This window comes from Opisthocomus hoazin, chromosome 1, assembly GCF_030867145.1.
Source record: "Opisthocomus hoazin isolate bOpiHoa1 chromosome 1, bOpiHoa1.hap1, whole genome shotgun sequence".
NCBI classification, from domain to species: domain Eukaryota; kingdom Metazoa; phylum Chordata; class Aves; order Opisthocomiformes; family Opisthocomidae; genus Opisthocomus; species Opisthocomus hoazin.
The window spans coordinates 9,738,453-9,856,766 of NC_134414.1; the positions used below are offsets into that span (position 1 = coordinate 9,738,453).

General features: G+C 43.6%; 4 protein-coding genes across 11 annotated transcripts; 3 read left to right on the forward strand and 1 right to left on the reverse strand.

Annotated features, from left to right (window-relative positions):
* Positions 1-831: 831 nt before the first annotated feature.
* CCDC83 (coiled-coil domain containing 83) lies at positions 832-101,862 on the reverse strand. 7 transcript variants are annotated; one of them, XM_075424082.1, is made up of 14 exons: positions 101,677-101,862; positions 99,774-99,832; positions 21,546-21,668; positions 19,302-19,419; positions 16,332-16,416; positions 13,973-14,141; positions 13,087-13,254; positions 9,682-9,773; positions 8,436-8,504; positions 5,833-5,954; positions 4,704-4,789; positions 3,056-3,234; positions 1,040-1,219; positions 833-956 (listed from the first exon to the last, which is right to left on the reverse strand). In XM_075424082.1, the coding sequence occupies exons 4-14, from the start codon at positions 19,385-19,387 to the stop codon at positions 903-905; spliced, it is 1,290 nt and encodes a 429-aa protein (XP_075280197.1). In that variant the 5' UTR covers positions 19,388-19,419; positions 21,546-21,668; positions 99,774-99,832; positions 101,677-101,862; the 3' UTR covers positions 833-902. The 7 variants fall into 7 exon arrangements, with proteins under 7 accessions (XP_075280299.1, XP_075280197.1, XP_075280257.1 ...); XM_075424184.1 differs by lacking the exons at positions 99,774-99,832; positions 101,677-101,862 and adding an exon at positions 23,490-23,582 and having other exon boundaries at positions 832-956; positions 4,704-4,774; XM_075424142.1 differs by lacking the exon at positions 21,546-21,668.
* Positions 34,209-99,275, forward strand: SYTL2 (synaptotagmin like 2). Its single transcript, XM_075416564.1, has 20 exons — positions 34,209-34,243; positions 50,063-50,497; positions 67,086-67,234; positions 70,123-70,255; positions 76,728-76,800; positions 77,385-77,484; positions 78,531-79,376; positions 80,369-82,085; positions 85,307-85,410; positions 86,373-86,426; positions 87,549-87,596; positions 88,733-88,827; positions 91,349-91,468; positions 92,465-92,634; positions 93,215-93,317; positions 93,708-93,878; positions 94,989-95,067; positions 95,988-96,087; positions 96,830-97,035; positions 98,056-99,275. The coding sequence occupies exons 2-20, from the start codon at positions 50,397-50,399 to the stop codon at positions 98,199-98,201; spliced, it is 4,515 nt and encodes a 1,504-aa protein (XP_075272679.1). The 5' UTR covers positions 34,209-34,243; positions 50,063-50,396; the 3' UTR covers positions 98,202-99,275.
* A 64-nt stretch (positions 101,863-101,926) lies between the features above and the next one.
* CCDC89 (coiled-coil domain containing 89) lies at positions 101,927-104,514 on the forward strand. 2 transcript variants are annotated; one of them, XM_009932584.2, is made up of 2 exons: positions 101,927-102,003; positions 103,241-104,514. In XM_009932584.2, exon 2 carries the CDS (start codon positions 103,248-103,250, stop codon positions 104,307-104,309), a length of 1,062 nt encoding a protein of 353 aa, XP_009930886.2. In that variant the 5' UTR covers positions 101,927-102,003; positions 103,241-103,247; the 3' UTR covers positions 104,310-104,514. The 2 variants fall into 2 exon arrangements, with proteins under 2 accessions (XP_009930886.2, XP_075280632.1); XM_075424517.1 differs by having other exon boundaries at positions 101,982-102,003; positions 103,237-104,514.
* Positions 104,515-111,334: 6,820 nt separating this feature from the next.
* CREBZF (CREB/ATF bZIP transcription factor) lies at positions 111,335-115,444 on the forward strand. Its single transcript, XM_075416576.1, has 3 exons — positions 111,335-112,282; positions 112,971-113,048; positions 114,401-115,444. The coding sequence occupies exons 1-2, from the start codon at positions 111,345-111,347 to the stop codon at positions 113,017-113,019; spliced, it is 987 nt and encodes a 328-aa protein (XP_075272691.1). The 5' UTR covers positions 111,335-111,344; the 3' UTR covers positions 113,020-113,048; positions 114,401-115,444.
* Positions 115,445-118,314: the final 2,870 nt, after the last annotated feature.

Sequence of the window (118,314 nt, forward strand, 5' to 3'; positions counted from 1 at the left end):
CTAGAGGTCATCTAGTCCAACCCCCCACAGCGAGCAGGGACACCACTAACTAGATCAGGTTGCTCAGAGCCCTGTCCAACCTGGTCTTGAATGTTTCCAGGGATGGGGCCTCCACTACCTCTCTGGGCAACCCGTTCCAGTGTTTCACCACCCTCATTGTAAAGAATTTCTTCCTTATATCCAGCCTAAACCTACCCTGTTTTAGTTTAAAACCATTACCCCTTGCCCTGTCACTGCTGTCTCTACTAAAAAGATTGTCCCCATCTTTCTTATAGGCTCCCTTTAAGTGCTGAAAGGCTGCAATCAGGTCTCCCCGCAGCCTTCTCTTCTCCAGGCTGAACAAGCCCAGCTCTCAGCCTGTCCTCATAGGAGAGGTGCTCCAGCCCTCGGATCATTTTTGTAGCCCTCCTTTGGACCCGCTCCAACAGTTCCATGTCCTTCTTGTGCTGAGGGCTCCAGAGCTGAACGCAGTACTCCAGGTGAGGTCTCACCAGCGCAGAGTAGAGGGGCAGAATCCCCTCTCTCGACCGGCTGGCCACGCTTCTCTTGATGCAGCCCAGGACACGGTTGGCCCTCTGGGCTGCCAGCGCACATTGCCGGCTCATGTCCAGCCTGTCGTCTATCAGTACCCTCAAGTCCCTCTCAGCAGAGCTGCTCTCAATCCTTTCATCCCCCAGCCTGTATTGATAGCGGGGATTGATCAAGAGGGAATTCCACATTTTACAGACTGCGAGGCCCACAAAAGCTAAATATTAAGGCGGATCCTTTGTTAGATACGTGTGCAGCTACTTGGACTGCGAAGCCCAAAAAGTGCGCAGGAGTTCTCGCGGTGGTGAGGCAAGCAGCCTTTCAATTAGCCGTCTGCACACGGACATAGCTCTCGTTAAACTTGCGTGTGTAAATCATGAATTCGGGCACTCAGAAACAGCTTCCACAAGGCCAGATGCCACACACTCCTTGAAGAACAGAGCAAATATTTAATGAACTGAGAATGTTACATTTCTGTGTTAACAGCACAGCTGGTCTATTTTTAACCGACCTTTTCTTTAGCTAACAAGGCCTTGATCATCCGAGCTGTGATGTGCCCTTCTGATTTACCAGTAGTGCCGTCTTCTTTGTGGCTCCTGCTTGGCATTTCTTCTGGCTCTTTATGAATAGGCATGGCTCTTCCAACCACACACATTAGGCTTGTCTCCAGAGGACCCAGTTCTAAGTGTTCCTTAAACAGAAAGAATATTATTCTTCTCTAATTGCATCAAAAAGCAGCCATTCTTCAAAAAAAACAAACAACAAAACCCAACAAGTAACTCTATTTTTAAAAGCAGCTGCAGAGCTGCTGCCCTGGGGTTGCTATGTTTGGTAACAGCAGTGTTAACAGGCTTGGTTTACAAGCCAGCTCAACTTCGGAGGATGCAGCCCTGCTGCTCTCTTTTCCTGTGTGTTTTCACCAGTAACACTTTCTCTGCAAACCAAATTCTGCTCCTAAATTCAGTTCTGTGAGAAGAATGAAACCAATCCAACAGCTCGCTCCTGCCAAAAGAGAGAGGTCCGAGTCCAGCCATGCGCTTCCACCACGTCTGTGCTGGCTCTGGTCTTCTCCAAACCTCTGAGTCCACTCAGTTAACCAACCCAACAGAAACTGAATTCAGGAGGAACAAAAAGGCGAGCTTTTCTGCGGGGTTAGCGAGTGAATCAGCCACAGAAAAGGCCGATGTGCGCTAGGGGTTCCCCAAGGGCAGGAGCAGGACCATCCAGCCAAGGCCAGGGAGAGGGCAGAAGGAACCATACAAGTGCAAGCTCTGGAATTGCCTCGGGTTAGTAAACGCTTTCATAATAGTGGCCAAGGCAGCTCCGCTGGTTGCAATTACACCTTCGTTGTTACAAAGTACAAGACTGTCAGCGGCACCCATATCCCTTGGCAGGGTGGGCTCTGCAGCGCTAACAGCAGGAACAAAGAAGTCAGGCTAGCGGTGTTCCTCTCCCAAGGCAACGACTGCAAGGGAACAAACACCGGGACACATTTTTTTTTTGTTTGTTAAGTCTTCAGCTTTTCTGTGTAATGACTCTTCAGGACAGAGCCACTCCTTAAGTCTCTGATGAAGGCAACGGGATGATTTCTCTGAACACAAGTTGCAGGATATTTATCAAACTAATGCCAAATTTCTAGAAAAGGAGTTGCTGGTGCTGGTTTTGGTTTTTTTTTTTTAATATATTTGAACAGAATATTCAAGAGTAAAGAAACATGGAGAAGTATCTTTACACAGCAAGCCCTGCAGTCTGCACTGTGTTTATATCATCTTTTTTAATTTGCAGTAGAAATCGATAATGTAGAGTAATAGATTTTCTGAGAATAATTAGTTTCTTTAGAAATGTATTCAAGTTTTCATAACTCAAGGGTGTGTAGTATCGAAGGCACCCAGGAAACATCATTTTGCAACCCAGGATCAAGGATCTCCCGAAGCAGGTGCCACCACCTCTCTGCGAACCACACAAACACATAACCTGTACCTTTTTATTTTCGCAACCCCTGTATTTTGCACCCAGGAACACCTTCATCTTGGCTTTCTGTTGAAGGAATAAATTACTTGTTGATCCTTTACTGTTACTATGCAACATGAATTCCAAAGACCCGCATCCAAGCAAACAGGTCTGTGCAATACCATAGAAAACTGTCACTTGGTGACAGTCAGAATTCGCTCTAGGGGGAATTTCATCCTGGCTCTCACGTACGCTGATTCCTAGGACACCACTGAATTGCCAAAGCCACGTGTCTCGTGCTGTCAGAAATGCACTAAGGCATCCAAAACATCCACGCAAGGCTGGCCTGGATGACACAGAACCTATGGGAACACCATCTGAGGGACAGGGAGCGTCCTCACCATCTCAAACCGCACCCGACACCTGTGGTCAAGCATCTCAGTTGTACACTAGGTTAAAGACGTTGGAGTTTTCTCTGCTGTACCACCACGGGGAACAGAACGCTCCTGGCAGTAGCTCATGCTCCACACTGAAATATGTTTGTGTCAGTGAAAGACCCGATTACTTTAACTCATACCTGGAAATCTTTCTCATCTTCAGACAACAAGCTATCAACAGCTGGAGTGAATGACTTTTCCCACTGCTCCTCATCCCTGTCTTGAGGCTTCTCATTCTCTGACAGACTCTTTGGAAAGGCTTTTTTTTTCTGACAGGGGACTCTGGCACTTCTGAGGCTTTCATCTCCATCTGTCTTTGCTTTTTAAAGACACAACAATGAAGTATATGTAATTGTTAAGCTTTAGGAAGATCACAATTAGTACTTGGTGTGAGCATTACCTGCAATCTTTAATATGATTTGGCCAGTGCGGTGTAAAGAACAGCTTGGTAGGATTTTTAATTGGCAATCCAAGCCAAATGTTGATTTTGCTCACTGATTTTTCTGTTTATTTCTGTTCACAATTTCTGATCAAGATCAGTGACTGAGATTGGAAGTTAGAAGTAATGGGTCTGTGGGACGGGGCAGGGGAAAAAAACGAGCTTTTATCAGTTTGACTTAGATCCTATATAGCCCTGAATAGTTAAAAAAATAGAAAAGGCAGCAAAAACAAGTATAAACTTTTTCTATATCCATGTATGTATCTCTGTATATAGATATATACAAGTTCCTGAAAGACACCTAGTCCCCTTACAACTCCGCTGAAGAGCTCACATTTTCAGTTGACTGTTTCTCAGGATGATAGACAGTTCTGGACATGGACTGCCAAGTTATGTTGTTGCCTGGGACAGTGACTGGACCCCAGCCCGTTGGAACAAAACTTACTCCTCCCAGTAATTATTGCAAAGGTCTAGCAAAGGTAATAGAGCTGAACTGTTCAAAGTCAACACACATCTAATTCAGAAGTCTTAGTCAACAAGTTTGCTGGTACCAGATGGTTCCAGAAAGGCCCACCTATGGCTGTAACTGATCAGATCTTCAACAGACTTATTCACATATCCAAAACTGTATGGCTTCAATTTTTGCAACTTACCTCTTTGATTTAATTTTATCCTTTTGTCCCCCTCTTTCTTGTACTCACACAAAGATGTTAAAATAAAATATGTGATACTAAGGAATCCATAGGAACCACCCTGGACATAAGTGCACTCACATGCTCCTTCCTGCCTAGCGGTACATCCTTTCCCTGGGCACACCTACCAGAATAGATGGAGATTCGGCACTGCTTACCAAGATTTTTGGTTCAGGCTGGGCTCCATGCAGCTTCATCTGCTCTTGCTAGGGATTTATTTATATTTTAACTCCACTGTATCTCTATAAGCTGCATGTACAGTTGAAGTGCAAGCCAGTGTAGAGTTCAAGTGTGTCCTCTCAGGGGCAAGACATAATGAAGTTATGATGATACGGAACAGTAAAGAACTGATTAAAATATGAATCATATCTTCATAAAAGATGGCCCATCCTATTAACCACATTCAGGGCTAGCTCTGTATGAGTAATTGCATTCAACAATCTAAACATCAATTTTAATTTTAAAACTGTATTACAGGTAGATTGTGGCTTTGTCGTCTTAATGCAAACGACAGTTTATCACTGCTGTGGTGGCTGCAATTAAGTAGGAAATTAAGTGTTCGCCATGTAAAACAGGCAGTTTGATAAAGAAGAAATAAAAATTATGTAAACGTTCAGTGACTTATCAGTTCTTTTAAGATGCTGGCATGCACATTACCTGCATACTCTTTGTACTTTACTTCTTTCCTTCCATCCTTAGGAAATTCATCTTGCAAGCCGGCTGCCTGGCTAAGAAAAAAACACCTATGAAATTAAAAACATAAAGTGAAAGTCATATTAGAGGTCTGAATTTTCTCTCTAAATTGTCCTGTGCAATCTTTTGGGGTGAAGGGGAGAGCACCCTTTCTGAAAGCCATTTGCTGCTTAACCACAAATACAGAATAGCGCAACAGTTTAAAAATGCAGTGGAGGCAGCCAGGTAGCTTAGTGGCTAATATGCTGCTCGTTTTTATTCTTAGCGCCTAAGTTCAACTATGTCCACGAGACTAAAAGAAAACAAATGTTATAGTCTCCAGTCAGTCCAAGATTCAAACCACAGCTGGCAGCTTTCACTTAAGAGCAGTCCAAAGTTTGGAAAGGAGAGAAAAATGGTCATTTCTTAAGACTTGGAACTTTTTTATGCAATATGGCTGAAATCACTGAGCTGGGAATGGAAAATGAGGATGGATCATTCCCATTGTTATATTGTGCTTTTGACACCATTACCGTTCACATTTTGCAGCTAAATTAATCTTTCTCTAGGGAACAAGTTGACTAATTTCAATATAAAAGAAACTAATACTACAGACACCTCTACAGACAGATCTATCCCAAGGCCTCTTCCTTACTCAGTGTTGGGTCATCTGTTTCACTCGGGATTGCAAAACCATGTATGTTTGCATATTAATCTTCACATCTTAAACATTTTGCCAAGAGCAAAGGAAAAATCTGTTGCTCAGCTCTTGGTCTGAGAAGCTGGGTCTGTGACAATTACAACAGAAAGAAACTATTTCCAAGCCCCAATGGTATCCCCACTAAAAGAAAATGAGTGTCATGAGGTCTTAGTAGATTATTAAAGAACCCAGTTTCTTCCCTGAATTTTGGTGTTTAGGAGGTTACAATGTCACTGGCAACCTTCAGACATAGAAGTCCCACACATACTCAGTCAAATCCTGCTTCCCTTCAACTAGAAAACCACCTTGGCTCTGTTGTGGGAGAGACCAAATAGTTCTAGAGGCAGAAGAAGGCATTATCTTTTTAAAAAAAAAAATTAAATCATTTTTGAGTCTGTCAAGGCATCATTTTACCTGGGTACTCTCAGATTCTGAAGCCTGCCATCAATCAGCTTTGTCACTAAACCGATATTTTCTTCTTCCAGGAGCTGAATAGAAGCTTTCAAATCACTTATTTCCTTTTGGTACATCTTCACCTTTTGACAATTGAGGGAAAAAAAAAAAAAAAGGATCACCTTAGAAATACTGTACCCATTTTGGAAAGCTTTCAGAGTAACTATCTTAATAGCACGTACCTAGAAAGAATGCAGCTGTATCAGCAAGACTGCATATTTTGTGGAGAAACACAGTGACACTTTTTCAGGCAAAGGGAAGGCCTCTCTGGTTCTTTCACTTCTTTTTTATAACCCTTTACTGGCACAACTCTGCCAATCAATCACAGCCACACATTTGGGCTATGCAACCCTGACAGCAGAACCTTCTCATGTAGCCAAACAGGTCTGGGAGACAGAAGCTCTGGATTTTTCTTCTTTGCTTTCGCATCAGAGCTTTAAGAGAGAAAATTCTTCTCTATAGAGTTAAATTCAGGCTCTTGCTCAGCAAGTGTTGCTTTTCTAATTCCTGCTTATACACAAAATCTTCTCACTCAGAATTAGTGAAGCTTTCAGTCCAAGTTAGCCATGCCACTGGCTAAATCCCTGGGTTCTGCTTTCTTTTGGACTGGTAATCATTACATTAGCCAAAGGATACCAGTTATTTGGTTTCCACAATTCCTCTCACTTTTCCTGACGTACAAGCAAGTTTTACCCCTTTACTGGGAAGTGGACTGTACTACGGGGGGAATACCTTCCCAGAAATCCTAGCCATATGCATATGTTTAAAAACAGTATCTAGTGATCTGAATGCATCTGTTCTCACCAAAGCCAAATTAACCCAGCTATAATCATCCAAGTCTGCAGTTAAAAACTAGTTCCCATTTCTCCCAGGGATTAAAGAAGGTGAAAATGAGAGGACATTAACCAGGACCAGGATGTGGCTTGGCACAATGAGGTGATGCAGCTTTGCACCCTCTTGGTGTGACACAGTAACCATGGAAAAATGTGACTGAAGTCTCCCAATCTGTTCAAATTTGGAGGTAACTAGTTTAGGGCTGTTTTGGTAAGTCCTTTTTCAGTTCAGTGGCCAAACTGAAAAAATTACGAATTTTGAACCAAGACAACACTGAAATTTTTTATTTTTCTCCCCAAAAGAAAATATTAGAAGAGTCTGTCAACTACATATAAACATGAGCCTGAAAGAAAATATTTCATCTGTATAAGAAAAGCAGAGAAAATGAATGGGTGAATTCAGAGGACTGGAGAAGTTAGTGATAATAGTTTCATTTTCCACAATAATTCAAAGTGCTAATTCATAACATAGGAAACTAGTAACATGGGAAACTAGTTCATAAGGTAGGAAACTTCTAGTTGAGTGGAAAGAAACTCACATCCCTCAGCTCTCAGGAGAGGGCCTGTCAGAACGTAAGTGTACTCCAGAGTGAATCTCCCCTGTTGGCACTGCCTAATGTGTGTAAAATTCGTCAAGTGTTCAGTGAGACAAAGAGAAGGGAAGGGAATTCATAATCATGCAGTGATAGGATGTATAGACTCAGGCTCCTGTTTCTTTATACAGATGAAAACATTAATTCCCTCCTGTTGACCCCTACCTTATTGCCTCAGAAGCTGTGGTTTGGACACCCTCCCTGGAAAGTTAAAGATGTAGGCTCAGAGCTCATTAAGGGGAAGAAGGAAAGCTGTATCCCTGCATACTGGCAAGTTTCTTAAACTAATAAGTAAAATGGAGAAACCTCTGCCAGGATGGTTGATGTGACACTGAAAAATAATAAGTTAATTTATTAATTTCCAAAAAAGTTTTGCGCAGTTCTAAACTGTGAGGTTGTAAAGGTGGAGAAGGGTATATTTCCCCCCTCCAATCTCTTGCTTAGATTTGATTGCAACAAAGAATCTGTATTGATTGGAACAAACACAATCAAACTTTTACCAGGGAAAAATCAGTTTGCCAAATTTGGCTCACAAAGAAGTTTTTTCTTGACAAGAAAAGTTACAGCTATCTAATACATAGCCCTAAATTGCCATTAAAGGACAGTATAAAAGCTATCAAATAATCAATTACAACTATATATGATTTTGATTTTCCTCTCTTCAGTGTACTAATCTCCAGGGTTTCTTCATTATCTCCCACTTAAAGCTGTCTCAAGCCCTTTCTCCAGAAATGTTTCCAAAATCCATTTCCATTTTCTTTCAATACGGCAGCACTAGAACTTTCGTGCAATTCAAAACAGAGCTCTTCAAATACTTGCATGGTTGAGCCTTTACACTACAGAGTATCCTGTTCTCTACAGAAATAAGTACTTAATTGTATGGAACGTTGTAGTCCTTCGTATAACTGCTTAGGCAGGAAAAGGCGTCCTTCATTTGTGAAAGTAGATGTTCACCTTTTACCTTTACTCACCACATACACTGTTTGCTACTCAGCATTACAGATTAATTGCAGGAAAATTGCTCTCCTTTTCCTACGATAGTCCTCAGAGGCCCACCACTGGAAACAGTTATGACTGTAGGCCATGGTATTTCAAACCTGAACTGCCATGATAGACTGTAGGCAAGTGATCCTCTTACCTCTTCTTTTAGCCATTCATTCTCTTCAATTTCTCTGCGACAGTTTTTGTCTAAGCATCTTACAGCATTCTGAGGAAACAGAATTTAAGATCATCACAGCTGAAAGCAGGACTTTGACAGTGCTGAACACTATAAAGAAGAATATTCTGATGTTTAGCAGGAAATAATTCAGAAACATCCACACAGCAGACTGTAGCATCCCCTGAGGGCTTATGAGGAGATTTAGTCCACAAGGCCAGCTGTTTCTTCTCCATCATCCAGCCCAGTGCAGTTTATATGTCAAGCAATTTACCAATACTTTATAATTTCTCATATTAAAATAAAACAGATTCTTTTTGCCTAACAAGTTCTGCTGTGTTCCCACTACTGCTCAAATCTTCCTGTTTTCAGGAAATCAAACCTTTAGCTATTAAAAAACTCAAGCAAAATCACAAATGAGGCAGTATTGATCTATGACAAGTGACTTAAACATGTAGAGGTCTATGCTAACGAGCCAAGGCTACAATTTAATTACTGATGTCAGTAAGTGGAAAGCAACAGCTGGGCAGGAAGATGCTCATGTAGATGACCATCAGCGCAGTCCTTTGGATTATGTTCTCACACGACTGAAAATCCCAGCACTGAAGTCAAGGAATTTAAACACCTAATGACCCCACCCAGTGGTTTGCAGTGAAGTACTGCTTTGCATTTTGCGAGTGTAAAGAGTCATCACCATAAATACTTTGTAAATCATGTTTGCAAATCAGAGCTGGCAGAGCTAACAAAAAATTCTGTATATCCATAAGCCTAAATTTTACTGTAGACTGCACTATTTTGGCATTTTAAAAATGTTGTAGTTTACAAGTAGAAAACAACATTTTTTTTTTCAAATTGATGTGTATTTCCATGCAGACAATCCCTTAGTGTGTTATTGTTTTTTGAAGTCTATGCAAACGTCAAAAACAAGGTCATAGCAAAAGCGACATGTTCTTCAACCAGTCACATCAGTGCACAGTGCCCCAGTTTCCCATATTTGGTTTGTAAAATGCCCTCACATCTACTCCTTGTTAATCTGATGTAAAAAAAAAAGGTACGTGTGTATAACAATAACCAATGCCATGTTAGTAAGAAGATTTACAGTTTATTTTACTCTCAATTTATTAGAAAAGTTCCAAGTCTTAATTCGAGTCAAAATAATTATTAATGCAGAGTACATGAGTCCTAACTATGATGCGGTTAGCAGTTTTAAAAAAGGCAGAAGGAATACCTCAAGGGCCTGTTCCTTACTTAACTTCATGTGCCACTCAACCAGTCTGTCATTTTCTTCTTTGACTGCTTTCAAAGCATTCCTATAATATTCTTCAAAACAAACAAAAAAAAAAATCAGAAATCATTATCTGACATCCATTTCTCCTGACAACAAATAGATAAGTGGCATGTTGTTCCTAAACTGGAACTTATCAGCCAGCATCACATGCATAGATGCTTCACAGAAAAGAGTTCAAACATCCTTCTCCGTAGAAATTGCCCTCCTAAACCCAAAGGACAGTAGTGTTAGCTACAAAACTAGAAATTTGAAGTGGCTTACAGATTTCTGTTGGCAACTACAAGAGCTGAGCAATTCACTGCTAATTGAGCAGTGAGCTGAGCAATTCTCCGCTAAAATATTGGTATCTTACCAATAAATTTTGCCTCTATCGATAAACAGCAGAGCTCCTGCAGTCATGCGAGAGATTTGCTTAGAAAACTTATTTTTTAGGTATGGAAGCATATTGGATCATCTTATGCACATGGCATTTTTTTCAGACAGTTATTATACAGAGCCTAATAAATTTTCTGACTTATCTAAGCCTTCCAGAGGGTTCTCATTTGACAACAGGACAAAATGAGGAACGTGGCACTTGCCTCAATGATTTGCTTTCATCATTACTTGTGGTCATTATTTAGAAAGTATGTCTTACATCAAACTGAATTTGTTTGGCTTCAGGTTCCAGTCACTTGCTGTTTAATTATTTCATTCTTCAGTTGGTTTTGTGCTATTCTAAGTAACCCACTGCTGCTTGGTATTTTCTCCTTTTGAAGGAATGAGATCGTACTGATTTTCTTTGAAGGCAGGCACTTCATACTTCTTCCAGAGGGTTGAAATTCAGCCTACCTCTGCACTCGTGTTGCAGACAGCCTATTGCTGATCTGGCTATAAATGAGTATCTGGTCTTGGACACGCTGTGGAGTCAAAGGCAGTCAAATATGAAAGGTGCATTAGTTGTGCATTAGTTCTTAATCTGACACTGTGGAAGCTGGCCTGCCTTAATCAGTCCACCATCTAGACTTGGCAGAATGAAATGGAAGTACTCACACACTATAATTAATTCATCTTTTAATTCTTTCAGACAGGTAAACAACCTGAGTTGTACTGGGAGGTAGAGTACCCCGCTCTACTCTGCCCTAGTGAGGCCCCATCTGGAGTACTCTGTCCAGTTCTGGGCTCCCCAGTTCAAGAAAGATGAGGAGCTACTGGAGAGAGTCCAGCGGAGGGCTACAAGGATGATGATGAGGGGGGACTCGAGCATTTCTCTACAAGGAGAGGCTGGGGGAGCTGGGCTTGTTCAGCCTGAAGAAGAGAAGGCTGCGAGGGGACCTTAGAAATGCTTATAAATATTCTCCGGGGTGGGTGTCAGGAGGATGGGGCCAGACTCTGTTCAGTAGTGCTCAGCGACAGGACAAGGGGCAACAGGCACAAACTGAAGCAGAGGAAGTTCCGTCTGAACATGAGGAAGAACTTCCTCCCTCTGAGGGTGACGGAGCACTGGAACAGGCTGCCCAGAGAGGTGGTGGAGTCTCCTTCTCTGAAGATATTCAAGACCCGCCTGGACAAGGTCCTGTGCAGCCTGCTGTAGGTGACCCTGCTTCAGCAGGGGGGTTGGACTAGATGACCCACAGAGGTCCCTTCCAACTCCTAACATTCTGTGATTCTGTGGGAGAATGAAGAAAAGGAGGAACTGTTCAGACATACTTACTGTTTCTAAGAAGGCTATTTTCCCTAACTCTCTCACTGCAACACTGTTTTCCCCACACTTCACATGAGCATTTTTTTGTTTAAAAGTTCATCTCCAGACCACATGAACTGTGCCAGGGTCTAGGCTTTCAATGGTACCTACAGAGACAGAAACGTCTTCACCTATGCTTATTCCCTAAGCCTGTTACCCATCTGAGGAGTGAACAAGCCCAGTTTGCTGCTGCATCACTCTGGAAGCTTGTTAGATTTCTTTTTTTTCAGTAGGCTAGAAGACAGTGCTCCCCAGTCCACTCTGTAAGTTCGGTTTTAGGAAATTGAGTAAAATAGAATGCTAACATCCAGTACTGGCAGCATAATTTTGCAGTATGTTAATTGGGCAACTGCTATATGTACCTCTGTAACTGTCCTATAAATACACTTCCGTTTGACCACAAATTTTTGGCTCTGTACCCTGTGACATGCAGGAGGTCAGACTGAATGTTCCTGCTGGCTCATTCTGGCATTCTACATAAAAGCCCATTCTCTTTTTCATTTCATATTTCAGCAGCTGTATAGCGAAGTTTTAAATTGACAAAGAACACAGGAAGCGCATAATCAAAAATATCAGCCTCTCCTGAATACAGAGACAGATCTCTGACAAGCTATCTGGCAATGTAGAAAACACAGTGCAGATCTTAATTGTGATAAAATATGTTTCAAGAGACAAAAAGATAGCTAGCTGGCCTTTATCCACAGGAGTCGATGCCTGGTAATAGTTGGCACAGAATATACAGAGACCCTTAGAGCAGTGTCACTGCCTGTTACTACCAGCTGCTTGGCTGTGGTCGTGCATACTGAGAGGGACATAAAGGAAGAAAACCAGGACATCCTTCTCCAGTTAGAAGCATGGATAATGTAACAGCAAAATCATTAAATGATTTTAAAATAATGCAGTAGTAGAGAAATCTTTCTAAAGCACTCAGCACGAGAATACATAAGCTCTCAAATTAATTCCACTGCTGTGTCAGTATTGAAGCAGTTCCCAGTATTTGTATATATCTGTGCTGGCAATGTTGCAGGGCCTCATACACCAAGACTATGCAACAAGGAAGCAAAGTTCAGACCACTGGCTAAACAGCTCCCTCTAGTTCTGCATTTAAAACTGCACGATCAATTCGAAAGACCCTGTTCCAAGAATGAGCTCATACTACTTTCCTGTCAAAGGAGTTTTCAACATACGAAGTGCTTGTAGCATGATGAGAAGCAACCAGAGCGCAGTCAACTTTTTCAAGTATGACTGCTAAGGGAGACCTGTGTATAGGCGACCTAAATATATGTAGACTTATTTTTAGAAAACTGCTGTCCTTCACAATAACGATTTTAAAATATGGGTTGCCTATACTTTACAAGAAAATCATCAGAAGACAAGGTTATCAGTTTCTTTAAGTGTTCATAATTTCTGCAACTTCACAAAATTCTTTCACAAAGGGACTTTCATGGAGATAGAGAGTTCTTCCCTTTCACAGGATTATGCAGTCTAGTTCAGGTGCACTGTCTTGCAGAAGTTAATACAACTTACTATAACTTGACACCAAACTAAATTTATAATTTAATTAATTCCCAGAAATAATACAGAAAGAGCTTGTAAGACTTGCATTACACTAGCTGTAAACTGACCTGTAGCCCGGTGAAGGTCGTCTTTCACTTCCTTGATGTCTTTTTCCAGATTCATAATCTTGTCGGCCTGTGTTTTACTTCCTACATTTATATACTCCAACCAATAATCCCTCTCACTCTGCTTTACTGAAAGTTTTTGCTCAGTTTCTTCAATCTGGGAGAGCAGATCTATTAAAGTAAGAATGTCAGAAGACAAGTTCATTACCAATTTCTTGAACTGATAGTTCATAATTCTTATGACTTCATCAAATTCTTTCATAAAAGCACTATCATTGGGATTGGAGAAAGAAGGGTGATTCTTCTATGCTACAATACACTACAACATGAATGCCTTACGCAGTGTCAAGGGCCACTGTCACTGCTGAAAACTGCCTGATCTTATTCTGCCGAGGAGAGACAACGGTTCTCACTGAAATGTTGTAACCGAAGACACACGTGACTTCACTCCCACTAAGAATCGCAGGGATGGCAGCCAGAACTTTCAACAATCAGAACCGCTCATTTTTGCTGCCATCAATAATTTTTTTCATCTTCCAGTGGAGCCAATGCATAGGGCTTTCATGAGTTTCAACTTAATGGAAAATATGAAGCCTCTCTACTTGCAAGTAATATACATCACTTGGAAGGAACAAAACAGAGTCTAATATACACGGTCCGTTTCTATAAAAGACCCACTTGTCTTAAATTTTAACTCAACTTTAATTAACAGATTTACTTATAAGCCCTCTACAATCTCATGCCATGTTTAGAGAGTTTAACTTTGGGGAGGAAAGCCTTTATGCTTTTTATGCAACAAGGAAGTTGAATCTCTATTTAAAATGCAAAAAAAGGTACTCAGTCCTAACTGTGTAAACTGCAAACCAGACTTCCAAAACTCACAACGTACCTTTCAGCAGTTGTTCTTCGTCCCTAACATACTGCCATAGTGCTTTCAGTGACTCCTCCACATCGTCCCTAGTTACAACCTCCTTTTCATCTTGCTGTTTCTCCTCTTCTTCTATTTGTCTTAATATACGCCTGATGTGTGCCTGCTGTTCTTCCTTCAGAATGTTGTCCTATGAAAGAACAACAGAAGAAAAGGAATGTATTAAAACATTTTCAAATTAGTTTCCAAAGTTGCAAACTTAATTAATGGAGAAAAGTAAAATCTGACCTAGTGCAAAACCTCGCAGCTTGTTCTTCATATTCAAAACGGACGGAGCAGAAGGGAGACTTTGCAAGTCTCAAAAGTTTCTCAGTAACTTCAAGACCGTTACAAGAAAATGAGAGACAAATGACAGCTGTACTTGGTAGAGCACATCAATAGCCCTCCATTTCCTGGAAAGTCAGTCCCTTGTGGGTCAGTTTAATAACAATATTTATTTGCAGGAGTTATTTACTTTGCGTCAACATTCTTCATGACAATGTACCACCTTCATGTAGAAATGTCGTCAGACAATCAGGTCACTTGCGTATAACCAGAGCAGAGAGTCTTGTCAGAGCTGGAATTAGTTACACCTACTGATTCCACAACAGTGATTATCACCCCTTGCCATGACCCTCTCAAGTGACACTCAACTTACTTGAAACCATTGATCATTTGCTCCCAAAGATTACCATAAAGGAGCAAATAACCACAGTAGCGAGAGTGTAACAGTAACTGTGCAGTAGAGAGTGTCTCAAGCATTCCTCACTTACAGAAGGATTAACTCTAAACCACTCAGAAACATGAAGCAGGAAACAAAGGTTGAAGCTCAGAGAACTGTCAAAACACACATAAATTAAACAAACAGCACTTCAAGCATGCCCTGAAGTACCTTGCACAGTCTAAAATACGAAGGAGTTCTTGAGAGACCATGAACTAGCAGCAACTTGGGGGAATAACCATAACAGACTTCAGACATCTGCAGAGAGAAGAGCCAAATGCCACTTCCACAGATAGTTAAGGCCACAAATGAAACACCATCCAGGCTTCAAGACTGAAAGGACCGCTAAGGAGAGCTAAGCAGATGGATACTTGTAAAAGCAGAGCAAGTATCAGGCATGGGAAGGACAGAGGGACATTGTTTGAATGTTTCACTGCTATAGTCAGTGCAGGCTGCAACACTGAGAGGTGAATTCATTTCTTTACAGAATCACAGAATGTTCAGGGTTGGAAGGGACCTCTGTGGGTCATCTAGTCCAACCCCCCTGCCGAAGCAGGGTCACCTACAGTAGGCTGTAGAGGACCTTGTCCAGGTGGGTCTTGAATATCTCCAGAGAAGGAGACTCCACAACCTCCCTGGGCAGCCTGTTCCAGTGCTCCGTCAACCTCAGAGGGAAGAAGTTCTTCCTCATGTTCAGACGGAACTTCCTGTGCTTAGGTGACTGTATACATACTCACTTTCAAAGTTCACTGCTCTCAATCATCACATGCCATATTATGGTTCTTTTATATAGAGTTCTTTATGCACAGTTCATACATGTAGTTCTTTAAAGTGTCATTCAGGTGCCATCAGTAGTTACATTACCTTGTTCTAAAAATGACCCAACACAACTTTAATCCACAAAAAAGTGAGTCTTCATCAAGCAGTGCTAACAATTGCACCTAGACAACTGTGTGATGCTCTTTCTTCTTTGTCTATTTTTCATTGTAACTAAGTTTGCAAGAAGAACTAAACTCTCATAGAAACCTGTGCAATTCAATTACCTCAGAAGCGAATCAGAAGGACAACAAATCTCAATGCTTGTCTAGATCTGCTAATACTAGGGACAAAAATGAAGTTAATACTGTTTATTCTTTGTGTGCTGAAAGTGTGTTCCTGAATTCCTTAAGGTATATTTGCAGGATTGTTTAAAAAGACACATCTGAATGTAGTGCAGTAAAATTACCTACTGAAGCGGGGCTGGCTGTCCTATGTTTGCTGCAGAGGAAGATTAAATACTTCAGCTATTACTGAGGATCTCATGTGCATTGGAAAACACCTTCACTGTACTCACTTTACCTTACTGCTTTATGAAATTCTGCAGTGTTCTACTCCTGTGGCAACTTTTTTGCATGGTTATATTTAGGACAGTTATACTTCATGTCACATTTAATTCAGATAACACTTCAACTTTTGAGAACATACAGTGACCCAGTAACTCTAGTTCCATTGACTGTAAGAAACTCACTGCAATAACAAGCTTTAGTGAATGTGGTATGAGGATCTAAAGAATAAAATTGAATTTGTGAGTTAAAATACCACATATAAAATGTGATGGGAGAAGGATGCATGGTCACTTACTCTTTCACGATATTCTTTGTTCTTTTTTTCCAGTTGTTTCAGACCAAACAAAATCCGGTCAATTGCTGCTTCTTTTGTCTCAATTCTGTGGAGAAAAACAAAGAGACGCTCTTACAAAACCCGAAGAGAGGCGCATGTTTTTTAAGCTAGATTAGATGTAAATACTACTGAATTTTTTTTTTTCGTTACCGTGTTGCTTGACTCATTTGGGTAGACACCACTGTCCACTTAATACACATAAAGAAATTATTTCCCTTGTACATCTGGACCTTCATGTTAGTTTGGATCTCATATTCCTGCTGAGAAACAGACTCCCTGATTATACTGCTCCTTCCTAACGCCTAGAGAGGATTTAGCTGGTTTATTCTTTCTGGATGGGGTTTAGCTGAACTATTGCACAGGTGTCTCTTAGAACAAGATTATCTGTGCTCCAGAAATATTTATCACTCACCAGTCACTACAGAAGAAAGCTAGGCAACTCACTCAGACATAAGTCAGGTGAATCCCAAATTGGAGAACTAAATGGGATTCAATTCTTCTGCAAATGTGGTTTGTGGAGCTTCATAAACTGCATTTGTACACCAAGAACTTGTTCGCTTTTAAGAAGCGCTAAGGGAATAGAGACTGCAGCCAGAGTAGTATCCTCTAAGTATTTTTACACATTTTTCTCAAAGAACTAGCTCACTGCTTTCACAATTTTCACAGACTACTTGTCATCCTCTTTGCCACAGCTGTAGAAAGTACTTTTTCTGGTGGTCTCTCTTCTAGAATGAGAAATGCTAGATTGCAAATGGTGTCTATTTGCAAAATTCTCTGTAATCTTACCCTCTGCTCTCAGAATTCTTTCACCATAGGGCACAACAGAGGCAAGTATTACAATTATCACAATATCTTCTACTGTTTCAACAGCTGTTGTTCCTTCAGTTTTTAGTTTGGGGTTTTTTTTTTGCCCATCCCTATTGTATTAAGTTGTTTTAAAAGAAGATAATTTTTTTCCTGGCTAAGTTTGCATCATTCAGCCATGCAAATGGCAGGTTACTAGATTTGCATCCTCTAGTGTCAGTGTGCTCCAAGGTATTATTCAGGTCTTCCATTAAGTACAAGGATATTAGTTAAGAGACACTAGAACAGAGATATGGGGATATGGTGCTGATGGCTACAGCAAAAATATATCACTTCTTAGACAGAGGTGACAGATTGGCCACACAGTGTGACCTCCTAAATCACCTGCCATTTTAAACCATTTCTGTATTTTCAATACTGATCTGAATTTCTGCTACTTTAAGGTTTTCCATGAAGTGGCAGTCTATATCCGTCACTCTGCTAATGTCAAAAACTCGTATGAGGAGAATTTGCTATTTTGTCTGCTACATGTTGGAACTTTTGTCTTTGTTTTTCTACGGTATTTGTCAGATTAAAGCTACAAAATGGCTAGATTGATGATTCCTTTGATACTATTTTGCTCAGCTCTGTATACTAGGTTTCATCTAGATGATTTAATCATCTAGAGACAACACTCCTCTCCAGTACCATAACAGTTTTGTCAGTCATCTATAGGATGTTACTAGGGCAAGTAATTCACGGAATTGTTGTTCCTAACTGATCCTGAAACAGAAAACTGTACTGAAAATGCAAAATAACAAACTCGCTATCAGCAGCACCCATTCTTCACATGCAGAAGAAAAAGCAGGAATGGAAGTTAAATAAATGCTACACACTTCATAAATCCTAAAGCGTAATGTGACAGATATTCACTTATATGCATATGCTGCTTTGTTCAGTCAAGTGGTACAGGGAAGTTATAGATTACAGAGGTGAAGAGAGAGAGGAAGAGAGAGGAAGAGAGGAGAGAGGAAGAGAGGGAGAAAGATAAAGACAGAAAGAAAAATAAATTTCTTCCCTTTTTCCCCTACTTTTGCTGGAGAAATTAATATCCTGTGTCAGTACAGCACCCGTTTCAGTGGAAGACTGTTCAGACAAATGAGTCATTTGTTTGGGTATTTGAATATGCATAACAATAATTTTATCAGAAAGTGATGTGTTTTTTTTTTCTCAGACTAGTAATACAATTTGCTTATTTCTTAGCAAAATAGCTGCATTTGTTGACTTTTTGGATTGTATTTATTTGTGGTACGATTCAGGTAAATCTGGTCTGTCTCACTGTGGAAACTTGTACTCTGTTCTTTGAAGATCCCGCCGACTCCCTGTAAACTCCTATAGATGTTACTAGACATCTGTGTGATTGCTCTTTGGTTCGACTACCCCGTTTTTCATTTCTACACCAAGGCACTACTCCTTGCTCCCTAAATGCTGATAGTTGTTGAATATTGGATGCTGTTAAGGTTTTTTGGTTTCAATTTCTGTCTTTTTGATAAAAGTCACAGAGCTTAATTTTTCTCCTTCCAATCACCTACTCAAGAGACTGCGGATCAAAGTAACTACTTCAGATAGTCCCCTCTCAGCTCTTATTTTTCTCTGCTTGATTTTAAGAGACCTTTAAGTTATCCCTGCATCATTTTCAATATAAACCACTTTGTGCTCCACCCTCAGCTGCACCAAGGGAGCAAACTATAGGTCTTGAGGTTCTGGCTAGTGACTACATACCTCTGTGAACACCAAGCAATCCTAAAAAATACAGTCAAATGTGATCTTGCAACTTCAGAATATACAGATCAAAAGTTTCCTACTAACAGACAAAAATGTGGGATTTTTTTAACAAAACTCTTTTTCCCCAGTTATAACGTAACAGCATAACATTATTTCTGACCTGCTTAAATGCTTTCTTATAGGTATAGTTTAAAAAGTGTGTATTTCTGAAATAGCCTTGAAAAGCCAAAACAAAAACAGAAAAAAACTGTACACAACTGCCACAATCAGCTCAGGCTCTGAACTGGATAAGTTGTCTTTGTTATTGATATTTTCTATATCTATATTGATATTTTCTATATGAGTTAAATATATTAAACCTACTGAAATTCGAGTAAGGATTCTGGGATAGCTGATTCAGGTTCTGTAAGTTGCTCTTCTGGTTTCTCATCTTTCTTTTTCTTTTCCATACTTTTTGTTGTACTTGTGCTAGAAGTTAGATCTAAACAGAAGAAAGGACAAGCAGAAAAGAAGAAGAAAAAAGATAAATTAATGATTTACAAAATGTTGTATCTTCACCAGTCTTTGTTACTTGTGACAAGTTCTTAAAAGGTCTGAAATACACAAAACGTTTTGTAGACAACAATAATCCTGCCCGGGGCAGTACTCAGGCCCATGTTTTTGGGACATCCTGAAGCGTTGTCCTGAGTAAAGATACGTTTGTGAACAGTGGCCTCTATCACTAGTTGCTTATTGCATCCCTTGCTGTGGGTTGTCTTTTATATTCTTGCAAATCAAACAAGCAGTTGTTCCTTTTCCAGTCCTCTGTCTCTGAGTCTTTACCAGGCTTGTTTTACCGCGTCCACTTGTTAATATGCATCTCTCTCCCTCTCCTTCTGTTCTCCTAGCATGATGAATATTTGCCTTTCACTGCAACTCTGATATCAGTTTTCATTGTCAGAGCTGGAACAAAACCACTCTGTGAAGGGTTATGCATGTCAGCAGTATTCCCTGGGTGTGTTGTCACAACTACCAACCTCAGAATTCAACTGACAATGAATAGTCCTGTGATGGAACTGGTAGCATATCTTATATAAAATAAAAAAGTCACAAGAAAAGGGCACATAAGAAGATTACTCACTTTGAGTGGTCTCATAATCAAATGCCTAAACCAGATTAGTTCATATAACATAGGAGGTATTATTATTGAATGAGTAGAAACATTGTATACAAGCTGTTATCATATTAAATTGCTTTTCTGAATTGAAGTTCTGAATTCTCACAATTATCACTTTAACTGCTATAATTGGTACAAACTTGTTCTGTGATATAAATATCTGTAAATAAAGCAGGCTAGATACTTCTGCTATTAAAATGAGCACAAGGAAACAGGAAAACAGTGGAAAGCCACACTGAAAGTCCGCCAAATCAATGTAAAATCAAGAGAATGAAGTTAAACTATTGACAGAACCATTCTAATCCTTATGCTGGCGCATGCCTTCTTGCTGCACTCATCATACCCTCAAGCAAAGCAATGTCAGCTTTCTGTATACAAAATAGCTTTCTACCCTCAATGAGTAGTTGATGCCTGCTGATGAAACAAGTGAGGGTGCTGAGGGCAGGCAGCGGTGCTGTATATTGTATATGTATACCTGGACAAGCTGGAGAAGTGGGCCTGTGTGAACCTCATGAGGTTCAGCAAGGCCAAGTGCAAGATCCTGCATCTGGGTCAATCCTCAGTATCAAGAGAGGCTGGGGGATGAAGGGATTGAAAGCAGCCCTGCCGAGAAGGACTTGGGGGTGCTGGTGGAGGAAAAGCACAACATGAGCCACCAATGTGCACTTGCAGCCCAGAAGGCCAACCGTCCCCTGGGCTGCATCCCCAGCAGCCTGGCCAGCAGGGCAAGGGAGGGGATTCTGCCCCTCTGCCCTGCTCTGGTGAGACCCCCCGGGAGTCCTGCGTCCAGTTCTGGAGCCCTCAGCACAGGAAAGCCCTGGAGATGTTGGAGCGGGACCAGAAGAGGGCCACAGAAATGATCGCTGTGAGGAAAGGCTGAGAGAGTTGGGGTTGTTCAGCCTGGAGAAGAGAAGGCTGTGGGGAGACCTTAGAACAGCCTTTTGGTACCTGAAGTGGGGCTGTAGGAAATATAGGGACATTCTTTTTAGCAAGGCCTGTTGTGACAAGACATGGAGTAATGGTTTTAAACTAAGGGAGGGTAGATTTAGATTAGGTATAAGGAAGAAGTTTTTTACCGTGAGGGTGGTGAAACACTGGAATGGGTTGCCCAGAGAGGTAATGGAGGCCCCATCCCTGGAACATTCAAGGCTAGGTTGGATGGGGCTCTGAGCAACCTGGTCTGGTTGACGATATCCCTGCTTACTGCAGGAGGGTTGGCCTAGATGACCCTTAAAGGTCACAGAATCACAGAATGTTCGGGGTTGGAAGGGACCTCTGTGGGTCATCTAGTCCAACCCCCCTGCCGAAGCAGGGTCACCTAGAGCACCTAGGTCCCTTCCAATCCAAACCATTCTATAATTCTGATCCCATGATATTGCAGAAAGGCATGTAAAAGGAACGCTCACTGTGTGGCAGCTCCACAAGGTAAGTGAAAGAAAGGCTAAACATACCTTGGAGTCTGTGTCCCCACACAGCTCCTCAGACCTTGGAATATCTTTTTTGTAATGTTTTACCCAGAAGAATTTCGCTCCCACTCTGCTGGAAACCCGCTTGTGCAGATTTTGTCTGTTCTGCTGCTGAAGAAAAGTTTGCACTCAGGGACAGTTGTCTAGAGCTGTCGATCACCGTTTTTGCACCTCCTGATTATTTATGTCTCAAACACAGCTAATTACATTCGCAGAAACCTGGAAAATTCTGACACCCACCAGCAATATCTTGAACTCCTGAAAGGTCCCAGATGAAAATTTCAATGGTTGCTACACATCAGTAAAATATTTCTACTGTGGAACTTCAATACAATCACGCCTGTGTCACAGTATCACCACATGACTTCATCAAACCTTACTGACATCTACCATCCAAGAAAAAATCCTTTTGTACCTGAGCATCCACTTGAGTCGAAGCCATATTACGTCCTTAATAATCACACACAACTTTTGCAGATACCAATTCAATACAATATTTTTCATGAAACTTATAACAATCCTAAACACATGACTGTTGTAAGACTAAGGTTTAAAAAAAAGACCAAGTGAATTACGAAAAAAATCTCACTGAGAAAGGAAGCTAGGTACTTAGCTCCCCTAGACCCCTTTGAAATTTCCAGCCCAAATGCACAAGCAGAGGATACATTTTTTAAGTATGAAAAAGAATCTGTCACCCTTCTTCAGTACAGAATTAACTGGACTGGTATTGATTCCACTTTTACTTGAGAGTTTATTTTACTGAGTTTTCTCAGAAATTAAGATCACTGCAGCGATCCCTAACTTGTTTTGGTAATTATTCCTGTCCCCTGTTGATGGATAATCAAATCCCCTGCTCAAAACTGGATACAAACCGAAACAATTTGAGCAGCAGTACTTTGAAAAGGTTTTGGGTTTTTGGTTTGGTTTTTTTTTTTGGAACTCCAGCCCCAGGTGAGCTGCAGCGATGTATTTATTAAATTCTTCCTGTGCAGGAAACAACAAGAAAGCCTCCAAGCTGTACAAGGTAAAAAACCCCACATACTATAATTACAGATTTGCTAGATTTTTCAAACCATACACACCCATGAAAGAGATGGGAACATATTTAGGGGGACTGAGAATTGACTGCAGATTTTAAAGGAGCAGGAGAACATTTTCAGAGGGCAAGATCTATTTCTTCTCCTAAACAAGTAAATCATGCGGCATAACTCTTGACACACCCCCACTATCGCTACCAGCACTTTCTCAGTCAGTAACTATGCTGCCACTACACCCTCAGAAGAAGCACCCAGATCCCAGACACCGCTGCCCAGCTATTGGGACTATCCAGATGCCCATTGCCACGATCACCTGTATGGCAGCCCACCACTTGCATGAGCTCAGGCGCTGCCATCAGCGTCAGCCACACCCACGCTGTTACCACTGTACCTCAAGCAGCTCCATTAGCAGTAGCCTCTGCTCTTTCAGTCTCCATCAGTAACCACCTCAGCGCGCTGCAGCCACCCCCCGACCCCTTTCCAACCCCCAGAGCAGGTCACAGCATGACAGAACGGTAGGGGTTGTCAGGGGTTGAAAGTCGACAGTTCCCTCTGCCCTCAATCCCTTCCCACCTGTCCCTTGCACACATTCCTCGCCGTCCCCTTCATCACCTTGCTCCTCAGCGGAGGAAGCCAGGCCACCCCTTGCAGCGGCCAGAGCCTCTCTGTCTTCAGCCACCAGCCCCACCGGTACTGCCACTCTGTGCCTAAGCTCCTCCGTACTGTCCTCCACTACCTCTGAGCGCCCACCACTGAAAAGCTCCGAGGTATCTCCCCTCACCCTGCCACCACCCACACCCAAGTGCCCCTCATGGCCCTCGGCACCTCCGCTCCCAAAGCCTCAATGGCCACCACAGCCCCCGCCCAGTGACCACGGGTATCCGCGCCGCACCCACACGCTGTTCCCACGGCCCGGTCTCTCCGCAGGGCCCGTCGCTCCCGGCCTCCCTCCCTCCTTCCCCTCGGCCCGGCTGCGGCCGGCGGTCACTCAGGGCCGGCCGCGCACCCCGCCCGCCGCGGCGCCACCGCGGCGCCACCAGCCGCCGGTCGCCAAGGCAACGGGAGCCCCCGCCCCGCCCCCCGGTGCCTTCCGAAGGGCAGTGGCGCCCTCTGCCGGCAGCGCGCTGGAGCTGCCGCCGGCGGAAAGCCCGCGAAAAGGGCCCGGCCGTCACGGAATCCCAGCATGGTGGGGGCTGGAAGGGACATCTGGGAGCGTCTGGTCCAACCCCCTGCAGAAGCAGGGTCACCCAGAGCAGGCTGCACAGGACCAAGTCCAGGCGGGTCTTGAATATCCCCAGAGAAGGAGACTCCACAGCCTCCCTGGGCAGCCTGTTTCAGGGCTCCGTCACCCTCAGAGGGAAGAAGTTCTTCCTCATGTTCAGACAGAACTTCCTGTGCCTCAGTTTGTGCCCATTGCCCCTTGTCCTGTCACTGGGCACCACTGAAAAGAGTTTGGCCCCATCCTCCTGACACCCACCCTTCAGATATTTGTAAGTATATGTTAGGTCCCCTCTCAGCCTTCTCTTCTTCAGGCTGAACAAGCCCAGCTCCCTCAGCCTCTCCTCACAGGTTCCAGTCCCCTCACTATCCCTGTAATCCTCCGCTGGACTCTCTCCAGTAGCTCCTCATCTTTCTTGAAGTGGGTAGTCCAGAACTGGACACAGTACTCCAGATGAGGCCTCACCAGGGCAGTGTAGAGGAGAAGGAGAACTTCCCTCGACCTACTGGCCACACTCCTCCTAATGCATCCCAGGATCCCATTGGCCTTCTTGGGAGCCAGGGCACACTGCAGGCTCATGGTCAACCTGTCGTCCACCAGCACTCCCAGGTCCCTGTCCACAGAGCTGCTCTCCAGCAGGTCCACCCCAAGCCTGTACTGATGCATGAGGTTGTTCCTCCCCAGGTGAAGGACCCTGCATTTGGCCTTGTTGAACCTCATCAGGTTCCTTTCTGCCCAACTCTCCAGCCTGTCCAGGTCTCGCTGAATGGCAGCACAGCCTTCTGGTGTATCCACCACTCCTCCCAGTTTGGTGTCATCAGCAAACTTGCTGAGGGTACATTCTAACTCTTCATCCAGGTCATTGATGAAGAAGTTGACAAGACTGGGCCCAGTACTGACCCCTGGGGGACACCACTAGTTACCGACCTCCAACTAGACTCAGCGCCGCTGATGACAACCCTCTGAGTTCTGCCATTCAGCCAGTTCTCAATCCACCTCACTGACCACTCATCCAGCCCACAGTCCCTTCCGGGGAGAGTGCCCTTCACCGGAGCTGTGAGGGATCCATCACTGGGGAGGGTAAGGCGGAACACCAGGAGCCTCTCCTCCACAATCACTGTCAGGTGCCGTGGCAGCGTGTTTGCTCTGTGACTCCTGCACTCCCACCTTAGGAAACGAGAAAAGCAAACGTCAACAGCAGCACAGGGGTAACTGAAGTCCTGAGAATGATTTCTACGTGGCGAAGGTCATGGGACGGCCTGAGTTTCACCCAAATGGATACCTATGGCGGCAGGCTTAAAATCATGAAGTAAAATTGCAGCTATCTTCAAGAAAAAGTGAATTTCCAGGCCCCGCAGTGGTAGCTGCAGTTCCACAGCGAACGCGAGCTGGGCCAACCACGGCTGCAGCGCTGCTTTCTCAGAAACAAGCTCCCTAAGTCACCGAGGCACTGAGACAGAGCAAGTTCCTCCACCCCAGTAACTAGTGCCTGTGACCCCCTCCGCCCCATACCGCAGCGCTGTGCCAAAAGCCGTGCCCCAGCAGTGAGGACAGGGCATAGGAAGCGAGAAAGGAGGGCTGGAGAAGGCTGATCCCGAACTAATTCTGCTTCACTCTTGGTGGCCACCAGACCTCCACTGGTTTTGGATGAGTTGTGTCGTCCTCCTTCACAGGACACCAGTGCCTGAGCCACGTAACCCTGTCTACCACAGAAATAAATGGTGAATCACTACAATAAATGCATTTGTCCTCATTCTTCATCAAAATTCACATTTAGCTGCTTTGTTCAGGGTTTTTGGCCAGTCCTGTAGGAGCTGACGTTGTCCTATGACAAGTCCCGTTGGACATAGTACAGCAGTCTCTGTAATTAAGGCATAGTCATTAAACAAGGACAAAACACTTGAAGTCTTATAGGCAGGGATCATAATTTTCAGCACATCTATATTGAAGACAGCGGGAAGATGCTGTTTATGTTCACTCAGTGGCCCCACGTAACTGTTCAGATGAGAAAGCAAAAAAAAAACCACACAAAAAAAACCCCAAATCATAAAAAACTAGTGACTTCTAATTTCCTTCCCCTATATTACGGATTGAATAATGCTATTAGGACACAGGAGCCAGCTAACACATAAGCCAGGCATTGAACAGAAAGCAAGGAAAAATTAAAGCAGCGTCTTAAGTCAGCTGGCAATGATAAACGCAACCTTTACCTTCACACTTTGTAGCACAAGATCGTTAACTAGGACATATTTAAATCCCACTATGCCAAAAAATAAGAGTGCTTAAACTTAACTGTGGGCAACCTTCGCCTCTTTCTATTTGCATGGGCAGACAATGCTTACATCTGTTAGAAAGTCTCGTCTTCCATCCAGAAAAAGAAAATATTGTGGTAAGTTCGAGTTCCTGTTTTGCAGGTTAACGGTGTTGCCAGGCTCAGGCAGCACTTTCAGCTCTTCTTTCACCCTCTGTTAATAAGCTTGAACACGGGTGCTGGGAAGATCTGCTCCGCAATGTTCCCAGAGCCTGAGATTAGGCTGACTGCTCTGTAGTTCCCTGGATCCTTCTTCTTGCCCTTGAAAACGGGTGTGATATTTGCCTTTTGATGGTCATCAGGAACAGGTATATGTAATATATACATACATGCACAGCACAGGACAGACATGGACCTGTTGGAGCAGGGCCAGAGGAGGCCACAGCAATGATCTGAGGGCTGGAACGCCTCTGCTGTGAGGAAAGGCTGGGAGAGTTGGGGCTGTTCAGCCTGGAGAAGCCTCTGGGGAGACCTTACTGTGGCCTTTCAGTACCTGAAGGGGCCTACAAGAAGGCTGGAGAGGGACCTTTTACAAGGGCTTGTAGTGATAGCACAAGGGGTAACAGCTTCAAACTAAAAGAGAGTATATTTAGATCAGCTATAAGGAAGAAATTCTTCACTCTGAGGGTGGTGAAACACTGGCCCAGGTTGCCCAGAGAAGCTGTGGCTGCCCCCTCCCTGGCAGTGTTCAAGGCCAGGTTGGACGGGTCTTTGAGCACCCTGGTCTGATGGAAGGTGTCCCATGGCAGGGGGGTTGGAAAGAGATGATCTGTAAGGTCCCAAACCATTCTATGATTCTATGGTATAGAAATGCACATGTATAAAGGAGTTACCTAAAGGGAACTAGGAAGAGAAGATGGAGGAGATAAACAGCTTAACATTTCAAGGAAGGAATTTGATAACACCTCACACATGCCTATAAATTCAAATCTGGTTCAGAATCAAACGTTGATGAGCATCTGAGACAGACCTGGGTGATAATGCAAGATACGCTCACTGGTACACACATTACATAGGGACCTTCCTCTCCACCCCCTTCTTTTGATGCACTTCTGGAAAGGCGATCAAAAGGCGTAAATCTCAACTTCCAAGACTGGGAAGAATATTCCTTCCCTCGAATGGGAGAAGATGAGTTTTGTGACAGGATTTACCCTTGGTCAGAATGTGGTCAGAAACTGGCTGGACTGTGAAGAAGTGGTGGGAACTGCTGCTTCTGTTGTCCCTTCAGCAGTGGCTGTGAGGAGTTCACCCGCCTTTCTGTGTAACAACGGCGTGTCAGAAGCACTTTGGAAGGGAGCAGCTTGTCTATGAAAAGGTCTGCAGCTGGAAGGCGCTGCTAAAGAGCACAGAAATGCTGCGTGTGGGGCTTGTATCTTCCCACCTCTTCCCCTACCTCGGCCTGGAGAAACCCTGTTGAGAACCAGCTGAATCCCAGTGGCCTTTCAACTGGAAGGCTTATGATACAAAATAAGGGAAATACTCCCTGGCCTCTCGAGCAAGCCCTGTTCCTCCAGAGGAATGAGGGAAATATAACTTTTTGTGAAGAGGCAGCTTCTGTCTGGGGGATGCTGAGTTCAGTGAAGTTCAGCTGGACCAAGCTTCTCCCTTCCCTATCTGCAGCTCAATCAGGCCATCGTCAGGGCTGTGGTGGCTACGATGGGCCTCCTTCTTCACAAAGAAGTGTTTCAAGGGTATGTATACGGCCAGATGTCCCATCTGACAGAGCAGGGTATGAGTATTCTGAGGATATGCAGGTCAAAATTCCCCCTCCTCTTTTACATTGTCTCCTTGATTGGGGAAAGATGTCACCATGTTCTGCTGTCCTACGCTGCCTCTTCTCTCTGGTGCCCTGTCCCAAACAACAGCCTGGGTATGAGACTGAACCCAGGCAAGGCTTTCAAGCTTTCTCAAGCGTTGATCTGCTCGGGAAGCCAGGGAAGGCATGACCGTCCTGACCCGGGATTTTGCAGTCATTGATGCATCTTCCTGTGCCCTTTCAGCCCTCCACTGACAGCAGGAAGACAAGGATCCCACTGCACAGCAGGCAGCAGCTCAGGTCCTGAGGGACAACTGGGCAGATCTGCAAAACCTTCAGAGCAAGGAAGAAGTCATCAAAGAGCACCTCCCACAGGAAAGTGAGGAATAGGAAGACCACACCGGCAAGGAAATAGCCACCAGGCCACAAAGCATTGGCTTGGTGTGTTACCATGAGCCAGGGCAATCAGCAGAGAAGAATAAAGCATCACACATTGAACAGAACTCAGGGGTGCTTCTTTGGGACCCCGGGTCTCTTGGCAAGACCTTGTCTCGAGGTGTAGCCTTGGATCACTTCTGGGAGTTTCATCTCTGTTTTTTATGTTGCCTAAACCTCAGTGGAGTGGGGGCTTGCCCAAGAAGAGCCTAGGAAAGATCTGAGGAGCGAAGAAGAATCCCTGTTCCTTCTCTTGCAAAATACCCAAGAGGTGTTTGAGTACTCCAGTAAGCATCGGCAGTCCTATTCTGCTCTTTTTAAAATCTGCTCCTCTGCGAAGCATCAGATGGGGTGAAGGTGATGGGCTGTTCCTGGTGGAGAAACAAACAGCTCTGGCTACGAAGGAAGGATGGACCAAGAAGATGTTCTTCTCTCACATGGACCTCCTGAGCCACACAAAAAGCCCACTGAGAGTCTGAGGAGGCAGAGGTAGGACCCGGGAAGGGCTCTGAAAGGTACGGGACCTGGGAGCAAGGCAGAAACAGAGCACATAACTCTAGAAGTCCTGTATTCCACCAACAAAATGCCCATCACAAGACAGAATGTAAGACGGCAGAGTACTGCTAGGGCTTGTTTTGAACTGTCAAGTCCTGCTGCTTTCAATAAATATCAATATTGATAAAAGGGTGGAGGAAGTATCGGCTATTTAAGCGGTTGCCTATTTAAGTAACTAGATAAATCAAATTAAAGCTTTTGTGAACACCCTCTAAGGACTGGAGGAGAAGCTTTCACTCTTTTAGGGCGTTTCATTCGAGAATTCTCAGCCTTGCACCCTGAAGGAAAGAAATCCAGAAAACACAGATTGTGCCAAAAAGAGGCAATGCAGCGAATGTGGTTTCCTTCTCAGTGCGCTTCTAATATGGGCTGCGGAAGGTGCTGCTGAGAGAAAAGATTATAACGAAGTTCGCTTCAGAGAGCTGGTTCCTGTTCTGACCCCATTCTTAATGCTGAGTTTCGCACTGAGCTGTCCCACTGACCTGCCAATTAGAAAATATGTTCTCATGCTTCTTTAAACTGTTTTTTTCCTCTTTATTCTTTTTTTAACTTTGGAAATCTGATAAGAGAGGGTAAAGTCACGGCAAGGTTGTAAATTTCCATTCAAAGTGCCAAAGCATGTATTACATATCACTGTTACATGGAACTTGATTTGGTTCCATGTTCTGATCAAGTTTAAAATGTCAAATTCACAATTTTACAGATATGTGCACATATAGGACAATTATCACAGGCTAAAACTACATATGGAAAGGACCAGAAAGCACCTAGTATAAAGACTTTAATGACAAAGCTCTATCTAATTGAACATGAGACAGCATTTCTCATGAATTGCTAAGCAGAAACTATCTTGATCAGTCCTTGAGGAAAACTGCAGTTATTCAGACCCCTTTCCACCTCCTAGAAATCATCAAACAGCAAATGAAGGCTTCATGCCTCTTCCTCAGCTGGGCGCTTGAGAGCGATCTCTAGAAATGCTGCATAATAGCTCAAATTTAAAGATGCCCTGGTGAGTGGCAGCAGGACTTATGTTTGTTTTGTCTCAGAGCAAAAGAGCAGGTAAAGGATCGGGCCCCATTCATGCACATTTGCTCATTAAAGCCATCTCTTTCATGATCATTATTATCAAGCCAATCTCTTTCTTACCACAGATAACACCAAGTACAGCTAAATTACCCACACTCTTTCCTTTCACAGTTTACATCTTTGGTATACTTTTTCTTGTTAATGGTTTAAAAGAATTTTAAAACTACTTTTTAAAGATGTTTGCAGACTTACTTTTTAAAGATGTAAAGAAATGTCTTGTGCTGGTAAAATGGCAGAGGATTTGCCCCTCCCGTGTGACATGACCCAGCAAAGAGGTCAGCAGTAATACTCGTGTACACATGCATGCATTTAGAATAAGGAGCACTCAAAAAAAAAAGGTGGAAGTGGAGATTGATAGAAGCCAGGACAGCCGATGCCCGGCAGATGCAGGGTATGGGCAGACAAGTGCACCGACCAGCCCTGTTTACATGTGACTGGCCCCTTTTATCCCCTCACCCCTCTATTTTCCCGCACTTGTTCCTCTCCAAACCACCTTTATTCCTCCTTTTCCCCGACCTTTGGCTTGTGCCCTGAATATCATAGAATCAACGAATCACAGAACGGTTTGGGTTGGAAGGGACCTTAAAGACCATCTAGCTCCAGCCCCCCTGGTATGCAGTTGGGCTTGGGAGCAGCCAGGCAGGGTATGAGATCCTTTCATCACATAACCTTGTACAGCCCCAGTTGAAAGTGAGCAACTGTCTCAAACATCTCGAGAAACAGAGATGCCAGAATTAAGCAAGCTCCAAAATCAGGCAAGGAAGTCAAGCACTTGCGCGAGGCTGCAACCAGCCTTGCAGAGAGGGGGTGTGAGACCACCAAGACCTACTCCCCCGCCCCCACCCCACCCGGCCCACCGACTCCTTTCGAGCAGGAAGCACAACAGTCAGATTAAGCAGTCAGTGTTCCGCATAAGGAACATCTTAGGGCTACAGACCTGCTCAGCCGAGGACAATGAATCACTCCCCGTCAGAAGAACAAACACTTGGTATCTTTAAACAAGAATATGCTGGAGCAGCTGGCCCTTGAGAAGGACAGTTAATCAGAATGTGTTATGTAATGCTGCAAACTTGGCAGCAGGACTGAGAATTTATGTATCCTTAGTTGAACGACCCTCATTATAATACTAAAAATCACACCCCCTGAGCTGGAGACCCCGGCCCAAGCAAAGATCCTTATTCACTGAACATGCGCACTAAAAAGGGAGGATGTTGTGACTTTAAACAGAGACGAGACGTGTAAGGACCAACTACGAAAAAGAGTGATTAAGCGTAACTGTAAAAGTACTGGTAACTGTTGCTTGAAATGTATACGTTTATTGCATGTTAGCCAAAGTGTGCTTCACTTGTGGGAAACTACCGAGTACCCAGGCTTGTGCAACCCTGAAATCAAGCTCCTTGGCGTGCACCCACCACCAGAGGACCCCAACCACCAGCAGAAGTCGTCTCTGGCTCCAAGGGGGGGTGATATCTTTTCTTTTTCCTTCTGTTTTACTCTCTATCTCTGACTTTCTAGGCACATAAGGGTAATGTTGTAATTTTGTCAATCTGCCATATTTCGTAGTTTGTCGTAAGTTTTGCCAAATCAATATCTGTTCTAACCCCACTGCATTAAAAGTAATGCCATTATAAAGTCACAAAGTTACCATCTTTTGTAATCTCACTGAATTCCAAGAGTAAAGCTTTGTTTTCAGTGAAGCCTCGGGTCTGTGTCGTGACTCCTGGGTACCACGCAGAGAACTGAAAAAGCTCACCTCCCCTTACCCACTGAGTGCGACAGGACAAACCTAACGGTGCAGAAGGTTTTAAAGGGGAAATAAAAAAAACCTTGGGGCCCAGGATCCAACTGAAGGATGCAAAGCAAAGCGTGATGTGGTCAAAGGGAAACACCATTGCAGCAACGAAATCAGTGTCATCTGAGTTAGCTGTGATTCGTGTTAGTTCACATCAGGCAGCAGCTGAGTGTTCAAATGACACCAAGAGGCTGAGATTCTGTCTGGATGAAGCTGGAGGAAGGAAAGCAGTATCAGCTGGATTTGCTTCACTGGAACTAATACCTGCCATCTGTAACGACACTGAAGCACTCATTTATTTTTCTATTTATGCGAGAAGATGGAATGACTTCTTTTCTGCTTTGGATAATAGCTAGAGAGAAAGACATGTTGAATAAGAGGGTGAGGGAAGAAAGGTGATCCACTTTCTGAATCTGATAGGAATATCGCTACACAAAGATACCTGCAGGTTCTTTTTCCTGAAGATGTCACACCACTTTGTGTTGCACTGCAATCAAAAACATGCTTGTATCTTTCCATTATTCAGAGAGCTTAACAACTCTGTGACTATGTATGGGGAGGACTAACAAGAGGATTGGTAGGGCCTATCCTTCCACCACTAACTTTGGTCCTCTTGGTGCCACCTCGAGAGTGCTCAGGCTCAATTCACATGAGAAACAGTCCCTCCACACTTACACAAATAAACAGGTCCTTCAGATCTACCACACCAGTGCAGAGCAACTGTGGGGACTGGCTGTGTACTGGTTGCAAGCTCTTTCCATGTGAAGTTATTGAGGAACCGGTCTGAAGGTCCTTGCCATGCATGTTGTTCAGGTATTTTCAGTGCTATAATCACTCAAGCTATGAACAGGCAACTGCTCTGAGCTGGGACAGCCCCTGCATACGTAAACCCACAGATTTCATCTGAATACATTTCAAGAACAAATCACTAAACTAAATGTGAGTAGGAGAGAATGCAGAAGTATTTTAACACATAACATGAAACAACACACAATCCATACACAGTTTTGCAGCTGTCACTTGTCACGATGCTGGAGGCCTCTGCCACCTGGAGCTTCCTAGTAGGAAGGAGCTGCTTTTCCCTAAGCTTGGGTCCAAAGTCCGTGATTAAAAGGGGAACTGGTTTAGGTAACAGAAACACCAGGCCCACCAGTTCCGTCTCCATCCAGCAGGCACCAGGCATACCCACAGCTGCCAGCCAATACAGCGTGTCTGGTCTAAAAAGCTCAGCCTTACCCCTGCCACCTTTCCTTCTCCGGGACTGCTGTGAGAGGGGGAAAAAAGAGATATTTAACTCAACAGAAAAAGAGTGCCAAAAGGGCCCCCGCTTCTAATTAATGTACCAAGCCATGTTTCTTGAACTGCACTGAACAGGAGTTCAGGGTGGGTTTGAATAGGTACAGCTTAGTATGACGCATTACAATGAATAAACAGGATATGGGGATGAGAGATGCTTGAATGAAAAGTATTGTGGGGAAAAATTGAGTCTCCGATTCCCTTTGATCCTTGTGAACTGAATAAAGGCCTTATTAAAGTCTTATTAAGCCAGATTTTTACTGCATAGTGCATAAAGCATGCTCTAGTCCCTAACTTTGTTAGGAAGAGCCACGTATAAAATACATGAAATCCTCCAACTGCCCCAAAACAGAATTAAAACATGAAGCAAGCATCATGAGAAGAATACATGTAACATGCAAATACCACTGTGCCAGCTCTCCACATGACAGCGGGTCGGTGCTGTCACCCTGCTCCCTGAGGCACTCTGACTTCAGAAGTCACCTGTGGGTGTTGAGCGAGACGTGCTTCGAGGGGAAGGTCCTGCTGAAACGTCCCACGAAACGGCAGCATGTGTATCTTGTGCCACTAATTAAACAGGAAAGCACTTACAGCAGCTTCCTGGACAAACAGATGACTGAAACCTCCGTTATCGCTGCCTGTATGTTTACTGCATACAGGGGCGTGTGTTCACACCTCTGAGGTCACCTGTCACAAGGTAAAGTGAAATACTGGTCATTTTACCTCAAGGTGGCTGCCTATCACCAAAGTAAAGCGAAATACTGATCATTTTACTTCAGAGTGGCTGCTTATCACCAGTTCAAGTGGAATACTGGGCATTTTACCTCAAGGCAGCTAGTCAAGACCATATTCCCCACGACGTTCTGCCTCAGAGCGCCCTCCCACACCCGCCCCGCCGGCTCCTGCTGCACCGAGGGCCGGCCCGGGCTGGGCCGCCCCAGCTCCCGCTCCCGCTCCCGCTCCCGCTCCCGCTCCCTCACGACGCCCACGCCGCCACAGCTGTCACGAACGCGAGCGCCGCGGAGGGCGGGTCCGAGGCGCGGGGACGCGCCCCGCTCTGAGGGACGCGGCGCCGCCATTGGCCCGGGGGCGGTGACGGGCCGGGGCTACTTCGGCTCGGCTCACCTCGCCTCGCCCCTCGCCGCCACCTCACTTCGCCTCAGACGAGCGGGGCGGCGGCGGCCGGGCAGGATGAGGTAACCGGGGCTGTCTCTGAGCGGAGGGAAGGGCTGGGGGAGCCGCGGCGGGGCTGGGGAGACGGGGGTGCCGCGCTGTCCTCAGAACACAGAGCGGCTTTCCTCAAAACCCATCGGGAGAGCCGGTGTGAGGAACTGCAGCCTCCCCACCGGGACATCGCGGCTCTGCTGGAGGGAGCTCCTGGCCGGCGGTGAGAGCTGAGTACCTGTAAAAACCTGCCTGCACCTCGCTTCTGTAGAGACCTGTGAAAGGACTCTCTTTAAATAAAGAGGGCACTTCGATCTCAGTTGAGAGGTGTTAATGAGATTTATGTAAATGGTAAACGCTTTCATTCTGAAACACTGAAGTTAATTACATCTTTCGTGCTGTCTCCGGAGCGACTTGCAGGATTGGACCTGGCCCTAAAAATCTCATGCGCCGGGTTGTGCCTTTCCTGTGTGAGCAGAAGGGTCTGTTTATAAGATTGCCTTTGCAGGGTAAAGGTCACTTAAATCTGGGGGCAGACCATCAAGTGGCGAGACAAGTGTTTCTGAACTTTCTCAAAAGCCTAAGGGGAGGGGACTTAAAACACGCTTGACAGGGTGCTCTGGAAAGAAACTTGATTTTCTTTGGTAAAAGAAGCAATCGGAGTGTTGCAACACAGTATTTGTGTGTTTACGAAGACTGATGAATCAAACCATTTTACTGAACTGCTATATATTGACAGTAGGTAATGCCAGTCATTAGTTCTTAACTACCATCAGTCATTATCACTACATTTTCCAAACAGCTCACATCTGTAAGTGGTAGTAAACCTAGCATCCTGGCTTGTATCAGGTGTGGCCAGCAGGAGTGGGGAGGTGATCGTGCCCCTGTACTCGGCAGTGGTGTGGCCGCACCTGGAGTCCTGTGTTCAGTTTTGGGCCCCTCATTACAAGAAGGACATGGAGTTGCTGGAGCGTGTCCAGAGAAGGGCGATGAGTCTGGAGAGGGGTCTGGAGAACAAGTCTTACGAGGAGTGGCTGGGGGAGCTGGGGCTGTTTAGTCTGGAGAAGAGGAGGCTGAGGGGAGACCTTATTGCTCTCTACAGCTACCTGAAAGGAGGGTGTAGTGAGGCAGGTGTTGGTCTCTTCTCCCAAGTCAATAGTGACAGACTGAGAGGCAGTGGCCTGAAGTTGCATTAGGGGAGGTTTAGATTGGATATTGGGAAACATTTCTTTACTGAGAGAGTGGTCAGGCATTGGAACAGGCTGCCCAGGGAGGTGGTGGAGTCCCCATCCCTGGAGGTGTTCAAAAAATGCGTAGGTGTGACACTCCAGGACCTGGTTTAGCAGTCATGGTGGTGTTGGGTTGATAGTTGGACTTGATGATCTTGGAGGTCTTTTCCAACCTATGATTCTATAATGTCCGTAGTGCTCATGACTACGGTTCTTGATGGTCTCAGTTTACTGAGGTTAAGGTAAAGTGCTTGAGAGCTCTTTGGTAAGAGAAGCTGGAATCAAGGTGAGCATTTTGTGATTCTCATAAATTACCATCGTTCTTGGCTTATTATGAATGTTTTATGCACCTTGCTGCCTCCCTGGAAGAGAAGGGGGTGATCTCATCTGCCTTTGACATAGTTCATAATATTTTTGGGGAGTAAGACTCTATCCTAGTTTTGCTAGGCATCTTGTTTATGTCTGATGGAACCAGAATAATCCTGCAAAATAAGTATCTCCTCTTCATTCTGCAGGTTTATTTTGATTTCACCTGACATTTTTCCTGCCTTCTCTATATCCTTTGCTCTTATCTTGCAGATTTTACTATTTGCAAGTGTTTTCCTGTGCACTGTTTGGGCAAGTATACTGTAAGTAGCTGTCCAATTGCACTTACATGTTATTTATATACTTATGCATAACTATGTTGTAAAATACTACTAGTAGTAATGTTGCAGTGTTAGAAAATGCTTATGCACTGTTACCAATTACCATGTTTTAGTGTGCTTGTGTCTGGGCTTAAGGCAAAGAAATTATAAGCATCTAGCTTAATCTGCTTCTGCCTTATGGGTGCAGTAGGCCTCTGCTTTGGCTGCAGGGCACGTTCTTGAATTTTCTGAAGCTGTCATTGGACCTGTCTTATGTTAAAGAAATTCCCTTTTGTCATCTCTTGCAGCCTGCAACAATGTATTATCAGTTTCACTGTCAGGTTTTCAAAATGCGATGAAATAGGTCTTCTTGTTCTTGTTTACCAGTGCTGACAAAGGCCAGCGTGAACAACACTCCATTGCCTCCAAAAATGAATGACAGAAAGGTGAATTTCTTTTCTCTAGAGCACTGGGTAGAGACAATGGACAGATACATTCTCTGGAGTAAACTCCCATTATTCTGCAGGAGACATTTGTCAGACTTCCAGGCAGAAGTACTGCTCCAATTTAGTGTTTGGAGAAAACCTTTGATGCTTGCACAGAAGGTGAGATTTTAACTGTTAAAAAAGCTTAACCAGGAAAGTTAAAGTTTCTCTGGAAACATTAAAGGCCAGGTTGGACGGGGCTCTGAGCAACCTGATCTGGTTGAAGATGTCCCTGCTCACTGCAGGAGGGTTGGGCTAGATGACCTCTAAAGGTCCCTTCCGACCCAAACCATATGATTCTAAGACTGGGATGAAGTCGAAGGAATTACTACTTTTCTACCCTGTATCATGTTTCTGATACTTGTGACAGAAAGGAATTGGCTTTCCCAGTGGGGAATACAACACAGTTCACACAAAAACCTGCTAAGAAAACATTATTTGCGGGGAAAGAGTAATTCAGCATCTCTCAGTAGGAAAAAAAATGTTTAATTTTATTTGTCTTTAATGAAGTGATGGTTCTGTCCTGTGGAAATCAGTCTTCATTCAATAGCGACTTCTTTTCCACTGTAGTAAACAAAGTGTTTCTCTGCACAGCAAGTGCTTGTCATCCAGGATGGCTGACTGACAGATAACTGCTAAAAGTAGTAGGTAACCTTCTGGTGCTCGAAGTCCATCACCTGTTGTGTTTAAAGTCAGTTTGTTTAGGTTGCTTATAAGTCAATTTAAGGAAGCTCCTTAGTTTGGTCTTCCAGTGCCAGAACACTTACGCTTCATAGTATGTCAAGCAGGGATCTTGTGTTTGCTGTACTAGCAGTCACCACTTCTTTAACTCATTTGGGCATGAAGTGAGTGACAGCAGATTTTAACAGGCTTACTCATGCTTCAGTCTCGTGGTAGGAAGTCATTCCAATTCACCTGGCTATAGCAACTGGCAGTGCTAGATTCTTGCTTCATGGTATACAGTTTGCTTGCTATATGTAATTTAACTGTGTGTTGCATTGAGAGCAGCAAAGGGAAGAGATATAATGTATGGTCTTATTTTATAGCTCTTTATCCGGATGATAATGCCAGACTGTTTTTGATCTGAATCCTGCTCAGTATCCTATGCCTATACAACAAATTAATGAACAGCTTGACAAATTTGTTTTTCTTCCATCTTGCTATACTGCTTTTCCTCTGTAGTATAAATCTTCTGAAAGTATATCTTTTTTTTTCTCTGTCCCAGTCAAAGAAAGTCTGCATTTCTGTCTCTGTCTGTCTCTCTGTCTAAATACATATGTGTACAAGTAAAAATAAAGGTAAGAACAAAGGAGATGCTTATTTGCAGAGTAACTAGCAGAGCTAGATGATTTTGTTGTACAAAAGGATCAAACAGAATATCAGTAAATTCCATGTGAAATTGCCTGCCCAGTGTTACTAACAGTCTGACTCTGACTGATAAATTGATAATGATTTAATTCTGTACAGACTGGATGGACTACAGTTGGACTATGTAATCTCAGCCATGTAACTAGAGCTCCAGAAGTAGATCAGTGTATTCCAGAACTCCTGGGTTAGGAATGATTTTAGACCATCAACTTTTTAGATCTTAGTCTCCCCTATGCTTTTCTTATCTACTGAATGTAAATGGCTTATGTGCTTCACATCAGTTAGAAGAATTAAGGGTAAGGTCCAAAAATCCTGTGTAATTGCACTTTAGGCACTGCAAGTGAAAGGTGTGTGTCTAAGTTCGAGGCAGAAATCTATCAACCAACCAGAAGCAGCAAGCCCTTGGCCTTCTGTTCTCATACTGCACACACAAAATGGTTATGGTCTTTTTTTTGGTTTTTTTTTTTTTTTTTTTGACCATGCTGAATTTGCAGGTTGCCTATATTTCACCTGGGTACTGGATGAGTATGTAGCTCTTTGAGCTGTGGGTTGGTTTTGTTTGTTTGTTTTTTCAAACCTGGGATAATTTACATTAGTGGACATGTCATTAAATTTGCCTTGTTTCAGAGTGATTAGAGTATTTGTCTGGAGATAGAGAGACTTGGATTAAAAGCTAATACCTGGGGTTACTCTCCTGTTCCTTCTGCCCTGCTAGAACTGGACTGCTGTGTAGCCAGGAATGTGGGGCTGGCTGGGTGAGGAGTGAAGTCAGGAGGGAGCGAGCTTGATTTGTAATGTGGTAGCCTGACTGAGAGAAAGCAGACCTGTGTTCTTGTTTCTGCTTGCAAGATTGTGGCATTGCTTTAAACTAATAGTCATTGTGTGAGATGGGTGGTTTAATCCTTGGTAGTGCAGCCCTAGGAAGGGTTAAAAGTGAACCAAGTGAAACCTTCAGAGACTGTCATATATTTTGGTAAACAAGGGGATGCGAGTTTTGAATCCTCTTGGGTTAAGTGGTTTTGGGGGCTATGGTTTTGGCTGCTTCCTCAGTATGTGCTGTAGCCATTGGGTAAGAGAGAGCTAGCACCTTGCATAGCTATGCTCTTTAAAGCATGAGCCACTCCTGCAAAACTAAATATCTGTTCAGGGACAGGCATTATACTCCACACCCTGGCCTCACAAACTCTAGAACTCCTGATTTTGCTACTTGTGTCTGAGAAGCAATTTCAGCCACAGTCTTCTGCTCCCTCTTTCCCACCTCTGTGCTATTCAGCAGCATTTAAAGGGCAAATCCCATTCACACGGTGTGATTTGACACCACACCTCACCCAGTGCAGCCGTAGGCTGCTACAGAAACTGTTCCCGGCTTCCCACTTCTCGTGTGTAGCAGCTGGGTTTAGCTCTCGCCTTGCATCGTAGCGCAGTGTCCCAGTGCTCTGTTTGGATCTGGCCATAAGTATTCAGTGAAACTGGTACCAGTGAGGGAAGAGACTGGGTTTTGCGTGATACAGCCCAGCCCAGCAGTGCAAACAATCTCGTGAGTGTTCATGGCTGATAGACTTCCTGTTATTCTTGCAATTTATATTTATTCACTATTAAGGAGGACTAACGTTGCTGCTTGCTGGTTTCAGCTTAGCCAGAATGAACCTGCTAGGAGCTGGAATATTCATATTATGGAGCTATCAATTAAAACATTGTTACACTTGGGGAGATGAGTGATTTCCTCTTAATAGGGAGCTATAGTAAGCTTTTTAAATGTATCTATTAAAAAAAAAAATGACAGTAACAGAACTAAATACTCCATTGCGAAGGTTAAGTTATTTTTGGTGACTGAGATGAGATCCGATTTGGACTGTTCTATCTGCAGACTGTGTGCTAGCTTTTTTTAACCATTTTGATTTTTAACTTCTCCAGAGTGCTTTTTCTCCAACCTCCCTCTTCAGCTTACTTGTTGTTTGTAGGACTGCAGGACTCCTAAAGAACATTTTTTTCCTTTGGCACCTGATTTCTGCTGGTAATTGGTTTCTGTGTAAGGCCCTCTTCTCAGGTAGGTGTGCTCAGCTACTGTTGCAAGGACTGGATTAATTGATGCAAGCTTTCTTAGTAGCCTTCAGATTACATCAATTATTAGGTGGGTAATTTTAACCTTAAAAACTTGCACGAGTGAGTGTCTAAGGTCAGTGGTTAGTCAGTCACCTCATGAGAACAGACAGCCAAAGGGCTTGTTTTGTTCTCGGGGTCTTTGTGCACATTAGTAATCTGTTAAGCAGAGCTGTAGTTACAATAACAAGGTTGGTGGCTGAGAAGCAGGGTGTCTGCAGTGACAAATTAGAGTTAATTAGGTGAGTAAGGGTTGATTTTGTTCCCCAGAGCTCCTTGTTTATATGGTTAATTGTGTCTGAGAACGGAGTGCCTTTTGCAATGTTCTGCGTGATCTCAGTTTTGTGCTGGGCTACAGGCAAAGTTGCTATGGTGAAGCTGAGATCAGTGTCCTCCCTCAGGGGAGACAAAGATGATGTGAATTGTTGCCCTCCTGATCTGGCAGTTTTGTGCTCAACCTGTACCACAAAGCTGTACTGTGCACCCTCCTGCAGGGCAAACGTGCCACCATCAGTGACCGGAGCAGCTGGCTGTGACAGTGCTTTAGAGCAGATCTAAGCGATGCATAAAAGGGGGTGAGCTGTCAGCTCACAGGTTCCCAGTTTTACAAACATAGTGGAGGAAAATCAGGCTGTCAATGATGGTGGCTGTACTTGCTCAACTGGCTCATTGCCTCAATTGAAGTGAGGGACTCTTAAACTCGCAGGGATGCAACAGATACTGGCTGATGGATTCCCAAACCTTTTTCAAAGTTTCTTCAGAAACTGTATACTTGAGAGTCTGACAATTGATTTGAAAGGTTGAAACTGCTCTATAAAATGTCTTCTGAGTCTAAGCATTTCAGTTCAAATCCATGTTTGCTATTTATAACGTGAATTTCTTTGCATCAGCACTGCTAGCCCCTTAGTGAAGTCCCCTTGTTAGAAAGTCTGCATTAGCAGAGTCAGGACTACACTGTTTAAACTGCAGTTTAGTTCATTGCTTTTATGTAGAGAAGATTATCTAACCAAGATGCAGGAAATATGTCACTTCCCAGTAGCCACTGATAGGAAATACTTGTTAATTAGTCACACTGTTTTGCACACTTGCATTCTTGAGTGGTGTAGTTTCCAGAACACAGCTAAAAAGTACCAAAGTACTTGCTAAATAGTAGGAGAGCAAGGAAGCAGGGTACAGGTAGGACAGTTCCCCTGAAGTTCCCAGTGTCTAAACTTGTCAACACCTCTACATTGGGAACACTGTAACTTTGATTTGCTTAAGGCTAAAATTTGCTAAAACCAAGAACAATATGCTTAACAACAGGGTTTTTTATGAATTCCACAGCGCTTCTCTTTGACCATCCATATCAAGGGAATTAATGCAGGAAACATCTTATAGGCAGACTAAAGACTTTGTGAACACCTGCCTAGGAAGAAAACAAAGTAAAGTACATCACTAATTATATGATTTACCAAGGGGCTATAACTGTTCACAGAATCTGGGCTTTTTTTTAAGCAAAGAGGAAGGGAATGTAGGGTTAATTGCCTTTCTGAATTTCTGGTTGCACAGGAAAAATTACAAACTAGGCAGAGACTCCTTGTTGTTCTGATATTTCTGGGAAAGTTTATTTTAGATTTCTTGTAGGTACAAGCACTTAAGTGAAGGAAGGCCTAAGCTAGATGAGGGAGAAGTACAGCACAGTCTGCCCTGGGGAGTTCTGCCACTTTAGCCTTTTTTATAATTTTTGTTTTGTTTTGCCTCTTTTTTTTTTTAAGGACTTCCTAGTATATAATGGATGTTTCTTTGACGTGCATTAAGAAACAATGCTCATTGGCCTAGCGCAGGCAATATGAAACCTCAAACTGGAATACATACGTTTTTTTGAAGAATGGGGCAAGGGAAGAAAAGGGATTCATTAGCAACTGGTTATATGCGAATACTTTCTATGGGACATTGTGGGTGAGAGGAAGAGGCATGTTTTCCACTCTGCCATAAAAGTTTGTGAGAATGGAATGGAGGTGCTGTTGGCCCTTTCTCACTTTCATCTTCTGTACTGAATCTGTACATCTAAGATGCCAAGTTTCCAGAAAAAGAGGATGAGCACTTCTTTCCAGTAAAATGAAAGGAAGCCACTGGTGTCTTAACAAAATTTTTTTAAGGAATTAATTACTTGCATTATGAATTTAAGGTTTTGTTTGAGGGGAGGGGCAATCTTGTGGCTGTTTGCTGTGGAACTTTCTTGCTAGGGTTTGAATATGTGTTGTAATTATGTAGGTAAAACATTCAGAAAGAGCCATCCATTAAATGCAGAAGTGTGTCAGATAAGCATAGTAGGGTCATGAGAACTTCCCACCAAACTTTCAGTTTGTTTCCAATCTCTCTTAAATGTTTTAGTGTTTTACTTAAATCTGTTTTCAAAGACATAGAAGTGCTCTCTTAAACTGGACCGGGTGTGGATCTAATGCAAATGCAGACATGAAGAATGAGAAAGTGACAACAGGAGCTTGAGTCTTGAGCCCCCACGCTTCTGCTTTTGGAGGGAGTCTACTCCCTCTATGAAGAGAGATGAGAATAATTGTTACACAATAGACAGTGCTCTGCCTTCAGAGATCTAGAAGGTTGAACCACCTTCATTACTATATTTCGGGTCCTTTACCCTAAGAAAATATTCTATGTGTTTGCTAATTCTTTTCATCAAGAGTTACAACTAGAAGAATGAAGTTATTTCAAATGAACTGTTATTAATTCAAATAACGTGCCTACTGGGATTAAACCACAGTAAAGTGCCAATGGTATGATGTGCAAGGAAATACAACTAGACCTGAAGAACCTCAGGATTTATAATGAGATATGCTGATGTTCTTGATGTTAACTTTCTGGAGTGTCTGTAATTTTGAAGCTGCTTTAAAATGTTTCTTTTTTAGTAGATTTGTACTTATGGCAATGTGAAATAAATGGCTCTGGAAAATAGTGGTCACAGGGAAAAGAAAAATCTGGGTGTGTCTCTTTGAGGCTTCTCTTTAATTTATGAATCTCTTATTCCAGAGACCACATCATCTTGAAACCACTGGCCTAATCATTGTATACCATAATAGGTATAGAGATTGGCATTCTCAGGCACTGCTGCCAATATCCAAGCCCTGTGAAAGAATGACAAGCTGCCATGGGTGATTAGAGGGATTAGGCCACAACCAAAGCAAACTGTTCTTTTCCCATTTTCGGTTGTTAACTTTTATACTCTTCTTTGTGTTAGTAACATTTTGCTCTTTCGTTCAGAGAAAATTTTGTGTAAAACAGAACAGTTGCTTGTGTCATCCTCAAAGTGATGAAGGTCTTGACTTCTTGCCGAACAAGAGTGAAATTAAATCACAGCAAGAACTGTGTGGGCCAGCAAAGCAGATATTCCTGCAGAAAAGTGGAATTTTTCTCAAGTCTTGCATTACTTTAGCTGTATTTCTTCTAGCCAGCTAAAGATTGTTAACTAAGGCTGTCAGTAAGAATATTTTAAGACTGCAGCTATTTTGTAGCTTAAAAACAACAGGGATTATCTTGGTACTGAGCAAGGTGTGAGCAAAGCTTGTTGTATATTGTACTTTTAATTTTTTTTCCCCATTGTAGCTTTTTTGAGCAGTTGTATGGTCCTATAATTATATGGTAAGTAGATTCTTCCCCTTAACTGTATTGTAATGAATACTGCATAGGAGAACATGTAGGTTTATTACTGGAATAAAATAAAGCATTTCAGTGTTTGTAAGAGCAATTTCAATGTTGCGTTATTATAAATCCCCCACTTCTGGAGAGGTCCCTGTTCCAGCACCACCTTCCACTTCACAACTAGCTAGATAAGAACTTCTCTACCTTCTACTGACTAAACATACATGATGGCAAATACTGTTCTCTAAGTTAATCTCTGGGACTGTTGAAAATATGATATGCTGTGTACATTTAGCTGTTACCGTTTTGAAAATGCTCTGATAACACCTCTTGAAGGAGCAGCTGGACTGGCTACCGATATGCGTATCATACTGGATGATCTCTTCCCTTCTGCCTCTTCAAGAACTACAATGACAACAGGCCTTCTTGTGTTTGCTTTAAGTTCAGGTCCTTACCATGTGGACAACCATGTTTAAGACTCTCTTGAATGATGACTTAAATCCCTCTTGAAAGTTAGTAGCTTTCCTTTCTCCACTACTCAAACTGAAATCCATAATCCTCTGATCTTCTGCACAAATATGTTCATGACCATCTTAAACTATTTGTGCTTGTATCAACACTAGTGTTTAGATTAATCAGCTATTCTCTCTTCATGGGATTTGCTTCATGTACTTATAGAAAAATTACGTTCTCTAAGCTTGGGATGGTGCTGAGTTACCTGTGACTGTACTGCATAAATATCAGTGGAGAATAAAATTTCTTCAGGACAGTGTGAATTTCCCTCCACATCCCGCCCCCCCCCCCCCCCCCCCCCCCCAAGCTGTAGCTTGTAGGCCTCAGTCAGAGGTACCATTACTGCTTAATATGACCTCCCAGGGCGATAGGGGCCAATTCTGCAAAGCCCCTGTTGCTCCTTATGTTCTTGGCTTCTTTGCTTCAAATTTAAGGTTTATTACTGCCTGAGCATGGGTGTAGGCCAAACTGAGTTGCATCAGCAGAGAAACTCGTTCTTAGAAGTAAATTGTTATATTTTACAATTTCATTTATCTGTCTTCCTCAGCTTCCTGTAGCCTTATGTCTGGACTTCTAGCTCCTCCTTGTTGCTAGTGCTGATATGTTGTGGCAGTGAAGATACAAAGTTGGGAAAATGTGTAGCTTTCAAATGCATAAAACCAAACCCTATCGTTTTTTAAGAGCCAATAGTTTCTTGTAACCAAATGCTTTATGGGATGATGATGTTTGGAAATGAGTCGCTGATCAGCCAGGCCGGCAGGGTAATTGTTCAACTGAAGGAGTTTGCACAAAGAAGGGTGTGAAAGCAGCCAGAAGTGTAGCATTGGCTGTCTCCTTCTTCCTCTTGTTTGAAGAGGTTGGCTGCAAGACACATGCTCTGGAGCAAAGCTCTGGCAGCTGAGGTCTACTGTACAAGAATCACTTGAAAAGTAATTTTGCAATGTAAATTTAGGACATTGAGATTTCTGCATGCAAAAAGAAATATGGTTGATTTGGATGGAACAGCTGACTCTGGGGTTTTGCTGCTTGTTTTCTGATCTTGTTGATGAACTTAATGTCAGTCATGGCAAACTACTCCAACCTCTTCCTTGCTTCTCCCTCATTACATCCCATGTGTATACACTGAGTACAAAACTTTAAAATCTAAGCTATGGTTGTGGTACTTCTTAATGTGGTATCTCATAATGTTTGGAATGCAGTATTTGAATTAACGTTCCCCTTTTGTGGGAGAAGGCAGCAGAGGGGGCAAACTGAACTCTCTCTAGGGCAAACAAGTTTGTGGACAAGGTTGTCTTTCTGTTGTGATTTGTGTTCTACAAAAATGTAAAGTCTCACTTAAAGGAATTGGGGTGCATAACTGCCTCAGAAGGTTTTGAGAAATTTTATGAGATAATATTATTGGATGGGTGCCTGGAACAAAGCACTTAGAAGTTGTGAGTAGCTCTAAAAGTGGGGAGGAGAAACTGCATCTTGGGTCTTTTTTCTGTTTCTTTTATTGCTAAAACATAGAAGCTTTCATGCATGAGTTATGTAAAACATAATTTCAGATTCTTGTTTATTACAGGGACTAGAAATCTTTTATGGAAGGGAAGAACTTTGTGTGGTTTCACTTGAATTTAAGGTTTAAGGAAAAAAAAAAAAGTCAAGTATCCTAAGACTCAGTAATGTTAGTCTACAGCACAGGACACCTTTCTCCAGAAATGAGTCAATGTGGTATTTTGATTTCCGTGATTTAATCAGTCTGACATGGATCTTTCAGTCTTATTTGAAACTTGGGTCTGAAAACTTTCCTGGCAGAGGAGAACTTCCCCTTGAACTTGCAGTAGCACCAAACAAACTGTTGAGACCTTTTGGCATGTATGGGAGCTTTTAAGAGAGAAAATTGTCAAAAAGGAAATCAAAAGAGTTGAGCTTGGGCTGGTGGTAGTGGGTGACTTGGAGGAAGACTTTGATTATTCTTTTGAATTTTTTTATTTTTTAATTAGCCTTAGGTCTTATAATGGGTGCTATACTCTAAGCCAGCTGTTCTTACTGTCTGTGCTTGGAATGAGTGCTAACAATCTTTTGCAGAAAGCCAACCTTGCAGTAGCATTTATCAGTGGGTCTCATGAGGTAGGCCAAGTACCCCCACACAAAGAGGTTTTCCTCTTGTTTCTGCAGAGACTAAAAACTGCTCTGTTGGCAGTTTGTGACTGGCATGGTTCCAGTGACTAAAGACGTGTTATCATAGTGAAATGTGACACAACTTGCACTGTATGGATGATACACATTAAAGGGGGTAAAACTCCCCCAACTGATTATCGCTAGTTTTCTCAACTGCTTATCCAGTGAGATGAGGGGATAGTTTTTCAAGTACTCAGACATGCCTTAACCGAAGCATTACGTTGTTAGCTTTGCGAAGGAACCTAAAGGGTGTCAGCTGCATTACTTGGGGCAGGAGAGGCTTTTTATCATAACCTACGGTGGGGGCAAAGCCAGCTAATGGCGCCATGTAAATCTGAATACAGGACGAGTGCAAGTGGATCAGAATTCATGTAGGATTTCCCTCCGAAGAACTGTGCTCCAGTTAAATCAGACATAGTAGGTATGTTAAATTTAGCAGAACACAGCTTTGTGAACTGTGGAACCATGTTGTATGATACCTACCAGGGGAAAAAAAAACAAGGTTAAGAGCTTGCCAGTGTAGGTGTCTTGTGCCTGATTGAAAACAAAATGTGATTGCAACGTTAGTTGCAGAAACTACTACACAGAATTATGGTACCTGGGAAGTTTAGTAGAAGTGCAGCTTGCTGTGAGTTCCCACAGCCTGTGTGGTTGCTCAGCCCTTGCAAACTGTTGTTCAGTTGGGGAGGACTGAAGTTTTGCTTCCACTAGTTTTATTAATTTGAATACTGTGAGACATTGATTTAAAAATCTAAGAGAAATGTTGGACAGCATTCCCAAAACAAGCTGCAGGCTTTGTCAATCTAATACACAAAAAACACTTCTTCCCTCAGCCTTCTTTAAACATGAAGACAAAGACATGGGAAGATGTCATTCCTACAGCAGCTTTCTTACAGACTTGCTTCATCTGAGGCAAGAAATTTGCCCAATTTACAAGAAAAATTCTTTATTCCAGTTCACATCTGTCCAGGTTTTGTGGTTGCAACATAAGCTTCTGTGCCTGTTGGCAACTGTGTGCACTCCATTCAGTTAGTGTCCAGGGCTTTGGATTAGCACTGTGGATGCTGACTGGTGTATCAGATGGTGTGAAAAGTTTTTACATGATAGTCAAAACGAATATCCATAGTTGTGCATAAGCTGAAGGAGATCCTCAACAAATTTAGGATTGTTGCGTTTGTTGGTAGCCCTATAGTAAGCACTTTTTTCTTCTGCCTAATTAGAAAACTGTCATTCTATAAATATAAATGAAGTTACAGATGGCAGGTTGTTTGAGATATGGTTATATCAACCTCATGGAACAAAATCACAATGAAAATCATGGAGAAGATAAATATGGCAGCCAAACATAACCGCATGCAGAAGGTTGTTGGGGAGATCATCATTAACCTGGTTGCAGCTGCCTTCCACATCTGTAAGGAATGCTGTTATCTTTAGAGCTGAATTTTCTGTTTGAGTAGCGTCAGTGCCGATATCTTGCTTTAGCCTTCAGGCTGAACTCTGTGGCCAGCGGCGCAAGCGCAATGACTCATTGCGTGATTTTAGTGCTCATTAGATCAATATGATGCCAGTGTCCTGTCTGCCAGGTGGTAGTGTCAGACTGCAAGGGCCTAAGGCAGGCACACGTACCTGAAGGATTCTGGTGGCAGCTGCCTGAGACACGTGCAATAACTACATCTGCTTCTCTTCTGTCTCTCACCAGGTTTGTCACTAGGGATGCTTCTGAGGCTTACGTTAAATTCAAGCTTTTTATTTCTTTTTCTCTGGCTTCATTACATCCATGGTGCTGTTACCCAGAGGCACCAAGAGATTCAACTCCAGATGCATCTGACTCCCCCCTCCCCCCATTGTCTTTTATTCCTTAGGAGTTTTTTTTTGAAGAAGGCATTTTTGCCTTTGACAGTTGGGATTGCCTTGTAAGTGAATAGTCCTCTGCTTTTTTTAGCTATCTGGAACCATGGCATATAAACTAGAGGCAAAACAGTGTTTTAAATTACTGCTTATAGATGCAGTTTGGTTTGGATAAAGCAGTGAGGTTCATGTTACTGCATGACTTCTAATTCCACGTATTCAAGGTAGTTATATAGAAATTATTTCATACTTATTCCATATGTTCTGTAGGACAGTGACTGGGCCTGCATGGCATCATATTCCTGACATAATTATTATATACTATTAGGGGTAAAATGTTGTGAGTAAAAGTTACATTTATATCTTGTAAATTAAGTTATATTGTGGCCTGTGGTGACCATAGATACCCTGACTTTTGTTCCCGGAGCAAGGGCTGGTACAAAGGAAAGGGAAATGACTCAGATGTTCGCTTCTTGACCTCAGGGTAACTAGTCAGAATGCCATAGCTGTTCTGACTCCAGCAGCTAACAACAGCTTCTAGAAAGTTTAAAAGGTTTACTGTTAAGGAACTTGACTTTGCAAACCTGGTACCTGACCCTTCAGTGAGGAGTGTTGTGTGTTTTCTGGGGAAGTGTATTTTGGTTAAAAGTCTGTTATAGCATTCCCATTTGGGGAGATTCTGAGGAAATAATCTCTTAATTCTGTTGCTTTTAGTTCTGAGTAGCACGTGAGAAGCTTTTATGAGCGATACCCATTGTTGTTGCAAATAGAAGACAAAAGCCTGTAGAAAGAGGCATTGTACCAATTTGAGAACATGCTCCCCAAGTCTTGAACTGGAGCATACAAATTCCTCTAACACATTCCCAGCCTCCTCCCACCTCACTGCTGCAACATGTTGCATTTGGCCGCTTTGATGGCTTCCTCAGGGTTTTTCCTGCAGGGCTTCTGATGACTGCTGCCTTTCTGATCTCCTGTAAGGCGAAAGGAGTCTTTGAAGGCTTGGAGTAGGAAGGCAGGAGTGGAAGGCAAAGCACACTGGTAGGAGTGGAGTAAGGTCCAAAAGTTCAATGGGTTGTCCTAATAGGTTGATTCTTTTGCTCTGTTTTTGACTTTTGACTTGCCGAAAACAGTGTCATAGAAATCTGCTAATGATAAGTAAACTGGCATGGCAAACTGGTGAGTTTTAGCCCAAGTGGTTTGTATTTTTCCTCTTAGTCTTCTGTTCTTGGAGCTCAGGCAATCTTTCTTTAAATAATTTAAACAAAACCCAACTTCTAGCTCTTGTGAATAGAGTTCACGGATGTGATCCAAGTCTGTGCTGACAGAAGGTGAACATGGTGGATGCACGTTGGGCTGCCTCACTGTCCACTGCATTGCTGTGAATCAGGGCTGCAAGCAGCAGTGAATTTTTCTTCAGAGATAGCTGGCTCTTGTCTGTATGTGATAGCCATACACACAGATTTCTTGTGTGCTCTTGAGTATGATGTGAATACTTGTGACTACACATTTTGATTTTTTGTTTTGTTATTTTTTTACTTTAAATGAATGTGATAAGTGTTCTTGATCTTTTAAACTTGTTTTTTCCCTTCCCTCTCCAAATTGTTCTGCTGACTTAAAGGACAACTTAAAATGCACTCATTTTAAAATGTATCGTTTGAATGACACTTGATTCTGTGTTCTTAGGGTGTGAGTTGTCATATTGGAAAGGAATATATTTTCATGGCCGCCTTGTTCAAGAGGCCTGTAAAACAGGTTTGACTTGAAATTACCATTTGAACTTCACAAAGTAGTTTAATCACACTGAAAATCTTGTTTCTTTTAATTAAAAATGCATGCATAATCTACTTCCCTGATACTACAGCTTATTTTTCCTTGTCTTTTTTTAGGGGATATTCCTGAACACTGGTTATGCTGGGTCAATGAACTGTTACTCCAGGAAGCAGAGCTGAGAGGACGAGCTGAGAAGACATCATTACAATGGCAATCAGAAATGAAATGCTTTCCCAGAAGTCTGTCATCTAGGGAAGCATGAACATACTGTGCTTCAAGAAAGCAGCATCTGGGGCTCTTTAAACCGCTGACTGTAACCTGTCCAGCTTTCTCAGTGCCTTCTCAGTGACTTCTCTTCTTCCATACCTTTAAAGCAGACTACAAGACTATCCTCCTCACAGGATTTAAGATCTTCCTGGACACTTTACCAGCCCCTACACACACAGCAAGATGATTGACCTAAGCTTCCTAACGGAGGAGGAACAAGAGGCAATAATGAAGGTGCTACAACGGGATGCAGAGCTTAAAAGAGCTGAAGAAGAGAGAGTCAGGTAAGGGATCTGGTGCCCTGGGTTGTCCTGGGAAGACCCAGACAGTTCATATGTTGAGTTGTTCAGAGCATAGGAGTAGATAAAACCTGGGGACCCCATATTCCATGGTGTATGTGGTTTGGAGATTTTTTTTACTCTGGACTAGTATAATCCCTGGATGAAATGCCTCTACCATGCATATCATTCATTACTGGGCAAAAGACTGTTGATTTGTACCCTCACAAGTCCCTAAGGGATGAAGCGCATTCGGCATGCATCTGGCTTGGTTTGCTCAGAAAAGGATTCAGTTTGCCAGTATCAAAACCTCTGCAGACTGAACTAATGCATAATGGGGGGGGGGGGGGGGGGAAATTTGATTCAAAAAGAGCACTAGTGCCCCAAACAAACAAGAAAGTCAGGATAGATGCAGAGATGCAGTCAGCAGTATGTCTAAGTGATGAACCTCAAATATGTGGAGCTTTGGAGATGCAGTCCAGAGGAGGTACCAACATCATGCTCCGTTGCCAAGAGGAGTCCTTGCAATCTGTGGCTAAAGCAGAAAAGTGCTCTCTGTTTTCTTTGTGGTGTCACAGGCAGAGTAATGGATTATTCTGGAGTGTTTTCTGTGCTGGGATGTTTTCCTACAGCAGCTACTACTAGGGTAACTACCATGAGTAGAGATGTATGCATGGAAAGCAGCATTTCCCAGATGACTTGACTCTGAGAGAGCCATCTACGCAGGTACAAACAGCAGCTGAATAGTGGTTGCAGCTAACACAGCCAGCCACCTGCTCACGAATGAGGATTTTAGTAGTCAGGCTTTTTTCAGTGTGAAGGAAAGTATCTATTATAGGTACACAAAATGACAAGTGGCTGAATAATGAAAAAATGCTGAAAGGTCAAAGTGCTGTGACAAAAATAGATGTTTACAGGTCTCTGCTGAGGCAGGATTTTCTCTGATTCAGTAATCTTCTCTAGGATTCTTTCTCATTGTGATCTTCTTAATGAAGACACGTATTTTCTAGTTAAAGGTTTTAAAATTATTCCAACTGTGATGCATCTGTGATGCTTCTCTTCTGCTGAGAAATGTTTTTTGATAAATGCCCTCTGCGTAGGCATACCCTACGCTGCAAATGGAACGGCGGCCTGCCACTTGCCCCAAGAGCAGCGTTTGTTTTGCTGCATCTGCTTGTGCAGCCTTGGAGTCATTTGGTCAGTGTGTGATCAGCATGTTGTTGAGTTACTCCTCTTGCTCCTTTCAGTGGAAGAGCAATAAAGGGCAAACCAGCTTCTTCGTCTGGTTAAAAAGGCTTCTGCTTTCAAGGCATTTGCTTGACTGAAGACTAAAATCATTACAGGCAAAGTTCCCAATTTTTTCCCCACTATTTTAATGCAACTTGAGGTGACGTTTTCACTACATAGTTTTGTCTCCTGCTTCGAAAAGCAGAAAACTGACTTTGCTGTAACAGAATAGGCATTTTCTTTTCTTTGCTGTAGGCAGAAAAACACTGACTTTAATCTTGGAATGTTACATCAGTGCCAGGTCTGAATGTGCTCAGGAAAGTAATTGTAGATGTGAGTTTGAAAACAGTATCTGGGGAAAGGAACCCTTCCTGGAACAGAAAATCAAAAGAGTCACTGTCAGTAGTGGTCTGAAAGGGCTGTCGACACATACTTTTGTCTGTATAACTTCACTTTTGTCATTTGTAATTCTAGTTCAAGAGGGTGTGGTGGAAAATGCAAGGGACTGCAGGTTGTAGCAGTCTGTAATCAGCATGTTTGTTTCTACAATAAAGTGTCTCTTCTGGTTTCTGAATATTACAACTTCTGAAAAGCTGGAAGCTTACATATGAAACTGATTTTTCTGCATAGATGTGGCACACAGAGTTTGCTTTTTATATATTATATATTAAAACGGTACCTGAATTATATCTCCAGCCAAGGAGATGCCGTATTTTAGTTTGAATTCTACAGCTTTGCATGGCTGGAAGATTCCAAGAGCTAGGATCGAATGTCATCATACAAACATCACTCTCTGACAAAGTGTTGTTTGTGTGTGTATATAATGGCAGTCTTTTAATGTGATCTTTCTCCCTCTAGAAGGAATTCTGAGGTTTGCAGGTTGTGTTAATAATCTGTGCCATGTTACTGGAGCGTGGACAAACTGGTGTCATGACAAAATCCTCTTTGAGCAACTTCCTAGTGGAATTTTAAAAATCACCTGGTGGACTCCCTTCTCTGTTAACAGCTCCTAATACTGCTTATCTGTAGTACAACTGTGATGATTAGACTGGCCCACGCAGCCTCTTTAGTCACTCTGCTTTAATTCTTGGTTGTTTGAGTGCTGTGACAGGCGTTTGTCCTGTCCTGTGGCTCCTTTTGTGTTGTTCTGAATCAAGCTGATAGTTCTGAGAACAGATCCTTTTGGGAACAGCTTCTACTCTAGCTCTGCTGATGTCTGTCCCAAAGAAAAGGGGGTATTGACAAGTCCTTCTCACTGGCAAAAGGGTGATGAGGAAATCTGAGATGACAAGAGGGTGTGATGCAAGGAGATCGAATAACATTGCATCCTTTTTTATTCCCAGTATAAGAAGATGCCTTGCTTGGCTTTATTACCCCAGGAGCTGCTGCTAGCCCCTGAATGGCAGTGTTGCTGGGGAGGGGAAAAACAGCATGAAGTGGAAGAGCTGAGTGACAGTTTGTCAGGACTGGAAGTTGGTTTTCAGCGTATTGCTGGCTTATTTATTTTGTTGTTGTTGTTCTCATTCCTGTCCAGGAATTTCTGATATACCCTGTTCCAGCTGGGTTTTGGGTATCAAAAAGATGAGTGGGCTAAGCACATAACTGATTTCTTCACAGTAGCTTCAGCATAGCCCCTAGCTCTTTTTACGACCGTGTTGTTCAGAATTAATGCAGTTTTGGGCCCTTTCTGGAGACAGTGACATGGAACACAAATGTATCTGAAGTTCTGGACTGTGGTTGGGTGACTCTTCTGCGGTGGAGTGGCTGGCCCCCAGGCACCAGCGTGTCTGAGGCAGAAAGCAGTTGTGGCCGCCTTTGCGAGAGGGGTTCCCTGCTGTGGCTGTCGGCCCTTCCCAGCAGAACCTCCTGGCAGTGCTGCTGTGGGCTGTGCTTGGGATCGTTTGCTTGCTGGGTAAACTGGAGGAAGCTAGTGATAGGGAAATTCTGATGTGGGGCTGTTTGTGTGGGGGGTGGTGGCCGCTGTGTGCCAAACCCCTTTAACGCATACATTGGTGTGGCATTGCAAAAAAAGAGAAGGTTTCAGGGGTCTGATTCTGCTGGGTGCTACGTACACTTAACCGTTTTCATAATGCTCAGTGAGAGGGTGTGGCTGTGGAAACCCCAGTGTAAATGGCTTTTTATTCTGGTCAGCTTTAACAGTTATGCTCTTCAGTCACTTTTCAAGGCAGTCTTTTTATATTGTAGACTCTAAAGGCTTTTTTGTGGTGTTTTGTTTCTTAGGATATATTTAAGGTATTGGAGTGAGCTGAACATTGGCACTGGGGGAACTGCACTCTACCCCTGCAGTGTGAAAGTGACATTCAATGACTGTCACAAGAATACATTCTTAAAATCTTTGTAAAAGACTTTTCTGTTAGATGTAACAGTTTTGGGGGTGCACTTAAGAGGCACGGTTCTTGGTGGAGATTTTTTTTGAACATGGGTGCCTGTTGAAGTCTAAAGGGCTGATTGAAGATAGAGTTTAGAGATGCTGTCTTAAAGGTGCTGTCAAAGCTAACCACCTTCTTTCTGAAAAGAACTACCTATTTTTTTCTACTCTTCCTCCAGGGTGTTTTTTCAAAATGTTCTAGAAACTTTCAAAGTGTGTCCTCAGTATCCACTCAAATGATTGTACCAGCCTGGTAGTGCCTGTTTAGTTTTTTATATATATATATAAAGGCACTAATTATAACTTCTGAATTTTGAAGCATTACTCCTTCTCATTGCCATACAATACCTAGGGACTCTGGCTAAACCTAAATCTCCCCAAAAATGTTCATTTTACTTGTGCCCCATCCCTTTTTTAATAAACTCCTTAATATATATTATTTGTACTATTTCATGATAAAAGTTTGGGCATCTGTAAATCAATGGAAAAATAACGCATAGAAGCGGTGTGGCATACAGGCAAGGCAAGAGCACAGTGTATCTGTGTGTGCTCTGTGGTCTGTCCTGATCAGTAAACAGAACGGCACTTCGTGTGTCTACCTGAGGTCTCTTAGGCTGGCTGTCATCCCTTCTGACCCACGCTGAATTTTTTTGAAAGCTTGCTTGGGCTATGGATCCGGGGTGCCAGAAACAACAATAACTTTCTCTAAATGTAGAGCTAAGAATATGTTAAGATCTTGTCAGAGCATCCCCGCTAGCAACGTGATTCTGAGGTTCTTGTCGGGGTACTGATGTTACCCTTAAGCCTTGGTGGATTCCAATTAGTCTAGTAAAAAGAGCAGCTAATAAGAAAATAAGGTACAGTTCTTGTGGAGCTGATTTTAAAAACATGTTAAAGAAAAGAAGAAACTCGCTGTGACGGATTTAACTCTTGTATTTCTAGATCATATATTTGTGTCAACAAGGAGCTTGCTTGCAATGTGAGCAAAGCTTTTTAATCTGAAAATAACTCTACCCTTAGTGATTAAAAAAATCTCCATAGTTTGCTTTATTGTAAGAGACTAAGAATTAGGTGGCTTTGAACTCTGCTCAGACATAGGAGAAATAAAAATTAATTGTTATTAATTGAAACTCATGCTATTTCTACAACTAGTTCTGAAATCATATACCTGTGTCTAGTGGTCATACCAGGAACTTCCGATTAAATTTTAACGGGCTTACTTGTTAATAAGTATAGTGTGTTGATAGTCAAAATGTATGCATGAGAGCATGTGCTTGGAGATTGCCTTCAGCCAAATCAGGGGCATCCTGCAAGTTCTTTCCTTGTGCCCTTAGTTGACTGGTTTCTTTCTAGCTGGGCAGATCTGCTGAAGGAGAAACAGCTCCATCGCCCTGAACAACAGCGAGTGCTCCCGGAAAGGAGCCTCAGGATAAGACTGTGCTTGCCTGCTGCCGGTGCCTGCCTGCCTTCCTTTGCTTGGCTTTGTGCAGTGGTTGCCTGAGATGAAAGCAGCTCAGAGGCATTTCCCATTGCCAAAGACAGGGAAGATCCAGCACATCTGTATCTTTTTTCCTTTTTTTAGCTTTAGCAGTTGAAAAATGGCTTTTTTTTTTTAATGCTTGGTTTAATGTGATAATGGGGCAGGATTTCTGAGACATTTTACAATAATCAGAGTATCAAGTGGCACTCACAGTTGCTGATTTCTTGGCTATGTAAGTACGTAAATACACCCAGATGAGAACGTTCCTCTTTGGGCTGTAAGGTGTACCTGTCCAGGTGGAAAAGGATAAGCTCATGTCTTCTGGATTAATTCCCATTTATGGATGTTGCTTAGCACCAAATGTAACTTTCCAAACACCGTGACTGTTCAGGGAACAGACCAATCTTATTCTCTAGCAAAATGTGCATGCCGTTATTTATTCTTTTTAAACAAAGCCAACTGATGTAAGAATGACTTTGGGTTTGGTGGAGATGTTGGTTGTTGCTCTCCAGAGATATATTTAAAAAAACACAAAACACCCCAAAAAGCCAAAACAAACCCACCCTATTCTAAGCAAACTCCTTTTTTTGCCTAAGTCTCCATTTCTCACTGGACAGACAAAAAAATAAGGGGGTGTGTATCCTCCAGAAAGCTTTTCTGCAGCTTCTATAATTTCTGCCAGGTTCATCAGACCAAAGCAACAGTGAACTACCTTGGTGTCAGCCTACCTTGTGAAGAGCCAGAAAGAAAAGCAGGACTGTTTTCATCTTAATCTAGTGAGATAACTGAGGTTAAGGAAGAGATGTTACTGACTGGTCTTGGTAACAGACATGGCATTGGGCTGTACTAGGAACAGGCCTGATAGCAATCAATACTGGGAAGAAAAGGTAACTTGTTTACTAGTAACAGATTGATTATATCACAGAATGGTAGGGGTTGGAAGGGACCTCTGGGGGTCATCTAGTCCAACCCCCCTGCCGAAGCAGGGTCACCTACAGCAGGCTGCACAGGACCTCGTCCAGGTGGGTCTTGAATATCTCCAGAGAAGGAGACTCCACCACCTCCCTGGGCAGCCTCTTCCAGTGCTCCGTCACCCTCAGAGGGAAGAAGTTCTTCCTCATGTTCAGACGGAACTTCCTGTGCTTCAGTTTGTGCCCGTTGCCCCTTGTCCTGTCGCTGGGCACCACTGAAAAGAGCTTGACCCCATCCTCCTGACACCCACCCTTCAGATATTTGTAAGCATATATTAGGTCCCCTCGCAGCCTTCTCTTCTTCAGGCTAAACAAGCCCAGCTCCGTCAGCCTCTCCTCGTAGGGGAGATGCTCCAGTCCCCTCACCATCCTTGTAGCCCTCCACTGGACTCTCTCCAGTAGCTCCTCATCTTTCTTGAACTGGGGAGCCCAGAACTGGACAGAGTACTCCAGATGAGGCCTCACTAGGGCAGAGTAGAGGGGAAGGAGAACCACCCATGACCTGCTGGCCACACTCCTCCTAATGCATCCCAGAATGCCATTGGCCTTCTTGGCAGCCAGGGCACACTGCTGGCTCATGGTTAACCTGTCGTCCACCAGGACACCCAGGTCCCTCTCAGCAGAGCTGCTCTCCAGCAGGTCCACCCCAAGCCTGTATTGATGCATGGGGTTGTTCCTCCTCAGGTGCAGGACCCTGCATTTGCCTTTGTTGAACCTCATCAGGTTCCTCTCTGCCCAACTTTCCAGCCTGTCCAGGTTATGCTGAATGGCAGCACAGCCTTCTGGTGTATCTACCACACCTCCCAGTTTGGTGTCATCAGCAAACTTGCTGAGGGTACATTCTAACTCTTCATCCAGGTCGTTGATGAAGTAGTTAAACAAGACTGGGCCCAGTACTGACCCCTGAGGGACACCACTTGTCACCAGCGTCCAACTAGACTCAGCGCCACTGATGACAACCCTCTGAGTTCTGCCATTCAGCCAGTTCTCAGTCCACTTCACCGAACACTGATCTAGCCCATACTTCCTGAGCTTCCCTAGGAGGATATTATGGGAGACTGTGTCGAAAGCCTTGCTGAAGTCGAGGTAGACAACATCCACGGCTCTCCCTTCATCTACCCAGCCAGTCATGTAATCGTAGAAAGCTATCAGATTGGTCAGGCATGATTTCCCCTTGGTGAATCCATGCTGACTACTCCTGATCACCTTCTTTTCTTCCACTTGCTTGATGATGGCCTCCAGGATAAGCTGCTCCATCACCTTTCCCGGGATGGAGGTGAGGCTAACCGGCCTGTAGTTCCCTGGGTCCTCCTTCTTGCCCTTTTTGAAGATTGGAGTGACATTGGCCTTTCTCCAGTCCTCGGGCACCTCTCCTGTCCTCCAGGACCTCTCAAAGATGATGGAGAGTGGCTCAGCAATGACATCCGCCAGCTCTCTCAGCACTCGTGGGTGCATTCCATCGGGGCCCATGCATTTGTGGACATCCAGATCGCTTAAGCGATCCCTCACACAGTCCTCCTCGACCAAGGGAAAGTCATCCTCTCTGTAGGCTTCTTCTCTTACCTCCGGGGCCTGGGATTCCTGAGGGCCAGTCTTAGCACTGAAGACTGAAGCAAAGAAGGCATTCAGTAGCTCTGCCTTCTCTGCATCCTCCGTCACCAGGACACCTGCCTCATTCAGCAGCGGCCCCACGTTGTCCCTAGCCTTCCTTTTGCTGCTGATGTAGTTGAAGAAGCCCTTCTTGTTGTTTTTGACATCCCTTGCCAGCTTCAATTCCAGGTGAGCCTTGGCCTTCCTCGTCGCATCCCTGCATGCTCTCACTACGTTTCTGTACTCTTCCCAAGTGGCCTGCCCCTCTTTCCACATTCCATGGACCTTTCTCTTCCACCCGATCTCCCCTAGAAGTTCCTTGTTTAACCATGCAGGTCTCCTGCCTCCTTTGCTCGATTTCTTTGACTGAGTGATGCTTCCTTGGAACAGCTAGTGAAACAGAAAGGATGGAGCTCATTTTGTATAGTAAAGGAGTGTGCTTAAGGGAAAAAGTGGATACTAATAAGGCTTTTTAACCTCTAGATTGAGTACTCCTCAGTAAGTATGGAGTGCAGTGATGAGTGGTGTTCCTCAGGGGTTAGTACTGGGACTGATGCTGTGATGAGTGGTGTTCCTCAGGGGTTAGTACTGGGACTGCTGCTGTTTAACATCTTTGTTGGTGACATGGACAGTGAGATTGAGTGCACCCTCAGCAAGTTTCCTGAGGACACCAAGCTGTGTGGTGCAGTTGGCACACTGGAGGGAAGAGTTGCCATCCAGAAGGACCTGGACAGGCTGGAGGTGGGCATGTGTGAACTTCATGAAGTTCAGCAAAGCCAATTGCAAGGTCCTGCACCTCGGTCGGGGCAATCCCAAACAGAAATACAGGCTGGGCTGAGAACAGATTGAAAGCAGCCCTGAAGAGCAGGACCTGGGGGTGCTGGTTGATGAGAAGCTCAGCGTGACCCAGTAGTGTGCGCTGGCAGCCCAGAAGGCCTGCTGTGTCCTGGGCTGCATCCCCAGCAGCCTGGCCAGCAGGGCGAGGGAGGGGATTCTACCCCTTTGTTCAGCTCTGCTGAGACACCACCAGGAGTCCTGCGTCCAGCTCTGGAGCCCTCAGCATAGGACAGACCTAGAGCTGTTGGAGCGGGGCCAGAGGAGGCCACAGCAGTGATCTGAGGGCTGGAGCACCTCTGCCATGAGGAAAGGCTGGGAGAGTTGGGGCTGTTCAGCCTGGAGAAGAGAAGGCTGTGGGCAGACCTTCTAGCAGCCTTCCAGTACCTGAAGGGGCCTACAAGAAGGCTGGAGGGGGACTTTTCACAAGGGTGTTTAGTGATAGGACAAGGGGTAATGGCTTTAAACTGAAAGAGGGGAGATTCAGATTCGATATTAGAAAGAAGTTCTTTATTGTGGGGGTAGTGAGGCACTGGTCCCGGTTGCCCATAGAAGCTATGGCTGCTCCCTCCCTGGAAGTGTTCAAGGCCAGGTTGTATGGGGTTTTGAGCACCTTGGTCTGGTGGAAGGTGTCCCTGCCCATGGCAGGGGGGTTGGAACTGGATGATCTGTAAGGTCCCTTCCGACCCAAACCATTCTATGATTCTGTGAAGTGTGGTTTTCCCTGCAGCACAAAAACTCTTGGTAAGATCTATCACATGTTTGTACCTGGGATTGTGTTGTATTGTTGGTGCCAAACTGAAGCTTTTGTTTTCAGGGTAGATTAGTCTTGATTTGTAGCTCACCTGAAATCCAAAAATGCAACCTGTTCTTTATCACAGCATCAATTTCATGGAGATGTCCTTGCTGGTAGTGTGAAGAAAGCTATGATGCAGTCTGTTCTGCTCACTTAACAGTTGCTTGTATGTGTCCTGTGGGATATCATCTGACCAGGGCTTTTTTATGCTTTATACACCTATTTTTTTAAAGCCTATGAAGTACTGGGAACACTGTGTTTGAGCAGAACCCATGAGCAAACACATGTACTTTGTAGCAAACTCTCCTCCCCAGATTCAGGTCATCCTGTACAGTTGTCCAGGCTGACTCTAATAGTGAAGGTGGTCGGTGAAGTAGATAGAGAACTGGCTGAATGGCAGAACTCAGAGGGTTGTCATCAGCGGCACTGAGTCTAGTTGGAGGCTGGTGACAAGTGGTGTCCCCCAGGGGTCAGTACTGGGCCCAGTCTTGTTTAACTTCTTCATCAACGACCTGGATGAAGAGTTAGAATGTACCCTCAGCAAGTTTGCTGACGACACCAAACTGGGAGGTGTGGTAGATACACCGGAAGGCTGTGCTGCCATTCAGCGTGACCTGGATAGGCTGGAAAGCTGGGCAGAGAGGAACCTGATGAGGTTCAACAAAGGCAAGTGCAGGGTCCTGCACCTGGGGAGGAACAACCTCATGCACCAGTACAGGCTTGGGGTGGACCTGCTGGAGAGCAGCTCTGCGGAGAGGGACCTGGGTGTCCTGGTGGATGACAGGTTAACCATGAGCCAGCAGTGTGCCCTGGCTGCCAAGAAGGCCAATGGGATCCTGGGGTGCATCAAGAAGAGTGTGGCTAGCAGAAGGAGGGAGGTTCTCCTTCCCCTCTACACTGCCCCGGTGAGGCCTCATCTGGAGTACTGTGTCCAGTTCTGGGCTCCCCAGTTCAAGAAGGATGAAGAGCTACTGGAGAGAGTCCAGCAGAGGGCTACAAGGATGGTGAGGGGACTGGAGCATCTCCCCTACGAGGAGAGGCTGACGGAGCTGGGCTTGTTCAGCCTGGAGAAGAGAAGGCTGCGAGGGGATCTTATAAATGCCTACAAATATCTGAAGGGTGGGTGTCAGGAGGATGGGGACAAGCTCTTTTCAGTGGTGCCCAGTGACAGGACAAGGGGCAATGGGCACAAACTGAGGCACAGGAAGTTCCGTCTGAACATGAGGAAGAACTTCTTCCCTCTGAGGGTGACGGAGCACTGGAACAGGCTGCCCAGGGAGGTTGTGGAGTCTCCTTCTCTGGAGATATTCAAGACCCGCCTGGACGGGGTCCTGTGCAGCCTGCTGTAGGTGACCCTGCTTCGGCAGGGGGGTTGGACTAGATGACCCACAGAGGTCCCTTCCAACCCCTACTATTGTTTGATTCTGTGATTCTGTGACTCTCACAGGATAGCTGTTCCTTCGCTGTGAAGGTTTTGTTGGTTGGTTGTTTCCATGGCAGGTTTACTTGGGTTGTGTATGAAGAGGGAGGGGAGGCCACTGGCGAGCCACTGTGCAAATCCTTTAAAACAAGCACATGAACTAAACAGTGGAAGGCTGTTCTGGAAATGGAAGAAGTGGAAGCTAATAGAAACTGTGAAGGCTGGCAGACCTTGAAAGACTTCTAGCTCCTATGCTCTGTAACCTCAGCAGTCTTGGTACAAGTTTCCCGAATGGAGTAAAGTTAAGCTTCCATATAGTAGGAAATCCCTAAACAAATTTACATATTCTGTGTGTCTGCCTAGGGAATATCTAACGACATGATTTATAACGTATTACTTGCAAAATGAAGCTTGCTTCAAACTTGACAGTGCAACTACTAATAGGAGAGTAAGTCTGAGTGCTAACTGCAGGTGACGTAGTTGAAAAGGGTATCAGAATGAAGGACTTCGTCTTCAGTACAGAATGTATTTATGGTGTAAATGAAATATGGAGACAACATGCTAGTCTGTGGCCATCTCCTTGGAGAGAAGGGATGTGTAGCAGGGCTAATCTGGTCAGTGTCTTCCACAGACACTTGATCTGCACAGAAGTTGGGATCATAATTTTCATTCCAGATTCTGGTGGAGACTGTATTTCAATGAGCAACAGAGCTACCTGCTTTAGCAACTTCCTCTCCGAAAACATGCTTGTAGGTGTGAGAAGTCAGTTGAAACTCATTCTAATGCTCCAGGTCCGGATGTGTCTGTCGTCCCTTCTGACTTCAGAACAAATGTCAGTTTGTCTTGTTAGTCATCAAGACTTGTGCTGAGTACAGCCGAGTTAGTTCTCCAAGGATCTAAAAGCAAGATGCTAGCTGAGATTAATTCATCAGGGTATAGTTAGTAGACCTAACACACCCAGAATTCTGAACAGGCATAAAATGGAAGAACATGCATGACTACAGACAGAATGACACTGCCTTTTTCTCATGTCTCCACCTATTTCTACCTATCCAGAACTTCACTCTCCAAAGAGACTCCAAAGGCAAGAACACAAGAGGTGTTGCTAATGAGGCATCGTGATGACAAGGATGGTGAAATGTTGCATAACCCCACTGGTTTGCTTTATGCTTCCCAGTATAGCACTCACCCAGTTTAAAATGATTGTTTAAGCAATAAACTAATGTCAAATGGTAACTGATTTTTTTGAGTCACATGTGTGCAGCTACCATGCAAAAGGAATAATCAATATTCCTAGCTCAGGACTGCCCATTATAAATACTTTGGGTGTGGTTCTCTAACAAATGCCAGAACAGACTTTTTTGCTCCACCTTATCTAGGTATGTGCAGACTAAAGAGGCATGCTCATGCGAAGTGGAATGTTTAAACATTCCCTTACAAAGCAAACTCCTTTTTGCCTTGTAAATTTTTTATGGCTGTTTTCTATTCTCAAAAAAAAAGAAAAAAAACCACCCCAAAATCTAATCAGCAAGTCTGACACTGATACTGCCTGGTCTAATATGCTTTTACTTTTGTTCTTGCATGAGTGATACTACAAAAAGATTAGCTTGTCAGTGTTTGGAAGGTGACGCAGAACCTAAACTCTTTGTCGCCATTTTTTTTTTTTGGTTTGGGCTTTGTTATGCTTGCAGCAAATAGAATTGGGGATAAATTCATCCTAAGTATCTCTCCTTCCACCTTCTCTACTCATTTGGTATTTCATTTGCAGGAGGGATGTTTTGGAAGTAAGTTTGTAGATAAGGTGATGGTATCAGACCTTAAAAAGCCTTTATTTTGCCACCAGTCACTGGGGTGCTTTTTCCATATGTTTGGAATAGGGGATGCTAGACACTAATTATTCTGTATCTTTAAGCCAAACGTAGACCCAAATTTAAAAGCTATTTACTTTGTCATAAGAAATTCTAGAACGTGCCAGCACCACACAGACTCCCCTGTCCAAAAAGCTCAGTTTAAGCTCTCAGTTGAGGAATAAGGCAATAAAAGAAGTTAAGATGTCAGTTGTCACATCTTGCGAATTCTGTGGTGGCTTGTAGTATGGCCTATGAACAAGGGGAGTACAGGGGAAGGAACTGAGACACACTGAGGAGGTGCAGCTGAACAGCTTTAGATACAGGTATGTACTGCTAGATACTGTTGTTTCAAAAGACGAAACAGCAGTCATTATCACTTTGCCCTAACATGCAATGAGCTGTTAGACCTCTGCAAAGCATGAGATAAACCGTTCTGCGCTTGCTGACAGGAAGGTTGGCAGGGACTGATTGTATCGGAGCAGATTTCCTGCCTTGCAGTGGTACCATGTGATTTAGCCCACTATCAGATGTTCTGCAGGTGGGGAGAAACAACCCAGTTAGTACATCTGTAGATTTTCTGTTTGCCTGCAGAGTGCCGGGCAGTTGCTTCGTATGTCCATTCAATGTAATTCAGCATCTACTTAATGCCGTAATGGGATGAAAAATTTGTCATCTTGCCATCAAAAATGTTTCACCTAGGCATAGCGGGAAAAATTGTATGAAGTAATGGGGGAACTCAGGCTTATTTTACAAGAGGATTTTAGAGTGAATTCCTTTTAACTATGTACCTTCATTTTCTTGAGTTTAGTATTCCTATAGAAGAAACGGGTGCTAGCTTTATTATAATTTTAGGCTGTTTCACTCTGAAAACTGCAACATAGGCTAACAGCTTTCTAACCACCAAGGGACTCAAGAATACATGCTTACATCATATGTAAAGCCATTATTGCGTTTTCTCCTAATTGCAAACTTGGCAACTGAGCCTGCAATCTGAATCTTTAATCTGGATGCCTACTAGGTTTTTAGTCACCAAGAGGAAAATAATGTAATGACAACGTGGTTAGCCTTTCTGTTGACTGGGGAGCTGGTGTAGAATCAACTGTTGGCTTCTAATCCTGTTGTGGTGTGCAGGGAGGCGTACATCGCAGTGGAAAACCACAGCTGTAGCCTGATTTTCTCCACTATTCCATTCAATGTAAACCACTTTAAATCTAATGCCTACCAGTCAAAGAGACCCACAAAGGGCAAGCAGTTTGATATTACTGCTGAGGTCTGCTTGTAGCAGAGCTTAAGAATCATGGAATCATAGAATTGTAGGTTGGAAAAGACCTCTAAGATCGTCAGGTCCAACCATCACCCCAACACCACCATGACTGCTAAACCATGTCCTGAAGTGCCACATCTACATGTTTTTTGAACACCTCCAGGGATGGTGACTCCACCACTTCCCTGGGCAGCCTGTTCCAATGCCTGACCAATTTGAGCAGCATTGTAAAAATTCCCATTTGTAACCTCAGCAGCTATTTTTGCAACAAGTGTATGATGCATTGGTGAAGACAGGCTTCTTAAAAGCTTTTTTCCTTACCAAGACTTAGAACTAATTGTCTTTCTGGTAATGGAAATCTGCTTATTTGTGGCTGGGGAATGCCTGGGAAGAGCTGTAGTATTTCTGTTGCTCTTAGCTCCTCAAAAGATGGGACTGAGAGGCTAAATACTTCTCTTGAAGAGTTGTGTAAGCCAACCTAACAAAGGTCAGGTGCTATCAAGGTGAGAAAAGAATGCATAAGAAGTGGTTTGTAAGTCAGCTTCTGTCACCTTCTGTCACTTCTGACTGTACAAGCCCTATGGTCCGGACGAGTCATTTGTAAAGGAATTACTGGGGAAACTGAGAGCACGTTTATACCTTTATTAGCAAGCATAATTATCTCCCAGAGTCTAGAAGATCTGTTGAGCTGGTGGAGTTAAGGTATGCTAACTTCCATAGGCAGCAAGGAGGGATGGGAGCAAGGTGACCTTCACTTTCAACCAAAATGACAGCGGCGTTGGCCATGGGTGACATTTAACGAGAGTCTAGGGCCATGACAAATCCATGCCTCTGTCCTGTTTGTGTTATGTTAATCGACCGCAGATCTGAGGATACAACAAGCGAGTGAGTAGGCTGGCACAGCTGAGAGGCCTGGGATATTGTCCACTTCTGCAGTGATTTATTGGTCCGAGCTGACTGGTAAAGGTCTCCTACCGCGCCTTAGTTTCACTGGTTGAATACAAAGGGGAAAGGAGTGAGCAGTGTTTGGGGTAAAAGAGTTCAGTCAGACAGGATGAGGGCACTGGATACTTGTCCAGTGACTCAGTACCTTCCCGCTAGAGAACTTCCCTCGGCATGTGTTGTCTTGCTGCCCTGAAGCACTAGCTGGGGTCAGAGCTCTGCTGCTCTGCAGCCTGTGCAGACAGCTGAAAAGGCAGTCCCTAGGCCTAAGGACATCTGTTCTGAGAAGGCAAATAATGCATGGGAAAGAATGTGAAAGGGGGAAGCAATCATCTGTGTAAAAAGTTCTTGCGTGCCACATTTCCACTGTTCCTGCTGGCTGTATTCATAAGCTGGCTGAGTAATGAGGAGCTGGCTCATAGCTGAGTAATATATTTGCTTGAGGACAGAGGGAAGCTACTGCTCTGTTGATGCTTCAACTTGGAAGACCTGCAGCATGAGAGAAATGTGTATTTTGGCTCTTAGAGAAGCACAGAGTTATAAGCAAGAGAGGGCCAAAATTAAATGGCCCAATAATGCTACGGACTGTTGAATCTTGGCATTAAAAATGCCAGTGGTGACCTCAGCTCCTGGCAGCCTCAACTGTGTGTAGCTGATTCAAGACAGAAGTTGTTTATGCACCTGGGAGAGACTGACTGTTGACAGTACTTTCAAAAAGAAGTTTAGGTATTCAAATTCTAATATAGCTGATGCATGCAAATAAGCCTTTTCAATTCTGGCTGTACAAAGATGGAGAGGTTGAGTGATAGGTGAGAATGGCCTGTCTTAGTGTGAGGGTGGGACTGGCTCAGTGTCCTGTCTATGCTGCAAGTGGTTGTCTGTACTTGACAATCAAATCTACAACCTATAATAAAAGGACTGTCATCGTAGCTGCTTGATTGCACTAGAAGTTCCTTCTAAACTGCTTTGGGTTGGACTAGATGACCTTTGAAAGTCCTTTCCAACCCAAACCATTCTATAACTGGCCATCAGAGCTGTGGAAGATATCACTATCCCACAGCAACGTGGACTGTGTTTGGCCTTAAAGTGTCTAAGTAACTTGATTTGTCTTGATTTCTCCCTTGGGCTCCATTGTTAGCTTGTTTCCTGAAGGAAAGGACATACATGGAGAAGGCAGATGAAGCCTGACTTGACTTTTGTTAAGTGCTCTCTAAATCTGTGTAGTAACTTTCCTGGTCTGCAGGTTAGTCTCCAGGCCATGTATAAGCATATGCCTAATGTGTTATATGCCTAACGAGGAAGGAAAACAACCTCACAAATTGCACACACTAACTCTTTCTTCTGTTAAGGTATGCTTCATAAAAGCAGGGTGACCCTGAAGCTTGAAATTAGATTATGAAAAATTTGCTTCACAGTATTTAAAATGGCTGCAGTTCATGTGATGGATACATGTAGATTAATAAAGTGCACAAACTTATTTCGTTGTTTCTTCCATGTGATGCTGTCTTCCTTTAACTCATTGTATTCATGTAAGGATTTTTTGTGTAACCTGTGGAAAAAATGGCATCATCTTTCCAGTGCACTTATGGAATGTGTGTGTACAAGTAGTGCCATATGGACAGCCTGAAAAGACATCTTCTGAGCCTCAAAACAACCGTGAACTTAATTTTGGTGCAGACTTCTTATGCTGCCCTGCTAGCTTATCTCAGTGTTAACCTTGGAGAACTGGCATTTGGAGGCAGGAAGTAAAGATGTGCAGTTACGGGAGATTTCTACACAGTTAAGTACATTGTGTGTATCTCATTATTGTTTTTTTTTTTTCCCTCCCCAGGCTTTTACCAGAAAAAGTCAAAGATGATGTTCAGCTAAAGAATATGAGTGGGCAGTGGTTTTATGAAGCAAAGTCGAAGAGGCACAGAGATAAGATACATGGAGCAGATATTATTAGAGCTTCCATGCGACGGAAGCCTGCCACTGTTGGTAAGCACTGAGTTTATATTTTATTTTGGAAAGGGTGGCTCTTACTTAGCTAACCTCACACTGTTTTCTGTGAAATACAAGAATTAATATTAATATCTCTACAGGCAGAAAGTGATGCAAAAGAGATTTGCCATGTAGTTTACAGAGAAAGCTTTGCTCTCCCCCAATGCTGTGCATTAAAGAGAGGATTCTGTGTGATGACTGCTAACGAGAGGGACTGACTTATGTTTGTGTAGGACTAAAAGCCCTCTGCACTCCTGGACTGCATTCTCATTTCCATTGTTGGTCCTGTGCGCTATCCTGGAATGTGCAAAGAGTCAGAGATTGAGGAAATTGCTCTTTAGTATGGTTTTCCAAAATTTTGGGTGCTCACTCTGAGGCTTAATTTATTTTGTTATTCTTAAGGAGGCCAAAGGTACTTCAAGTTGATTTGAAATGATAGGCACCATGAGCTACAGCTAGTGGTTATACCTACTGAAATATGTGTTGGGAGCTCTGGCAGCTAGAACTGGCATCCTGTGTCCGCATTACTTTTGAGGGCACCCACCATGATGTGGGGACTGGTGGGAGCATTCAAATGGTCTGTTAGAAACATTTGTTAAAACCACCTGTGTTCATGTGCCAGATAAGTTGCAGACATTGAGTAGGACAGATAGGTAGTAGTATGTCATATCATAGAATGGTTTGGGTTGGAAGGGACCTTGTAGATCATCCAGTTCCAACCCCCTGCCACAGGCAGGGACACCTACCACGAGACCAGGGTGTTCAACGCCCTGTCCAACCTGGCCTTGAACACTGCCAGGGAGGGGGCAGCCACAGCTTCTCTGGGCAACCTGGGCCAGGGCCTTGCCACCCTCAGAGTAAAGAATTTCTTTGTCTAATCTAAATCCACCCTCTTTCAGTTTAAAGCCATTACCCCTTGTCCTAGTGTAAATTGAGTAATGTTGACAAGCTTGGTGCGTGCTTGACAACAAATACATTCTGAAACTTTTATTTTAAAAAATCAGAATGTGGGAAGATAGTGCACTGTGTTTAACATCAGAAGTAAATACAGTGTTTTATCTGGAGAGAAACAAAACAGAAGAGTAGAACGTAAGAACTGCTCTACTGGACCAGACCAGAAGCTTGTCTCTCCAGCACCCTGCCTCGGAGAGTGCCCGGCAGCATGGGTAGGCTCCAAGGCCAGGACCAGCCCTCAGACTCTTGAAATAGAGGAGGTATTTCTAGATTGGATTTTCCCTGTGGATTTGTTCAAGAAGTTCTTTTAAGCCATGCCTCTGTAACATGTCCTGTCTTGAGGCATTTTAAAATGAAAGTTTTGCCTGTAAGAAGTGACCGTTTCCTTTTGTGTTTGAGCTGATCACCATTAACATTATCCCTGGGAGAGAAAGTCAATCTATAATCGCAAAAAAAAATCTATAATATACTATACAGGATTTTATAGACTTCTGTTATAAATCTCTAACCATCTGACTTTCTAATTTGAGGAGTCCTGGTCTATTTTGTCATTCTTTGTACAGAAAGGGATTTTTTTATTTCTTGGAGAAATTGACCCCCATGCCCTCTTATCCTCCTCTGGTTCTGCTAAATCCTTTTGACTCAGAAGGGTACGACTCTTACTATTCTCATCAGATTGTACCGAAATTTGTAATCTTAATGGTTTTGAGTTCTGTTAAGGGATTTTTCTGTATGCTAGTGTTCCAAGTTTGCTACTTTCTGTAGGTTTTGTAACTACAACTTAGCCTTGTTTTGCTGTGTCCGATCCTGCAATGTGACACCTTCTCAATTTCCATATTCCCAGAGATCAGTTTGGATAATGGCAGTTCAGTCAATTCGAGGTTACTGTGTGGTGGTTTTGGGATTTTAAGTTAATAAGAAAAGGCCTGAAACAGAAAAGAATGTAGAAGTTCACAGGTGGTTAGTGCGGCATGTTTGTGGTTTCGGCTGGTTTTGGACTTGAAGGTTATGAAAATCAGTTGTAAAATTCCAGCTAACTTTTACAGTAGCTTATAGCTTAAAGGAGGGTTCTTAAAGCCATATTATCTTAAAGGAAGGTTAATTATCACAGTCTTTACTTGAAGAAGGGGGTGTACTCGTACATTCAGAACTATGTGCAATTGCTTGGTTTCAATGACTAGTTGGCAAGATATTTTTACTTGCAGGTATGGATAGCAAAAGCGAGAATAAGTCTTGCTTATTTTTGCACACAAAGATACTCTTCATTTCTAAACTGTTCAAGTAACAGAAGCAGTAAAGGAAATAATGCAAATTAATGTTCTGACTCTGAAAGGGGTTATCAGAATAGGATTCTGTCCCACCCCAAAGAAATGTAAATGTATTAGCATTTGCTGAATGAGGAGGGACATTTTGTTTGGTTGATTTTTTTTTTAATACTTTCTTAACTTCTTATAATTCTATCCATAAAGGGTTAGCCACCTGCTTAAACGACCATTATGACCAATGTCTAGTTGACTGTTGTAGGAAGTGAATAATTTACTTGATTAACTGAACTTCAGCATACTTTCAGTTTCCTATGGTTTAATTGTTTTGGTTTCCTCAGGACACCAAGGTTGAATTTTCAGTGTTTATTTAGCTGCAAGAACAGTCTCTGCCAGAGTTGTTGTAGAAAACTTCTCCATTTAGGATCACTTTAAGGTCTAAAGCAGATGTACCTGGAGTAGTAGAGTGAAGTATTCAAAGCAGTATGTGATGTTTCTAGCAGCAATAAAAAAATTATTCTTCAGAAGGCACCAGACAGGCTTCTGTACACAGTTCAAGTGTAGTGGACTTTTGCAATGGCTGTAGGACTGAATGCAAATACTTGTATTTGCTTCTGAAGAAATCCTCTATGAACATATGGGAGACAACATTCTTGTTTCATGTTTTAGCTGAAGTGAGTCAGAGCAAATCAAACAAAGCAAAGAACAGCTGGGTGAGCAATGTTAATAAAGAAGTCTTTGTGCCACCAGAACTACATGGAATTGTGGAACATCAAGAAGAACGGCTGAAATCTCATTCAAGGTAAGCTGTCTGTTTAATCACAGTTGGTATGTACACATCAGGACTGGTGAAACTCGTGAGCTCTGAGTTCCATCCAAAATATTGTACTTTCCTCTTATTTCAAAGATCACCGAATGTTTCCTCAGAATTGTCCAAGGAATCCATGCATGTGAAAGGCTGACAAATCATAGAATTATAGAATGGTAAGGGTTGGAAGGGACTTTAAAGATCATCTGGTTCCAACCCCCTCTGCCATGGACAGGGACATCTTCCACCAGACCAGGTTGCTCAGAGCTCCATCCAGCCTGGCCTTGAACGCTTCCAAGGAGGGGGCAGCCACAGCTTCTCTGGGCAACCGGGACCAGTGTTTCACCACCCTCATGGTGAAGAATTTCTTCCAAATATCTAATCTAAATCTGCCCTTTTTTAGCTTACAGCTGTTCCCCCTTGTCCTATCACTACGCACCCTTGTGAAAAGTCCCTCTCCATCCTTCCTGTAGGCCCCTTCAGGTACTGGCAGGCTGCTAAAAGGTCACCCCGCAGCCTTCTCTTCTCCAGGCTGAACAGCCCCAACTCTCTCAGCCTGTTCGCGTAGTTGTTCATTGTTAATTGTTGTGCATTTGAATGCAGAACAATTTTTGGCGTACCTCTTGAAGGAAAAAAGTTGTCAGTGGTGTGTAGAATGGTGGCACACACGTTCTTGTATCACAACGTAGTCTGGTTCCCAGAAGTGAGACCAGGAATTTCTGGTTAGAGTGGCTGGCCACAATGAGTCCTCTGTAGTTATAGACGGACAATAACCTCTGCGTCTCTTCATGCAGTCACTCAGGGAGACCAGACTGTTGATTCAGAATTTTAAACTTCGATGATACAAAGAATCAGAGACTGAGAAATTGCTCTTTAGAATTTTCCAGATTTTTGGGAGCACAGTTTAAGACCTCTGAGACTTTTTTTAAGCAGACCAAATGTATTTCAGGAGGATCTTCAGATGATTGCAGAAAATAAGTCAGATTCTACCAACAAAGATAAATGCCTTTCTGGAAGGGAGAGGCTTCCATTCAGAGTAAGGGCAGGATGGTCGGCTTAGGTATGCCGCAGTGGCTGTAGTTGTTGCAGGAAAGATGGATGATAAGCAGAACTACAGAGGATTTTGTATTACATTGCTCTATCCCAAGTCTGTAAACATCCCAAACAGCTCCATTTTGCTTTGAAATATACCAAGTTGGTTTCTGAGACACACACACGTGTCTCCTCTTTAAAATACCTACATGTAGTGATTCATTGGCTTGTGTGAAGAGCTTTCTAAAAGCCTGCATTTGAGAAGGAGAGTGGTGATCTCTTAGCTGGGGTGACAACAGGTGGAAATGTCTTTACGTAGCCAGATTCCTCAGCACCACTGAGGAAACAAGAACCAGGGTGTAACACAGCTATTGTTTGTGCTTCCAGTGCACAGAGTGAGGTAAGAAGCAGAGATACTTCTTAGGGCGACTTTTATTCTGGCTGTGCCATTGATCAGCACTGTAACCTTTCACTTTCTTGTCTGTTTTCCAAGTCCTTCTCTGTACGTCTGTTTTTTCTTTGCAGCAAGGCTTGTCTCCTCCTAAGCATTTGTACAATATCTAGTAGCAGTTGAATCTTTCACTTTCGTGGTCTGCAAACTGGGCACGCACGGTCATGATGAATGGCACCAAAGGTTGGTGTAAGTCTTAACAACTCTGGCTTGCATTACTGGTCGGTCTTATCATTTACATATCATTATCAGGGAACTCAAATGGGTATTTGTCTTACCCACATCTGACATACTGCTGAAAAAGGTCAAATAAACTGCTTTGTTATAGACCTACCAAAAAATGAAGTTGTACAGTAAGGATAATAAAGGTTGCTTAGGTTTTACCTTCAGGAGATTGTTATGGAGTTACTTATTTTAGACAGCACAAGACATGCTGCTGATTAATATATCTTTTAAAATATTTTGCACGTCATCTTGCACATCAGGAAAAGATGATGATACTTTAAAAGTAGTACAGCCTTATAATGTTATTTACCGTTACAACTCCACAGATTGTGTGTGATTGATAGAGCAATACATTCCATAAACTGCCAGGGAAGACTCTTCAAAAACATGTAACAAGGTTTAAGAACATGTAAAAATTGTTTGAAATATGACCAACTTGATTGTAGTCTTTAACTTGAGGTGATTTGATGACTGATTTCAGGTCGTACCCATGCAAAGCTTGATAATTATTGTCCAGGACCCTTTCCTGCCCTCTGCTCCAAATTGTGCCAGAAGTTAATCAGCCCGTATGCCTTGCACATGTGTGCTCATGCTCTCACCAGTAGCTCAAGATCTTCCCTCTAAAGCAAGCTCACGCAGTCCAGGGTTTCTGAGATCATAAGTTGCAAGTGGACCTTAGGATCTATAATATGGGGCTGGACACTTACTTGTGTTTACTTTCATAAATACTTGATTAGATGTCTCGGACTATTGGCTGCTAAAATGTGAGAAGCTGAAGCAAGCAAACATGGCAGGACTATGTGCAATTCTTTGCTTGCAATTTCAGTATGGGCTTATTTCGCTATGACTGATTAGTGTACACAGCATTGCACGTGGGAAATTGCAGGAGGCACCATACGTTTTTAAAACGCTCCTTTCTGTTCCCTTAATACTGGACTTTCAATGAGACTGGTCTGACATGGCTGCAGACCTGTCTGTAATGGCAGCAGCTGATGGGGGATTGAGGGGAAGCACAGAGCTGGGAAAGCAATAACCCTACCATTTGGGGTGGGAAGGGACAGCCTAGATACTACAGACATTTAATTTGGTTGTTAGGGTAGCAGCGCTGCAAGGAATTAATTTCCGTTGATTCTTCCTCTTGCAACGCAATAGTCGCAACATGGCTAGAACGGAGAGGGTGAAACGGAGTATTGTCCTGGAGCTTGGGGTCGCATAAAGGGAATTCACAGCTTCTGGTGTCCAAATGCTACATGTCATTCAGCCACCTGGACTCCTAAAATGTTTTAAGGTGCTACTTTAAGGGTAGGTTTGTGGGAGTTTTGGATTTTTTGTTCTTCCTCCACTTCTTCCTCTAAGAGTGGGCTTCAGGCCAGCACTGGCTTGCAGGCTTTACATAAACTGAACAGCTGTTAACCTGAGGATTGGGACCAGAAGATATGTGATAACAAATTACCCTGACCTTTTTTTCCTGGATCCTATTCTTAAACAAAAGCAATTCTTAGTGAATGAGAAGGTGGCTCAGTTTTGGTAGGTCTGTGAACTGCTGAGTGTCAAACCCAGCCCTGGGGCCAGCTGCTGTTGAGTCAGGGTCCTGGTACATTAGGTGGATCAGAAATCAGCCCGCAACTACATTCTTAAAAACAGCAGTGATCTTCATCCTCCACTCCCTAAATATCTAAATTCAGTAATGAAACTACGAACACTTTTTTTCTTGGGTGTTATATCACTGTGGTACTGTTCTTGCATACCATAGCCTTTACAGGCCAGGTGTGTGAAGCATCTTTGAAGGCACAGAACAAGTTTTCATAGGGTGACTCAGACTGTCAATATTGGCTCTGTTCAGTGATACCATCTGTCTATATGCTGACTCTCAAAAAAGGGCGATGTTAAAGGGGTTTTATCTTTCCAATTAAGACTTGTAGGTTGTTTTCTTCCCTAGGCTAGAAAATATTTATAGCCTAGGTTGACCAGGTGACAAGTGTGGCTCCTAGAGTTCTCCATGGTGAAAATATACACAAAAGCCCTAATTCTTAAATTCCATGTAACTTTTCTGGAATAATAGGAGTGCTGGGATACCTAGAGGAGGACGTTTTTATGGAGCACTCTTAAATTGCACAAGTTTTACTCACACCAAGTTCTCTGCCCTTCAGGATGAGCCCAGGAAAGCTTATTTTTTTGAATGGGAGGCCATTTCTGAGTAGACTGTATTGACAGTGCCTGCAGATCTGTAACCCCTTTCTCCAGCTCTGCTCCTGCCTTCGCCTTGTTGCCTCTTGTTCCTGTCCGGTGCCGTCCAGTCTGTAGGGAGTTTGGGCCTTCGTTGTGGTTCTCTGCACTTTGTTTCGCTGAACTGCAGTGCAGGAATTTTTTAATCTGGGTGTATTTATCGGCTTGGCTTCTTACACTCTCTTAGATTAGCCTTGTGAACGCAGCGTATCTGGGAACTGTTTGTTCAGTTTTCCCATCTATATGGGGCGAGGGTAAACTCATATTTTCAGACCTTTTGTTGTGAAATCTAGTTATAGGATCCTGGGTGTGGTTTTTTCTCTACCTTACGTTTTCTGTAGAGCAAGGTTTTCAATAGGTAATGCCAAATTAACTTTTTAATTATTCTATGGTAAGTCTGAAGTAGCATTGTGTTAAAATATTGTGGGATTCTGTGTGTTCAATGAGACTTAAAGTTACCTCCCCACCTGTAAAAACTGCAAACGGAGGAATGTCTTATCAGTTCCTTGCAGCTGAGGGTACATAACAGTATTTTCCTTGTTTAAAATGAGGGAAGGGTTGAAGCATTCATGACCTAGACCTTTAAAAAAAAAAAAAAAAAATCACATTTGTTCTTTTGGGTAGCAGATGGTATAGATGAGACACAAAGTGTGCTCATAAAAACAAAACCTCAAGTTCTTACAAAAGCAAGAACACAAACTCCAGTTCAGCAGAACAAAGTTTCTTTAAATATATGTATTTTCAGACTTAACCTTAGTTTTAATACTTTTTTTTTAAACTGTAATGTGGAATGATATTTTTGAAAAGCAATTAGAAGTTGCAATATTGAGCTCTTTGAGAACTAGAAATTTTTTTTATTTATTTAGTATCAGAGAAGAATAGAAAGAACAATAATAATCTGTTATACCTGGTGTGTGCATATAGGAGGCTGCTGCAGTTACTGTTGAAATACGAGTAGTTTATTTCTTCACCCATGAGAGAGTTTCGATTACAAGATCAGCACATTCCTTAAGTTTGTATCGCTGTGCATGGTGGTATATTTCTTTAAGGTTGTGTTAAACCAAACGAGCAAGGAAGAGATACAGAAGTTTATAGCTCGGATTACAACAGGTATTTTTTTCCTAGCCTTATGTTCAGGCTGCTCAGTACTATGTCATCTTTATCTTCTCCATAATGGTGGTTTTCCATTTCCATTTACAATGGTCTCCCATTGTAAATTGTGAGTGATGTCACTTCTTAGATATGTTTGGCAGTTCAGAGGCTATCATCTCTCCTGGAGAAGATGAAAGTTGTTCTCAGCTGGGCAGACTGTTGCCAGTCACCTGATGGGAGAGATCTTTATTCAGGTGAGGAGGCAGCTCCTGTTTGAACCTAGAACTTAGTGAGAGCTGGGAGCTGTTTTCTTGTCCTGAGATACCACTTCTGCCCTGAAAAGCACTGTCTTGTGGCTCTGCTGCTTGCCAGTCAATATCTAAAAGTCTTTGCACCCATGCCAAAGATTGTTGACCAAAGAAATATTCAGTATTGTAATCTCCTTGTACATCTGTAGTGGGGGAAAAACCTGTAGGAGTTGCTTTCCTTCCTAGTCTGAAGTCATCTTTCCTACCTGGTGAATACTCATTTTTCCTGCCTTGTACTGTTTCCCCCATCCCCCAAATCATAAGCGTGTAAGGTGGTTAGTGCCAGCATTTTCTATATGAAGTTAAGATACTGAATGTGGTTGTTATATGAAGACCATATTTATATCCACATCTAACTTCCATCTTCAATAAACAAATGCTTTTTCATATCTGAGATGTTTAGATAAACTCAAATTATAAAAATCTGATTATTTTGGAAAAAAAACCCCTTATATTATTCTGCAGATAGATGAAATATTTCTTTATATAATGTAGGATCTATCTCTTCTAGCTGGGCTATGCTTAGTCAGGATCACAAGGAATAACTTCACTTATGCCATCAGACCACAGATTTTATAGATTTTAATTCCAAGAATAACTTATAGGCTGTGCCTCTGAGGGGATGTGTTGTCATCTGTGGCGTGTCACATCTTTGCTGTAGTGGTACTAGGGTTCCTCTGATTTTTCTGACCTGGACACTTTGCAACACTATTTTTATCAGACTTTTGCACCTCCCTCCACTTTTAGTTCAGTCCTAGAAGTTTAAATGTAGGACAAGGACGGAGACAGCAGCATTGATATTGTTTGGAGGGTGGCTATATTTACGTAAAGCTTGCTCAAAAATCTAAAAGATGTCAAAAATATGGTTTCTGACATGCCAAGTACAAGTTGTATTGAATACTTTAACAAGCAAAGAAATTTTTGCAAGGAAACAAAGCATCGAGAATATCCCCTTGATAGGAATTCCCCTTGAAAGGAGAAGGTTTGCTTCTAAATCTGATAAGAGGAGGCTAAATAAAAAACTTTAGGTGCCAAGATATTATATTTGAGTATGTATAAAGGAATCTCTGTTTTGCTTTTTGAAAAAGGCTTAATGACCTGTTTGCTGAAGTTATGTGCTGTTTCTTTGCAGTTCTAAACCAATAACCTCTGTGTTAAACCAAGCAGAGGAAAAACCTATGAAGACAGCAGTCTCGCCAGTAAAGGTATGATTGGTATTGAATATAGCAGAAGTTATCTTTTACATTTTGTGTGTTCCTTTGCTTCAGTGGTAAAGATAATTAAAGATTTGAGGAAGAAAGATATAAAATTGAGAAAAAAAGAGTATTTTTTGTTTCAGAGGGAGACGATGGAAACCACTGAACGTTCAGCACTGAAATGCTGTTCGGGCTATAATCAGTGGCTGGCTGTACTTGACACTGTTTCCAGTCTTTTCAGCCACTGAAAAGAATTATCTTGCTGTGTTCCGCTATCTGTAGAGTCATAGAAGTAGAGATAAAATGATTTAACTTGCAACAACTTGGGATTTTCAAGTAGCTTTAAGTGGTGGCTTATCTCTGCTGTTGGTGACCTCGGAAAGAACAGGATGAGGATATCACTACCAATTCTGATAGTTCCCTGGTTCATGTTGTTTAGGTTTTTTGTCATGTATCCAGTTTAAGAGGCATGCTTACAGATTCTTTGCTGCCAGGGTAGTGAGGCAGAGGAAATCCCTGCACTTCCATTTATTTTGTCAAGACTGTACTGATAGAGCAGTTTGACTGCAATTATAATGTCCATTCCTTTTTAGCAAAGGAGAAATCCATTTAATTCCACTGCATCAGGTGACAACTTGAACAGCGAGGAGTCAGAAAACAGACCAGCTATTCTACCTCAGCTATCAAATAAGGGTAAATATACTTATTTAGCGTATGACTGAATTTGTTGGAGGTTTATATGGAAATTATTTGTAATTTCATTGCTTGTTTTTGTAAGATATCAAACCCTGTTTTACCTTAACTGCCTGGAGTTAACAACTACTTGATTTCAAACCCCATGTAAAATATGAATATACTCAGGAAATAGCTGTTTACATGAATAAATGGGTTTTGCTTCCTGTCTTTTACTCACAGTTCTAGTCAGTATTAAGCACTCCATCGGAGAGAGCTGTTTGTCCTGAACTGCTGTTAAGAGAAACAAGAAATTTCCTTGAATGTGGCATAGCTGTCTTCATGAGCTTCCCGTCATTGCTGCTGTCGGCTTCATGGAAGAAGCCTAACTCTCTTTGATCTTTATTTTTTTTCCTTTATGCTCTCAGTCCGGTGTATTTTCGAATACTCCCTTTCCTGCAGTATTCTCTGCAAGCAAGTAGACGAGTGATGATCTATCACAATACAGGCAGTTGAATTTATAAGCTCACATGTGGAAATTACTCTCCTGTCTCTGTTATGAAGCTTGCCAACAGGCAGAAAGAAGGACTTGCGCACTGGGAATAAAAAAAAATTCGTCTCCCTACTGGGAGATCACTTCTGCATTTTACCTTGCTCCCTATGAACATGGCAATAGCCTGCTTCCATTTCGGTAGGCTGCTGTTTATGTTCTGAACCTGAAAAGGTGTGTGCATATTGAAAAGCTGCCCTTCCCTGCAAAGTTTGTCCCTTGCAGGAATAACGTTGATCAAAAATTTGGTGTGCTCTCTCTTTGGAATCATCACATAGTTAGCTTTTCTAGAAGAAGAAATAACTGCAGGATTTTCATCTGTTAAAACTTCTGTTACATACAAATGAAACCAACACCTATGTTGAATCTCCTCCTGTGTCTTGCTGCAATTGTTTTAAATAAACCAATATAATTGCTGCAGAGTCCAGATAGGCACTGTTATACTCCTCTGTATATGCAGATGAATGTCAGGTAAACTTATGATTTTTTTTTTTTTTTCTCCGTGTATGTCTTCCAGAAATTTTGTCACCCTCAGAAGAAAGCCAACCTAAACCAACCTTGCAAAATGATGAAACAGAGAAACAGAAGAAGCCTTCTGTAGAACCTGCTGATGAGTCACAGAAAGGACTAGTTAAGCGTCCTGTCCCAAAAGCTAGAAAATTAATTCAAAAAGCAACCGATCCTGTGTCACAAAGAGAAGACACTGTTCCAAAGCCAGCCAAGCGAACTGAGAGGATTAATGGCACTGGTGCACCACCCAGGGGCATTCTGAAGCGCAGCTCAAGTTCAAGTTCCACTGACTCAGAAGTTCGTGTTAGCCAGATGTTTGATGTTCAGAAGAAGAATGGTCTTCCTACTGCAACTATTTTTGAAGGAGAAGCTGAGAATTCCTCTCTTAGGGAAGAAGCAGATGACTCCACACACATTTCACTGGAAAAACTGAAACAAGTGAGGTTCTCATCTAGCACAGGTAAAGAACCTCTGCAAAGCCCACAGCTACACCACGGTAGAGAAACAGGAGAGTTTGATTTGTTAGAATCTGATGAAATGAAGAGTAGTGGAAGTGATGCTATTAGATCAGATTCACATGGGAACAATCACATTTCTCCTGTCAAGCCTCTGGGAACCCATTCATCAGCTTTACAACTGAAAGCAATAGATGGCTTACAAGAAGGTTCCTCGGCATCTGGCCCTTGTGACACTAGTAGACCTGTCTTCCTGGTTAATGAAACCTTGCAGATGAAGACAGTTACTCCTAAGAAACTTGAAACTCCACAGAAGCCCTCCAACAATGTCCTGCCAAGTAGCCAGAATGAACTGAGTGTTGATGGGAGACGTGAAAATAAATCCAACCAGTTACCGAGCCAGGAATCGAAGTCACACACAAACTTTACTGGTAAGAGACGAATAGGAGGGAAGAACAGGATGCAGTAGCATATAGCATGTCTTCATTAATGTTTAAATCACTTGTATTGATGAACACCTAAGAAACTGAAATAGTAGGAATGTGCTACTGCAGAATTAAATTCTAAATCATAGAATGCTTTGGGTTGGAAGGGACCTTTAGATGTCATCTGGCCCAACCCCCCTGCAGTGGGCAGGGATCTCTTCAACCAGATCAGGTTGCTCAGAGCACTATCCAACCTGGCCTGGAATGTTTCCAGGGATGGAGCCTGCACTGCCTCTCTGGGCAACCCATGCCAGTGTTTCACTACTCTGATTGTAAAGAATTTCTTCCTTGTATCCAGGCTAAAATCACTAAAAAAAGAAATCACTTTTTTATATTTTAACGTTCTAACGTAGTCAATATTTTTTAGAGGATATTCTATTGGTATTCTTACAAATTAACAATCAGATCAGAGCCTGGATAGGCGCCTTTATTGTGGATGACAAAGGTGAAGTGATGGCATTTGGATAAAATTCCTGTCATAAGGCCTGGTTAGATCTGTCTGCACAGGAACTGAAGAATTTTTGGTGTACTGCTGTCGACTGTCCTTGGTAGTAATCCAGTTGTGACTTGGGGATTTGCTCATGGGACTAAACATAAATATGCTGCGTTGTCCCCACAGACCCAGCCCCCTCTTCAACGTAGCCATTTCCTTCAAAATGGGGATAACCAATCTTATCGGCTTGCACCCTCAAAAGTAATATGAGTGATCTTCCAGTAGGATATCTTGGGGCAGGAATTTATTTTGCACTCTATTGCCCGCAGTATGACTCTTTCCAAAAACACAAGGACAGAGAACTTTTCTCTGCTAACAGTTTAGAAGTATCTGAGAGTTTTTCAACACAGATTGGACATTTGTAGAGTAGTGTGTCCGATTCCTAACTCTGATAAGTTTGTTTACATTGTAGATGAACATCAGCTCTCTGCTAAGACAGAAGCACATGAGGTGTCAAATACCAAGCCTACAAGCCTTCAGCAAGGTAAGCCTGATCTTGTTGAGGAGCGAGATGCTAAAACCACTTTCCAGCCTGACAAACATGCTGATGAACTTGTGAAAGTGGCCGGTGAATCTGTATCAAAAGTTTTAGATTGGTTTAAAAGAAGTTCCGGTGCTGAAGATGGGAAACATGTGTCGGCTAGATCCCAAGGCAGGGAACAACCCAAAGAGGAAGTGGATTTCTCAACCAGCACAGCAGTTCTTGCTACAGAGCACAGTGGGCCTAGTGTGGATGGAAAAACGGAAGTTACAGAAGAGTTACCCTTTAGAAAAATTAAACAACAGAATAGTATTTCACCTACATCATTTATTTCAGAAGATATACAGCTGATAAAAGAGAGGATGAAACCTAAGGAAGGGGAGGAGAACGAGCACCAAGATGACAAATCACTAACTGAAATTGACTGTACAAGAGTTCAAGAAAAAGAATGTGGTCAAGAAATCAAGCTACAAAATCAAAAATCAAATTTCTTTGAACATCAAGAACACAAGCCACTAGCTCAGAAACATGAATTGGAGAAGGCAATACGAGAAAAAAGAAGAATAAGGGAGATCAGAGCATTCTGGGAAAGGGATAAAACTATCCCCAGTCATGGAGAGAAAGAAGCTACTATCCATACTAATGCATCAGGCAGTGGTGCATTGAAAGGTCTCAGCAAAAGTGACAAAATAAACCCAACTGCAGTGCACCTACCTACTGGATCAGGTGATCAAAGCGAGAATACATTGAGAAATGCTGAACTAAGTTGTGCAGGCCAGGCTTCAAGGAATGAACATCAAAATTCTTTTGAGTCTGGACTAGGTCATGCAGTTGAAAAGCCAGAAAGAACACTTCTGTCTGATGGTGAAGTTCACGAACATACAGAATTGCCAAAATCCAATAACTTGCGGCCAAGAGTTGGTGCCACTTCAGCTTCCCCAGATAGAAAAGATGAGAAAGAAACACTGAAAGGAAAAGTTGCTGCTTCTTCCCAACAGAAGCCCAGCTTCCAGGCTTTGTCTTTAAAAGAAAAAATTAATGAAAAGTCCAAGAATCAAGTTTCAGATCCTTCCCAGTTCCAGAATTTGAGAAACTTCTGGGATACCGGAGTTAAATTACAGAGTAGCATTGATAGGGGAGATGTTTCATTGCCGAATAATACTAGCTCAACCTGTGAAAGAAAATCAAAGGGAGATGAAGGCAGAGATAATGTCAGCAAGCAAGAGTTAATTCAACAGCAAGCCCAAACATCTGAGAGAGAAAAAACACAGAAACTAGATTCTGTGGTGTGTGAACTGCCTCTCGGATCTCCTACCCTGAAAGGTGTGTGTCAGAATGTGACACACACAAAAAATACCGACTCTGTCCAGCTGGACAGAAAACCAGTTATTTCAAAACCCCAGGAAAAGGTGGATCTTCCAGAGCGAGAAGTTAAAGAATGCGTAGATAAAAGCGTTGTTTCAACAGAACATCATACTTCCATGCAGTTTCTCCAGTCACCTGGTGATAAATGTGCTTTAAAGGAGACAGCAGTAGATGACTGGCTATGCTTACCTACAGAAAAAGTGGAGAACAAGACTACTCCATTAGATATCAGTCTTCCTCAAGAGGAAGTTACAGAGACTGTGGATAAGGTGGTTCTGCCTAAAACTGAGCTTGATGTATTTAAATTAGGCCTAAAGAAGTTAGAAAAGGAAGCCTCTGAGATGTCATCTAGCTTGAACCTAAAAGAAAACATTTTGAAAGAGACAACTTTTCACTCAAATCAGTGCAAGGTCTTTGAAAGGACAGTAGAGCAGAGCCATAATATTTCTCCTGTTGATCAAAACCAAGAAATAAGCAAAAGCACAGGAAAAGTGAATGTGCCATCAGCAGATGAGCATGAAAACAAGAACAACCTCAGGAAACTGTTTAGGGAGTTTGAACCTTTCTGTCTACAACATCAGGCAGCAGACAAGGATGATACTCATGGGGGTTCTCAGAGGCCTCAAGCTGGTTTGCAGAACCTGCTCAGAGAAACCTCTGCATCTCAACCTTCTGAATATGGAACAGTGGGAATGAAAAAAGCAGATGATGCAAATAGTATCTCACAAACTATTTGTAGTGTAGAATCAGCATGGCCTGAAGATACTGGTCAGCCTAAAGAGGTCAGTGAAATCATAGAAAGATCTGTTGCCCCATCCAATGTCGGTGGCTTGAGTTCTGCTTTAGAGAAGCTGCTGAAGGAGGCCTCCGAAACACCGCCTCCGAAACCAAAATGTGCCATTACTACAGCACGGAGGACCGCTGAGGTGGAGGTCAAAAGCATGACCTATGAGCATGATGGCGACTTGCTGCAGGAAATTGGTGAAATTGGTGAAATCATAGAAAAATCTGTTGCCCCATCCAAGGTCAGTGGCTTGAGTTCTGCTTTAGAGAAGCTGCTGAAGGAAGCCTTTGAAACACCGCCTCCGAAACCAAAACGTGCCAACAGCACAGCACGGGGGACCGCTGAGGTGGAGGTCAAAAGCACGACCTATGAGCGTGATGCCGACTTGCCTCAGGAAATTGGTGAGACCATAGAGAGATCTGCACTGTCTGAGGCTGAATATGGAGTATTTGATGTTAATTTGCAGAAGCTACCCAAAGAGGTCTCTGAATCACCAGCTTCTGTGCTGGAAAATATGCATAAGAAAATGCAAGGTAAAATTCAGACTAGTCTAAGTATGCATGCTCCACATCAAGAAGAGAGAGATCATTTTCAAGAAATACAAGAAATGATAGAAAAAACTTCTGCTTCAAATGTTGCAAAATTCAATGAATTCAATAGCTCTTTAGAAAGACTTCGTCAAGAAGCATCTGAAGTCTCATCTCCAATATCCAAAGAGTTACATAAAGAAGAAAAGTTGGGGGGTCTTATGTCTCCATTACAAAAAGTGACTCTCTTCATGCCAGTGTCACGACCATATAATGCTTTAAGTAGCTGTCATACACAGATGAAGATAGCTATCAAAGGGGGAGCTCCAGAACAAAATATCAAAGCGTCAGTAAATGATCTTGCAGTAAGTGAAACTGAAGCTTCTCATCTTCCTAAAAGAAATAGAGCTATTAATAAAATAGAAGAGAGAAATATGGCTCCAGTTGATCTTCCTCCCTTGGAAGGAGAGGCCAGTATGATTGCAATTGAGCCATGTGACATAAACAAAAAAGGAAGGAGAGATGAAAGCACATCCTTAGATGTCTCTGAAAATAATTCAGAATTGAAAGCGCTGTTGAAATTCAGAAGAGCAAGCGCACCACTTAAAGATGAGAGCAACTGCCCCCAGCCAGAAGGACCTCAACTCTGCCTAACGTCTCAGCATGAGGATAATGAAGAGCAAGGGGACGGCTCAAATTTGGGGTCCAAGTTTTCAGATGAAAACTCGGATTCCCACTCCGGAACCGGAAGTTCAATTCGTGAGCCATTTGATTTCTAAAATTCATGGTGCTGGGTTGTTAAACATGGCTACGATTTTTCTTGGTAGCCAACTTCAAATATGTTAACCAAAAGCCTGTGTGATACTTATTTCTTAATTGAATGCTTTGGATATTTGTTTGGGAAGGATGGGAAGAACTGATTAAGTCCTTTAATTGGAAAGTGTTTCACAAACACGTACTACATGTGGGTAAGCCAAATTACCCATTTTGCTTCAGGGGAGTTCAGCAGCACGAATCAATCGCATCAATTTTCATGATTTACCCTTTTCTTCTTCCCCTGTGACGTGTCCTTAAAATTAATAACACTGTAACACTCAAAATCTGGTATTTCTTTTAAATATACTCGATTAAAAGAGGGGGGAAAAAAAAAAATCAGCGGCTGACTGAGTTCATTCTTTCATTTGACCAGCTGGTCTTCAAAGGTAAATGCTTGTCAGTGGAACAGCTGGATATAAAGACAACAGTGATACCCCATGCTATTTTAATCAACCTTGCTGCCTGTGGCCCTGGAAAGTGGCCACAGAAATGAAGTGGGCTGTTTGCTGGGATTCTTGTTATTTGGTTGAATGGCAGCTCTAGTCGATGTATAGTGTGTGATAGTCATCGAAGAGCTTAAGAGCTGCTGAGAGACTGGGAATGTTTTTCTTCACCTGGAGAATCAGAAATACGTGAAGTTTCCAGGGTCTGCCAACTGACTCTTGAGCTTGTTTTGAAAGTGAGATTCCAATGGAAGTCAGTGAAAACTCAAGACAAATGAGGAGAAATGAAACGTAATTTGTTTTTACCCATAATTACAGACAGCAGCACTGTAAGGCTTGGTTGGTTGGTGGATGGGGAGGAAGGTGAGGTAGGGAGAGAGGTTTTAGAGGTTTCTGAAGGAGGTCTGTCTTGATTCTGCCCCTGGGGAAAATTGCACAATTTTAGGGATCTAAATATCTCTATAGCTGGGTTTTTTTGGTTGTTACTCAAGTTTGAGACAAAATTACTTTCACCGGGGAGAAAATATAATGGAAAAATTTAGAGACGGAAAAAACTACAGCTGTGAACTTTTTTTTTGTTCTGATTCATAACAAGATGGTTAGAAAATGGCTAAAGTCTGAGTTTATCCTATATTGTTCTTACACAATGAAGTGCCATAATTGCCCCAAACCCCCTTATGAGTCAGTACAGACAGACGTACCTATGCAGGGCAAATCAAGATGCCTGCTTCTTCCTACTGATGGCTGAGAGAGTTGAGAGAGCAAATGGATACTTAAAATTAGACATTTGTTTATTTTGGATTTCTTTTGTAATTTCATTGAATGTTTACTGTGTCAAAATAGATTCTTGTGAGAAATCTGTGGCTGTTTTTTTAGTGACTTGCTTAAAAGGGCATGTCTGTGTGTGCAGTATTCATGTGTTTTGTCTCGTAACAGGTTCAGAAGAAGAATTAAACCCTGTTTTGATGGCTTTGAAAAGGAGTGCAGATAGGAAAATGCCTTCCAAAAGTCTAGAGGACATTCCATCAGCCACCTCAAGTGAGCACAAAGCTTGTGTGTGTCTCCCATGAACCCCAGTTCGGCTTAAACATGTTCATGCTGGGCTTCCGTATGGCTTTGCCAAGTAGCGTTTTTGTCTTTGTTTCTCAATAAGCCGTATGGAGCTTGTACTGTAGAACTGAATTCTTTCCTCATACAGTTTAGTTTTCAGTTCTTTGTCTTAACTTTGAAACAACACCGGTCTATAAAGCGGACATCTTCCAAAAATGCACTGTGTTAGTCTACGATGACTGTTTCTTGGATAGTTTTTCAGCAGTGAAAGTATTGACAACTACCCAAATCAGTAATGAGCAACAACTGCCATTGTTTCCTGGCTGCTCGCTTGTGTCAGATTAGTAGACAGTGGAACTATGAAAAAATCATTTTAGTTTAGTAGTCTCACCTGCATGTTCTAGCAGGTCATGCACTAAACTCAGTTTAAGATAATACAGTGAGACAAGATTGTACTTAAAAGTCACTCGACTTCCCTCTGTAGCCTCCTAGGATTGTTTTTAAATCATCATTTCTGTCTCCCTTCAGCCCTCAGTGTTCTCACGCTTATCTCGTGTCTGATGGCAAAGACATAAGCTGAACTTAATTTTGTAAACTGAAGTGTGGAGATGTAGATTTTGAAAGATGTTGGCTATTGTTGGCAAACTACTCTTCTAATACCACTCACGCTATTGCTTGCTTCTAACTAGTTTCTAGGTTTTAGGTATGCACTAACATTGTTGCAACAGCCCGCTGATGGAAACTGTCAACGTGAGACTGCTGCTTGGATGTAGGCATGATGTAGCGTGGGAAGTAGAAAGCACCTCTTGAATTTAACCATTCTCATGGCTCTGCTGGTTTATTGGAGTTTTCGTCCTCATTGCTCTGTAATTCTGTTGTTACCACTGCCATCCATTTTGTCATCCTGAACAGCAACTTTTCTAACTGTGTGTTACTCTTTTCCTGCACAGATAAAGGAAAAATAAATAATCCAAAGGAAGAATTAGCTCTTAGTGCTGAAGATGGTAAATATCTTTTGTGTCTGCATGGGAGTTTGTTTTTTCAATACCCTCTGTTTGCTAGTGAAGGATTTTTGAAACCAACAGTTGTGTTGCTCTTTTAGATTTGATTAACTTCAGCATGACTTAAATGCTTCTGTAGAATCTTGCTGTGTTGTTTTATTCTTAAGGAATATATGTATGTCCTGCTGTATCTGTAGGAACTGTGCCACCTGCCAGTGCGTTATTGTGGCCTTTGGTCATTCAGCCTACGAAACAGTTACTGAAACCATCGAGAGCTTTGAACATTAGCTCAGTTGAAGTGCTGGGCCTGGCTGACTAAATACCAAATTTGTTGGTTCACCTGGTGCATTATAATATGCAAGATGACTTTTGCTCACACAAAACCCCTTTCAGAATATGTCAGTTGAAAAGGAGCCTCTCTTACGATCCCCGTCTCAATCCAGCACAGCAGAATCACCGGGCAGTAGGTGAACTGCTAGATCAGCTACTGTTGCTGCCATCTGTAACGCACTGATGGATTGATCACTTGCTGTTCAATTCTTCTGTGTGCCTTTAGTGCATTGTGGCACTACGGTTTTAAGAAAGTTGCACATGGTTGCATTTATTGTCATTTTTTAGATGCTTTAAAGTATTTTGCATGTTAGTGGCCTATAGTTTAAACAATAGGACTGTAGTGTGGTAGGATGCCTGCAAGATCCAGTACATTAACAGGACTGAAGTACCATACTGCACTTTGATTTCAGACGGAGACTCCTACTGAAAGCGTGTTACATATTCAATATGGAACGTGTAGACACTTATCTCAAAAAGGGTGCGGGATTATGAGTTAAACTTATTAAGAGTGAAGTTTTGAAAAAATTTTGAAGTTTTTTGAAAATTTTGAAAAACAGAACAGGGCAAGCTCTCTTGAAAATACTCTTCATCTTTTCGCATTGCTTAGGCTTATACGCTCATGTTCCCTTTGCCATGGTCTAGCTCCTCAAAGGAGGACAGCAGTGCAAAACAGAAACCTGTGGGGTCTGGGGAAGTCAAACCCCCCCACGTATAAAATATATCGATGCTATTTATAACGTTGCAAAGCTGTTTGTGCTACTGAATGACTGTTGTCAATACTGCACTGAGCAGGTCCGAAACCTGATCAGCATCAAGAGAGGAGTGAAAATGCAGCTGGAAGTGAGTAACAGGATTCTTCCAGCAGACAATGGAGAGACTTCTCCACTGATTTTAAACTAACACATTACGAATCCGTTTTTATCTAACAACTAACAAGTTATACATCTGGACTAGATACTTGCTCAGTGGGGAAACTGCATGTAACTGCATATTGACAATAACTGATATGTTGAGCACTGTTTGAGCTTCAAGAGCAGAAACTTTGGAAAAGCTTAACTCACCTTGCAAAGAATTCTGTCGCATGCAGTGTTTCATTTTATGCAATAGACAAGTGCCGCTGTAGCTGGCTGTTTGTTACCAAATAATTCTGTTTTACAGCATTCAGTATTGGCACGTTTCACAATGCGTATCCAGTCCGAAGCTAGAGAGCTTTCATGTATTATTAAAAAGTAGGGTTAGAGCGTGGAAAATTCTGAGAATTGTGGGCTTACTGCAAACTGGATTTTTGCAAGGCCAGCTTGTGCAATTAAGCTCTGTACAGTGAAAGAACATAGAAGTGAAGTTCAGTAGAGGTATACACAAGTTGAAGAGATTGGCTGCAAAAAACTGCATCATTAATGAGATATGCATCTTATAAATAACTAGGAATGCTTGAAACTTCCTTGTTCGGCTCTAAAAATTGCTTGTTTTACACAAACGTTCCTTTTGCAATTAATTAGACTGGCTATATAAAAGAACAGAGTTTAGCTTGTAAACTGACTTCTTACCAAGAACCTTATGATGACTCTAATATCGATGATGGTACGGTTAGTGCGTGAGTGCACTTACCCTTGTTCTAGGAAGAAAATCTGGAAGGTAAACTGAAAATGTTTTCTTTATCGCATGTGATCAGAATTTGCTTGCAGCACCCAGGCTTGTAAATCATGTCAAGCGAAGTAAACATTCCTGCTCCTGGCAGACCAAGGTCTTTGGTCAGTGCTACAGGAGATGTCAAAGTAGATTGTCCTTCCTAGTGATAGCTTCTCTGAGCCTTATGGGGAGGGGCGGGGAAATTCTTGCATCCAAGCTGTGAACTGGTTGTGCACGTGCATGGATTTCATCTGAAGCTGTTTGTTTCTAACCATGTCCTGTTATGGAATATCACTGTTTTGATGTACAAACTTATTTTTGAAACCTTTTCAATTGCTGCTCTTCAGTTTCCACAGTGCCTGCACAGCCTGACAAGCTGTTTTCCAATCCTGAAAAACTCAAAGGACTTAGCAAGTCGGTACCATCATTCCTACAGGAAGAGGCAAGTTCCATCTCTGAAATGTCGTAACGGAACCTTCTGATTACTGTGGCGTTACACATTTGCCATATAGTGCTTTCTAGGGTCTGCCGAGTCAGTTTGCTCTCGGACCATGGCGTGGAGTTGAGCTGGTGATGTAGCAATCGGGAGATGATCCCAAACAATCTGTGGCTATTTAACCCTTCAAAAGCTGTAGGCCAGTAACCAGAGGTTTATTGTACAGCTAAACATACAGAGCATGTTTTATCTAGGAGATTGAAGACTAGTGAATGCTTGCTGGTATTCCCAAAGGCGATCTCTGTACTTAAACTAACAGGTTTTTTTTATCTTCAGAACAATTAAATTAATTTTTATCTTCAGCCAGTTAAAAACACTGGCACAGGTTGCCCAGAGAGGTGGTCAATGCCCCATCCCTGGAAACATTCCAGGCCAGGTTGGACAGGGCTCTGAGCAACCTCATCAAGTTGGAAATGTCCCTGCTCCCTGCCAGGGGGTTGGGTGAGGTGACTTTTAAAGGTCCCTTCCAACCCCAACCGTTCTATGACTCTGAAAGGCTGATTCGTGGATTTTGAATGAAACACTCTGACAAATACTTGAAAGCCGAAATACCACGTCATCAGTCTGGTCACCGTGAAAGGGGTTTGGGGGTGGTTCGTATTTATATTCTAAAAAATTGTCAGCACCCAATTCTGTTTATTCTGCCCTCCAAATTTATCTTTAAAATTGTGATTAGTCTCAATACTGTCTTGAGTTATCAAGCTCACAGATGGTGTATATCTATAAAAATAGCATCTATGTATACTGTGTGCTGGTTCTACTTCGGAGTTTATCATCACTGCAGTGCTACCTGGCCAATGTGAAACACAAAGCTAATGAAATGTAAACCTGGTAGAAATAACAGGTTAGGGAATAAGCATTCTAGACACCATGTAGTCATTGTGGTATTAACACTCATTTCTGTGTGTTAGTTCAGTTCTGGAATTATTTTAAAAACAATGAATTCTGATTATAACGTACTTTCTAATTAAAGAAGAAATACAACAAAATCTTTCTCTTGGAGTACCAGTGTCTTTTTTCTTCTGGCTAAAAGAGATAACAGCCTAAAAATTTAAGGGTTCTCTACTTGTGAATAGTGACAATATCCTATTAAATGTTTGGAATTAACTTAAAAAAAGTATCACATGTGTGACTGCATTCTGGAGGTATGCAGTCACCCCGGTGCTTAATAATTCCTTGTCTCTGAACTACCAGACATTCCACAAACCTCCACGAGAAGAGCTGTGACTGTTCCTGTAGAGAGAGCAGGCTTTGAGTGAATTAAGGACAGGGTTGAAAGTCAGCAGAACTAGGTTCAGTCCTGTCTCTCTGCTGACCTGCTGTGTGGACAGCAGCTGACAGGGTCTTCGGCAAACCATGTATCTTCCCTCTAGAAGAGGGCCTAGGATTTTCCTGTCTTTCAAGGAGTCCATGTAACGGGACTGATTATTCACACTGCGAACCTGTTACCTCACTCCCTGGCTTGATTTTGGAGAGTCCCACACAGTGCTCTCCAAAACAATTTTTCTCTCCAGGAGCCTCGCCCTAGGCAGGATGGACATCAGCCAGTCCTTACCTTTGGCCTCTGAACTGGGGAAAAATCCTGGTCTGCTTTTACTTAGCAGTATAGATGTAGCCAGAAAAGCTACAATAAAAGAATCTTTGTAGAGACTTACTCAAAATGCTGATGTGCTAGATATTTATGTCTATAAATATTCATTTTCTTAATGTGTGTAGAAATTGTTTACTAATCTTGCATTTGTTAGTAGATCTGTGACAGCAGTTCAAAACTGTGTAAAGGAGGGGGGAAGCCTTGTGAGGGATTCATGGGTAGAACACCGCACGGCGGTGATGCTTTCTACACCAGCTTGCACAGGAAGGTGCCAAAGCACGTGTGGGAAGTAAAGCATCGATTCTTTAGTACGGTAGTAGCACGGAGACAGAGCAGTGTTGTAAGCACGTGACCTGATAATGACCAAGTAAACCAAAACTGCAGCTCCCTGAGGCAAAAGCAGGGGCCTGCTTGCCCTCTTGCAAGAAAGGCTGTTTGCAACAGCTAGTCACTGTATCTGGTGCTGCTCTACTGTGCACGCTACCTTCGCTGTGTAACAGAAAGGGGCCGGTAAAAGACCTGAGCAGTATCACTTGTATAAGTTTATGCATGAGAGAGGGAAGTAGGTTGAGTGTTATTGTCCCAACAAAGTTAACTTTGTACTTTGTACTTGAGATTTAAAACCAAACAAACCTGGTTGCATTACTGCTTTAAATAATTTTCCATGTAGGCTTTCCATCGGAAAAATTCCCTTTCAACTTTTTCTAAGCGCATGACCCACTTTAAGAAACATTAATTACTCATGTTGCACTATAAGGGGATTTAAATTCAGGTTTTCTCCGAGTCCCAACCTGCATTAAAATTCTGTTTGTTTTTTAATGTTTCTTGTGACTACAAAGAACCTACACAGACTTTCTTTCTGTGATGTTTTTGTAGAGTGATGACAGAGAGACAGATACAGCATCAGAAAGCAGTTGTTCCCTTGGCAGAATCAAGAAGAGTCCCAGCTCTCTAACCAATCTTAGCGGCTCTTCTGGCATGGCCTCCTTATCCTCTGTATGTAAACCAAAGCCTTTTTAATGGCAGTTTGCTTCTGCTAATCCCTTCCATATTGTTTTGGCTCCCTTCTTACTCTTACGTTTCTTCCTTTGGCATCTGTCTCCTCCTTTCCCTCTCTGTTATGTGAACCCTTGCATGGAATTGCCTAAAAAACCCAAATTAAAATCAATTTTACTTTTCTTGTTTTCTAGTAATATACTGGAGCCTGTTCAGGACTCCACTGTGCCGCATACTCTAGAAACACTGAACAAAGAGGTGGCTTTTACCCTGGGAGCTAACATCTGTAGCTGACAGTAAAGATCAATTTACACAGAACAAACTTTTAGAAAAAGAGAAGGGGGGTAGGGGAGAAATAAGTGAAATAGAGATGGTATTGGTATGTGGGGTGCTAATTAAGTCAGTGAACTAGCTCACCAAAAGGCATTAATTTATGCAGACTTTACTGGGAAAAGGAGAATTTTGGAGAAGGATATTGAGACTAAAAACATTTGTACATCCTTCTCTTTCTACCTGTGTAGGGTTTAGTTTTGAAGTATGTTTTGTTTAGGCATCTAATTCAACCACAGACTTCATCACTGATCTTTTTGTCGGTGTTTTCAGAAGGCCTCTTGTCCTAAACTCTTAGGCTCTGCTTTCTGCAAGGAAGATCAGCTGAAGAGATAGATAAGTAGTATTTCAAGGATCTGATCACAGGCCTTCTCCAGATCCACAGCATCCTATCATTTTATTTCTTCTGTCTCAGTGCAATAAACACATTCACATTTTTTTTGTAGAAAACTTGGCCTAATGCCTTTTGTTTATAAATAACTTTCTTTTGTTAATCTGCTTGCTGAGAAGCTTGTGTAATAGTGTCCGTTACATTTTGTAATTACATCTACAAGAACACAATTGATTTCTTTACTGTCTGAATTCTGAGTGCAACTTCTACCCTAATCTTGAAGCATCTGGTGAAATGCAATGCCTGGAAAATTTTTCTCTTCTTGTATGATGCAGGTGAGCGGAAGTCTCATGAGCATCTACAGTGCAGACTTTGGCAATGTTGATGTGAAGGGGAACATTCAGTTTGCTATCGATTACGTAGAACAGCTGAACGAGCTCCACATTTTTATTTGCCAGTGTAAAGACTTGGCAGTGGCAGATGTTAAGCGACAGCGTTCAGACCCGTAAGTACAGAAGAATATATGTATTTCCTAATGGAAGTTTTTCTTTTAATGTGAAAATGAAAACTGATGTTTTTTTCCAATCCCTATAACCTGTTGGAGTAAACAACCCCATAAATAAACAAAGAGGCTATAACATGCTTTACGTGGTTTTCCAGTCTGAACTGAATACAGAATTGCCACTATAAGAACAACATGGGAAGCTCAAACTTTTAAGAATATGAAATTCTCGTTTAAAATTCAACTTTACTGGTGGTAAATCCTGCTTTGATAAGCTTTCAATGAGATTAGCGCCTGTAAATGTGGTATCTGGGCATACTGTAGTTAAATACTCTGTATCTGTATGCGCTGAGGAGACCTTTCAACAGATTTCCCCTGGTAGAAGAAGGTTAATGTTCCACTTTGGAAACTATTGTCATACTTCACCACTGCTGTTCTATTTCTTATATGTAACAAGCTGAACAACATAATGGCTAGTTAAGTGGATTTCTTTTACTTTATAAGCAAATACTGGTGTGTTTTGGAAGGGGAAGTTGGAAAGGGTGTTTTTTTTGCTCTTCTGACCAACCTGTCTAAATTTTAGGTATGTAAAGACCTACCTTCTTCCAGAGAAATACAAGCTGGGCAAACGGAAGACTTCTGTGAAAAAGAAAACTTTCAATCCAGTCTACAATGAAATACTGCGGGTATTACTGGACATGAAATACTGCACGAGTGAAGGAGCCTTAACTTTTAGGCACAGGTCCAGATGCTCTCGAGACGTCCGTGTTAGGATAAGGTGGATTGCTACGTAGAAGGACCTATGTCCTTCCATTTATAGGTTGACTCTGCAGTGTACTCTGAGTACAGCACTGAGCACACTGTTGTGTGCTTCTTGCAGACAAACACAAGCTGAGTATGAGCTTAAAATGCTCGAAATAAAAAGTAAAACATGAAGAGAGTTTTGTTCTGAAATGAAGTGAGCAGTTACAGACGTGTAAACCCGGACATGTTGTTCTCTAACCCTGTCACTTTCAGACACAGCATTGATGAAAAATCCAGCTTGTTTTAATTCTCTTATTTCTTCTTCCTGGCAGTATAAAATTGAGAAGGGTCTCCTAAAGAACCAAAGCCTTAATGTCTCTGTCTGGCACAATGATACCTTTGGGAGGAATAGCTTCCTTGGTGAAGTGGAACTGGATTTAGGAACCTGGGACTGGAATGATAAATCCAACAAGCAGATCAACTGGTTTCCACTTAAGCCAAGGGTAGGTTACTAAGGGTGGGTCAGCTGTCTTGTATTTTCGGCTGTGTAAGTGCAAAACCAAGTCATTTATTTAGGCCTGGTCTTGTGTGTTCTATGGTTTTTGTGTTGGTTATAATCATAAATATCTCTTTACTGGAAAATGGAAAATAGAGTTCTGAGGTTTCTATTCATCTAGGAGCTATTATGGTAGGAAAAACTTTCTCGTAGTCTAAGGAGTAGGGATTTCAAGGTGTTTTCCACTTACGTCATGTTGCTGCAATAGATACCTGAAGAGACTTGTTCCCAAAATATGAAATAAACCTACTGAGAATACAGAGCAAGTGCAGCAACGTTTTAATGTCAGATGCAATGATGACTTCCATGCCTGTATGCCTAATTTGTTAATGGCTTTCAGCCAAAAGCTAAACTTTTACTTATGCTACTGCCAGAGGTTCTCGTTTCTTTTTTTGAGTTGTTTCCCTCTTTTTTCCTTGCATTTACTTCATTAGTTAATTCAAAAATTAGCTCAATGAGAAGTTTTATGATTTGTAGAACAAAACAGGGATGTCATGGTAGTCTTTAGCACTAGGTTAATTTGACTGATTTTAAAACTGCTCTGGGTAGGTGAACTTTACTAAATGTTAATAGGTGCCATGTTCCATCTACAAACGGTCCATGACTGTCTGAAGAAATGACGTATTCTTGTGCCTTTTTGCAAGGTGACTCTTTGAGGCTGATTTTTAGATCAAAATATTCCTACAGAAATGAGTTTTGTAAAGTATGCTTTCTGTTGCACAAAGAATAAGTTTCCTGATGGAACGAGCGTAGGTTCTAGTTTTAAAGAAGTGCACAACAGTGGAAAAGAGGTGCCCTCAAAGCCTTTTGGCCTCTCCTGGGTCTCGTTTTCTGCTGTAGTGGAAGAGCTGTACATCTGAGGCATTGTGAAGTGGTTAAACTTGCCCTAAGATCTCTCATGTCCTGTAAACTGAAGGAAGACTAACAGGTGAAGAAACAAGAAAAAAATTTTCGTCATGTAGAAGTCAAGCTTGTTCCAGTGGAAAACTCTGCATGGTAAACTCTGTGTGTGAACAGCAAGGTTTGAGATCTGTGGGGCTGTCTTTTTAAATTTCAGACTTCAACAATGGCTCTTGAACTAGAAAGCAGAGGGGAGATGAAACTAGCCCTCCAGTATGTCCCACACCCTGTTGGAGGTATGCACTGCTGCTTTGTTTGTGCTTGTCAGGCCTTTGCGATTTTTGTTCTCTTTTTTTTTTTTTTTTTAAAAAAAAACCCAAACTGTTTGATGTTTTTTAGCCAATTCAGACATCTTGTTTTAACATAAAAGTAGATTATTTTTTTTTCCTGGAGGATTGAGTCACCCTGATCATTAATTCAGTTTGGGATCCAAAGATCACTTCAAGAACTTATGTTGTTTTTAATGTTGCTACAGAAGAAATTACCTCACTGTTATAATCTTAGATTTAAAATGCAGTCTGTCTGTGTAACAAAATTCTGTTTTCTCAATAATAATTTTAGAGATTATAAATCTTCAGGCAGGCGCTGTAATTTACAAAATAAACAATGACAACACATTAAATTCAAGCAATATTAGAAGTATAAAATAGCAGGAAGTATTTAGAATGCAGCAATTTATAGCAGTGTGATCTGTCTGGTTCAGTCTTGTCTGGCAGCTGATAACTGGCTGACCTGACAGTGAAGCCAGGTCAGGTCTTTAATCCAGCCAGTCAGTCAGTAACAACCAAATGTATTAAGAGCACAGGGGAGATTATCTGAAAGTACAAGCGGCAATAAATGCTAACATCACATAGACTGAAGACAAGCTGATCTCTTTATCTAGGAGGCTTGGTAAGAGAAGACCAGTAGCATGCATTTGTTTAGTTACAATAGGAGAAAGGTCACTGTGGGGATACAGATGTGATGTGATCTTGCAGGACTTTGACAGGGATGAAGACTGCAGCTTCAAGGGCACAGAGAGGAGTGCTGAATTAAGATGTGAGATAATGAGAGTCCAGGCCAAATCTCACCTCTGCAAATGGACAGGAACTGCTGCATGACAGAAATTACCTTTAAAAAGGATCTACAAGGCTTAATCAGATGTTTTCTTTTACAGGAAAGAAGACTCCATCTACTGGTGAGGTCCACATCTGGGTGAAGGAATGCCATGACCTTCCTCTTCTGAGAGGCAACAGGCTCAACGCTTTTATTAAGTGGTAAGAACTGTGCTTGAAGTCATCAGACGTGGTGGCCTAATAATGCTACTGTTGTGCTTTCTAATCTTATCTGCATTTTTCTACATTCGAATTAAAAAAGCACATATTACTTTCTGATTCTCCTTCATTGTAATGCAAATTGTCCTGCAAAGCTTACAACTTCAAGCTGCTAAGTGTATAGCACCAGGGAAAAGATATAGGGAGAACTCCCTGCCTAATCGCTACTCTTTCATTTTGCCTGCTCAGCTCCGTGGTGGAAGGGCTAGCAAAAATTGTGCCTGCTTTGATTTTGATTTAAACAAAGCACATTTGGCAAGAGTATGGTTTAGCTTAACAAATCGTGGGAGGAGACAGAAGTGAGAAGAATAGTTGTATTTCTTCCTCCTTCCTTTCCACAAACAGACTAAAAATGTAAAGAGATAGGAATGATGAGATGGTTGGGGAATCTCTGGCAGCAACAAAAAGGTTTCAGTGTCATTAGTGATAATACAGCAAATAAACTACTTGTGCCTCTTCCCCACCTGCCTTCTCCTTCCCTTCCATCTTCCACAGCACACGGGTGCTTTGACTTTTTGACCTTTGACCTTTGACCTTTGACTTCTTCTCCATGATGCTAAAGCATCTTCTCTGCAGTCGCGTCCTAACACGCAAAGGGCAGCATTAATCAGCAGTCTTTATTCAGTACGTTTAACGCCAGCTATGGTGTGCAGGTGTAAACTGACAATGCTTTCTCTTTCTGAAGCACCATTCTTCCGGACACTAGCAGAAAAAGTCGCCAGAAAACAAGAACGGTGGCAAAAACTACAAACCCGGTATTCAACCACACCATGGTCTACGATGGCTTTAGGCCAGAAGACTTGAAAGAAGCCTGCATAGAACTCACAGTCTGGGATCACAACAAACTAGCCAACCACTTTCTGGGAGGTCTCAGGATAGGCCTTGGAACAGGTACTGGACAATTAACACATTAACCCTTAATTGACAAAATACAGTCTGTTTTCCTCTTCCTTTCCATTTCTCCTCTTTTTGCAAAGATCACTGAACAGCCTTTCAGTAACTTATTTACTGAAGAGTTTCATTCAGCACCTTACCTATTTTTCAGCACAGATCCTGCAATGTAAATGACAGCAGCGTTACGAGGGTTAGGATGACTGACAAGTAAGGAGAAATATTAGAAATAAGCCTTTGTCTACTCCAACTTTGTATCTGCTACTGTTTCAAGTACAAGAATGTGCTGTTCCTGCACCCAACATCTTAATAACGTCTTGCAAACTTGCGCATGCAAAAACTAGGTGTGTAGTGTAAAGACAATATTGGGTGGACATAAAAGGCTGGGTCAGGAATGCATGACAATTTGAAGATATTGGATAGAAAATCTTATAAATGCAAACAAGGTTTGAGCGTAAGGGCAACATACGATGTGCAGATAGAAGAATTGTATGTTTTCCCTGTCATTGTTTGTCCCTTTCATTGTCCCCTCTGTTCTGAGGGGAGGATGTGTTTGGTGTCTTTTCAAGCAAATACAAGAAAAAAAATTACTTTTCCCAAATTAACTTATTGCGTGGTTCACCAGAGTAATCTAAAATACAAATTAGGGTAGTAAATCTCAGTTTGAACTTCAGAGTACCCAAGGTTGTATTGCAGTACAAAATCATTGTCCCGTTTTATTCTTACACCCTCTCGATGTTAATCGCCCGTACATCTTTCTCCTTGGGACTGTGACAAAAAGACTAAGCATAACAAGGAAAAAATCCCTGGAGAAAGATGATCAAGTTTTCACGTGAAACTGTCGTTAATTGTATTTGACAGAATTGTTCAGTAATAATGTGGAACTGGATCTTCAAAGTACCAGGTTAGCTACCTGAGGAGGCAAAACTGTTCTAGAAGACAGGCGAATTTGATTGTCTGCTCTCAACTCTGCAGCATATTAAGTGCTTGATGTTTCTCCTCAAACTGACATTTTTCTAGGCAAAAGCTATGGAACTGTGGTCGACTGGATGGATTCTACGTCAGATGAAACTGCCCTTTGGGAGAAGATGATGAACTCGCCCAACACGTGGATAGAAGATACACTACCTCTCAGGATGCTAATGGTTGCAAAATTGACAAAATAAGGTGGTTTTTTTAATTGCTAGTGTCCAACAGAGACCTTGGGAATGAAATTAAAGGTGTGGGGGTGAAACCTGGAAGAGAACACAGTAGATCTTCTGACCGTCTCTGCTCCATTGCTGTTCTGGTTTTGTGCTGTCAAATGTCACTTCGTATTTCAAATTAAACTTCTGCCTGCACATTGTTATGTAAATTTAAGTGATTCTTTTATTTCTCATCCACTGAAAATAACTTCAAGGAAGAAGGCACTTAGAGAATTCAGTTGTAGAGGCAGCTGTGATACCTGGATGCTTGTGTTGCCTAGCTGAAGTGTTGCTGATCCCATAAATAATCTCAATTGCCAGCAAAAAACAGTAAGAGCAAGTCAACTCTTTCTGTACGCTTCTAGGATTGTTCACAAAGTGTCACTAATAAGATAGCAACAGGTCACATTTTGTTCATGTTTTTCAGTATGTGTCTGTATCCTCATTATGCCATGTCACATCTCTCCAGCAAGGAATATGAGCATGAAGATGTTTGTTTGAAAGCTCCTTTATCTGTAGTTGGACATTTCTAGGACATGAAAGTCACTTCTGTAAGGGAAGAAGCATTACATGAAGTGGTACTGGCGATGTCCTGTTCTGCAAGGTGCAGAGGACTGTTCATTCCAATGTACTATAAAAAAATCAGGGTTATGAAAAGTTTGCTTACATATGTGTTAATTGTCTTGCTATTACACAAACTTTACTCTTAATTGCTGAAGGCCTAGAGGTCAAACTTTTTTTTATTCAAATGCTACTCTAGAGGGTCTAAAGCTGCCAATTTTAGTGATGACAAATACGTTAGGTATTTATTCTGTAAAGTGTACTCATCTGTACCTGTATCCGTTAGCTTGTTTTCAAAAAGTAATTTATCTGTGTGTCAGAGCCACCGTTAGGAGAATGCAGGGATGAGGGTGCTCTTGCTTTGGAGGGCTTTGCAGCCTAAGAAATAGGACTGGAATTTGTAATTTGTAGAAATGCAAGCTACTAAAGAAAGATAAATGCATATGAAATGTATTACTATTTTTTTTAAAATAAAATCAGCCTATTAAAGCTAAATAGGAATTCAATGTTTATTAAAACCCAGTGTTTTATGTTAGCAATTCAGCATGCACCATAACAAAATGCAGACAGAAAACATTTCTGAAAATAAATGCACACTTACTTGCTCCAACTGTGTAGCTCTAAACGCTGGTGAAATCTTGCACCTTAGTTAAAGTAGCGAGTAGAGAGGGGGCTCCTCACAGCTCCAACTCAGTTGCTTCATTTAATCATAGAAATGTAAATGCTACTTGTGTTTGCACACTGTGACTGGGAAGAAAGGTGCTACTCAGCCTGCCAGGGAACCCACTTTGTCTCCCATCCACCAGGCAGTCTGTGGAGTTCACAGATCCCCAAAGCAGCGGTCAGTCTTGATCTCTTAGCGCTTCAGGGGTTTGGGGTGAGGCTGGTAGCTGGGACAGGTGCCACTTTGCCAGATACATACAAAACGTTATTCTTGTAGGACTAGGGAACAGTGTGGGTATGACACTTCAGAACAACGTTATTTGTACTTACATGGTACAGCAGCTGCTTTGCTTGTGTTCTTGAAGAGCCACTCCTGAAAGGGTGGTATTCTGGAAAAGCAGAGACCCAGTTTATTTGTATTCACTGCCTGTACGAGTTCCTTTTCACCTGAAAAAGTAGGTTGCTTTGACAATCTCCTTGTCTTTGGGTCAAGTAGAACATCTTCTGTCTTGTTATTCTTGAACCATCCTAGAGGCAGACACAGCATTTTGTCATCGCCTCAGAAGAGGCTGCTTACCACTACACCAAACAGATCAATACTCAGTTTAAATTTCAAAAAGCTACCTGAACATGAAGGTAAGATTTACTTGTGCACTGCACTTGTAATTAATTAGCGGGATCAACTAATGACACAGCAGTATTATGTACTTACCTTGATTAATCAAGAAACTGAATCAAGTAACAAAAATGGGCCCTTTAGCACAAAAATTCAGTGCTCCTCCCCAGTTTTTAATACGTTTTTTTTGGCATGTGCAGAAAATGGAGACTATTACAGGTGAACCTGTAAGCACAGTTGTCACCACACACAAAAGCGAGTCTTCCTCCTGCTTCCAAATTTATGGGAGGTCAGCACAGCCAGTCACAGGAATGTCTCTGGAGAGTTTACTAGCGCTTAACAATGCTGGATATTTTAAAGTTATCGTTGTTAGTCTGCCATGGAGTCTGCATCAAGCTGTAGATCTTTAACTTAAAGATTTTCAGCAGAGCTTTTTTCTGTTTCACTGTTGTCGTACACAAGGAAAGTCAAAGCTGTCCTGGTGAGGTGAACCTCAGCAGAAAGGAAGATTATAAACCAAGCTCTTTTATCAGTGGAAAAAGTACTTTCAGTACCCTATGCATGCTGTAGGATTTAATCAGAGTGTAGAAATATTACAATTTCACCTCCTGTTAAAAGATACTATGTCGATGTATTAAAAGGTGCTTGAAGGTACATTTAATGATGTAACCCAGAAGGAATTCTGTATTGACAATATCTAACTGAAGTCATGCAAAATTTACTTTTTCAAAAAAGATTATTGGTATTTTTTGACATTCCTCTGAATGTGGTTCATGTAATAGCTACAGCTTTCCAACAAATTCAGTCATTCCTCACTACAGTATTATGTTCCAGATTAATAATATGCTGCTAGAGAAATGCAAATTTATGAAGTTGATTAGGACAAAAAGCTTCAAGAAACTCGTTTCTGCGCTTTGCAGTCAAAAGGAAAGGTTTTAGTTGTCCATAATGAAACTTTAAAGGTGTATTGTTAGTTACTCGCTAAAGAGCAGTTTGATCTATTAATAGCTATGCTTTTAGTCTTAGTTCCAGTTCACCTTTGTGACAAAGCAGCCGTGCTCCTGGCATGTCTTCGCATATATCCATCCTTGCTGGAAGAAACATACCACTTCCACCTTTTTTTTTTTCCTTCATTTCATAACGTTACAAGCTCACCTTTAGCCCAGATTGGGGTTTTTTTGGTGCACATGTATGTATATATGCATGTATGTGTTCTAAATGACACTACTTTTACTTCCTATGAACCAGGTGCTTCAAAGCCCCAGCTCTCCTTTCATGCTCTGTGTTCAGAAACCTCCTGGTCCTTTTTCTGCCTCCCATTTCTGCAAGTAAGCCCCCAAACCTGAGCTGGTGCGGCAACCCGCACCACTCTGATCGTACTCATTTTCAAAGATCTGGTCCTGTGCCCTCCATGTCTTGTTTGCTGCACATCCTTTACCCACATCCCTCGCTCCTCTTTGCTTCGTATCCTTCTCCAGTGCAGTCAGCAAAACCTGCACCAACTTTTTCCTTCCAGCTGCATTTGTTTTTCCCTTCCTGATCCAATCTTTCAGATTTTTCATTAACTGCTGAATAAAGTTGCAAATTGTTTAGGGCAAGGGCTGTGTCCTTACTTACTTTCAGCGTGTTCTGAGAAGGTTGGAACTTGCCATTCTGACATCCTCTGGCACACGCAGGGCGCAAGCCGAGAGAAAGGAGTTCTTCAGACTTCTGGAAATCCTCTTCCCTTTACCAAATCTGGGTGCTTCTGACACTGTCAGCAGCATTTGTTTGCTAAGAAACACTCCCAGCTCTCTCAGTCGCTCTCCTAGGGCTGGCCCAGTTCCAGCCAGCCCAGATGAAGGCATGAGCTCTGGGGTGACTGGATTCAGCCTCTTATCTCCATGGAGACAGAAACCCCACAGCAGGAGTGGCAACAAACCATCAGGAGACAGAGAACACCTGGTAAGAAAACCTTTTTCTTCTCTTAAACCCTGCTCTTCATTGTGTTTCCGCTGGATGGCCTAAACCTTTCAGTCCTTCCCCCTCTCCTCTGTTATTTCCAAGTGTTTTGGCAGGATCCAAGGTAACAACAGCGGCAGGGGAGCGCTGGATGGTGGGGACAGCGGCAGCGTCCCTACCGACGGTCACTGCTCTGCAGTGCTGAAACTGCCCGTGCTTCGCAGGCTTGAACTCATTTTTGCTGTATGTTATTTTTTAGTATTTTTTTTAAGCTGGCTCCTTCCCATGTCCAATCTTCATCTCCGGTCAAAGCCCAGGAATTCACAAAACCTGATTATCAGCACGCCGTTTCATGTGCTGTGTAGTTCCAGGTCTGCATCTGAATGAAAAACTCATAGATCAGTTTTAGGCTGACTTTTAGCACGCCTGGGGAGCATGCTGTATGACTAGGCACCAGTAATGGGTTTGGTGCCAATGTAATGCAGACATTTCCCTTATTTTTACACGAGGAACCAGACTTTTAAAATTACATGCCTGAAATAATCCAGCAAATCAGTGTCAAAACTCAAATGATGAACCATTTCTCCAGGCACAAAGTCTTTGTATCACAGGGCATTCAGTAATTATTAGCATTGGATAGAGCTTTTATTTTAGTCATAAATCTCTAAGCCCAGAATAAGGCTATTCAGTTATTTTTAATGAGCAATATACTATTAAAATCTTATAAATCAATTAGAAGTTTGATGTAACCCTCCATGTTTCACTTGCATTTGGAATACTAGATCTGTGGGAGAAAATAAAGGCAGAGAAAAAGGATTGCTTAAGGAATTACTTACAGCTTTATCACTTGCAAGCTTTTTACCTAAACATAATAGTACTTCTTGTAGCTACAACAACAGTGCTTTGAGCAGGAATAATGAGCAAAGCTAGTAATCGGCAAATGAATAGGCTTGCCTAAATACTAAGCCTACATTCTTTGCTTCTGCATCATCGAGCCTGGCACCCTTCTCGTGGGTAGGCCTGACTGAAGCAGAGCGAAGCAGGTGAGGAGGGCTGCAGGCTGCTGCTGGTTTCAGGAGGTCCTGTCCCCCTGCACCGGTTTCTTAGGACTTCCAGAGAAACTCCACCAGCTTATCGCCATGGCGTTGACCATGCAACCATTGAGTACTGTTTAATTATGTTGCACGTCGCTAAGAGAAGCGGTCACTATAAAATTTTGTCTCATCTTTGTGTGAGACAGGGGCTCCATGGCTCAGGATGAGAGAGAGGCAGGGACGGCCAACCCCATCAGTGACCCAAAGACAAGCAAAGACATGGAAGATCTGACAAAATGCCTGGAGGAACTCGGTGAGAGCCCCAAAGAGGAGAAGAGCGAGCAGGCTCTGCTACGTTCACGCCTAGTACAACAGCATCACCTTATCTATATACTGAAGAAAAAAGCAGACGATGCTTGCAAACGCTGCAGAGACCTGGAGCAGCTCAACGCAGAGTTGGAGCAACTGAGGACAGAGGATGCTGTGAAAATGAAAAGCCAGACCCAACAGATTCAGCGTCTGGAGAGGTGCTTTATGGAACTGGCCGACAACCATGAAAAAATGATCCAGTTGAAGGACGAACACAGGAAACGGCACATGCAGCTGTGGGAGGAGAATAAGCGCCTGCGGCAGGAGAACGAAGCGCTCTTCAACCAGACTCTGAGGGAGAAGGAAGCTGAAGTGCTCCAGCTCACTGCTCAGGCCAAAAAGCTCTCGCAGCAGTTAGAGTCCTTACAGAAGAAACGTGCTTGTGAGAGCCGCAGAGCCCAGGAGCGAGAAAAGGAGCTGCTAGAAGCTCAGAGCCAGCAAGCAAGTGCCTACGCCCGGGAAGTGGATTCACTAAAAAACCAGCTGCAGCGCCTACAGGAGAAGCACCAACAAACCACTGCACAGGCAGAGCAGGCAGAAAGTCAGCGGAGGGCTCTGAGCAGCAAGCTGCAGGCCAAGCTGGAGAGGGCAAACGAGGAGAAAGAGCAGCTACTGAACCTGGCCACGGAGAGGGACAAAGCTCTGCAAGATGAGCAACGGGAAACTGAGCAGCTAGGGAAGAAGCTGGAGGCGGCGGAAGAAGCCAGGCAGAGAGCAGGAAAACGCCTTGTGAAAGAGGCAGCGGACACCGATCTGAGGGTCCAAGAGCTCCATCGACAGCTCGAGAGCAGCAAGCAGGCGTACAACGAGCTCTCGCTGCAGTTTGATGCTTACAGAAAGCACAGCAGGGATTTACTGACGAAGGAAAAAGCGCTGAATGCCAAACTCCGTCATTTTGTTGCATAACTGCGGCTTTCTCCTCTGTTCTCGTCTCGGCAGGTGCCTCTGTCATAACACAGCACTGCGTTTTGTTCCTCTCCATCAGACCATCTTCTGACAGAGACCAGCTTGACATTTCTCTGCCATGTACTTCCCAGCTTAGATCCTCCTAAAAGTTCCGTCGCCTTGTTTTTTGTTACACTTTTATGTAAGAGCTCTACAGTGTTAAATCTGAATGGGGACTGTTGAACTAGTCAAACCTTGACATGAAAGATTAGGATGGAAAACGTAAAATATGATTTCTTTGGTCCTAACCTCTGCTGCATCATAGGTTTTCATTTTTTACAGTTAAAGGCACATTATTTTCAAGATGGACCAAAGCTCCAACCCTCAGCCTTTTGCCTTCGGTTCTCCCTTGAAGTGCAACAGAGGTTTGGCATGTAAAAGGTGACACTGAGGCTCCAAAAAAGAAATCCCACCTCGCAATGTCTACAGAATCACAGAATAGTAGGGGTTGGAAGGGACCTCTGTGGGTTATCTAGTCCAACCCCCCTGCCGAAGCAGGGTCACCTACAGTAGGCTGCACAGGATCTTGTCTAGGCGGGTCTTGAATATCTCCAGAGAAGGAGACTCCACAACCTCCCTGGGCAGCCTGTTCCAGTGCTCCGTCACCCTCAGAGGGAAGAAGTTCTTCCTCATGTTCAGACAGAACTTCCTGTGCCTCAGTTTGTGCCCATTGCCCCTTGTCCTGTCGTTGGGCACCACTGAAAAGAGTTTGGCCCCATCCTCCTGACACCCACCCTTCAGATATTTGTAGGCATTTCTAAGGTCCCCTCACAGCCGTCTCTTCTTCAGGCTGAACAAGCCCAGTTCCCTCAACCTCTCCTCGTAGGGGAGATGCTCCAGTCCCCTCACCATCCTCGTAGCCCTCCGCTGGACTCTCTCCAGTAGCTCTTCATCTTTCTTGAACTGGGGAGCCCAGAACTGGACACAGTACTCCAGATGAGGCCTCACCAGGGCAGTGTAGAGGGGAAGGAGAACCTCCCTCGTCCTGCTGGCCATACTCTTCTTGATGCACCCCAGGATCCCATTGGCTTTCTTGGCAGCCAGGGCACACTGCTGGCTCATGGTTAACCTGTCGTCCACCAGGACACCCAGGTCCCTCTCCGCAGAGCTGCTCTCCAGCAGGTCCACCCCAAGCCTGTACTGGTGCATGAGGTTGTTCCTCCCCAGGTGCAGGACCCTGCACTTGCCCTTGTTGAACCTCATCAGGTTCCTCTCTGCCCAGCTCTCCAGCCTATCCAGGTCACGCTGAATGGCAGCACAGCCTTCTGGTGTATCTACCACACCTCCCAGTTTGGTGTCGTCAGCAAACTTGCTGAGGGTACATTCTAACTCTTCATCCAGGTCGTTGATGAAGAAGTTAAACAAGACTGGGCCCAGTACTGACCCCTGAGGGACACCACTTGTCACCAGCCTCCAACTAGACTCAGCGCCGCTGATGACAACCCTCTGAGTTCTGCCATTCAGCCAGTTCTCTATCCACTTCACCGACCACTCATCCAGCCCACACTTCCTCAGCTTCCCTAGGAGGACATCATGGGAGACTGTGTCGAAAGCCTTGCTGAAGTCAAGGTAGACAACATCCACGGCTCTCCCTTCGTCTACCCAGCCAGTCATGTCATCGTAGAACGCTATCAGATTGGTCAGGCATGATTTCCCCTTGGTGAATCCATGCTGACTACTCCTGATAACCTTCTTTTCTTCCACTTGCTTCATGATGGCCTCCAGGATAAGCTGCTCCATCACCTTACCTGGGATGGAGGTGAGGCTGACCGGCCTGAACAGAGTAACAGACAGCAGTATCGCACAGTACCTGGTGCTTGAGCAGATCATCATGTGTAATAGTCTAGCAGTCTTGTGGGTTTCTTATTTAATGTCATAGCATTATTCATATCCCTGTTCAGCTCACAAATAAATCAACAGTGAAGAAGGAGTTGAAAGCTTGTGGGTTAGAATTAAGGGACAGGCTCACACGGGTGACATTACGGTGGGTGTATACTACAGGCCACCTGACCAGGAGGAGGAGGTTGATGAAGCCTTCTACAGGCAGCTGCAAGCAGCCTCACAGTCACAGGCTCTGGTTCTCATGGGGGACTTCAACCACCCTGACATCAGCTGGGAAGACCATACAGCTAGGCAGGCGCAATCCAGGAGGTTCCTACAGAGCATCGATGATAACTTTCTGATGCAAGTGGTGGAGGAACCAACAAGGAAAGGCGCTCTGCTGGACCTTGTATTAACAAACAAGGAGGGACTGGTGGAGGACGTGAAGGTTGGAGGTAGACTCGGCTGCAGTGACCATGAAATGGTCGAGTTCAGGATCCTGCATGGAGGAAGCAGGGCGATAAGCAGGATCAAAACCCTGGACCTCAGGAGGGCTGACTTTGCCCTCTTCAAGGAGCTACTGGGAGGAATCCCGTGGGCCAGGGCTCTCGAAGGCAGGGGGGTCCATGAGTGCTGGTCGCTTTTTAAACAACACTTCTTCCATGCACAGGAGCAATGCATCCCCCTGAGAAAGAAATTTAGCAAAGGAGGCAGGAGACCTGCATGGTTAAACAAGGAGCTTCTAGCGGAGATCAGGCAGAAGAGAAAGGTGCATGGCATGTGGAAAGAGGGACAGGCCACTTGGGAAGAGTACAGAAACATAGTGAGAGCATGCAGGGATGCGACGAGGAAGGCCAAGGCTCACCTGGAATTGAAGCTGGCAAGGGATGTCAAAAACAACAAGAAGGGCTTCTTCAACTACATCAGCAGCAAAAGGAAGGCTAGGGACAACGTGGGGCCGCTGCTGAATGAGGCGGGTGTCCTGGTGACGGAGGATGCGGAGAAGGCAGAGCTACTGAATGCCTTCTTTGCTTCAGTCTTCAGTGCTAAGACTGGCCCTCAGGAATCCCAGGCCCCGGAGGTAAGAGAAGAAGCCTACAGAGAGGACGACTTTCCCTTGGTCGAGGAGGACTGTGTGAGGGATCGCTTAAGCGATCTGGATGTCCACAAATCCATGGGCCCCGACGGAATGCACCCACGAGTGCTGAGGGAGCTGGCGGATGTCATTGCTGAGCCACTCTCCATCATCTTTGAGAGGTCCTGGAGGACTGGAGAGGTGCCCGAGGACTGGAGAAAGGCCAATGTCACTCCAATCTTCAAAAAGGGCAAGAAGGAGGACCCAGGGAACTACAGGCCGGTTAGCCTCACCTCCATCCCGGGAAAGGTGATGGAGCAGCTTATCCTGGAGGCCATCATCAAGCAAGTGGAAGAAAAGAAGGTTATCAGGAGTAGTCAGCATGGATTCACCAAGGGGAAATCATGCCTGACCAATCTGATAGCTTTCTATGATGACATGACTGGCTGGGTAGACGAAGGGAGAGCTGTGGATGTTATCTACCTTGACTTCAGCAAGGCTTTCGACACAGTCTCCCATGATATCCTCCTGGGGAAGCTGAGGAAGTGTGGGCTGGATGAGTGGTCGGTGAAGTGGATAGAGAACTGGCTGAATGGCAGAACTCAGAGGGTTGTCATCAGGGGCGCTGAGTCTAGTTGGAGGCTGGTGACAAGTGGTGTCCCTCAGGGGTCAGTACTGGGCCCAGTCTTGTTTAACTTCTTCATCAACGACCTGGATGAAGAGTTAGAATGTACCCTCAGCAAGTTTGCTGACGACACCAAACTGGGAGGTGTGGTAGATACACCGGAAGGCTGTGCTGCCATTCAGCGTGACCTGGATAGGCTGGAGAGCTGGGCAGAGAGGAACCTGATGAGGTTCAACAAGGGCAAGTGCAGGGTCCTGCACCTGGGGAGGAACAACCTCATGCACCAGTACAGGCTTGGGGTGGAGCTGCTGGAGAGCAGCTCTGCGGAGAGGGACCTGGGTGTCCTGGTGGACGACAGGTTAACTATGAGCCAGCAGTGTGCCCTGGCTGCCAAGAAGGCCAATGGGATCCTGGGGTGCATCAAGAAGAGTGTGGCCAGCAGGACAAGGGAGGTTCTCCTTCCCCTCTACACTACCCTGGTGAGGCCTCATCTGGAGTACTGTGTCCAGTTCTGGGCTCCCCAGTTCAAGAAGGATGAAGAGCTACTGGAGAGAGTCCAGCGGAGGGCTACAAGGATGGTGAGGGGACTGGAGCATCTCCACTACGAGGAGAGGTTGAGGGAACTGGGCTTGTTCAGCCTGAAGAAGAGAAGGCTGCGAGGGGACCTTATAAATGCCTACAAATATCTGAAGGGTGGGTGTCAGGAGGATGGGGCCAAGCTCTTTTCAGTGGTGCCCAGTGACAGGACAAGGGGTAATGGGCACAAACTGAGGCACAGGAAGTTCCGTCTGAACATGAGGAGGAACTTCTTCTCTCTGAGGGTGACGGAGCACTGGAACAGGCTGCCCAGGGAGGTTGTGGAGTCTCCTTCTCTGGAGATATTCAAGACCCGACTGGACAAGGTCCTGTGCAGCCTGCTGTAGGTGACCCTGCTTCGGCGGGGGGGTTGGACTAGATGACCCACAGAGGTCCCTTCCAACCCCTACTATTCTGTGATTCTGTGATTCTGTGAACAGGTCTTGAGGTGATTTCAATAGTCTTTGAAACAGGATGAGGTTCTAGATGTTCTGCCAGTTTAAGTGTTTTCTGGTGTTTTGGTGTTTTCTGTAGAGAAAATCGCACTGATGCACAAAAAGGAAGGGTATATGCCAATTTTTAACAAAAATATCTTTCCCCTTCCTGTCAGCACCGTGGGATACAGAGGCACCCATCCCACCTCTCTTGCCTCTCTCCCAGCCAAGGAGGAGGGTTTTGGCTGCTGATTTTCAGCTCCTAATCTTCAACTCTCCAGCAAAAAAAGCCTGTGATGGGCCAAATGGCGTCCTACACCTGGGCCCGAGGCAGCTGCCTTGAGAGCTCTCCAAATTCTTTCCCGTGCATGTGCACCTCGGGGTAACTCAACATTTTAGCTAGTTGTTTGGGTAGCTCTTGGTACTGAGCAGCGGCACCACGTCAGACTTGCTGTCTGTTGAGCCACATGTTCAGAAATCTACAGACATGGCCAGAAGATCCTCCAGCTTGCGACCAGTTCATCTCAAGGACTTACTGAACCAGACATGGCCTCTAAGATGTCAACAGACTTGTCTTTTGAACTCCTCTGGACTCCCTGAACCCTCACAAAGCCAGATGAGAAGTATTGCTCCAATACCTGCCACACGACAAACCACAGCCTTTTGTTCTGATCCTGGCTCCTACAAGTGTCATTCCACACCTGTTTTATGAACCAAATCCTCCTACTTTTCACCCATATTTTTCCCTCTGTTGTGCCCACCGCGCACGCACATTTAATTAATGTAAATGCAGGCATCTACATCTATCTAATGTAAACGCCAACCAACCCAGGCTACAAACTAGGCCCGTGGTCTGAGAGGAAGGAACACAGTAGGACTTGAGTCGGCTGCTCTGTTTTAATTAGTTGATATGCAGCGAGGAGTGCCTGTTCCCCTTCGGTGATTACAAGAGAGCCTAAAAACTGGTACCTGAATAGTCTAAATCTTGGCAGGGGACACCCGCTCGCTGTGTGACAGAGCAGCCCCACAAGCCTCCAGCAGGAAAGCCCCCAAAACACGGCAGTACCTAGGGGGCATCCCTGTTCCTTCCCCTCAGCGGCATCTGTTGGGGAGAAACCCCCTCACACACACCCCGCTCACACCCACACCACCCTCCACACACTTCACACCCCCCTCACACCCCCCCTGCCCACTTCACACCTCACTCACGCGCCCCCCACATTACTTCATACACCACCACCCCCCCCCACCTCACACACACACCACACACCCCCACGCCTCACAGACAGAATCACAGAATGGTAGGGGTTGGAAGGGACCTCTGTGGGTCACCCAGTCCAACCGCCCTGCGGAAGCAGGGTCACCCAGAGCAGGCTGCACAGAACCTCGTCCAGGCGGGCCTTGAATATCTCCAGAGAAGGAGACTCCACCACCTCCCTGGACAGCCTGTTCCAGTGCTCCATCACCCTCAGAGGGAAGAAGTTCTTCCTCATGTTCAGACGGAACTTCCTTTGCCTCAGTTTGTGCCCATTGCCCCTTGTCCTGTCGCTGGGCACCACTGAAAAGAGTCTGGCCCCATTCTCCTGACACCCACCCTTCAGATATTTGTAAGCATTTATTAGGTCCCCTCTCAGCCTTCTTCAGGCTGAACAAGCCCAGCTTCCTCAGCCTCTCCTCGTAGGAGACATGCTCTAGTCCCCTCACCATCCTTGTAGCCCTCCGCTGGACTCTCTCCAGTAGCTCCTCATCTTTCTTGAACTGGGAAGCCCAGAACTGGACAGAGTACTCCAGATGGGGCCTCACTAGGGCAGAGTAGAGGGGAAGGAGAACCTCCCTCGACCACATCCCCACACATCCCCCCCCACACACACTCACCGCTCACATCCTCCACACTCATCCCTCACACACACACTCACACCCCCCACACACCCCCCCCACACACACTCACCCCTCACACACTCACACCCCCACACATCCCCCCGCTCACACACCCACTCACCCCTCATCCCCCCCACACACTCAGCCCCCACTCATCCCTCACACACATCCCCACCCTTCACACCCCCCCTCACATCCCCCGCTCGCCCCCACATTCATCCCTCACACACACACTCATCCTCCCTCACACACACTCACTCCCCCTCACACTCACGCCCCGCTCGCACACTCACGCCCCTCTCACACATCACCCCCACCCCCATCCCTCACACCCCCCCCCACTCACCCCTCACCCCCCCACTCACTCCTCACCCCCCCCCTCACCCGCTCACTCTCACCCCCCGCAGCCGCCGCCGCTTTCCCGCGCGCGGGCGCAGTCGCCGGGCACCCCCTCCCCTCCCCTCCCGCCCCGCGCGCCGCTTCCCGGCAGGCACCGCGGCGGCATCCCCGGGCCGCAGCCTGGCGCCGCTCGCCTCGGGCGCCGTACGGTCCCGTCCCGCCCCGCCGGGCCCTCGCCCGCCGCCGCCATGCGGCACAGCCTGACCCAGCTGCTGGCCGCCTCCGCCGGCGGAGCGAGCCCCTCGGGCGCCGTCTGGCCGCTGGCCGGCGCCGGGCAGGCCCCGAGAGGGCGGGATGGCGGCGGGGAAGGGGATCCGGGCCCGGCGCGGCCCAAACAACAGCAGCCGGCGCGGCGGGAGGCGGGCGCCCTGGAGCCGCGGCGGCAGGAGAAGGACGCGGAGGCGGCCGGCGGCCCGCTGGAGGTGTGGGAGCAGGAGGACTGGTTCCCGGGGCTGGAGCTGGGAGACCTGCTGGAGGCGGCCCGGCCCGACTGGGACCTGGACGCGGAGCTGAGCGGCTGCTTCTGCGGGGAACCGGAGCCGCTGCCCCCGCCGGGCCAGGGCCAGAGGCCGGCGGCGGGCGGGCGGAGGAGCGGCGGGGCCGGGAGCCGGCTGAAGGCGGCGGCGGCGGCGCGGCTGAACCGGCTGAAGAAGAAGCAGTACGTGCTGGGGCTGGAGAGCCGCCTGCAGGGCCTGGCTGCCGAGAACCGGCAGCTGCGGGACCGCAACCGCGGCCTGAGCCGCCGCCTGCGAGAGCTGGAGCGGGAGAGCAGCTACCTGCGGGCCGTGCTGGCGAACCAGAGCGCCCTGGGGCAGCTCCTCAGCCGCTTGGCCGGGATCCGCGCCGGCGGGCTGCAGCTCAGCACCAGCCTCTTCAGGGACAGGGGCAGCCCCCGCCGCCATCACCACCACCAGCAGCAGCTCCAGCCCGCCGGCGAGAGCAGCGACCACGACTACGCCCTGCCCAGCTCCCGGCCCCCCGGTCTGGAGGAGGCGGCGGTGGTGACGACGGAGACGGAGGAGGAGCGGGCGGCCCCCGGCGGGATCTGCCTCCACGTGGACCGGGATCAGGTGTCGGTGGAGTTCTGCTCCATCTGCGCTCGGCGAGCGGCGGCCTCGTTCAAAATGTAGGGTCAAGTACCTGCTGCAAGTACTCGTGGGGTTCTCGCCCTTCGGGGCCTCGCGTCGCGGCGGAGGAAGCAGGCGATGGTGCGGAGGAAAAAGAATGAATACAGTGGTGATGGGGTGGTGAGGGGGAAGATGCAGAGGAAGGGAACCTGGCACTTGAGGGGTCAGGGTAACAAAAAAAAAAAAAAAAAAAAAAAAAAAAAAATCTCTCTTGAACGGTACGTTGGGAGCCAGATGGTGGCCTTGGTGAAAGGTTCCCCCAGTCTGGCATGTGGACGGTAGTGGTCTGAGCCTGTTTGGCATAGGAGTCGTGCAGAGCTGTGTACGGCAGTGCGATAATTATCGTGCAAACTGACACGCGCGTGTACACGCAGAGGTGCCGCCAGAGCCCGTTTGCAGCACTTGGGTGAAAAGATCTTGCCAACCTGACGCACGAAGGTGTGCTCGGTTCCACTTCGCAGTTGCCGGTAGAGATAACGCTGACTACCCAGTCTTGAGTCAGATAATGTCTAGCCTGCTTATCCTGAGGAGCCGAAAATGCTTGCTTAGAAAACCAAACCAAAAACTTCCATTAAGACATCGTCACTGGACAGACTTAAGAAAATAGTAATGATCGGCAAAAGAAAGCATGCATATAAAATTGTACTGCATCTCAGTTATACATTACTATTAAAACCTCTCTGACAGTTTCTCTTTTAGGTGCTTGCCCTGCCAGGCTCCGTTGTGTAGGGGTTAAAGAACAGTCGTTTTCCACCTCGCAACCTGGTAAGGATCAATATATTCCCATAATGCGGTATCAGACGGCTTGCTTTGCTTATGCCAGTCTCTTGTAAGGACTGGCTCAGGAAATGATTTCTCTGGTCCTTGGCCTACTCTGCCAGAATGTTTCTAGCTCTGGATGGTAACTGATAGTGAAAATAACAATCGTGTCGTTCTAATTGGCTGTTTTCCTCTTTTCTAAATGAATATGCACGTAGTAGCCAATACACGGGCTACGTTTTGAATTAAAAAATAAATGCTTGTGCCATTTGGAATAGGAATTTTCCATTCAACTAAGTATCTGATGAGCTGAAAAGGGAAAATATGCTAATAAGGGGGATGTGACATTTAGAGCCTTTTATCATAGGGGACCGTCCCAAAAGTGTAAGTAAATTGCTTTTTAAATGGAAAAAAAGAGAATTTGTGACCTGTTGGTTTAAAATACTGTCTAGTGTTAAGGATGCACGGTATCTTTAAAAAGTCCTCTCTAGCTTGCTCTAATTCATGATGCGGAGTTTTGCCTGATTAAACAGAACCTGAATGCTGGGTCTGTCTGTACAGTGGAATCCTAATGTAGAGGAGTCACTTTTTTGCATGGACCTCTAACGAGAATTGCAGTTTGGAGAATGCAGTGCATTGAAGTAACTCGTTACTTTAGCTTCCCATAAGTAAATCTCTGTGCCCATGCACACTGAAATTCCTATGTTACTTCAAAGTAGCTTTAAATTTTAAAGATATTGCATGTATATGCATGTGCTTAATTTTACTGTAGAGTTCTTAATTTAGCCTCTTACAGTATCTGGAAATCTATAAGTTTATATAATTAAGCACAGTTCAGAGATGAGCAAATATGTATCTTGAGGCTAATGATCTGAAAAATGCTCCATAATTAACTGAGATAGGAGGAAAAATAGTTTGAGAAACAGTAGCGTGTGTTTTCTTGTACTAGTCAGTGGTTCTCCCTATCACAAAAGATGAGTGGGTTGTTTTTTCAGTTGTATTATTATGTTTAGGTTGTTTATATGTATGTCAGGTGGGGGAAGAAAGATTGTGAAAATGATGATATGTAAAGTGAGGTTTCACAAAGAATAGACTTTCCCAAATCAGTTTCATTTGTTAACTTAAAAAAAAAAAAAGATTCTGTTTAGAATTTCTGAAGTCTGTTTCTTAAAGCCTTAAATTTTGTGTTTAAGGCTATGTAGAAGGTGAAAGTGTTTTCTCCCAGTCATTTGCTTTATTGGTGCTAGACCTTATCGAGTGCTCATCAGTATAAAAGGAGTTTGATTTTTCTTTGTGAAACATCACTGTGTGATGAAGTATATGTGTATTTAGCATCCTTGTTTTTCTTTATGCTAAAGTGGATTCAGCTGTGTTGGGGCAGAAGAGACGGGACCAGCTGCTGGCCACATTTCCTGCTTTATTTTAAAAGGTAGTATAAGAAATGAGAATAAAGAGGTAACAGGGCTTTTGCTGTCTTTGGTTAAAAAAAAAAAGAAAAAGGTTGAATGCTGGGATCGTTTACTGTCATCCAAGATGTTTTTTTAAAAGACAATATCCTATCAAATAGGTTTTACTCCACTGTATGCAGAATTCCATCTGTTCAGGGTATATTGCCAGCACAAAAAGGGACTTAAGTGGGATGTGTGTTACCTTACACCGCTGCGGTGGCATCAGCAGGGACTGTTCAAAGTTTCAGGCTTAAACTGTGTAACCCTGCTGTAACTGATGGGTTATACCAGTGCTGCAGGAAGCAGAGTTAACCGTCAACACCCGTACTGACTGATACGCAACATGGAAATAATTGGGTTAGATTCAACCTAGGCTCAGTCTGCCTAGCTCAGACTTCGTGACCGTGCTTTATTTTGAAGTTTAACATGCTTGATGAGAAGAGAAGCACTAATGTAGCAAGTGTGGGATGTTACAATGGCATTTTTACAGTTACTTCAGCGTTTTAAGTTAACTTAAATATGCCTTCTTTCTTTTTGCATCACTGCTAAACGGTAGAGGTCAGGGACGTAGTTCTGGTCTCTGTTGTGAACCTGCACATCACTCTGGCCGTGCAACTACCTGTGAGCTGTGTCTGAGAGTAGCTGATTTTCTGACATGCAAAATGATGTATACCGGTACAAGACCAAGGTTGAGTCCCAAGAAAGTAAGTGGCTGCAGGCATTTCTAGTGCCTACTGATTCATATTTAAACCAAATAGAGGGGAGGAAGTTATTTGAAATTCTAACCGACTGTACTATCTGTATGGTGTATTATTAATGTAGCTTTTTGAAGTGGAAGCCTTGAAATGACATAACTTAATACTTGAAAATATATTGTAAATGTTTCTTTGTAATTATGTGCCATCCAGATAAGAATACAATATGATAATAAAAACAGACTTGTTGATCTTTCAATTTACGGGCTCAAATGTTTTTTCATCTTTTTCTTCTCGTTAATGCCTTGCTTTAATGGAGTGGTTCATTACACAAAATGGGAAAACAGAAAGGGGAAAAATGCTGTTAGTGCTGTCTGTGTGGCTCATCTGTGAGATAGCAAGGTAAAACGGAGCAGGGTGTCCAGGGGAAATGTTGTTGTTGCTCATCTGTCTTTCAAGTTCAGTTTGTGGTGAGGACAAAACTAAGGCTTTACTCCTTGAACCAAAGATAGAGTTGTACTTCTGAGAATCACCACTCCTTGTATTTTACAGTTGTTTTTCTTTCTTAATATTTTGTTAATGTGGCTATGTTTGATCAATAAACCATGGAGGAGCAGAATACTTACAGAAACTCTTCCATGGTCTATTGGTGTCTTCCTCCTTTCTCTCCCATTTTTAGGTTCAGAAGTTCGATGACTAGTTATTAATATGCTGTTAAACCATAATCTTTCATCAGATTGTTATTTCCACACTAAATGCTGGAGCGACTGTGACAAAAGGTTTGAGGGTGCTGAGAGGACGTGATGTTTTTAAAGCTCCAGGGTGACTGTTAAATGCTTTATTTGTAGAGAGCAGTTTAAAATAGCATGTTGGCTTTCTAGCGTCCAGGCATTCTAGTGAAAGTAGTCTGCAGCGTGATAAAAAGAAACGTTTCACAAAAAACATTGTCAGTGTGCTTTTAAATTTTTAAGTCTGCTCTGCCTTTTTGGCCTCCAGTTGTAGAAAACACCCTGCTCAGCGCGGAAATTTGTGTTGGTTTAACTCTAGGCACCACAGAACCAAGGGCCAACCTGGACGGTTGGACTTGGGTGATCTCAGAGGCCTTTTCCAACCTTTATGATTCTGTGATTCATGTTAAACTGCCTGGCTACGCTACCTTCATTTGCCAGTATTTCTCCACCCCACAGTCGCTTGAAGACTATTTAGCATTTAAATAAGAAACAGTTTCATGCTTAGTCCTCTGTTAGCCCTTAACAGTTTGATGGCGGTGCTGTGACCCTTAGTAGCATTCTAAATGGACTTCTCTCGCTTTCCTCTGAAGAGCTCAGCAGCATCCAGGAGGAGAAGAAAAATGGGTGGTTCTGCGATGCCTGGCTGCCTGGAGAGGTGGTATCAAAGTAAATGTAGGGAACCACGTTCCAAAACTTGGCTTCTCTTGGTCCTTCCAGATCATCGCTTTTCTCATGCCACTTGTCAAAACCGTAATTGGTTTTCCCCGTGAAGCACACAGATCTTTTGCAAAACACAAAGGCTTTTTGCAAAGTTACTGATTTTTAAAAACTTATGTTCGCTAGAGCTCATAGTTAGAGAGTTTTCTGCTAGAACAAACACCGCTCTGTTTACGGGGTTGTATTTGCTGTTAGTTAGACGGTAAAAGTCTCAGGGATATGTTAGGCATGCGGGTTGTTCCAAGCAGCTCTGTGTTTAAAGAACACGCTGTGTACAATTGTACATCGACAGTAGCTGATTCTACAGTTTTCAGCCAGTTTAAGTGGGATATGCAGATTTGGAGAAATAATTCTGCCTTTACTCGTAGGCAGGAGGATGCCGGGCGCTGGACTCGGGCGGGTATGGGGGAGAGGAGGGTGTGAAATAAATTGTAATATTGAGATTCACCGTCAAAAACTGGTACACGTAGAAGATAAAAATCAGTGTTTTAGTGTTTCCGTTGGTGCTTAGCCATAGCCAGTCTCTTGGCATCCTGGTGGCAGTAGTTCAAACTTGGACCAGTCAGAAGTCCATCAGTACAGGTTCTGTATTAGACTTCTAGCTCTTCTAGGGTCTTCTAAGAACACACTGAAAGCTGTTGCTGCGATACGTAGCTTGCTTTGGAAGTGTTTGCTCTTCTATGGTGGGGTCAGAGATACCCATACAGAGTGTATTTTAGCCATAGCCTGCAGCTGGCTTCTTCCTGCTGAAACGGTAGAAGAAAGGCTACGACTGGACCCTGCTCCAACTCAGATTTTCCAGTGGCGACGCAGTGTCTGCAAGGAGTTAGATACAGTTGGTAGGAGGCCAGGAACCGGTAAAAGCTCATCCTCCGACTTGCGGAGTCGTGCGGGGTGTGTTGTACCCGCGTGTGGAATGGAGAGTTTCCAGGAGGGCACTCCTCCTCCAGAACTTACTGACAGCAGTGTCCTGCTGAATTCTGAAGCAGTTTTGGTCTTCAGCTTCCTTTTGAGAACTCTTTATTCCTTTCCCCCTTCCCACCCCAGTTGTTTAAGGAGTACGCAGCATACAATTAAAAAGTTTCCTTTTTTATCAACACCCCTTTCTGGCCTCAGGAGTATATAGCTGACCTTTGACATGACCACTGCTGGACGCTTAAAATACATATTTGCAATCTGTGTCTTCGTCAGTTACGCCGGAAACAAAAATTGGTCTTTGCAACTTATTAAAAAAAATAGAAGAATATGTTTTATTTCTTGTTTACATACAATCTTCACCTTTCACCCTAAGAAATTAAAAAAATGGGGTTTGTCCAGGACAGATCATTAAATATCAGAGCACGCATTTTGATCGCTCCAGGAGAAATTATCACTTGAGTTGATACCAAAATGAAAATAGCACATGGAATGGAAAATGGTTGTGAATCTCACACTTCAAAAGCGCTAGGGCCTGTTCACAGTATCTTAACTATAGCTCGTTAAACGCTCGCAATAACAATTCATGAGCCATTCTTTTTGTTCTTAAAGATAATATTGCCAAGTAATAGCTTTATTTTATGTTTGTATGATCACAGGCAAGTGGTTTTGTTGGTTAAAGTCTGATGACCACAGGAGAGGCCATAATTCACTGTCTTGTAAAATACTTGCCCCGTGAGAATCTCTGGGGTGGGGGTGGTGACGG

Bases quoted from the DNA above. Each gene is read 5' to 3' on its own strand.
- CREBZF (XM_075416576.1), top strand. From the start codon at position 111,345: ATGCGGCACAGCCTGACCCAGCTGCTGGCCGCCTCCGCCGGCGGAGCG. The intron at 112,283-112,970 runs GTAGGGTCAAGT...CCTCTCTGACAG, and splicing joins GCGGCGGCCTCGTTCAAAAT to TTTCTCTTTTAGGTGCTTGC.
- SYTL2 (XM_075416564.1), top strand. From the start codon at position 50,397: ATGATTGACCTAAGCTTCCTAACGGAGGAGGAACAAGAGGCAATAATG. The intron at 77,485-78,530 runs GTAAATATACTT...TATGTCTTCCAG, and splicing joins ACCTCAGCTATCAAATAAGG to AAATTTTGTCACCCTCAGAA. The intron at 91,469-92,464 runs GTATGTAAACCA...TGTATGATGCAG, and splicing joins GCATGGCCTCCTTATCCTCT to GTGAGCGGAAGTCTCATGAG.
- CCDC83 (XM_075424142.1), bottom strand. From the start codon at position 19,387: ATGGAAAAGAAAAAGAAAGATGAGAAACCAGAAGAGCAACTTACAGAA. The intron at 9,774-13,086 runs GTCAGTTTACAG...TTTGTTTTGAAG, and splicing joins CGACCTTCACCGGGCTACAG to AATATTATAGGAATGCTTTG. The intron at 957-1,039 runs GTCGGTTAAAAA...CTGTTCTTCAAG, and splicing joins CCTTGTTAGCTAAAGAAAAG to GAGTGTGTGGCATCTGGCCT.
- CCDC89 (XM_009932584.2), top strand. From the start codon at position 103,248: ATGGCTCAGGATGAGAGAGAGGCAGGGACGGCCAACCCCATCAGTGAC.